Raw genomic sequence first — 134,374 nt, forward strand, 5'->3', positions numbered from 1 at the left:
TGGGATACAGCAATGAAATCACATATTTACAACCCCTCGAGTCCTGAAAAGTGCTTATGATACTGAGCTAAAGTTCAGGCAAAAATCATGTTCAGGGTTAAGGAAATAATGGGCCTTGGAAAAAAATTACTAATCTCAGGTTGCAGGTGGGATGCAGACAATTGTTGTTATGCCTCTGCCTACAGACAAGAGATTTCTACAGCTGTTTATTAGGATGGTCCATTACAGTGAGAAAATTGTTCCTGCTTTGCTGCTAATACTGCTACTTTCAGAGTGTGGCTGCTGAAAAGATACAGCAGACAGACAATAGCCGTCACAACAGTAAGTTTGAAAAATCTTAGAAATGGTACAAAGTCACTCATCCTTTGCTCCCGTGACAGTAAACACCCAACAAAGCCGTTAGTGGCTGCCTCTAGGCAACATCTCAGAGTAAGGGTGGCAATAATTACCTAGATGTGCTGTGCAACTGTCAGCAGCAGTTTCAGTTTTCAAGCATGCTAGCTTCATACCTATACTGTGAAGCTAATTTTACGTTATAGCATCTGGTTTTATTCATTTTTCTAGTGTTAAAATAATTTTTGTTCAACAGACGTGCTCAGTGCTATCATAACCTGAGCCAACTACTCTCTGCAATAAGAAAAGTCTCCCAGCTGTCATGCCCTGCTGTTTCTAATCACTTCAAGCCATGAGTTCTGGGGCCTTTTTGAATAAAGCTGTATGAAATGCATTCTTACCTCCTACTGTCTGGTATGTGCACTAGACTATTGTTTTAAGCTGCATTCTTGGAGATATTGGCAAGCGCGCTGTGCCTCTAACAGGCACTCACAAAATGCAAGCATAACAAGCTTCCAAATTTCACACTTAGCCTCAGCAGATTTACACATGAGCGCGATGAGAGGGAGCACAGAGCTCCAGGTCAGCATTAGGTTTCCAATGGACCTGTCTGTGGGGAGATCTTCAAAACAAGTTCTCTTGGTGCTTTTAGGTTCCATTTTCTCTAGGTAGGTGGGAAGATGTTATTTGTCTGCAGTTAGAGATTTCCAGAGGTGCATTGCTTCTTTTCACTTGGGCTAACTTCTGAAAATAGGGTTTAGGGTCATTTGTACGGTTGGGTAACACTTTGTATAGTTCTGGCACCTGGGGCCACCTTTCATGTGAAACCAAAGCGGTTAGAAGATGACCCTGTTCAGAACTTGAACGCTTTTCATATTTGCATGCATGACATGGGGTGCCAGGATGGATTTGGAGCATTGACCCAGTATCACCTGAGGGCTGGAGAATGACCTCTGGAATTCCAGTTCCAGCATGCAGATGCAGAGCAGGTTCAGTCACCTCACCTTCTTGGAGCATGAAGATAGTTGATTTTGTTGCCTGTGCAGAGGTATTGTCATCCTGGATGACCTGACCCATAACGTACTTCTAAACATCTCCTAGAGTATTTGTGTATAAGGAGAAGAGAAATTAGTGCCCGTGAGAGCAGTCAGACGATCAGTGCTTTTAAGTATGCAGAATCAGTGTGAGTAGAAATGGATTTCATGTTGTCGTGGGAGCAGGTATGTCCCCTAGAGTTCCGAAGCTATTTGTTAGTTGTAGGTGTTGAATTTACAGCTAGATTATAAATCTGGAAAATAATTCTGCTGATACCATTTCTAGAGCTTTGTGTTGTAAGATGATATTTTATTAAACAATACCAAAACTGACTGAACCTAAGTTGTGAAGTGAGATTTCCACTATGGGATATATGAAGAAGAATCCAAAGCAGGAAAATATAAAAGACATCATCATTCCAGCCACTAACAAATGCAGGCATATGTATATTGGTTCTGAAAGCTCAAATGCCATATTGGTTGTGAATTATTTCCATCAGCCATAAGTGGCTTTTTTTACAGAATTCTACTGCTAACCATGTGTTTTAAGCCACAAAAATCTTCATTTGTTAGATAGGTCATACCAAATACATCAGTAACAGTTAAGGAATAAGACTGGTACAAGTTTTGCAAAGTGTGTGATTTTTTTAACCATATGCCAATTCTGCAAACACAGGCTATTCATAATGTATTGGTCTTGTGAGAAGTGGCATCAAAAATCTCCACAGGTTTCTTAAATACCCTGTGGAGTGCAGATCATATTTTCTATATAGCATTGCCAAGGTGCAGGACAGCATTGCTTGAACTGACTGCCACATACTGAAATGTTAGCATTAGTCTTCCTAAATGCATTATGAGTGATGAGGATGTTGTAAGTTGTTAAAAACATTGCAAAAAACCTGAAGCACCAAGTATACTAGGACAAAATGTCACAGGGGTTAAAGCTTTGGGTTCCACAAAGTTACGCTGTTTATATATTAGCAGTCTGTTCTCTCAGCTTCTCAGGGATTATTAAGCCAAATGCAGAGCTATAGAATTTGGTGTTTGCCCCATACAGATGCTTTTGCTATACAGTTGCTCAGTCACCTGCAGGTATGTCAAGGACAGGCTAACCGTAAGCTGCATCTTGATGTCCTCCTTCATCACCACCTGGCACAGGGCAGCCCATGGAGATGTGGCACGGCCCATGAGAGCAGATGTGCAGGACACCAGGGCTGAGCTCTGCCTCTAAGAAATCCCGCACAAGGACACGGAGCAGGAGATGGCAGCAGAGATGGGCAAAGGCAGATGCTTCATAGTGGAAAGGGACTACAGGAATGCTCCTTAAGACCTTTTGGATGTGAGGTAAGATGGGCTACTGGGATACTAACATCCTTTTTATGCTCTAGTCACAGGTAGCAAACCAAAGATGTCCTGGACAAGAAAGATTTTACTCATCCTGGGATTCCTCTCTACTTTGGCTGTAATTGCTTTAATTACTGTAGCAGTGACCCAAAACAAGCCACTTCCGAAGAATATTAAGGTATTATGAGCTGGGACTCTTACAGGAAAACAAGTCAAGCTGGGGGGTTAGGTGTGCATAGTGCCCCAGGACACATTGCTGCCCTTGCTGGGTCTGGCTAAACCTCTCTTTCTGGATCTATGCCCCTCGTGTTTTACATCTTCATGGTGAAAACAGATAGGGCTTCACAGGGGATCATCTCCTAAGTAAGCAGTCCCAGTTTTGCTGCTTCTCTGCTCTTGTATCCTTTGATGGAAACTTTGCACCGAAGCACTACTGAGAGGAGTAATGACACAGCATGTTCCCACAGCTGCCAGATAGGCTGTTCATTTCTGGTCCCTCTGTGTGTGGAGACCAGCGCATGCTGTGTCTGGTTCAGTGCCTCAGGTGCAATGATGGCTCTGTTTTGCCCACAGTATGGGATTGTGCTGGATGCGGGGTCGTCCCACACTAACCTGTATGTGTACGAGTGGCCAGCAGAGAAGGAGAACGACACTGGGGTGGTGCAGCAGGTGGAGGTGTGTAAAGTCGAAGGTAAGAGGAGAAAAGGAAGCTGTAGAAGGGGCACGGGATGAAGAAGAGATACTGCAGCCAAAGGGTGGGGGAGGAGAAACCTGGAGGAAGAAGCCAATAGTGAAAACAGTGTTACATCTGTGAGCTATTGTATATCCCACCACTTCCCCCAGGGAGCTGTATGTGCCTGACCTTCCTGGGAGGAAAGCTGGATCCACTTTTTCCTTTGTTTTTAGGATGCTTGGAAGTCAGTGCTTTTTGGAAAGAACTACACCAAAGAATGTACTTAATAAATAAAACGTTTGCTTGCACCCTTGCTGAAGTGCCGATGAATGTCAGGCCACGAGAGCGGAGGGCATGGTTTGCTCTTTTTTAAGGCTTCCGTGCAAGCTAGGCACTGGGCTGGCAGGCCAAGGCTGCTGAACTTATGCATGTCACAGTTTATTTTTTATTCTATTTAATTGCTCTGTAGATATTGTATGGTATAGGAAGGCATTAATGAAGCCAAAGGATGCACATGATAAGGAACACAGTAGACTATCATGGATCACTGCGCTCTGGGAGGAGGAGAGGTGGTGTCAGAGTCTGCCTGGGGTCTTTTCAGGTCTGTCTGCAGCACAGGGGAGAGCCACGCTGTTATTGAGCTGCTGAGATAGCCGCTTGGTGCTGCAGCATGCCACACCACGAGCAGCACGCTGAGCATATGGCAACCTGGAGCAAATGCAGAGCGAGCTTCGCTGCTGCCCATGCAGGCACTGGTCCTGGGGCAGTCCATTCACCAGGGGACACATGGCAGGGAGGGACAATGAGTTTCTCTTTGCGTTAGCATGAAAAGGCATAGCTGCAAAACACTCAGTGCTGTAGTGTGAGCATACAATACACAAACCAACGACTGCATATTCCCCCAGAGGGCCCAACATAGTGAAAGGTCAGGGATTTTCAGGTGCAAACCCAGGGTACACCCAGGCAGAAGCAGAGATGAGTCTGCATATGTCTAGGACATACTAAGCAAATGATCTGTCTCACTACAACCCTCATCACTAGTTCATAGCCCGCTTCACAGAGAGCGGGTGGCAGATGCTGGGCGCTGTGGCCATCCCCAGGTGCATCAGGCTTAGCTGGTGCTGTAGGATTTCTAGAACTCCTTAGAAATGGGGTGGTTGAGTCAGATGTCGCTGCCTGTGATAGTGATATGGTTTAACACGATTGCTCATAACAGCACTCTGGGGTTGTGCTTGGAGTTTGAGTAATGAAGTGTCCTTATTTCTTGGCAGGTCCTGGGATCTCAGGTTACTCCCATGCCACGGAGAAGGCAGGTCCCTCTCTGGCACAGTGCCTACGACAAGCAGAAGAGGTGATTCCCTTAAAGCAGCACCAAGAGACACCCGTCTACCTCGGAGCAACTGCCGGCATGCGGCTTCTCAGGTACTGCAGGTCTTGTCCCCTTCTTCTGTAGCACTGTACCTGGGACCACCATGGATGTTCAGTGGGGGCCTCTTGGGCAAAGGCCTTGGAAATGCTGGCAGCTCATACTTTGCCCACATGCCCTCTTCTGCCGCTGGCCTCTCTGAGCCCTGAGTCTCTCTGGGCTCTTCCCTTGCTTGTCCAGCAGGTCCATTTCTACTCACTCCAACCTTCCACCATCTCCAGCACCCACATGCAGCACAGAGACACCAGGAGGGTAGCAGTGCCCAAGCTGATGATCAGGGGATGCTCAGACATCCCCCACATCAAGGGGATGCTCAGACATCCCCCACAGTCTGGTATTAGGACTGACCCAGGATTTTTGAGCCCAACCATGTTGTAACTCCCCACATACCTTGACTCAGCCTGAGACCATCAGAGCTAAGGTAACTTTATAATCATATTCTCCTTTAATTCCAGTTTGTGATTTTCATGGGGGTGCCCCAGACCTCTTGCCGGGCTGGGACAGGGAGTTGATCTTATGTATGTATTGCCTGGGAAATCTCCTTTGGGATGCCAAAGGGCATGGATTTCTTCTGTAATGGTGATGGCAAAGAGTGAAAGAAATCTCCACAGTGCAATCCCTACCAGGGCACATGCTCCAGGTGAACAAGAGAGCTCTGGTCTCCACCTCAGGTACTACTCTCAGCTGCGGGGTGTCTAAGAGTCAGAGATGGCGGCAGCTGTGCTGTCAAGCTGTGACAGAGAGGGACATGGCCAGTTAGAGCTGGATGTACCCATACGAATGACTGTTCTGTTATAATTAACGCTTGGTGGGGAGTTGCAGCCTGCCTACTCAGAATAAAGCCCATAGGCTGCAGAGAGCTGTCAGCCAGAGTCACTCCATCCTTTCTTCCATTCATCCAGCTTGGAGAATAAAAGTGCAGCTGACAAAGTCTTGTCCTCAGTAGAGAAGACGCTACGCTCAGCTCCCTTCAACTTCCAGGGTGCCAGAATCATCAGTGGTCAGGAAGAAGGAGCATATGGATGGATCACCATTAACTACCTGCTAGGCAATTTCAAGCAGGTACTGTATCAACAGCAAGTCTGTATTTGAATCATCGGCTTGCAGCACTCTGTAAATCATGCCTTGCAGGAGGGTGTTGCAGGGACTATCTTCCCTTGTAAGCCATTTACCAGAGATCAGGAAGCTGCACATCTTGCCTCAGCAATTACTGTGAGTACTTCCTGATACCCACAAGTATCAGGATGTACCACTGAAGTCAGGCTTAAAGCACTGAAATAAAACACCAGCATCTTCAATGACTTTGCATACAGCATCCTCCTTGCTTCCTGATCTAAAATATTTCTGTGCCTGCAAAGTTTGACAATGATTCTTTACTATTGAGCTTATAAATCATCTGGGAGCTGAAACAGTAAGTTGACTGTTTTTTCTCGTAATAATTGTATTAGATTTCATACTCTTAGTCCTCCTGCAAACACTCAGACATGATCCATCTTCTGCTTTTCTGAGCCTGCATTTTTCTTGTGTCTTGTTCCAGCTCTCGTCTCGTGCCCCTCTCCAGGTCTTCCTGCCTTTCCTGTGTTCTCTGCTTCTGCTTCTCTCCTCACAGGTCTTTCTCTTTTTTTTTTTTTCCCCCTCACAAATAAATCTTCTCTATGCCTGATGTATCTCTTTTACTTTGAATTTTTTTTTTAAAGTCTGGGTGGACAAAATTTCTACTTTCCCTGAAATCCATAAGTGAGACATCAGGAGCACTAGACCTCGGAGGAGCCTCAACACAGATTACCTTTGTACCAAATGAACTCTCTTCTGAGTCCCCAGAGAACCTGCTCTACTTCCGTCTCTATGGCAAGGATTACCGAGTGTACACGCACAGCTTTCTCTGCTATGGGAAGGACCAGGCTCTGCAACAGAAACTGGCCAGGGACCTACAGGCAAGTACATCTGTAATTGCAGGTGGAGATCCTGGACCCTCCAAGCTTTGACATACTGACGCTGTAAAAGTTGCTGTGTCCCAGCTAAATGTCTCATCCCTTAGTCTGGGTTTGGGAAATATCGTTATCCTCCATAAAGACTGGGCAGATACCCGAAGAGATGACAGTCAACATTTTCAAACGTACTACCAGTCTGAAGTGCCTTGATTCTTGGGCATGGGATAGCAGGAGTACTGTGCTTAACTGAAGTACTCGGGGGAGGTGATGTTTCACCATCTCTGAGAATCCCAAATCAACAGCAGCTTCACAAAATGTGGCTGAAAGTAATGTGCCCAGGGTCCTACAGGGAGGCTGTGGCAGTACACACATCACCCAAATCACAGCCAATGCCTTAAACCATCCTCATCACTTTGACCCGATGTGTGTATCTTAGTGTGATGTACTGTGACAAGTGCCTTGTGGCCACGCTTCCTTGTGGCTCTTTCCCAGAGCGTTACTCTAGAGTGAAGTGTAACAGCTTGGGTTGATTTTACTTTCAGACCATGGAGAACAGCAGCCTCCTTGATCCATGCTTTCACCAGGGGTATCAGAGGACTATAAATATAAGTGACCTCTTCAAAAACCCTTGTACGTCAGCCGAGAAAAAGCAATTCCCTTTCAGCCAGCTGTACATACAGGGAGAGGGGGATTATCAAAAGTGCCGAAGAAACATCCAGAAACTCTTTAACAAAACCAATTGTCCTTACTCCAGTTGCTCCTTCAATGGGATATACCTGCCTCCATTACAAGGGGATTTTGGGGTAAGTCTTCACATTCTTCAACTCTCTATAGCCCAGAATATCAGAAAAGCAGAAACTCAGAGTAATGCTAGAGCGCATTCTCCATGGCTGGGGCAGGAAATAATTTACAAGATGGCTTTTTGGACACGTAACTACAAAAGTAGCTGTGAGGACAGCACGTGTTAGAGCTATCCCAGTAAATGTTGGCTTAACAGTACTGCACTCTTCCCATTCTAACCCATCTCCTGTAGGCATCTCCTTGGGGGTGCTCCATTTACTGATTCATTTTTCAAGCAGTCCCTCCTGATGGCCAGCACCAGAGGCAGGAGAGCCTGCTGCAGGCCGTGCATGATACACTGCTCCTGCAAACCTCGTCTCCTGAGGTCAATGGTGGTACCAGATCTGCAATTCATCCAGAATGTGTGAGCGCTACTGAAACCAATCAGTCACTCACCTGTCTGCTTCCCAGACGTGATGAGGAGACAGTGCCTGCTCTTAGCACACGTCATGTGTGACACCACACTGAACACCAGTCCTAGAAATGCAAGACTTCAGTGGCTGTGAGGCTTTCTGGGGGAACTGTTAATACTCCCTTGCCCTGGTCATAAACTCCTCCCTACCTATCAGATATTGGTTATGGTCAGAGATGGGTTTTCTGGACTTTGGATTATAGGTTGGGGCTGTGGACGGTCCTTTCAGACCATCACCTCTGCTGTTTGTGGCGATATTGGCTGCATACTCATCTCATTCAGTTGCCAAAATGGGATCACCGTTGTGATGGCAAGCAGCGTTCACTGTGTGCCACTGGCACCAGTGCACAGAGCAGAGGGATCTACTGAAGTTCTTCAGGTTACTGTGGTCAGTGAAGTTCCTACCTCCACCTTCCTGTGGAGTTTTTAGCTCTCATCTGCTCTGAGGGGTGTGTCTCAAAGTGACATCACTCTTGAAAATATACGTACTTGTGTGTGTGTGTGATGTTGCTTCTTATATTTCTCTATCTGTAAATAAAAACATTTTCTTTTGTGGGATTTCTGCTAATCCTGCTCATGCTGAGGCCCAGTCAGGTTAAAATATTCTTTCTCCTTCAGGCTTTTTCTGCTTTCTACTTTGTGATGAACTTTTTGAACCTGACCAGTGAACAAAGCCCCACTGCCCTGGACAAAGTGGCCAGCACCATTGAGAGCTTCTGTGCCCGGCCTTGGCATGAGGTGAGCAGTGCTTGTGGCAGTCAGCTGGGGCTGCTGGGTGGCAAGAGCTGCTGATAATTTTCTGTAGGATAAATGGTTGGGGGTAACTTCCAAGGCAAGAGGGGGAAGATTCCCCCCAGCACCTGCAGTGGATGCTCAGGCTCAAGCTGGAGCAGCTGGAAGCTGTGTTTAACAGCGTGGTGACTTCTTCCTTCCCTAGGTGAAGACAGCGTATCACGAAATAAAAGAAAAGTACCTGAGTGAATATTGCTTCTCTGGGGCCTACATCCTCTCTCTCCTGGAAAATGGCTACGAATTCACTGAAAAGAACTGGCAAAGGATCCACTTCCTTGGAAAGGTGTGTTTTTTGTGGCAGGGAGGGCTCCACCCCAGCAGCTAACTGCAACCTCTGCCGCACAGCCCGGCCCTTTTTCCCCAGGGGTGCCACTGCCCCACCAATGCTGCAAGCAGCCCCTGCACCTCCTGGCACTGATTCTGCTCCTCTCCCGTTTCAGATCGGCAGCAGTGATGCAGGCTGGACCCTGGGATACATGCTGAACCTGACCAACATGATCCCCGCAGAGGAGCCTGCTGTGCCCCCTCTTTCCCATGGCAGCTATGTGGGGCTGATGGTGCTGTGTTCCCTCGTGCTGGTGTCTGTGCTCCTGTTTGCCTGGCTTCTCTTCCACAAGCCCAAGTGCCTGCAGAAGGGGATTGTTTAGAAAAAGCCCTGGGGGGAGAGGGGCCATGTCACCATGGCTGTTCAGGGCTAGGAGACCCCGGCAGAGCAGGCTGTACTGCAGAGCCCTTCTCGCCTCTCACTGAAGCTACTGACTGTGTACAACAAGGGCATTTATTTCTTCTGACTCACACTTGCACTGACAGACGTTGGGACATCAGGCTCGCCACCTCTCTCTGCCAAGGACAGACAAGCAGGTGTTCCCTCCTTGAATGGGTCGTACTCTCATTCAATGAAACTTTGCTGCTTGTTGGTTTTTGCCTTGTGCACAGCATTACAAAGAGAAAAGCAGCAGCAATCTTTGGGAGCCAGTGCTCCTGCAAGGGTAATCTCAGGGTCACGCATCCCACTGAGCTCTTGGGAGCGATCACACCCAGGGTGATCCTGCTCTTCCTCCACTGAGGCTGTTCCCGACAGCCCTTCCTGCACCAGCACACCTCCGTTTGCCTCCCCACCCCCTGAGCCCTCGCAGCCCTACAGCCGGGTATGGCCACCTGCACCCGGCTGGCCCCCGAAGGCTGGCCAGGCTCCCAAATGCCACTCTGGGAAAAGAAGGGATGAGGATGAAGAAACTGAGTGTGCTGGTGGTCATCAGCCTTTAGCTGGGCTCTGGTGGCTGTCTGCTCCTTTCGCAGGTGGCAAGAAGCCTCTTTCCCACGTCTTCCTGATGTTGTTGCTGGACCAAAGCTGGCTCGCTGTTACGCTGAGCCATTCCCATGTCCCTAGGGTGCATCAAGACACGAGTTCCCAGCCAGGCGTTCCTGAGTTTTGTAGGAACAGCTCATACTGGTCAAAGATCCTTGACCAGTAGCGAGTGCTTATGCCTACAGGGACTCTGGTGTGATCAGCATGCCTAGAGGTATACAACCACTAAAGCAATCCAGTGTCACTGTGCTGATCATACAGCAGCCTCCAATCTAGGGAAAATGTTTATTAGGTCATGTTTCTTTATAAATACACAGCTGGCAGCAGTTAATCAGCACGAGCGTGCACAGATTGAACCACTCTTTCCACCAGCAAAATCAGTGAAAATTTGCCTTTCCTTCCCTCATGGCTTAGGCTTATCCCATGACCATAAGACCCAGGGCTTGTGAGTGCAGCCCATCTTCTAGCACACAACTAGGGCAATGCCACTGATCAGGTCTATGAATCACTTTCTTCCATTTCCCGTTCCTTGGTCCAAAAAAAAAAAAAGAGGTAAGTCAGAAATCCATTTTTATAAAAATACTTGGAAACCACTGGTGCCTGTCTACCTCTCACGAAATCTCAGAAATCTCTATTCCTAATGGCCTGTAAGTGCTGGAGGCCAAAAGAAAGCAGATATTGTGGAGAGAAAGGCATGGCAAACACACACCTTCACCTGCTTCCCAGAGCAAAGCTGCAGAAGGCGTGGAGGGGATCAGGATGTACAACCCTAATAAAGCCTTCTCCTTTAGACAAGCACAGACACAGAGCTCGGGGTTTTCATGCTCTCCCAGCCTGTCCCTCTGCACAGTGCAGGCTGGAAAACGTCCTGCAGTTATTTCTACTTCATGCCTGGAAGTAGGAGCTGTAACATATTGAAGAACCTAAAGGTAAGGGAAAAATCTACCCTGGCTTGTGGTAAGATCTTTGGGCAGTTCATGATCTTCCAAAATCTTATTTTTGCTCTGAATTAGCTGGCTTCAGCTTCTGTTGGACCTTGTTCTGCCCATTTCAGAAAGACTGAGCAACTCTCTACTATCAAAATCCCTTTTTCCTTCTTGGTGCTTGCAAGTTGTCATATTATCATATTAAATAGACTGATCTTCAATCTGTAAAGTGTTCTGTGCTGACCTCACTTGTAGCTCTTGACTCCACTTCTTTGACAATTTTTACATCTTTCTGAAATTTAGACACCAAAGTTTTCAGCAGTGAGTGGTAGTAGAGTCGCTAATAGTTTATATAAAAGTAATACCCTCTGGTTTTAATCTGTACTTTGTTCCCTATTTATATAACTCAGGGCCAGGTCTGCTCACTTAAGACAAAATTTTGGGGCTGTTTTGTCCAGTTGGTCTATTGCAACTTGGCCTTTTTTTCCAGTCATTGCATTCCAGAACAGCTACTGTCCCACACCGTACATCACTCTTTTAACATGAGCCGCTTTGCCTTCCGCATGGTTCCGCTGAAACACGTACTATTCAAAGAATATTCCCCCAAGCAAGTGATTCAGATCAACCCACAAATGACACTTCCCCACACTGTTTGTCCATTGACCAGTTTTTGTTTTATCTGCAAATACACTGAGGTGTTGGAATTCATCTAGAGATGGAGTCTTCCTTCTGTTGTCTTCAGCAAAGACAGGTAGATGAGAGATTAATGGTAGTTTTTGGTCATGCTGGAAGGCATGCAGGGAGAGCATGTGATCAGAGCTGCTTCAGCTCCCCAGTCAGCCCCCCTTGGAACACACCCCATCCTGTGCCACCTTCCTTGCATATGGAATCTTTGTAGCAGAGCAGGTGCTGTGGAGAAGCTCCCTGCATGAGCTGGTGCATCCTTCCTCCCTGTGAACAGTGTGGAAGCCTGCAGAATGGTAATTCCTCTCCTGAGACCTCCTCAGGGATCTGGCAGCTGCTTAGTTGTGTTCGTAATGCTGGAACTGGCAGAGCCATTGGGACATTTCAGAAATTGATGCAGAAATTCCATGTAGAAGCTGGTGTGGAAAGAAAACCTGTGCCAGTCTGCTCTTCTGGTCCCTGCTAAGGGTTTATGCCAAAGGAAAAGGTCAAATACAGAACCTGGGAGAAGAGCTTTAGCAATGTTTTGTGTCTTTATTGCAAGTACCATAGCATTTGATTCTGGAGTCAGGTAATCAGCTGGTATCTTCCCTTACTCCCTCCCGCCTTCCTTCTCTTGTTTTTTGGTTTGGATTTTGTCTTTGGGTTTTTTTAAAGCTGTAAATGTGACTCGAGTGCAACCTAAAGGCCCCAAACAAAGATAAATACAAAATATGTTACATTACTTTTAAACCTTAGGACTTTTAGACCACATTTATGAGTCAATCTCTCCAGAACTAGAATTTCTAAGGTGAGACCAGACGTGCCATTTAAAAATCACTTGAGCAGGCTGAGGCTGCAAGAACTGGTTGACTGAAGGCATCCTATCAGGGTGAGACCCTTGCATATCACTGGCTGTACTTGAACTTTCCCAGAAAAGCATATGATTTTTTTTCCTCCCCATTTCTCCAGCTATTGCAGGACTTTACCCAAGGAGGCTACTCAAAATCCTTGCTCAAAGAGTTCAAGTTTAATGAACATTCATTTCTTTGCTTCTGTGCTGCATCTGACCCAGCTGTATTCAGCTCAAATGTGTGTTCCAAAGCCATGCAATGCGTACATGAAGACCATTAACAATAGTGGGGGGAATTTCCAAATATGCCAGTAATAATATAGTATCACTTGTTAATGCAGTTGATCTGCCTCACTGATAATTATCTGTGCCTTATTTCTAATTTGATAGCTTTTGGCTTTAATTTCCAGCCACTGGCTGCTGTACAGTTTTGCTCTTCTGGGTTAAAGCATCTTTTAACACCACATGTTCTTGTCTTGCAAATATTTATTCACTCATCAGCCCTGCTGGGCTGCTGAGACTCCAGACCTTGGTCCCTCCCATTTTGCAACAGGAAGCCCTGAGATGTGCTGCAGCAAGGTGGGATGAGTGCGTCTGGTTTGAGTTCAAACCATGGTCCATTTTTGGCAAGGTTCCTTGCAGGGGGATTTGATAGCTTTGCAGGGTGCGGGAGCAGTCTCATCTCTCTGGTACTTGATGACTTCCATGAGCTCTCTTGTGTTCACCCAAGCGTCAGGTCTGAGGCAAAACTATCTGTGATGCTGAGATTTTCGGGGGTCAGAAGAGAAAGCCTGGGTGCCTGCAGCACGCTCACCTCTCGCAGAAAACCAGTCCCCACCACAGGCTCTAAATACCCTTAGCCCTCCTCCCCGACACAGCCTGCTCTCCTCTGTGCATGAGCTACAGCTGATTTCTCTGGCCCTGCAGCAAAGCAGAGTGGAGCCTCCACTTGGAAGAAAGCTCTCGGAAGTGGGGCCATCACCTCTGTGGTGAGTGGCTGATTTGCAATGTTGGTGCTGGCCGGGGCTCCCTAGCTTCTCCAAGAACAGCTCTCAGCTGGACACGTGCCCCCTCCTCCTCTGTCCCAATTCTTCCCATGCTCTGTGCCAAGGGGGACGTCCAGGCTCTGCCGGGCTGCCGGCTGCATCATGGGGCTCAACAGCCTGTTCAGGAGGGGCTGGGGGACACACACCAAGGACAACAGTCCCTGCTGCTCCGGCCATGCACTTTCTTTTTTGAGGCTCAGCCCTGATGAAATGGATCTTTGTTTGATGCACGCACAAGTCTCTGTATCCTTATCATAATAAAGACTTCTGAACTGATCCAGAAAAGTTTCCGTGCTGTTTTCCAGAAGATGGGAACTCGCCAATAGTGAAATAGAGCTTTTGGCACTAAACACGGAAAAGTCCCGAGATGGGATTTCCTCTCTTGCCAGTTCCCTGCTGTTCTCCTGGGTCGGATCTGAAGTTCCCAGTGGATGGGCAGCATCCCCTCCTGGCAAGGAAAGGCACTGGTGATGCTTCCCAGGCTCTGGGCATCTCAGACCAGTGGCCTCACTCCCAGGAAGGCTGCTAGTGCCCAAACCCCATCTTTCCTTGCTTTAGCTTCACCCTGACCTCCCCAAAGCAGCTTGTTCTCCCCTGCTATGCACTGGACGGCTGCAGTCCTCTGTCCTCGTTTTTCCCTCTCCCTCCCCCAGGCAGCACCACTGGCATCATGCTGGCACTGCAGCCCCTCCAAAACAGGTGAAGGATGGGGGGCCTGTGTCCCTCATTTGCAGGGCTGCATGGCTGCATGCCTCTGCGTGCAGCCACAGCTGTAGCTCTGCCAAGGCAAACATACTTGTCACGACTCATCATTTTTCTTTCAGCGCACGCTCTCCCTAGTTTGCTCATTCTTATGGCTCTTAGCTTGAACTTCCCTCAAATTTTCCAATCTTCCTCTGGCAACAACATGGCCAAAATTAAAACAAATGCACCAGGTGGAGTCTTTCCACAATCGGCTCTGGAGGGATGGGCTCCTTGCTCTCTGCGACCCTCAGCCACGGAGCGATGTGGTGGGGATGGGGCTCGCATTCGCATTCCTCTCATTCTCGCCACTGTGGCACAGCCCATTCCTGCTTGCCCCCTTTCTCCCACTGACTCAAGGTCTCTCCATCTTTGAACATCTGGGGAGGGGGCGTGGATGATCCATCCCAGATGTATTAGCCACATTTTCCAAACTAAGTCTTTGTTTACTTCCTGCACTGTTTCTAAGAGCTAATGTCCTATATGGGTTGTTTCTGCTTTCATCACTGTTTTTTAACATGTTTGAATTTATTATTGTCTTAAAGCTTCATTAGCGTGTTGTTTTCCTAGGATCTAGTAAGAGCCACACTAGGTCAGATCAGACAGGCAGTGCATTGGCGCTCATCTCCAGCTGCACGGTGGACGAGGATTTAGATGGACAGTTAGGCAAAGGGCATGATCCTTCTCTTCTCGCCATCGGGGCATAGAAAATTTGTGATCAAGCAATTGCTTCTGGATCTGCATAATTAATAGCTGTGGATGCCCCAGTTCTCTATGAATTCATCCTATCTTCTTTTGCATTCATCTAACTTTCAGCTTTGACGAGGTAATTTCATTGTGCCTTGTGTGCAAAACTATTCCCTTTTGTTTGATTTAAACCTGTTGCCTGATAACAGGCTGCCTCCATCCCTATGCTACATATAACGCTGACTAATTCTCTCGACCTAGTAATGTGTGAGATGCATTCTCCACCCACCCCAGATTTTGCTCATGGCTCCTTTTTAGGATCTAACAGTCTGGCATTTCTTTTTTTTTCCTGTTGTTTCTCACATCAGTGTTGCTTGTCTCCATAGGAAAGGGAGCGCTTTTCTCATGCGTCCCTTGGCAGCACTGCAGCTCCAACTCTCCCACTGCTGTTGCAGGCCACTGGAAACAGCCTGGGAAGGAAAAGGGGAGGAGGGGGGAGACAGACCAAACATGGGGTTTGTGCTATTTTACTATAGCCCTGCCTAGTGCTCTCTGGCTGCCAAGTAACACCGGCTAGCACTGGAAACCTGCCCACCTCCTTCACATCGCCCTCGTTGCTGAAAGCTGGGGAGAGAGCAGCTCCACAGGAACCCAGCAGCCCTGGGAGTGGCGATGTGAAGGAGGCGAGGGCATTTTCCACCACTGCGTGAGCTGCCAGCTCTGCAAAATGCCACCAGACGTGGCTTGCTGTAGGGATACAAGCTGCCCTGCCATACCCATGCTCGCCATACCCACACTCACCATGCCCTGCTACCAGCTCAGCTACTTTTCCTTGGTTTCCTACAAGTGCTGGGAGAAGCTGGTACCTCCAGCACCATTTCTCGTTACCTGATTAAAGATGGGTGCAATGCCATTCCCGCTCCTGAACGTGTGTTGCTCTGAGACTGACTGACAAGGGGGGATGTGGTGGGATGGAGCTTAACTGGGAGAAGGTATTAATGTGGTTACTGCTATCTTTATGCATGTGTAATAGTCATCTTTTTTCTGGTCATGTCTTCAAAAGATATTTGTTCAAAACCAGGACTTTTACAACCCTTTTTTTTTTTAAAGGGGCCATAATTGAGAGGAGGACACTGTGCAGATGAGGCAGGAGACCAAGAAGGCACAGGAACAAGGAGAAAAAGGACCGGTATGGTGGGGCTGGGGCAGAAGAAATTTGGAAGTGGGAAAGTCTGAGCAAGCCAAGCCAGGCGCAGACAGGCTGTGTGCTTTGCCCACCAGCCTGCACTGTTTGCATTAGAGGCTATAAACAGGGGCTCCTTGCTTTTACCATTGCTCTTCCTGGAAAACCGAGGCAGAAAGGCGGTCGGTGACCCAAGTGGATGTGGAGGACAGGTAGGAAAGCAGTGGTGCTGAGCAGCACTGGTAGAGGATGCTTTGCTGGGGGAGGAGGCAGCTAGAACAACCCTTGTGACAGGGGTTAGAGCAGTGCAGTGTGGATCCACCTCAAGGCTGAAGGGAAGGCAGATGTTTAGCTGGGCTCTGAGTAGCCTGAGAAGCCCACTGCTGATGGCAGGAGAAGCTCCTTTCCAGGGTGGCCTGAACAGAGCAGTATGGCACACTCATGTTAGCAAAGGGAGCCTTTCTCCTGACATGTCCAGGCATGATGGTAAATCTTTCGGCTGTTTACTCGCGTTTGGGCTCTGTGTCAGGGATGTCCTAATAAAGATCTCTGTCAGAGCCGCTAAGCTGCTGAAGTTTTAGCCCCACAGGGTAAGGCTGCAAAGCAAGGCTGCCTCCCGCAGCTGTGCCCCTCCATGGGCAGAGCACAAGGACCCTGAGGTGACTGCTGCCCACTGGGGCATGGGTGTGTGTGGCAGAGGGGTGGAGAGGAACCAGCTTCCCCCAAATCCAGAAGCGGTCTGCAACTCTGTTTATTGAGAGACAGCAGGGCATTTTCATCTGCCTTTAGGCTGTTGAGGTCTCTTCTGCTGCCAGTTGCCCGGTGCCTGTCGGAGATCATTATCATGCCCACTGCCAGCGCACAGCAGGGCCATACCAGACCTCTGAGCAGAGCTCTCCTTGCTGGTACCTGCTCAGCAGACAACTCCTACATCAGACACCACGTCGCCCTGTCCTCCCCCTCCGACTTCCTAGCTGGGCCGCCTGGGGAGGCAGCTGTGGGGAGGGCGATGCGGTCCCTGTCTGCTTATCCCGGGACCAGCAGGACTGCCGGGTGAGCAGGGGCCGGGGCAGAGGGGCCGGCGGACCCGCAGAGCCTGCGGCGACGTCTCCCTCTGCTTCCCCAGGAGATGGGGCAGGAGAGCAGGCGCGGCTCCGAGCTGGCGGCCGGGCCCCGGGGGGAGCGACGGGAGCTGCCCCCGCCGGGCAGGCAGGAGCCGGGCAGGGCTGCGGCAGCCGTGCGGGCGCCGGGGCCGCCCCGGCGCCATCCCCACCCCGCTCGGCTCTTGCCCCACGCAAGGGCTCGGCCACGGGCATGCCCCCCGCCCGCCGCCGCCCCCCTCCCCTCTCCCCCGCCCCGCCGCTGCCGTGCGCTTGGCAGCCCCGACGCCCTCCGCAGCCAGTTTTCCAGCCCTGCGCTTCTTCTGCAGTGACAGCCGGTGGCTGCGGGGGCCTGTTTACTGTCCGGTTAATCAGTGAGCTGGAGCGGGGGGAGACTTCGACGGCGGAGAGCGGGCTCGCCGGCGGCCGCGGCGGGCGGGCGGGGGGAGCATTCCTGCGCCGCGGGGCCCCGGCGCGCCCCGCTCCCGCCGCCCCCCGCCGCCCCCCGCCCGCAGGTGCAAGGGGCTGGCACTCGGAAACTGGAAAGAGCTGGTTGGAGTTTGCACTTTAAGCTCTCGGCAGGGAGGGAGCCGGGGACTCGGAGCTGGTCTGGGCGCCCAGCGCCGCGGGAGGATGGCTCGGTGGCTGCGGCCCCTCGTGGGAGCCCTGCTCCTGCTCGAGGTGGCGGCCGCCCTCAGCTTTCTCCACCATCGCTACGAGGAGATGGTGCAGGCCCTGTTCCGCGTGCAGAGCCAGTGCCCCTACGTCACCCGCATCTACAGCATCGGCCGCAGCGTCGAGGGCCGACACCTCTACGTGCTGGAGTTCAGCGACTACCCGGGCATCCACGAGCCCCGTAAGTACAGGGGGACCGGGACGGCCGTTCGGAGGGGACGGGCTTCGTCGCCGCGCTCCCTGCCACGCGGCACCGTCAGGGCACGGGGTGGGGGGTATCTCCCTTTCCAGGCAGGACTCCCAGAGGTGCCTGGGTCTCAGGCGGTGCCGGCTCCGCAGGGACTCCGCAGCCACCCCGGGGACGCACACGCAAAACGCGCGCACACATGCCGTGTGCGTGCGTGAGCTGCAGCATGGCCCAGGTGCGTACTTTGGACGGAGCACTGATTTTTCAGTGCAGCCTAACACAAGAACTCGGGGGAGTCCATCCCAGCACCCCACCTGGCCTGCCACCCTCTCCCTCCCAAAGCAGTGTTGGGCAGGCAGGGAAGGGGAGCACCCACCCTCCTCCCTTTGCTGCTGGATCATGGCAGGAGGGAAGAGTTCAGCCCTTCCTCCTCCCGACCCCAAAGCAAGGGGGGCAGCGAGCGAGGGACCCCAGCAGAGTGGGCGCTGGGCACCCACAGCCCTGCTGGCCCCATGGGCTGTGCAGCCCCCCGAAACAGGCAGGTCTCTGGGATCTCCACCTGCTGCCACGTGGCCTGCAGAGCCTTGGCAGCAACGGCCCCTTGAGCTGCTGCCTGTGCGGCATGGAGGTGTTGCTGAGCCAGACCTTGCCGGCAGCCAGGTATCCCTGGGGGGCTGAGGGGACCACGCGGATCGTGGGGCTGGGGGCACGCACACAGGGCTCCCTCGCTTCCCCGCCTTGTGCCCCTGGGCCACAGATGCAGGCAGGGCTCTGCCTGCTTTTTGCAGGATCTTTTGCCTTTTCAAATCTCGGCTGGTGTGGTTAAACACAGGGGCTGGCAAGTCCAGGCAGCCTAGTCATGGGGAAAACTGCTGGGAGCACTGCAGAGGTGAGAAGGACCCATACCAGCACGCCCCCAACGGAGCAGCCCCCCCATATCCCATGGCCCCCTACGCCTGGTGGTGGCTCGCCCGAGGACACACTGCATCAGGGGTAGAGCCACCGTGGGGCATGCTGCTCCCCTCCTGCAGCCCAGAGCATCACATTCAGGGGTGTCGGGAAGTGGGATGGGAGGCTTCCCACCCTGACTGCCTGCATGCCAGCCCCGTTCGGTACAGGGAAACCTGCACAGCGCTGAGGACACCTGGGGCACCTCCACACCTCCTCCGGGGCTGATTCAAAGCAAGGAGCAAGCAAAGGGCACTGGCAATATGCCACTGGATTTTAGACTTGCAGAACCACCAGAGAGCAACTGGGAGGGCTGTCGGAGGTGACTAAGATCCCCCCTGCCCCAGGCGGGCAACATGGACCTGTGGCCCTGCGTGTAGCATGGGCCACCCTCAGGCTGGCACTTTCAGCTTGTAGCATGAGGACTTTGGGAATCTGTGGACTCCCCTGAAGGCCACAGAAAGTAAGTCTGAAAAGCAAGCCTAGAGTTAGTGGGTTTACGTGCAGTAATTAGGGCTTTTGTGTCCACATGGATAATGTTTAGGGGTCTGCATAGTGAAAAAGGCTGACAAGTCCTGCTGCAGACTTGAACAAAGCAGAGGAGGAGAATCCCTGCTGAGACCTTATTTTTTTAAATAAAGGCTGCACGTATCTCCAGGACATTTTTATAGTTTTCATAACTGGATTACCTAATTAAATGAGTTCTCGTGTCTCCTAATATCTAACCAGGTCAAAACATGTTGCCCACCCATAGTGTCCTGCGCTAAGGCACAGCGATCAAAAGATACGGAAAGGCAAAATCTTTTGCCAAAATTAGAATTTTTATTAGAACCTGTCTTCAGCATGTCCAGATGCGGTGTCTCCTCCCCGCACAGCAAAGGCATGGGGGATTTTGGAAGCAGCAGATGTCTGATGCGTGGAGCTGCGGTGCCTTTTGCCCTGGGGATCCTCATGACACCGTGTGTGGCAGCAGGGCTGCGTCCTGCCACTGCGAGTCTGATTGCTGCTGGTGGCTGGAAAACTCATGCTGCAATGGGAGCTCTGGCAACCTGACATTTGTAATGACACCCTGTTTTGTTCTGACCCTTTCATGTGAAATCGGGCTCCCCTTTTAACTGGATTCCCCTGCTGTCTGTCATCCTACCAGTGCTGACTCCAGCCTGCAATGAGACATTTATTCTTTCACAAGTAACTGCTTTAAAATCCACTCTGGGACAGCATAACCTGTCCCCCACGTGTGCTGCCTCTCTTTCAGCAAAGCAGCAAATCCTGCTCTGGGCACTGTCTGCCTGCAGTCACTAAATCGGTATTTTGAGACCTCAATTTAGAAAAGTCAGTGACAAGAGACCTTTTTGCTTATACTGGAGCTGCCCAAGGGACAGTTTGATCCGTATTCAACGCAGCCACTGAGAGTTTCTCCAGGCTGACAAGGAGCAGCCAGAGGCAACCGTGCCCCTCCAGTGAAAGAGCATGGCTCACCCAAAGCCAGGGAGTGATTTTGTCCTGCAGAGTAATGAAAAGCTCCTTAAAGCATGCAGAGCCAGGAATGTGCCATGCTGGTGAGAGGCACTGAGAGCAAACCGTGAAGGGCAGAGGTGGAAGAAACGGCCTGTCCCCTCCACTGCCACCCACCACAGAGCTGGGAGGCCCTGGCACCCTGGGACTTGGGGCGGTAGCAATCCTGCCGGGGCTCCCCGGTCCCTCTGTGCTGCCTCTCCCCAGCTCAAGACTAAACCGCCTGCAAATGCATCCTGTTGTGTGCTCCGAAGGCAAGCAGCAACCTGGTGGAGAGCCTGGGCTGCTCCCAGGGACGCTGTGGCAAAACGGAGGGGAGCCCATATGAGAATCATGCCACTCTCCCTCACTGAGGTTTGCATTTTCCAAGGGAAAGGGCCATTTCACACCATTTATTGGGGGTCCCCTGGGCTTGCTCAGACTCCCTGCAGTAGGAATTGGCTCTTCCCACCCCTGTCCCAGCCCCAGCTGATGGTGTCACTCTCTTGCTCTCTCCAGTGGAGCCGGAGTTCAAGTATGTGGGGAACATGCATGGGAACGAGGTGCTGGGCCGTGAGCTGCTGCTGCAGCTCTCTGAGTTCCTGTGTGAGGAGTACCGCCGGGGCAACGAGCGGATCACCCGCCTCATCCACGACACGCGCATCCACATCATGCCTTCCATGAACCCCGACGGGTACGAAGTGGCTGCCAAGCAGGTACCAGGCAGCGATCGCCTCCTCCAGCCGGGTAGGGGCAGAAAGCCCTTCAAATCATTGCAAGATCCCTTTCACCGTGCCTATGGGGAGGAGGCATCTTTCCTCTCCATGCCCTGCCAAATTTCTCCTCCTCAACCAGTGTTGCTGCTCCTCACCTCCCGTACCCAGGGCTCACACTGTGTATCCTGCCCCAGGTGGCCCTGGCAGGGGATGGAGGAGGCTTCCTACACCTGCCTTACCCTCCCCAGAAGTTACTTATCACAGGAGTGTCACTGCAAATCCCCTGCCCCAGGCTGAGGAAGTGGTAGCTGAATGCCACTGTCATGAGCAGACAGGAACATGAGGGATGGGGCAGGGGGGAAGCCCTGTAGTCCCCTCCAAAGCCTCACCCATTCCGATGTATGGCTAGACCTTGGGGAGCTATTTTACTCATGGCTCTTTCAGTTGAGACAAATTCTTTATTTGGCTTGTGCCTTTCTCTGTGACCCTGGAAAATGAAGATATTGTTATTGACTTTCCCTGTCAGTACCAATACTCTTTATTCTCCTGCCAGCAATAACACACGTGTTGCGACTCAAAGGCACCGAAGCACCGTTAGGACGGCCAGTCCCTGCCGCTCTGACACCCAGCCTGCCTGCACCCACCCTGTACTCACCCCCGTGATGCACCTTTGCCCCGCAGGGCCCGGACAGCAATGGGTACTTGACAGGGAGGAATAACGCCAATGGAGTGGACTTAAACCGCAACTTCCCTGACCTCAACACATTCATGTACTACAGCGGGGAAATCAGCGGGCCAAATCACCACATCCCACTGCCCGACAACTGGAAAAGCCAGGTACCGGTCTGGGATGCTGCGAGGGCTGCAGCATCATCTTAGAGTAGCTCAGCACCCAAGCAAAGATACAGTGCTTCTCTCCTGCCCCATGCCTCCTGCATGCAGAGAAACAACGTAATCCTGCCCCGTGTCACAGCTTGCACCTCTGCCAGGAGAGGCTGGTATCATGGCCAGCTTGGGGAGGAGGTTGCCATGCACAGCGCAAAGGAGGTGGCACAGGCTGGCTAATGCCTGTGCCTCGGGTTTTGGGGCTCTGCTGGGAGAGTTGTAGCAGGGTATGCACCGGCGGAGCCAGCTTTGCGCACCAGGACGGGTGGTGGAGAATGGAGGAAGCTGCAAGGGCTGAAGTAGGCAAATTGCAGGGCAGGGTCTGACGTGACTGATCATGCCGCAGCCTGGCATGGAGCAGCAACTGGCCCAGAGGTGGCTGAGCTCTTCTCCCTGTCCCTGTCCCTCTTCTCACAGGTGGAGCCAGAGACGTTGGCTGTGATTCAGTGGATCAGCAGCTACAACTTCGTGCTCTCAGCCAATCTGCACGGTGGAGCGGTGGTGGCAAATTACCCCTATGACAAGTCTCAGGACCAGCGGTTCAGGAGCCACCGGCGCACAGTCAACACGCCTACCCCTGACGACAAGTTGTTTCAGAAGGTGAGCACGGCCCAGGCGGGTGAGGGCATCCCCGCAGCCCTGGCAGGGTGCAGCGTGCGAGAGCTGGCTGGGAGTCTCTGGGTCGCTGCCTCGTGGAGGAGCTGAGCCAAGAAACGTGTTGGAAATAACGATTAGCAGATTACGGCATTTCTGCCAGCCACCGGCTTGTGAGCCATGTCAGGGCAGTCCTACCATGAGCTAGTCCCACCACAAGGACAGGCCAGTCTTAAACCTCAGGACCCCCTTCCTTGTCTGTGCTGTGCTTGGGTTCCCCATAACCCCAATATCACCAGTGTCTTCAGTTCCCTCCTGCTCTTCCAGAGCTGGAGCCTGCCCCCAGCTTTGCTTCACCATCATAGCATGTCTATGGGTTTTTTCCTAGAGACGTGGCAGGGGCTGGCTGGAGGTCTGCTGAGAGCAGGATAAGGGAGGCAGGTGCCCAGCAGGGGCTTGCGGATGGCAAAGAATAAGGAATACAATGAAAAGAGCACCAGGAGCTTAGGCAGACATCAGGGAGTGTATCAGTATGTGCTGCTGATCCTCCTAGCACTAGCTGAAGCCTGTGGTTTTTCTCCATTGTTAGAATGTCCCAGAAAACAGTGCCTTCAGTCACAGCTTCCATTAAGAAATACCCAGCACAAGAAAAAGCAAGTCTGCATTGGAACAGTTAATGAGAAAAATAAGTCTGAGCCGGAGTTCAGCCTTCTCTGGAAGCAGAGGCTGTGCAGGGGCTTGCCAGGACCTGCTGGGATCAGGGCTGTGCTCGGACCCAGATGTAGAGAGGCTGCAGTCTGGGGCGTAGGCTAATGATAACCTCATAGCCTCAGAAGTCAGAAATGTAGTGAAGTAACTGTTTTCGTGCTGACAGAATGAGATTACACTAGCATGTGAACCATAATACAAGGGTATAGAGTTTGCATTAGAAAATACAAACAATGGTCTCTCTTAAACCGCGTACATACACAAAGGACAGGGTTTGGGTGCAGTGTCCCAACTTCAGCCCTGCCTTCTAAAAATAAGCAGTGATCTTAATAAGGGCAATAAATAAGCAGTTCCCAGAAGCAGAAGTTGCCCAAACTCTTTCCTAATATAAATTCCCCTGATATATATGGTATTTGCATCAGGACTGATACTGGTTAGTTTTCCTTGCATATCTGCTCCCCCTGTTAGTGCCATTTGCTGTGTGGGGACCAGCACCGATGGAGCTGGGTGCCCTTGCATAGGCCCACTGCCCTCCGCTCCCCCTGCTCTCAGCGGGAGCAGGGCAGGAGCCACCTGTGCCATCAGGAAGCCTCCAGCTTGCCAGATTTCTGCTCTACCTCCTCCACCTTCATCTGCCTACATTTCGTAGAGGTCCTGGCCACCTCGTGTTGTATTTACAGCAGTAAAATGCAGGAGCTGTCTCCTGTCTGAGTTCCCTCCCACGCTGCCCAGTGAAGCCTGTGCAGGAAGGGGGATGTTTCATCCAGAGCCACCCACTGCTGGAGCGGTGACCGATGGCTGCTCTCTCTCCAGCTGGCCAAGACCTACTCGTATGCCCACGGATGGATGCACCGTGGCTGGAACTGCGGGGACTACTTTGCCGATGGCATCACGAATGGGGCATCCTGGTACTCACTTAGCAAAGGTAAGGGCTGGACGGGTGAGCGCCACCCGCAGCAAGGGTTGAGCTGAAAAGAGGTAAAGGGATAGACGAGAAACCTCAGGCAGGACAGGGTGGGTTGGGGAAGGGAGTGGCAATAGCACTGTGCGTGTTACTAGACAACCATTCTGGTGTCTGCATCTCAGACCAGAAAGTGGCTTGGTAAGACTGGAAGTGGCTTGGGAAAGAGCCACAGAAGTAGCTGAGGTCTGCAGAGACCTGCTGTGTGGTGCTGGACAAAGGAAGCATTAATCTGTTAGTGTATTTGAAAACACTACAGCATAATTCCATCAAGACCCAAAACTGTGACCACAAGGAAGACATTTCTCATAGCTGCTGGCTCCTCAAAAATCTGATTAAAAAAGGCATAATGAAGAAATTGAAAATCAGCAGATTAGGCCAGAAGAAAGATTGGAGAGCAACTGGAAAGGGACATACAGCCCCTGCAGTACCAAACTTTCCTGAGCTACTGCAAGCAGAGTGGTGAACGATCCAGCTGAAGGAGGGAGTTGGGCAGCGACAAGGGGAGGGGGCAGCACGGAGGGGGAAGGCCCTAGTCACACTGTCATGGAGGGAGGAGGCTGCACCTGCAGAGCAAAGAGGGAGAGCAGAACAGCTCTGGTAGAAGACAGACATGGGCCAGGATGCCTGAGACACGGGATTGGGGAGGGAAGGGGGCCTTGTATTCCCCTAGCTATGGGCTCTTCTTCTCTTCCAGGCATGCAGGACTTCAATTACCTCCACACCAACTGCTTTGAAATCACCCTGGAGCTGAGCTGCAATAAGTTCCCCCCCGAGGAGGATCTGGAACGGCAGTGGATGGCCAACCGGGAGGCCCTTGTTGCTTTCATTGAAGAGGTAAGGGGGCAGTCCTGGGACCTACACCCTTCTCCCACAGGCCCCCATGGGCCCCAGCCCTCCTGGTAGGGGATCAATAGAACCTGGGAGCACAGGGGTGGAAAGGAGGTGGTCATGAAGCTTGTTGGGTGCTCTAGTTGGTAGGCTTTGGGAAGGCTGTTGTGCCCTAGACTGGCTTTGCTGGGGAGAACCAGGAGATCCAAGGGTATGGGGAAAGGTGGGGTTGTCCCCAGAGCTCCACCCTCCTCCAGTGCTCAGCAATACCCTCTTGAGCAAAGGAGGGTCCTTGGGCCAGCAGTCTGTCTCCCTCCCTGCAGGTTCACCAGGGCATCAAAGGGATGGTGTCAGATGAGAACAACAATGGCATTTCAGGAGCAGTGATTTCTGTCCAGGGAATCAGCCATGACATCACCTCTGGTGGGTTGTTGGTCCCCTTGCATGCTGTCCCTTTTGGATACAGCCTCTCGGAGGCTATCTGGGTATGTGGGAGGGGGTTAGCTGTAATGTATGTGGCCAGCATGGTTTGCTTCCGAAAAACACTAGCTGTGAGGATTGAGTGGTGCACAGTGCCTGTGCGTGCTGGACCAAGGAGGGCTTAAGAAAGCTTAGGAAAGAAAGAGGTGAGAACTGGAATGCAAACCTTATTGTGAAGGACTTCAGAAAGTCAGCTCTGATTTTAACTGAGAGAAAGGAGAAAATGCATTTGTATATAACAAAAGAGAAGACTTAGGGAATAATCTACTCAAGTATCTTAAGTATCTACACAGAGCTGAAAAAGTTGATAGCAAAGAACACAATGGCAGAACAAGATGAAAGACTGAAAGTTCAAGCCAGGCTAATTTAGACTGAGAATGAAGTGCCACTTTAGTTTATCCAAGTTCTGGTTGTTTCTCCTTTGCTGGCCAATTTTAACCTCCTTTTCATAAGCACCCTTCTCCAGCTGGACCAGATATTACAGGCTGGCTGCAGAAAATAGCCAACATTCCAGCTCTCCGAAGGCTGGACTATAAAATCATCAAAATTCCTTCTGGCTGTAGGTCTGTGACTCAGTGACACTCTAATATTTGGCACTTACTATGCCAACCTGCATAGGAAAGGGGAGTGTGTGAGAGATTGGAGTGTTGGAGCTGCTCGCTGCAAGAGCCCTCTGGGGTCTCCTGTCCAACCTCCTGCTTGGAGCAGGATTGTCCCTGACATTGGCTCTGATTGGCCACCACTCCCTCCAGCCGATTCTCACTGACCCCCAAGGATGGAGATTTCACAGCCTCTCTGCTGACCTGTGCCAGGGATGCACAACCTTCACAGTGAAGCTGTGCTCCCTGATCCACCCTGAAGCTCCCAAGCTGCCATCTCAAGTGGCCACTGCCCCTCGTCGTACCGCCTGGCACGCGGAGCGTGGCCCCATCACCTTTGTAGCTGCCCTTCAAGTAGCTGCCGGCTGTGAGCAGATCCCCCTCCACCTCCTCCCAGCCAGGCCGAGCCCATCCTGATGATTCCCTTTGACCCGCTGGCTACCCGCCCTGTATTCCCTTGGAAGCCCCTGACCCATGCGTGTCTCACTCATACCAATTAGCCCCACTTAAGCCAAAGTGACACAGGCTGTAATGATTTCTCAAATTTGCAATACCCATCCAGTTCTATAGATGGGAATATATTCAAATTGTCTTAAGTAATCCGTAATGTGCTGCTGCCTCATTGTTGGCCATCCCCTGTCCCTAACCACACCAGTACACAGTCCATCAAAGTGCTGCTGGGGCTTCCTTACACAGGGAGGATCAGGCAGGGGAGCCGCGGAGCTGATGAGCAATTAAAACCCACTGATAACCCAAACATGACAAAATTGTATGTGACAGGAATTAGAGATTGCGTTATGCGTAAGGAGTTAGACTGGAGCTGTGATTGCCCTTAGGTCTGCTATCATCTGACTGGAGAGCACTCAGATTTGCAGCCTCCCCACACAGGCACAGCCAATGCTGCTGTACCATCCCCTTTCATTCGGTGTTTGCTTGCAGACTGACCTCTACTCCATGGCAGTAATAAGACATCCCATGAAGTCTACCAGTGTGAATCCAGCCTCACAGTAGCCAACAGGTCTGGAGGGAAGGCCAAAAAGTGCCTGGAATTTGAAGGCTACACATCTTCGAGGAAGTACACTCAGCAAGAGCTACTGGAATAGCTTTTGCTCTGCTCCCTGTGCATCCTGAGTGCTTTCTCTTCCCATCCTGTGTTCCAGGTGATATGGGGGATTATTTCCGGCTGCTGCTGCCTGGCACTTACACTGTCACAGCCTCTGCAGAGGGGTACCAGCCCCAGACGGTGACAACAACAGTGGGCCCAGCTGCACCTTCATTGGTGAGTCAGGCTGCATAGTCACCAGGATGTCTCCAAATGTCTTCCCTCCAGGGAGAAAGAATGCAGCGTGGGATGTCTAGTGAGCAGCAGAGAAAGGAGATGGGACATAGAGCATTGCCAGTGGCTACAGGCTCTCTGCTTTGGAAGACACAGGGCTCCCTGCAGCTCACAGAGAGGGACAGGGTGAAGGCAATGCCATGTGCCTCTTGGTTCCTTACTGAGGGCTTGCAGCTGCACTGGGCTGCCGTGCCAGCTCCTGCTTTCCTCTGCCTCTTGGCTGTGGGGAGAGCCCCTGGCTGGCTGGGGCTGCTGCTCTGTAGCTCTCCCCCCATCCTCCCCACTCTCCAGAATGAGATAATGTGGAGGCAGCATTTGTTTCCTGAGGCTCTGTTATACCCCCAGCTCTGTGGGTTTCAGTGCTTTGCCATCATCTCCATCCTGCCTGGAACCAGACACATTATCAAACTCAGCAAGAGACTGAGGTCTGCCCTTCTTTCTGCCAAGAGCACCCAAGACAGGTGGGGACTGGGTACTAACAAAGAACAGCCAAGCACCTTTGGGCGATGAAGTGAAACCAGGTGCTCTTGACAACAGTGTGGCCCCTACAGCGCCCTTCCAAGGGCAGGCTGGACAACTAGGAATTGGTTATAAAAACAGTGGTTGGTGATCCCTGTCCTTGCTGTTGCCTTGTGAACATACCGGGACTGCATATGCAGCCTCCTCTGAGGACTGGCAAGAACCCCCCAGCTGCAGCATCCTGGCACATCATTTGTTTCACTGCATGTACACTGGTCAGGCTCTGCCGTAAATACACTGTGGTGGTTCTCCCACCCTCCGTCTCTTCATCCCACCCTACCCAGCCTCTGAAGTTCTTCCAGAGCCGCCCTTTTCTCAGGATTAGAAACCTTCTAATTTTCATCCTAAATTTATTTATGGTCAGTTTATCCCTATTTGTTCTTATGCCAACGTTGTGCTTTAAATAGCCCCTTTTCTTCCCTGGTATTTATTCCCTGATGTATTTATAGAGAGCTGTCAAGCCCAGTCCTAGCCTTGTTTTGCTAGGTTAAGCACCCAGCTCTTTGGCTTTCTTTTTCAAAATAGATTTTCCTTTTACCATGTTACTGTAGAAGACTGATTTGTTCCCTGATGGTCTGTTTTTTGTAGATCTCCTCTCACAGCAGCCCTCCTGTCCCCATTTCCTTCCACCCCTGCAGCATGTCCCCTACCCACTGTTCACCTCATTCCCCCCCCAGGAAGCCCACACAGCCCTATTTCAGTTTCACATTTCTGTATGGCCTCCCCACTCCCCATTCATCTGTTGCTGTGTCCTGCATGTTCCTTGTCCCTTTCTCTCTCTTGTACCTGCTTGCATGGCTGTAGTGGATGGAGGTTTCTTTTCTGGAATTTTTTTTTGCCTGAATCTACTGGAAGCACTGGTTGCTGAAAGACTGATCAGCAGGATTCAGCTAATGACATGCAACTGAAAAAGGACTGTCTGTCCTAAAGTATTCTGTGTATTACATATTCACAGAGACGCAAAGCAATGTTATTTCTCTACTCTCCGGTGAGAAAAGGTGAAGAAGGAGCATAGCCCAGTCCCTTGCCTTTCACAGCTCATCTTCCAAACCGTCCTAGGACATCACATTGCCACAAGAGCAACTCTTTGCATAATAAATATAGCTGATTGTTGGTACAACATTTTCCACAGAAAAAAAAATGTTTCCAGCTGATTTAAGCACTGAGTTCCCATTGTATCGTAACACTGGCTGAGGCCCCTTACTGCTTGTCTTGGCCCAAGAGTCAGCTTTGAAGGCTAGCGGCAGAGGCAGGTCCTGCAGACCCCTGAGCCGGCAGAGCACACACATGGTGTTACATGGTTATTTTTTTTCTTTCTCCAGGTGAATTTCCAGCTCAGAGAAGATGTGGTGAGAAAGCCCCCAGAGCGTAAAACCTCAGGCACACGCATGAACAACAAAGCTCTTCAGAAGAAGGTAGTGCCAAGAGCCACCCGCCGGGGGACCCAAAGATGAGGACAGCTCACTTGGCTGAGAGCTGGGGGAAGCCGTTTATACGAGGTCTGGCTGATGACTCCAGCCAGTGAACTTTCCAACAGTCCAGCATGAAACTAGCCCAAATTATTAGGTTATTAAAGGAGAAAGTATTTAATCCCTGAACAAATTGTGAAGTCATTCATAACAAAATGTGTCTGGGCTGTGGTTCCCTGGGCACCGTGTCCATAGCTGCTGAGCTGTTCTCCTGCACTTACTCCATCTAGGAGAGCTCTGCTCCCTTTACTCCTGAACTCAGTTGCTACAGCTCACATGAGATGCCTGGACGCTGGTGCATAGCAGGGAGAATGAATCCAGGCCCTGGTCTTTGCTGCACTTACAAGCGGGGCACGTGAATCCTGGCACTAGTTTTCTGGGTGTGAGTGCCATGCTTCTCCCTCAGGTAAGGGCGGTTACTGCCTGTAGACCCTGAAGTTAGGGGGAGGTCAGTTTTAAAGTAGTCAGTGATGTGACCAGCTCTGAACACAGTTTGTCCCACATGTAGCACAGCTATTGTTGGTTGGCAACATGACACGTAGGAATGCAGTACTAGGAGGTGGTGGTCCCAGGTCATCTCCTGGCTGATGTCACCATTTATCTTGATGTGCAGGTGGGACTTTCTGGTAGCTGGTTTGGATTATTTGTAGTCAGACAGGCTGAAATGATGCACGCTGGCAAAAGCCAAGGATTATCCCGTCTCCTTATGTCTTCAGACCCAAACCAGATGGCTTGCTGAAGGGTTTGCTGTAGCCAACACAAACTATTAGTTTGAGCCCAGGAGCAACTAGGTGAGGTCTGTCAACCAGTGATGAGTAGAAGCGCAAGAATTGATACTCCTTTGAGACAAATTCCCTGAACCTTGGTCCTGTCAATGTGCAACAGGGAAGTGTGGACGCTTGATGCCAGCAGTGTGCTGTGCAGGTACAGCACAAGCCATGTGAGTTGTGATTGGGTTAGGGAAGACATGATCCATAATTGAGTAAGGTGGGGTACTACAGGCTGGGCCTTAAAATGCTGCTCAGGCTGTCTGGGCAAGAGCAGAAACAAAGCTGGTTATTTCCATGGTTAAAATATTGTAAGCAAGCAAAATCTTTCTAGCATTCTTCATAGAAAATAAATAACTCCAGAGGGATAAACAGTCCCACCCATGTACCCACCCCAGCGCATGGTGGGGCTAGTTATCCCAATCTCCCCCGCAAGAGCCCTCCTTTGCACTGGCTCTTTCCATGTCTCAAGCCTGTCCAAAAAGTGTCCCCCAGACATCCGCTTGCTCCTCCTCTTTTGCAAACATCTCTTCATCTCTTACGAGCAACCTCTACCACCCTACTGCATAGGCAGTATTCTGCACTTCATCCCTCAACATCACCTCCTCCTCTGTCTCCGCTACAAGATGCTAGTGGCGTTTTCAGTCCTAGCAGCACACACACACTCTTGTAGCTCTGCCTTCTAACAGAAGGTGTTTCTCTGTCATGCCTGTTCTTGGAAAAGCAGAGCAAACTGTCCCTCAGAGGGTATCTATTCAGCCTATTACAAAAATGTGCAGAAATGGTAGTGCACTTTAACCATGGCTGTGAGTGATTTCGGTCTGCAGAGGCCTGTGTGGGCTGCAGACACTGGCCAGTTCCACATTCACAAACAAAGCTGAATTCAGATTCTCTAATTTCTTATCTTTTGGTGGTGGAAGGAAGTGAAAAAGGACGGTGAGGCTGAGTTGTTCAAACTCCTGTGTGATTTAACGCCTCTTCCCCTGGCCAAGGCCAGCAGCATCACTGCAGAGGCTGGACCCTCCTGTTTGAAGCCACGTGTCAGTGCACATTCACCCAAAAGATTTCCTGGCGGGCGTGCAGGCAGAATGAGGGAGGCCACCCTGCGTCCCACAGCCTGGCCCCATGCAGCATGCAGAAAGGTCTGCTGTCACCACTTGTCCAACCCATGTGTGGGAAATTATTGCTGCCGCCAACCACAGCACTAGCTCAGCTGGCTGAGCTAACCACTCACCTCTGAGGATGTGTATGAAGCTGAGAGCAAGGGAAGGGCTCCCAGGGAGCAGCCTTCAGTTGGCTAATTCAGCTGGGAGGTCCCTGGACAGGGTGATGCTCAGCCTGCACAGAGCTGCCCATGCCACCCACATCCCAGCAGTGTCACAGGTCGCCTTGCTGAGCCTGCTGGCTGCAGGGTGCTCTCATGTTGCCCTCTTGTGGTCCTAGAAAATGTACGACCATCTCAATTCCCCTTACTTTCCAGGGCAGAATCAGAGGAGGGGGATTTCTTTTCTGGAATAGGACAGCCAGCCCAGGAGGCCACGTCACTCAGCCTCGCAGGCTGCTGTGGGGTTGGCAGTGAAGCAGCATAATTAGACAGTCTCCCACAAGTTTTTTCCCCTACAAGAGGGTTCCTACAAGATACAACCTTCTGGAGGACTCTCTTTCTCTGGGCTGGGATTTGTCCAGCTCATTCTCCTCCCAGCTCTGAATACTTTTGTGTTGAACAGTTTGGTAAAGCTCCACTTGGCCATGGCCAAACTCTCCACGTGAAAACATGGTTACAAAATGTTTCCAAGGCAGAACTCTCTTAAGCACGCCTCTCAAAGGCTTGCCATGAACTTAGTCCCCAGTGTTGCAAGAAGCGTGGGCTAAAAACGGCGCTAAACCTTTGGACATAACAGCTGCAGGGCAGTGGTTTCACATCCTTTTGAGGCTCCACTCAAGGCAAAAGCATCTGACGGGTTTGTGACAGAAGACACAGCGAGCAGTCGATCCTCCCCATCCTCTCTGGGCCCCTCATGATTTTGTAGACCTCTTTCTCCACGCTATGTCCTTCTTCCAAGCTGAAGAGTCCCAGCCTACACAGTTGTTCACTGTACAGTCTGTTTCCATACCTCTGAGCATCCTTACTGCCTGCCTCCAAACCTTCTTCCATTCTCATTTGCCCTTTCTGAGATGAACGGACCATAACTATATGCAGACACCGGAGAAACATGTAAACAAAGTGAAGCCAGGCCCAGAAGAATGAGCAAGACTGCGAGGATATTGGGATGAGCAGGAACCCCAGTGGGGAGGGCAGATGGGACTCTGTGCATTCGATGCATGCTGGCTTCTGTGGCTGACGTAAAGGAGGCAGCAGAAAAAGGAAAAATACAAACAGCTGAACTTAAAAAAGAGTGAGGCAGCTTTGCTGGGGATGTCAGCAGAGGTGGGTTGGTCGTGGCGGTGACCTGAAAGGTTGCAGGAGGGATCAGAATGACAAAAAAAGCTCAAAACCTGTCTCGGCAGGCAAGAACAGCAGAACTTTTGGGCTCAGAAGACATCTAAAACCCTGTGGCAGGGGCTGGCATCCATTCTTCAGCTCCAACAAACTGTGTACAGATAACCATACCTGTGGGGAAGAGAGCACCAAGCTCCCTGTGCAGCTTTGGGCCCTCTGCCAACGGCATCGCACCATGCCAGCAGTGTGGGTCCCCACCTCAGGAGAGCAGATGGGGAGTCAGCGCCCAGCCTGCGCACGTACTAACACAATTCTGACAGTGGTGCGAGCGATGCGCTCTGCACACCCCGCTCCTGGCTGGTGGCAAGCTAAGCTGGGATCTGAGTGGTTGCTATGGAGAAATGTAGCTAAATGCACAAACAAGCACCAAACGGCGATAACTGCTCTGGTGGCTGAGAGACTCGGGGCTTTACAGCATGTTGCTGAGGGATGGTATCCCTTGGGGCATAGAGGCTTTTTTTGGCCTGCCAGGAAAACCAGTGCGGGACCTACTATACTTGGTGTGCGTGACCCCTGCACGATGCACAAACTGGCACTCCCTGTCACGTGGGGTTTTTTTAAATTTGTTTTTCTCCAGCTTGGTGCTCTGGCATGATCTTACAGTGTATCTAAGCCGCCAAAGCCAGCTCCTAGCAGCAAAACTGAGACTGCAGCAGATGGACAGCGTAGATCCACTTGTCAGCTGCTGCCAAAGCTGAAGCCCACGAGGCAGTGGGAGACTCCCAGGAGAAGGCAACAGCGGGGAAGGGGTGCCCCAGTGTTGCTCATGTCTATGAGGCAGCAGCGTTTTGCAGGGAAGAAGTCAAAGAGGGTTTGCACAGGGAGCTGCCAGTCTTGCTCTGCACTGGGCTGCTGGGTGCTCTGTCAGCACCCTAGCACGGGTGCATGGCACGCGGGTGCTGTGCCCCAGCCTGGCGGCTACGGGGGTGGCTGCATCCCACCTCCCCACGCCTGTCACCCAACGCTGGGCAGCGTGTCCCACGTCGGGGTGTCCCCGTGTGCCGCCGCGGGGCTTGTCTCGAAGGCTGGGGCCGAGCGGTGCTGCAAGGGGGGATGTCCCCCTGTCACCCGGTGGTCCCGAGGTTCCCAGGCTGCGGGCCAGGCCCCGCGGAGCAGCTCCGGCCGTCCCGCCGGCCCTGGCCGCGGCCTCCCAGCGGCACCACACCGGGCCCGTCAGGCCGGGCCGTGCGGAGGCAGCCGGGCGCTGGGGCGGGCCGCGGGGCCGGGCGGGGCCCTGCGAGGCCGGGCGGGCGCTGGGGGCCGGGCCGACCGGGGCCCGGGCGGGGCTGGGCGGCCCCGGGGGGCGGAGGCGGGAGCGGGAAGCGCAGGGCCGGAGCGGCCGCGGCGCCCGGAGCGGGCCGGGAGAAGGTAGGGACTCGCCGGAGTGGCCGGGGGGAGCCGGGCGCTCCCTGCCCGCCGCCGCCTGGCTTAGCGGCTGCCTCGCCGGCCGCCCGTCTGCCTCCCCCTGCCATGCGCGCCCCCGCGGCCGCCCGGCCTGCGCCTCCGCCAGGCCCCCGGCGCGGCCCGGTTCCCCGCCTCTGCCGCAGCCCCCGCCTCTGCCGCGGCCCCCGCCTCAGCCCGCCGCCTCCCGCCCGGCCCGGCGCCTCCTGCCTTCGCACCCCGTACCGGCACCCTCTCCCCCGCCCCGCCGAGGCCGAGGCCGAGGCCCTGCCTGTCTCGGGGGCTGCCCTGGGCCAGGGGGCTGTCCCTGGGCCGCGCTCGCCGGCGCAGGGGTGGCGGGTGCCCCTGGCTGGGGCGCTGCTAGCTCGGGTGGGTGCTCTCCCCTCGTGCCAACGGCCGGGCTGTGGCAGCGTGTGACCCACCAGCCCTGCGCGCCCGGCTGGGTGCTCGCTGTGCCCTACTGACTCCGTCTCACGGTGCCCACGCTGCCCTGGCAGCACTTCGGGCACCTGGGCAGTGTGGGGCGGCTGTGGGGTACAGCAGGAGCCGCCCGTCTAGTCCCCACGTTGCATCCGTTGAGATTTTGGTCTCTTAAGCTGTGTCTGTGCAGCCAGTGGTAACTCGGGGGGGTCACCCGCCAGGCGGGCACGCAGCTGGCGGTAGCTGGCATTGCCTGGACAGCTTGTTGCAGGGGAGCACCTACCCCTGTAGAAACTGTGTGGGCATCCGGGGTCTGGGGTGGTCTGGCACCGAGAAGCTGGAGCGGCGGCATTGGTGAAGGGTGGCACAGGTGGTTGCACGCAGAGAGCAGAAGCTGCAGGCTGCAGCACTGTGCCTTCCCACGGTGCTCCTCTGAGAGCATCTACTCTGCTTGTGCCAGCCTGGGAAGAGAAACTCCCCAGAGTTCCCTCCCATTCTCACTCCAGCAAACGCAAATCCCTTTGCATTGCTGCCAGCCTGACCCTGTCACCTTGCACGTTAACAGAGATGAACTGGAGGTGCCTCCTCCAGTGGCCTCGTCGGGATGGAGGCTTGGCTCAACCTTAACACCTCCTGAGAGACTGCTGCGACTCCTGTGCTGACCCTTTTGCTGACCCTGAGCGGTGCCTCAGCTGATCCCATCCTTGACACAATTTGGCCTCTAAGTTCAAACATGCTGCTGTTCCTGGCATTTGAAGTACTCCCACCACCTCTGTCCTTTCACGTCGCGTTCTCCTTGCCGTAGTACCTAGGAAGCCTCTGATTGTGTGTCATAAGCATTAACATTTGGTTGGAGGTTTTTCATGTTTCCATGACTTTCAGTTTCTTCTGAAAAGGTTCTTTCTCCCCTTGCTTCTGCCATTCTCTCCTTTGCTTCCACTGCAATTCTGTCTTTTCCTCTGCAACAGGCCTGAAAGAGTTTGTAGATACAGAGTTTGCAGATGCTTTGCCAAATACAGCCTCTGTACCATGGTACAAGACGTCATCATCATCCCCCTCATCTTGACTCACTCCTCTGGCTGCGAGTCGTGCTGGGCATTGTGTTTGAATGCGTCCCGCTTGTTGAGGCCCTCCATAGTGCCGATAATGCCCACATCTGAGCTGCTTCATCTGCTGTTCTGTTCTTGAAATCCTCTGCTCTGCCAAAGCCAGAGGTTTCAGTTGTCTCTGCAGCTGCTCTGCTTAGGATTCGCAGTGACGTTAAAAACCAGTACGAACATGTAACAATTTTAGAGAAATGTTAACTTAGCAATGGGACGGGAGGAACTGAGCAGTAGGGGAGAGGAAAGGGGTGACACTCAGAGCCTTGCAGAGCACCGGCTCTGCTGGCCATCGTGGGAAGCGTGGCTGTGTGATGTCTCAGGGTTTGGCATGCAGTTGAGGTGTCTCTGCAGTGGGTGACTGTTCAGATGGACTTTGTGACAGTGGTGATGTAAGTTTGGGTGGGACAGCCTGAGTTGTGCTTATTTTAGCACTTCACTACCATAACTGATAATTTCCCCTCGACCCCTAGCAAAAGTATTTTTCTAATCACATTCTAAGGATTGCTCAACCCCACTTCTGTGCGACACAGCTTTTACTTTGCCTTATTTTTAGAACCTTTCTGTTAGGAAATAAAATCTATTGCTTCCGTCTCAGGAGCACCTAGGGGCTCTGAAAGGAAGAGGTCCACGTGATGCCAGGTATCAGCAGAGTCCCTGCCAGGGATTTAGGTTCTTTGGAGATAACAAGCAGCGCAGAACAGGAGCGAAGGCGGGCAAAGAGCAGAGGTTCCAAGTCAAACTCGAGTAATTTCCAGATTTCTGGACTTCCTGCCCAGCAACCAAAGCATCATCATGGGCTTCTGTCCAAAAGCTATCTTGAAAAATATTGTTCAGGGTGCAAAGTCAAGTGCTCAGGTGTTGAGGAATGTCCGTGTAGCCCCAGTTCGACCTGTTTCGGATACGTACTCAAGGTGTAATGACTAATTTTGTGATTGTATGCTACTTACCTCTGGGAGCCCAGCCACAGGTACTGCACAGCGGAAGTGGTGCTGCTCTTGGGATTTTGTCTGTTCATTATTCTAAGTTGTACCATTTTAGCCTGTCTGCAAAAATGGCGAGAGAGACAACCACGTACCTCGGGGTGGGAGAAGGCAGGACTCAGTAACGGGGTCTGTAAGGCGCATGCAGCCACTCCATGGAGAATTTGGGACACTCTTGTCTCCTCAGCTGGTGTTCTGGCCTTTGCATGCTTGGGTCCCCAGTGACAGAGATTAAATATCCATCACAATCTCCTTGCTCACATGTTGGTGGCAAGGTGTTCTGCTTTGCATTAAAAATTGATGCTGTGCTCTAGTTTCCAGATGACTTTCCTTTGCTCACCATCTGGCCCATCTGGCCCTCTTCCTTCCTTGCTCACCTTCCTTCCTTGCTCACCATCTGGCCCTCTTCCTTCCTCCCCAGGCTACGCTTACCCCACGCAAATGCCACCAGCCTTTCCTCAGCCATGTCCTGCAACGGAGCAGGTGAGAATGCTGTGACAGCCAGGGCCCAGCTAGAGGGAAGAAGAAGTGGTTTGAATGACTTGTGTGGTACGTGGCAGAGCTCCTGGAGCAAATATGCAAACTGTTGCACGTGTGTGGGGGGAGGCCAGAGGTTGCTCAAGCAGCCCTTGTCCTTGACCGTCCTCGTTCTGGAGGGCTTGGCGGTCCGACCTAAATGTACTCATTTTAATGATTTTTTTATATGTCAGGTCACAGATGAAGGAAAAGAAGCTATTTCTTTTAAAGTGAGGAGATTCGTCTTCCGCCTGGGAGCCACATGGGGTTAGGAGATGGAGTGCGTAAGAGGAGATCTCGTGTTTCCCACTGTGTGAAGCTCAGTGGGGGGGCTCTTTGGGATCTGCTGAGACAAGCAGCATGTCCTAACAAGAGGCTGCAGCGGTCAGCATTTCCCTGGTGGGAGAAGGCTCCTCTCCTCCACACCATTTGGTAGGTTGTTGTCTGTTCTCTGGGATTTGTAGGGTCAGCTCTGCAGTTTGCCGGAGCCGCAGTCCCTCCATTGGCACTATCTCCAGCCGGGGCCCAGGCGGCCTGGCTCAACGGGGTATTGTTTATCCCGCACAGGAATGTGCAGGCGAGCAAGGACCTCCCGGAGCTTACAGAGCAACATGTTCTGCTCCGAGCAGGGGGAGTGACTGCGGGTGGCGGCACGGCCCTGAAGGATGGCGTGAGCGGTCAGAGCATGCTGGTGTGCAGGCAATGTCCTACCCTTGAAGAGTGGATGATGACTGTGCAGGCTGTGCAGATGCAATGGGGTAATGAGGAGGGAAGGAGGGCTGTCCAGATTTGGAGACCGTGGGAAGGAACACAGGAAAAGGGTAGGAATGCCTCGGCGTGTAGTTAGTAAGCTTCTGTTCTTGACACAATGGCGTGAGAAGCTAAGCGTCACTCCTGGTATCCTCCCACTGCATGTTAGGTACCGATCCTGCAGCCTAGAGCGCAGCAAGAGCTGCAGCAGGTCTCTTGTTGAAGCCAGACCCAGCAGCTGGAGGGTGCGCTGAACGCCAAGGGGGCCTGAGGGCATCTCCATCTCTGGGGGTGGATTGTGTTTTCAGTGAAAAGGCATTGAGCTATAATGAGTGGAAGGAGGCATGAAAAGACCTAGGTGAAATGCATGGCATTTTTCAATTTTAAAAAAAGGTCACTGGCAGTGTTTGTTTAATTATGTAATTTATTTAATTAATTTATTAATTGATTAATTTATTTACTCATTCTGCGGCAAACTTAGCTTTTGTACATTTGTGGGACTCTGACTCCTTCCTGGTCTACTGCTCAGGCAGGCTCTGAGGTTTTTATAGAGATTGAGACACCTGCTGCACAAGAATCCATTTGTCCCTTTTGTGCAAACCAAGTGTGCCTGTGGAAGCCCACACTGCCATGTTTTGGTCTGTTTGGTGAAATGTCGGTTTTTCAGTTACAGTGCTCTCATGTTGACCATAGTCAGTTCTAACAGCACTGCTTCTTGAGTGAGAAGTTGAAAAGCATTATTTAGAGGGAAACAAGTGGTGATAGCGCCTGTGAAGTTTGGTTTTCTTGCTGCCGAATTTGTGGCATCCATCCATTACTGCTTTTTATCTCATGATCTGATCAGCACTTTGGGTATACCACTGGATTAGCTGTCTACAGACCCTTTGGGTCTCTCCTTTTACTGGGGCTGTTAATACCTTTTGTAATCAGCCTAAAATGGTCTCTTCATGTTGCTGTCTTATCTCTTAAGTGCTTGAAATCCTTGCTTCAGCATCTTTCAGCAAAAACAGGGAAGACAGAACTCTCATTTCTAAGGTACAGAAACTCATCAGAGACTCGTTTACTCACCCTTACCGTCAAAAAGATGCAAAAAGGGCATCTATATCACCATGTTCAGTAGGTCTGCTTCTATCTAAGTGATGGCACTCTGAGCAAGTGCCTGACAATTACTTTGTGGTGCTGGTGAGTCCATTATTTGAGACTTCTTACCCTGCCCAATTTCAGCTGCAAAAAGAGAGGAGGGATACAAGAAGTTGTCAGAGTCAGTGTGCAAATGCCTCCTCTTGGCTGCTGTGTCTTGATCCAGTCTGTGCTGAAGGTCTCAAAACAGTATTGTAACAGAGTTAATAGCCGTCATTTCATTCTGGTCCCTCCTTTCATCAGCCCACGCTGGACCAGACATGCTCCAGAGCAAAATGGGATAGGCAGTCTTCCGTGGAGGTAATGTGTGCTGAACGTGCATGCAGGCAGGCTCGGGGGGAGTGATTAATGCCCTGGGAATCCACTCTCTGCCTTGCTGCACAGTGCTGTGTGTCAGGCCTGAAGCTTGGCACCGGGCAGGCTGCAGTCGGGCGCCAGGAATGCGTTACCTAGTTTGTGCAGGATCAGGCAGCGAGACAGAGACAGCGTGTTCTCAGCGGGGCGAGTTTGCTGCTGCGCTACAGCTTCATACTTGCACAGTGAGGCTGTCTTTGGATGTGGGTCTGCTGCTAGGCGGGGGCAGGAGTCCTGCAATTCGCAGTCCTGACCTCCACCAGCATGAAGTCCCGGTGTTTGCTCAGTTGTGGAGGAACCCTCACTCCCTCCTTCCCCCTGGCAGGCAGGGATCACCCATCCTTGAGGTGAGATGGGATGGTGCTTGGCCAGCTGTCAGGAGCCGTGACTCACTGGAGATCGCAGGCGGAGCCCGGCTCTGCCTGCAATCTGCTCTTTCTGCTGGAGCCTCTGCACGAGCTGTTGCTGAATATTTGTTTTCACCAGATCTAGGGTGGATCTGGGAGAAGCTCGGGTCCACCATTAAGCCAGAAGAGTTGGACTCAGTAAATTTCCGGTCTGGAAGATGCTGGGAGGCTTCCTTCTCTAGGTGGGGCTTTGGAGAAAACGTTGGCAGGCAGCACTCCAGGGAGTAAGACAAGGCCAAGGCCCTGGAAAACTGAGTATTTTGTGTTCAATTCATGTTATGGAGCAAGCAAACCCCACAAGACTGATTCACTGCTTTTGAATGCAGGGGCATACTGCCTAGCCTCAGATGGAGTCAGGGAGTGATCCTGCTCTTCTCACTACTGCTGAGGGAACAGGAGCTTGTTGGGATTCTTTTTTTTGGCAGTTTCAGAAGTTACTTCATGCTTTTTTACCTCATGGGCTGGCTCTTAGGGAATGCTTTTCACATGAATATGTTAGTGCCCGTGTTTTATTATAACTGCAATTAATATATACATGGTGGAACAACTGCAATCCTGCCTGCCCCTCTTGATCTTCTGTCTCATTGGAACACCTGGTACATTTTAATGAATGCGTCCCCAGAGCTGCAGGTGAGTTAAGGAAGTGACACTGCTGTTTTCAGGGGCAGGGTCTGAGCCCAGGGCAGCAGGAGGGCTGTATCCTCAGCCCCAGTGACTGCAGCAAAGCCAGGGTTTGGGTCTGCAGTACACATGCTGTAATCCTTGCACTCCTCAGCCCACTCTTACATTACACCTTTGACAGAAGAAATGCAGGAAATCTCACTGTGCCGTCATGTACTCCTGGAGAAAATACCCCAAGGCAGCAATTACGCCTGCAATATTTTTTTCCCCCCTTTGTCCAATGAGGCTGTGAAAGTTGCATATTCAGAGTATGGCAAGGATTCCTAGGACCCTGAGCTCAGTCAGCAGCCTGTCTGCAGAGTGGAGGGCAGCCCCAGGTGCCTGCAAGGGGTTGCTACTGCTGCGCTTGTCGCTGCTGCTCTCCTGTTCCCATCAGAGCATGCAGCTGCATGTCCCAGCCACCCCACCTCAAACAGCACAGGGCTGCTTCCTTGTGTTTAGTATTTCCAAGCTAATTGATGGCTCTTCCATCTTTTTCCCTGCTCCACATGGTCATGTTTTTAATACTGTTACTCCTTCTGCCTCAGTAGGTTCCTGCTACACTGCACTGCAGCTCTTTGTGCTCCTGATTCACTCCACTCCATTCATCTCTTTTTGGTGGCAAGTGCTGTCGGCTGCTGGATATTGGGCTCTTTGTTTGTACAGCCAGCACAACGCTGGTGACAAAGGGACAGCCTGTGCCCCAAGGAGCCCACATGCTACGGGGAAGGCAGTCGAGAGCAATAGGAGTGATGAACGGAATGGCAGAGGTGAGGGTGGCCAGGGGCCGGGGCGCAGCGTGCTGGCTGCAGCAGGGGCATGGCTGGGGGTGGGGAGGGACGTGCTGAGGAAGCTGTTCCTGCCGAGTACAAACCCGCTTTGTTCCCGGGAGGTGAGTTGGACTGGATAAACAGAGCGGTCCCGTCAGCAGAAAGCCTTTCCCTGGCTGGATTCCCTGCTGGCACTCTCGCTGGAAGTTGGCTGCACCTCGTCAGCGGGGATGTTTTTCTCCTCTCTGTGTTAGCGTCCCCTCTTCCTGGCTTTCCGGGGCTCAGGTGGGCTGTGCGCGGCTCTGTGGAGAAATGGGGGCCCTGGGAGCCCTGTGTGATCGCTGTGGATGGTGGTGTGTGTTGTCACTGTGCTCTTTCTGCTGTTAGCTAAGTGGGATGGTTTGACAAGCCATGCTGAGTCTGGGATGGGTATTGCCGGCTGGGCGGTGCTTGGAGGGTGACTGTTCACCGTGCACGTAGAGGCGCTTTGGGAGGGGAGAGGGTTGGGTCCCATTGCAGGAAAGTTGTGTCCAGCCGGATGGAGCAGGGACTCTGCTTGTGATGTGGGAGGAAAGCAGCCTTGTGTGAGGGGGGCTGGTGGGGAGGATGCTGACGTCCCAGCATCGCAGAGGGCAGGGCTCTGAAAGCACCTCAGAGAGGTGTTGGTGGTGCCATGCTCTGCCTGTAATTGCAGCAGGACAGGAAGATGAAGGGAAGCATTCACCGGTCTGAACTGCAGATGTTGAGGAATAATCTCAGGGTTCCTAGTTGCCTTGGACGGATGCACCTTTCAGCTCCCCTTCCGAGGGATCTGGGAAGAGAGGAATGAGCAGCTGAAGCTGCAGGACTGCTGCTGCATTGGTGCAGTGTATTGCCTTGATGGTGAGGCTGCTTGGTACAAAGCAAAGATGATACAGAGAAGTGTCCTGGCTCAACAGCCACTTCCAGAGGAAGGGGGAATCCAGGACATAGCCCTTCATGAGGACGTCTTTGCCTGCGTTCAGGTCCCGCTTCTGCCAAGAGCCATGCTGAGGCCTCCCACGGGATGGCTGAGCCTGGTGCTTAGAAGACAGAGGGGACATTTTCAGCCAGGTCTGAGGATGCCCAGGCTGGGTCAGCCCAGGCAGGGGCAGGAACAGTTTGCCGGTAGGGAAGCGGTTGGTGGCGTGAGCTTGCCTGAATGGACTTTGTGCCTCTTCTCTTGCTGGGCAGAAGTGTGACGCTGTTCCAGCATGCGGTTCCTGTGGCCCTGAGTGGTGGTGTGGGGAGGGGGATGCCTGTGCTCATCCCGCCAGAGCGTGCATGGTGGGGCCGTGCAAGTGAGTAGTGCTATCAGCCCACCCAGCCCTGGCAGGCTGAGGGCCCTGCCCTGCATGTCAGGGAAGCGCTGAGCTTCCTCCCCTCCTCTTGCTTCCTTCCTGATGGGAATTCACTTCCAGTTTTCTTGCTGCTTCTACCCCTGTTGCAGCACAAACACATATCCCCACGGAGATAGCCAGAGGGGCTGGACAAGGCAGGTTAGACCACGGGGGCTGTATTGCTGGAGACCTTTGGCTCCTGCGGCATGCTTCATGTGGTGAGGGGTTTCGGGGAGCTCAGGACAGGACCCCCTCGCACTGTTCCTGTCTCTTGTGCTCAGGAAGGGTTTTACTTTCTGAGCATATATGTGATAATTTCAGGTGTTTCTGGCTGCTAACAAACTTCCCGCTGTGTCTCAGCCTTAGGTACTGATCTACCTTTGGACCCTGCACAATGGAGGCTGGCTCCGTGGTACGAGCAGTCTTTGATTTCTGTCCCAGCGTCTCTGAAGAACTCCCCCTCTTCGTGGGAGATGTCATCGAGGTGCTGGCCGTGGTGGATGAGTTCTGGCTCCTTGGCAAGAAGGAAGGTGTCACAGGTAAGAGCTGGAAATGCCTGCACCTGGATCCATAGATGTGCCAGCTAAACATCCACTCCGTGAGCACACCTTCCCTTGGCCAGTGCTGTGCAAGGCCACATTTGATTTACTAAATTTTTCATGGGACTTTGCATGGGATTGAGTGTGCGGGTTGGCCGCCACTGGTTGCCTGTCAGCTTTGCATCAACTATTCAGACAGCTTGTTTGTTGTTTTTTGAGAGACATTAGTGGAGGGTCAGTTCCTGAGGAGATGAGAGCTTCACAGTACTAGTTGCTCCATCCTCTGTGGTGAGACAGCCCATTTCCCAGCTAGTTTATGCACTGACCTGCTGTGGCAGTGGAAGGGGAGAGAGGAAACACATGCACTGAGAGTGGAAATGCATCCACATCCAAGTGACCTTGTCAGGTCAAGTCAGTGGGAGACATAGTGACAGAGTCCGTGTGTCTCCCGGAGCCCTCTGACTCAGCCCCACTTCCTCCTTTCCACTTTAAAGCATTTTCCCGTACAAGCTGCCATCAATATCTGGGTGGCTGAAGCAGTGTGCAGGTCTGTTACACTTTTGGAGGGGTGTGAAAAACTTCTGAAGCAGCAAAATGCTCTTAGTGAAGTCCCTTTTTAAGTAGCTCTTTCTCATCTTAATACTGATGTCGAGAGGATGCATGAGCTCTCAGGGAGATGAAAACCAGGCCACTTCAAAGCATAAGCCTGACTGTCCTCAGCATGAGAGTGGGACTGGAGTTTCATCCCTGGCCATGGAGATGGGGCTGCTATTGCAGCAGCAGTCTGGGCTCTGCTAACAGCCATGGGCTGTCTCCTGGCTAAAACAAAGATGGACAGGAGCAAAGGTGGAGAGGAGGACTTCTCTCCTGTGTTCCACATAGCTGATAACTGGCATTGAATGAGCACATGCCTGATCCTGTGGCTGCTGAAGTCACTGGGCACAAATTACTTCTGCAGAAATCACCAGTAGCTACTTCAGCACAGTTCTGTCTCCCAGCATAACTGATGCGCTTGTTCTCAAGCAAATGAAGCTATTAAGGAATAATAAACAGATGTGTGTCAGAGCTCAAAGATAAAGAAACACACTGAAGTCAAACGGAATTGTTTTTAATGACCTTTAACTCAAAACCCACTTGCATTCCTGCTTTCCCTTGGAACAGCTGTTGTAGTTTTCTGCCCAGTTTTCTAAGCTAAAGTTGTAGGGGATTGAAAAAGCACTTTTGAATAGAAGCTGTGGAGGTGCTGCAGCCTACCAATAATAATGCGTAATACTCTATGGGGAATAATTAATGTAGCTCTATGACTTTCTTTCTAACAGCATTAGGTTGTTTCCACGTACAGAGCCGGAAACTAAGACATGGAAAAAGAGGTAGAGTTGGCTAAAACTGTGAAGGAAGCCACCAAGGCTGGCAGCCTGTGGGCTGCTGGTTGCACCTCAGGATAATGACAACAGATGCCAACCTGTCTAAACCCAGTGCAAAGTTCCGAGTGTCTAGGTTATGGTGTCTCCAGGTTTTATTGGAGAACGTAGATGCTGTATTGGGTCATCAAGAGTCAATGCTGGAAGGGCTACTAGCCCATACTCCATCATATCTCCTTGCCACAAATTATAAAAGATAGGAATGACATTTTTAGTGGCCTTTGCAGTGGGCTCTACCACATCCTGTGCTCCCAGGACTGAAATTAGCAGCTGAGTGGTATCTCATGGTGGCCAACAAGTGTGTGCTGCCCCATCTAGCTGTGGCCTGTTCAGAATAGCTGGGTATCCAGGAATGGGTGCCATGGTGAAATCAGTGCACAGGGGTGGTAAAGTGGGGAAGATCCCTGGAGCCTCAGCAGCTCTGAAGCTGTGACAGAGCCTGTGACTCACAAACGTGGCCATGCCGAGTGTGGTGGCCTGACTCCTGCACTGAGGCCATGCGGGGGCCAAGCCTTACAGAGTGAGGAGCACCAGGTGGATGTGCTCAGTCACAAGACACTGGTCTCGTGGTCCAGCTCTACTGGATCTCTCAGTCCTCATCATGGCTCTGAGTTGGGAAGCAAGCAATGAAAGCAGAGAAAACCTAGTATGTCTATTCCCAGAAACTCCATGCTGATGGCACAGTCCCAGTAAGGAACACGGCCTGTTGGTTGCCTGGAGTGAGCCGAGGGCACAGAGCTTTTTGTTCTGTTGTGTCTTAAGCATTTAAAACCTCAGGAATTCCTGACTCCCAAACTCGTTGCTCTTCCACCATGCTGTTGAAGCACCCTGGTTAGCTGGTTATTTTCCTTTAGCAAGAGATTAATAGATCCCAAAATCTGGAAGGGGGGTGGAGGGAGTGGTGGTGGGCTACAGGAAAACTCATTGCTGACAACTTCTTCTCATTTTAGGGCAGTTTCCTAGCAGCTTTGTGGAACCTGTGGATATTCCCCCTTTGAAGCAAGGAGAAAAACTGTTTGTTTGTATCAGTGACTTCACATCTCAAGAGCCAGGGAGCTTGCCATTGCAGAGAGGTAATCTCCATTCCCTTCCTTTGCTTTGCATCTCATAGCCCTCACCTGTCCTTCCAGAAGCATGAACCTAGTCACAGCATCCTGCTTAGAGTGGCAGGAGAGGCAGGAAATTTCCTAATACCTCATAACATGGGTCATGTCAAATCCACCATGGACCTTTGGGCTTCTGCCACTCTGATACCGGTTTCTCATGATCTATCATTACTCTTGAAACTCCAAATATTGGAGTCGTCTGATCGTAGTAAACTTACAGCTGTCTTAACTGTCCTCCAGCCCCAAATCTTAGACTTGCTTTTGGGGGAGAAATCAAAGCTTTGGTGCACCTTCATGGCTTGGCAGCCAAAACTGTGTATCTTAGATATGCGTGTGCAAGAGGCTGCCGATGCTTCATGGCTTACCTCCATTCTGTGCTCTTGTGCATCCCCAACACACACTGCACTCTATGCAGAGTGCCAGACCTTACCCACAGCCAGGAAGGACACGGGGATGCAGGAATAAGAGGTGGGAAGCAATCATGAGGACAGTTTTGAACTGTTGTGTCTCATTCCCTGCAGGAGACCTGGTGATCCTGGGGGGGTCCCTGGCCTCCAGCTGGCTCCAGGGCCGAAGCAGCTGGGGTTCCAAGGGCTTTTTCCCCTCATCATGTGTGCGGGAGCTGTGCCTTTCAGTTCGGAGCCATCAGCTGTCCCAGAGTGCTCTCCTGGAGGTGCCTGCCTACTCACTGGGCCAAGCCCGGGCACTGATGGACCTGTCTGCTCAGCTGGAGGAGGAACTGGACTTCAGAGAAGGGGATGTGATCAACATTGTTGGTGTCCCAGAGCCTGGCTGGTTCGAAGGCGAGCTCAGAGGCCGCAGGGGCATCTTCCCAGAGGGTTTTGTGGAACTGCTTACTCCTCTGCGAGCAGCAGGAACCTCAGCGGATCCAGAACCCACAGAGACTTGTGACACCAATGGGACAGTGGTGATGCCCTCCAAGGAGGAAGAGGAGCCAGGGAGCACCTATGGTGTTGCCCTCTATCAGTTCCAAGCCCTGGAGTCCAAGGAATTGGATTTTGATGTGGGTGACAGGATTCGGATCATAGGCATTCTGGAAGATGGCTGGCTGGAGGGGGAGCTGAGAGGGAAACATGGCATCTTTCCACACAGATTTGTGAGGCTGGAAGCCTCTGAGCCTTGCAGGGAAAAGGGGGGTGCTGGGGATCCCCAAGGTGGAGGCAGCTTTGGAGTCACCATCCATCAAGACCCGGAAAGCACCTGCTCCAAAGCTCTTCCTTTGCCAGGGAATGATGGCAGGGAAAAGGAGGATGGCTCAGCTGCACACCCTGAGCCTGACACCATTTTGTCTCACACAGTGGGGAGAACAGAGGGTCATCTTGGCACAGATTTGAAACAGCATCAGGCCTTTCCTGGCACTGGACACCAAGGGCCATGTCCCAAAGGCACAGCGGACTCACTCCCCTTTGACCGCGCAAAGACAGTCAACGGCCTTCTCCCTGCTGCTCAGCTGCCTCCCCAACAGGGCAACAGGCCTGGCCAAGCAGGTGAGTTGGAGCCTGGGGGGACCATTTCAGCCTCCCCAGGAAACTCAGAAACTCACACCCTGCCTGAACATGATGGAGACAGTCCCACTGTGCCCCTGCAGGCTCCCTGCTCCCCACCAGATTCTTGCAGGAGCCAGGCAATTTCTTCTCCTAACAGCTGGGCAGCATCTGAACCCCAGGAGAGCCGGAGCAGCACCCAGGACCTGGACGACTGGGTGGATGGTCAACAGGAGAAGTCCAAACCTTGTTCCTCCAGCTTGGGGGGTGCCCAGGTAGGCCTGGACACATGGGCTGGGAGCTGGGGGGAATGCTGCTCACTCACAGCACAGGGAGACGGCTGCACGGACCTCGACTCCAAACTGACAGAGCAACTGGTGCAGTTTGAGAAGAGTCTGACAGCTACTGGCACTGAGCAGGACAAGGTTTCCCGACACTTCTCTATCTTGGACTACAGCTCTGAGAAGGACATTGTCCGTGGGTCTCCTGAGTGTGCCCCCCAAGCCAGGCAGCCAGAGAGGAGGAAGGCCCTAAGGCCACCTCCTCCTCGGCCCAGCAGCCTTGCAACAACCCCTGTGCACACAGTGGGTGGCCAGGTGCCCAAAGGCAGGTCTCTGTCCTTCTCGGTCAAGCCCTCTCGGCCTGCACCCCGGCCTCCATCAAGCAACCAGCGGAAAAACATCGCCCCTGCACAGCTTCAGTCCAGCGCCCAGGAGCAGCGGGTGGAGGAGGGACGTGAGGATTTGACACGGGCAGGATCAGCTTCCCCCCGCTCCATTCTGCTGACTAGGATTGGAGAGGTGGAGCGAGATCTGGAGGCTTATGGCAAGACTCGTGCTGAGCTAAGCCTGATGCTGGAGGAGCAGCAGGATGAGCTGGTGAGAGCGGAGACCCTGGAAAACCTTGATTTCTGTGACTCCAACATTGAGAGCCTCAGCGTGGAGCTGCAGGAGCTGACAGGTGAGTCTGCAGCAGCGTGGGATGGGGGTGCTTCAGGGGGACAGCTGGCCCCTGCTGCGTATAGGCACTGTTGGAGCCAGTCTCTTATTTCCTTCTTTAATTCCTGATTTTGGTCATTTTGTAAGCATCATTGCAGTACAGATCATCATGATTTTGTCTCGGAGAGCCACAGTGTCATTCTCTGGACATCCCTCAGCCCTGGCCTTCCCCACCCCCTTTTCCTTCCAACTCTCTCATCTCCTCTTCCAGCCCCACCATACATCCAGAGCCCCCATCTGATCCATTCCCAGTGTGTCCTTGCTCTCAAGCAAAACCACAGCTGCTGCAGGTTCAACCTCCCTGCCTCATCCCCTCTCAGCTGTAGGAGTGAGCAGCAGCTTCAGAGTGTCTTTGCTGGTGGTCCTGCAGTTGAGATTTGAGTTGATGTCTGTGGTGTGACTGCCCTCAGCCTGTCATGTGCTGGGTTTCCTGCCGTTTCTGCTCTGGTGGTGATACAGACCTCTGGGGACTTGTCACTCAAATCAGAGGGGATGCACAGAAGGGCACTGAACCTGGCCTGCAAGTGCAATGGGTTAGTGGGCAAAAAGTAAAGCCTGCCCCTGTGCTCCTGCCGTCTGTGGAGTCCAGGACAGGAAAATGACGCTGCACTGTCGGCAACAGCCAGAAAGACCTTTAAATTGTGGCATGTCTGTAGCTGAAAAGGTGACTTTTGTCCATGTAGCCCAGAAAAATTACGCAGGGAGGAGAAATTTGCCGTGATTATATCGGCACATTTGGGCTCTGAAACCCAAAGATGCCATATAAAGATCAGTGCTGTTAATTACGTTATACTTGATATTACAGTAGACAAAGTGGAAAGGCGGGACCACGTACATCTCCCACAGTCCCTTCCCTAGCTTCTCCCAGGAGCTCTGACACTGCAGTTCTGTTACCAAAACCCACGATGTCCAGGAAACGTGGGCACTGCATGCAGGAGGTGGAGTGAAATGCCAACTCCTGCCTGGGGATTACTCACTCTGACTTCATTGCCTCCATCCTCCCACTGCTTAATCAGCGCTGGGGAGCCCAGGCGCTTTGCTGCAGGATCGTGTCTGATGCAGAGCACATGGGAATGAAGGCTGATATGGGTGCACCAGGGAAACAGGGTGACAAACAGCCTCCATGTCAGTGGCGTGCGAGAGGGATGCTTGGAAGGAGGCTTAGAGGATTTGAGTCTAGATGAAATAACTTGAAGGCAGGAAGAGGAAAATCTAGGCTGGATCAAGGAAAATTTTCTTATGGGACATATAGTGCTGGAAAATGTGTCCTACTGTCCTGGTGCTTTCTGACAGAGGATGGGTCCTGCGGAACCTGTGCCGTGTTGGTTACTGGAACTGGAAGTTTTAGACAGGAACTAACACACTATTCTGAGACATACTACCTGTCAAGTTACCGCCTTAGTAGTCTTAGGGGTTTTTTTACCACTTCAAGAAACCTGAGATTTTATAAGTAGCTTCCCTGGTCCTATGATAAAGATGTGCCCTACCCAAGCTCTGTCACATCTCTCTTGCCACATCTGAGTGTGGCCAAAGAGCATGTCTCAGGCTTGGTAGCCCAACGTCAGTGCAGCAGGCCAGATCAGTAATGCGGTGTTGCATCGGCTCAGCAAAACGTGTTTGCACCATGCCTCAGGAGTGGCCTCTGCCTTGCCGCCGTTAGAGGAACATGGAGGCACACAGGAGGGAGAAAAGCTTTCCCTAAGTATTGACCAGCAACCAAAGTAGGGCTGGCATAGTCTTGGGGGAGCCCAGCCCCTTGCTGTGTCCTTTGGGGAGCCAAAGGAAGAGCAGAAAGTATGTGGTTTTCTAAAATACATGTTTAAAATCTGCAGGTTGCTTCTTTGGTGTGTCTTGTGTGCACACTGGGGGTTTCACTGATTACCAGGCTTGGGCAGGGTTAGCGCTTGCCCTCCTGCAGTTGGAGTAGGAGGGGCCATTGGTTTTAATTTTGTCTTCTACCAGCTGGGAGCATTGGCTGTGCATACCTAACAGGTGTTGCAAGAACCTGAGACACGGATGACATCCATGGACTTTCTGTCTAGGGCGTGTTATGGTCGTCTCGTGGTTTCTTATAGGAGCTCCTGTGTTTGGCATGGAAGACTGGGAACATGTGGGCCCTGCAGTGAGAGGCACTACTGGAGTGCGTGTTTCTATAGCCTCCTGGAAACTTATATTGTGTGTTGGCACTGGACTCCACAACCCAGATAGTCCCTTCAAGCCTGTTCCTATCAGCAGGTGGACCAGCCGTTTGCTGTGGAGCAGGGAACCAGGCAGCTATGGCTGCATGGCACTGTGTAGGCACTGCTCGGGGATGCTCTGTCATGCAGGGAGCTGCTCCTCTCCTGCTCTTCGCAGGACCTGTGGGTGAGGGCTGGGAAAAGGATGGGCTCAGCATCAGGTTTGAGCCAGGGGCAGCCTGAAGGTCTCAGTTTCCCCCGGTGAGGTGTGGAGCAGAGCCCAGTCTCTGCCTAGACTGCATTGTTTAGCCTCCATGCCAGCAGGACCCTGAAAGCAGGGGAAGGAGATCAGGTATCCCACCTCTGGTCTGTGGCTTCCCGTGATCTCACACACAATTTCCCTTCCCTGAGGACGCTGGTCTTGGGGCAGGGCCTCTGCATGCTCCAGAGCCCTCCTTTTCTCTGCCTCTGAGAGGCTTGCGCCTGCGGAGAGGCTTTGGCAAAGCTGCGGAGCCGGTTTGGGCGGTGAGAGTCTGCCCAGTCTCGGCCTGCGTCCTCGGGGCTGGTTACTGATTACTTTGGGCCGCAGGTGGAGGAGGCCGGGGCTGGCAGCGATTGGGCCCACACCTCCTCGTACCCTTGCTGGCTGGTTTCAGGAAGTGGCACCTGCGTTTCAGTTGGGACGGGAGCGCTGGAGCAGAGCAGAGAAGCGGCGTCAACCCAGGCTTGGGCTTGGGGAACAGGTAGCAAAGGGAGTCAGCACCTGCACCGCACCCCAGCAGGACTATGTGCACTTATCCCGGGACGAAACATGGCGTGGAGGATCCGAGGCAGGAGCTGCGGCTTCCAGGCTGGGAATATGAGGACTGCTGTGCCATGTGGAGAGAGGACGTGGCTGGGGTAGCCGCGCTGCGCGGTGAGGCTCGCTACAATGACAGACCCAGGGCAAGGAGACAGTACCCAGGCTGCCGGGGAGCAGACAGCGGCTGGGATGGTTACAGGAGAGGGGAGGGCATGTCTGTGGACCGACGGAGCATGAATGGAGACTGTGGAGGTTTTTGGAAGGGAGATATCCACTATGCGGACTGCAGAAGAGCAGACGGTGCTTGGGAAGGCAAAAGCCAGCATACAGAGGGTAGAAACTATACAGTGTGTGAGAAGGAGGGCGTTGAATACAGAGACTGTAGTTCTGAGATAAGAGAAGGGCGGTACAGAGAGGACAGAGTACCTGGGCAGCATAGGGAGGGGGGAAAGCAGTATGGAGAGGACAGAGGCCCTGGAGAGTATAGGGAGGGGGGAGGGTGGTATCAGGAGGACAGAGCTCCTAGGCACTACAGAGAGGATGAAAGACATTACAGGGAAAAGGAAAGGTGGTATAGGCAGCAGAGGGACTCTGGGGAGCATAGGGAGAGGAGAAGGCAGTATAGAGAGGATGGAGGCAATCAAGTATATAGGGAAGGGGGAAAGTGGTATAGAGAGGATGGAGGCTCTGGGGCATATAGAGAGCAGGAAAGGCAGTATATAGGTGTCAGGGACCAAGTAGACCAAGAAGACATTGAGCGGCACAGGCAGCCCAAAGGCCATGCCATGGACCACAGCAGTCTGGACAGAGGTTGTGAAGCTCCGGCATTTGCAGTCTGGTCCTCAGGTGATGGTAGTGTAAGCCTGGGGTCAGGCACCTGCTACACACAGTCCAAGATGCAGGACGTGGACTACAATGGCCATGGGGAGCTGGAAGGAGCAGCCCCAGGGCCCAGGATGCCAGCCAGAATCAGCAACAGAGCAGAGCACTCGAGGGTACGCACGGGCCGGCCAGACTGGAGCCAGGTCTGGGAGCAGGAGGCCGAGGAAGCAAACAGGGTGGGCTCTGTGCTGCAGCGAAACAGCTTCTACAGACGGACGGCTCCCAGCACCCTGCGGCACTCGGAGTTTGTGCAGACCAGGAAGGAGAAGCGAGGTACGCGGGGAAATGCTGGGCAGTTGCCTTGGGTGTGCGTTTGCCCTGCCCTGGCACTGGGGTAGCACCAGGACTCTGGCACAGGCAGGTGGCTGGCACAGCCAGGCTCTCATGGGAAACCCTGGAGCTTCCTGAAATGGACATCATCATCGTTATGCCTCTGTACAGTCATCTACATGTCCTGCAAGGGCTCTTGCCCCCATTTCGCAGAGGCGCAGGTGGGAGGGAAGCCCAGGTGGCACAGACTCGCAGCTCACTGCAGTCCTTTTGGTCACTCCTCCATCTGTGCCCCAAGTATTTTGGGTACACCCTAAAACCTGTCGCCCTGATTTGTCTGCTTTCTCAGGGCCCTGAGGAGGTGCCTCATGGGGGAAAGGGTGAGGTGCTGGGGTTATTCCCGCTGCCTGTTTTACTTTTATAACCCATTGTGAACGGATTCTGTGTGTAGGAACCAAATCCTGACCCTACAGAGGGTGATTATGACAGCTGTCCGCAGGCAGCACAAAGCAGGAAATAGGGGAAGTTGTTGTTGTAGCACTCGGACGGACACGGAGGGCAAGTACTTGTAGTTGCGTGATTACACGTGGGCAGGACACCAGGGCACCTGCATGTTGGGGGCTGTCGCAGATGGGAATGGTACCTTCTGCATCGCCAGCCACTCAGTACCGCAGTGGTCCCTTGCCCATGCTACAGCAGTTGTGTGCCATGTGTCCTGGGTCCCCGAGCCATCCCTGGGTCTCCAGTCCCATCAATCAGCACCCTGGAGCTGGAGAGATAGCAAAGCTGGAGGGCTCAGGCTGTCTTGGCATGAGCAGAATCATCCCGTTGACACCGTGGCTGGGACAGAGTCAGCTGCAGACAGCTTTGTGGGGCTTGGCTCATTGTTGCAGGGATATTAGTGTGTGTTGGGGAAGGGGCAGCAAGGTGGTAGGGTCTGGGCAGACAGTGAAAGAGCACTTCTTGGTGTACTGGCCTGCCCGTTGGGCAGCCTTGTGCCTGAAAACCTGTTTGCTTCTGTGGTCTTCCTGCCAGTGTCTGTCTTGGGCACTCTCCATGAAGGGGGGGTTGAAACGCAGAGGAAAACAGCACCGCAGTGCAGTGGCCAAAGAGGTGGCAAAGCAGGAGGCTGTGGCTGCCTGTTGGCTTAAACAGCATGAAATCTGTCCTCTGGAGATATTTGATTAAGCAGGCTCCCCCAGCTGGATTTCTGCGCTCTCGGCTGCCCTGGTAGGGTGGGACTTCGCTCGGCTGTGTCCCCAGGGCAAGGGAAGGGAGAGGCTTTGCAGTGCCAAGATGTCCAAAGGGCAGGGGGGAAACTAGGAGGAGCCAGGAGCAAAGCGGGGAGGGAAATGGCCCACAAAGCCTTAGGAGGCTGGCGCAGTGCTGGCCTGGCCAGCTTTTGGAAGAGGAGGGGGGACAGACTGCAATGCCTGGCGAGAGCCTTCGCTCCTCTGATGTTAAATGAGACACTGCGAGCACCCGCTCTTGCACTGGGAGGGAGTGTTGGATTTTATCCCCACTGTGGCAAGCTCAGGGGCACGGGAGTGGCTGTGGGAGGTGCAGGGCAGGATGCCCTCGCCATCAGGGCTAGTGTCCCACAGCAGGAAAGGAGAGAGGAAGGCTCCAGGTGTTTTGAAACACTGTCTGTCCGTCCTGTGGCCTGTTTCTGGCTGCAATTCCCTGTTACGTTCCTCCTCCTGACCTGCTGGGGCACAGTGCTGCACCAGCAACAGCCTTCCTTGGCCTGTATGTTTTACTGCTGTAGCTGCCTCAATGTAAGACCTTGCCAGCGCCTGGGAGCCTCCCCGCAAGCCCTCCCATTGCGCTTGGCAGCAGACACCCTCCTGCTGAGCTGGTGGGAAAAAGTCGGCTCTGGTTTTCCCTCTGTGTGTGCTCCAGGCGCCTTTTCTAATGCTGTCTACTTCTCTCCCAGGTTCCTCCTCCTGTCCACAAAGTAACAGAATTTAGGACTTGAAAGCCCTGGTAGAGATGACATGGCCTGATCTTTTCCATAAGCGGGGTTATTACACTTCTTACAGATTGCTTTGCGGTGCAGCCTGGTGACAGCTGCTTGGTTAGAGCATCTCTTCTGGGATGAGACTCAGATGTGTCTGCCTACCACATCAACAGGAGGAGAACCCGCCTGTCATAGCTTTGCTGCTTAGTCACTATCACTCTTAAAGGTTTTGCATGCTAATGTGTTGCTTTTCAGCTCTGAACCCCAACCTTTTTCTGCTGAATTAGAGCATTTTAGTTGATGGATTTTCTTCTCAGGCAGGTACTGTAATTAAGTAATCTTTCAGTCTTCAGTTCTTTGTAGTGAATAGTCTTAAAATACTCATGCCAAAGACTCAGAGGAAGACCTTTCAGTGTTTATTCTTCCTGATGATCGTTCATTTTTTAGTTCAGACTCTTTTAAAACAGTGGACTTCAGAGCTGCATGAGGCACGCTGGGTGGGTGTCAGCACTTGCTTGCACAGAGGCTTACCTTGCTGCACTCCTCTGCCCTTGTCCGGGGGCCCGGTCTGCCTCTGCAGCACTCAGGGAACTCCTGCTGAGTTTCGGCTGACCAAGCAGAAGCATTACTCCCCAGAATACAGTCCTGCGTGTGGCTGCATTTCTTGTCCCCATTAATACATTAATGCATTCGTCTGCATTAAGCCTGCTTGGTTTGAATAATTCCATCTTATTTAGGATACCTTGGGTCACTCAGTGACTCATATGCCTCATCTTACTTGCAATCCTGTTGAACTGATGTTCAGTTCGCTACATGATGGCAGTGATTTTCCATTTACTTTAAAAATATTATGAACCTGATTAGGAATGCTCTCTTTTCTGGATATTCTCCATTGGCAATGGGTTTTTGAGGTTCCAGTTAGCAAGGTCTTATTTCTGCTTTTTAGATGGAAAGAAACAGAATATTTATTGTATAATTCTGCCTTTTTGCCAAACTTACCAAATATTTTACTATCTCTGCTTATTTGTGGGATTGTGTTATTGAAAGGCTTTCTTTTGTCCTGGATGGAAAAAAAAGTCTATTATAAAGTAGCATTTTATTTCCTTATTTAAAAAATGAAAACTGAATTCTGAGTTCTGCCATCCGTGGATTTTTCTTGATATCTTTATTTTCTCATTTTTCTGTACTTCAGAGTTCCTGGTGTGTCTATTGTCTATTATCTGATTTTCTGTATTCATTCATTTATTTATATTTGCTGCCTTTATTGAAGCACAGACCCGGGACAGATTTTTCGTCAATATTGTTCTCTTGAACTCATAACCACGTTTTTTGGATTATCTATTTAAAACACCCTTTTAAAGAACTTCAAGCTTTCATTCTTTTTTCCATCAGTGTTTTTGCTCACACTTTTGTTGATGCTCTGCTTCAGCTTTAGAAGGTTAGCTCTTTGTACACCATCATATTACTTCACTTTTTTTCCTGCGTCATGGGTTGGGACCATCCTCTGTTCACACTGAATGCAGTGGGGCTGTGTTCATGTCTGGACAGCCACAGGCTGTTTGGGGCAATGGTTGTAATCTTACCTGGCGTAGAGACGTCCCCACTAAGCAGGTTCAGCGTCAGGCATCCTTGAGACATCAAGCTGTTCCAGTGGCCCTGGAGAGGTGTCCTCAATCTGTTCCTGTTCGGCTCATTTTTATGGTTTGTCTGGATTTATCTCCTGCTGCATGGCCTCAGGACTCTGCTGAGGCTGAATTCCCTTCTGTGGGCTGCTATGCCCACAGATGCCATGGCATCTCTCTGCTGCACCCCCTGCTTCCTCCTAAGGAGCAATGAGGCACTGAATATATCCAGTCTGTTGCTTTTGGAGCAGTGAATATATTCTGTTAACAGGCTTATTACCAATGTCCAGAGTGAGAGTTTTCACCCTGGCCAGATCCTGCTCCTGGCAGCGAGTTTAGCCTTTTGCTCAGATTAATTATTCCCTGCCCTAGTTTCATCCCCTCTCTTCTCATGGTAGGCAGTGGCTCCTCCCCTCCTGGTGTCCACATACTTCAAATATTTGCAGCTGGTTTGTTTTGTCCTGAGTCACTGCTTGACTCTGCTGAGCTGTGAGCCTGGGGCCGGGCTCGCCTCGCACAGCTGGGTGCAGCTCCAGTCAGAGATTCGTGCTTACCTACCCGGTGCGAGGGGTTGTCCTCAGCACTGATGGGCAGCATGTCCGTCTTCAGATTGCCTTAGCAGCCTGGGTGCACTGCGAGGCTGTGCCGTGCCGCGGAGGATGCTGGCAGGTGAGGAGGAGTTGGGGGGTGATGCAGCCCTTTGGGTGAGCCCCCCAGCCTGTGCATGACAGGCACACATCCCATTGGATCTGGTCTTCATGGGTCAACTCCGCTTCCAGAGTGGGGCAGGGAGAAAACCTCTAATTGCGTGTGTACTCCCGCTAGGAGGTTGGGTAATAAGAATTAGAAGTTTTCGTTAATTGGAAGAAAGTCAGTGAAAGTGCTATTCTGAGACGAGCAGGATGAGCTGTGCGATTGCAATATTAAATCATGGCCTCCACAGGAAGGGTAGAGGTGGGAGTGTGCTCCATCTTGACACTTTGCTGCCAGGGGCAGGGTTACGAGTCGGTGTTGAATCTCCCATGCGTCAGCAGGCAAGCTAGCAGAGCTCAAAAGCAGGCGCTCATAGGAGGCTGTCACAGACCATCAAGCCAATCCAGAGAGCCAGGGACTTGTCGCAAATTCACCAAAGGGGATACAGAAAATTATGTTGTTAGAGGCTTTAATTTAGAGAGGCAGATTGCAGAGCTCATGCAACCTACAAGAAAATAAAATCTGAGTCTCTGAAAATTGTGATTGAGAACATTGTTTTTGGAAATGTATTTCTGAATGCCCATTTGGCATCCGTGTCATAGGTAAACATGAATTTGTCACTGGATTGGAATTTGGTGGCTTCATTAGAAATACCAGTTGCATTCCTGCAGGCTAACGGAGCCTGTTCCAGCTGTGGTGTACATCTTAGATGGGCATGATGACTCAGATTGAAAGGTAACATTTAAATAGAAAATCTGTGAAGTAAAATGGAGATCTGTTTAGAAAGCATTTACTAGATGACCAAAACCCACTGCTGTGAAATGGGTGGGTTTAGTTAAATGCTTAATAAGCCTCATTTAAGGGAAGCTGCTGTTAGACATACAAGAATGTGTGACGAACAGGAAAAAAGAAATTGATGGCAATCAACAAGAGATGGTGTGAAATACAAAAAGTTAGAGTTTTTAAATGCATCAGAAACAAACCCTAAGTATTAGACATATTCGTCAGATGGAAGAGCCAAATATTAAATTCTATATTTGAATTTTTTGAACTGCAAGTGTTTGGAAAGAGGCAGGACAACTTTTGAGTTCATTGCTGAAGGAGGATGCCGGACTAGTGATAAACAGCAAGAGTCCCAAGAGGCTTGGCTGCAGCACAGCCTTGTTTTTAAACAAAACTTTAAATGCTCAGAAAGAGCAAGAAGGCCAGAGGAGAATTAATCTGTATAAGTTTTCAAAATAATGCAAACACTGATACAGTGTAAGTGGGTAGAACCGTCGGCCAGCATTGTGCCAGGTCAGGCAAGCTGAGCTGGTGACTACTGTGGGCTTAAAACCTGTGCAGGGAAGGTTTTAATTTCCCTTCCACAGGTGGGGATTTGAGACTTGCAGGGGAAGGGTGCCGTGGAGCTGGCAGTCTCACGAGTGTCAGTCAAAGCCTCGCCGCAGGGCACTCTCTGAAAGGGCCTGACCTAGATTTACTAGCCTGGGGTTTGCTCAGTGGAGCATGGGGAGTTGCTGTGTTCACCAGCGGCACCGGGCATCCCCGGCTCCATTTCAGTGAGCTGTAGCCAGGCACATTGTGTGGCTGTAATTTAGCTATGGCTAAAGCTGGGAGCACAGCAGGGTTGTTTGGTGGTACAGTAAACTCCCGAGATGTCCTGTACAAAGCTTCATCAGGTGGCATTTTGCCTGGGGATAAATGCAAAATCCTATTCTTTGACCAAGGCAAATGTAATCTTTTCCATTTGTCTTCCCAAATGCTGCTGCATGGTTCATTTCTGGCTGTTGTTCTGGCTGGTCTTCATTTTCAAGATTCTTCCCAGGCCACCCCATGCTGTGGTATCAGCTCACCCTCCCACCTCCTCTGGGTTTCACACACCTGTTTGCATTGCAAATTAACACCTTCCTGCCTCTTCCATGTTGCCCTCCCACTTGAGCTTGCTCCCCTGCAGAACAAGTGCCATTCCTTAAGAAAAAAAATCCATCTTTAAAATAACTCATTTCTTGTTACTTTCTAAAGTCTTTGAGCTAAAGAGACCTGCTGACTGTATTATCTTGGTGTTCCTTTGTCCCTCCTGTACATTTTTCTGCCTTGTGTCCTGTTCAGGCTCCAAGTGCTGTGTCTCCGGCAGTGTATCCCTGTTGGGTGTTTGTAGAGGACCTTGCATGGCAGGGCCTGGTGCTACTGAGGTTTTGCAGATGCTGTGGAAATGCAAACAGCAAATGTTAAACCCAGCGGCTGTTCCTAGGCCCTCTTCGCGGACTCCTGCTGCATTTGAGTTGATAAAGTTCGTATTGGGGACTTACCTGCTGGAGAGCCAAGAGAGCCATTGGCTTAGCCAAAACCAGCCTTTTCCCTTATGCAGGGTGGCACTGGTGGGAGTATTTTTAAGGATGCTTGCCAGGAGGAGTTGGTGAATCTGCTCTTCCCAATATGTCGTAACTGCTCACTAAATATAGTGTTGGTTGTGCTGCTAAATCCTCCTCTGTGGAGCTGGCCTTTTTGGCTCTCCCCAGGCTCGATTTCAAGGCAGTGCAACAGAGATGCCTGCTCAGACAGTTGGGTATCTTCCCTCCCACGTCGAGGGCATCTTCTGAGCAGTGTTTCAGCCAGGTTTCCCATTTGCTGCAGTTGAGGGAGTGTCTGGAACTGATTTGGAAGTGTGTGCAAGAGGCACGCCAGTTCTTCCTAGCCCAGGTAGCTGCAGGAAGTTGCTGTTCGATGCCGATGCTGCTGGTTTCTGTTTGTCATTGCTGCTCTGCAACGGGAAGGGCTGGAGAGTGGCACAGTTTCGGCTAATTATGGGCCAAGTCGGTGTTTCTTCCCTTTCCTGGGCTGTTTCAGCGCAAATAGTCAAGCCTGGCAGAGCAGCAGGCAGGATGCTTAGGCTGAGGCAGCAATTTCCCATCCCACGTTTCACACTGCTCCTGGTTACTGCCATCACCTTGGCAGGGCAAGGCTGGGGGCTGCGGGCAGGCGGGCAGGGACATGCTCAGCACCTGGGCAGAAGCAGCTGGGAGCATGGGGGTCTCTTGGGGCTGTGCATGGTGGGTGCCAGGGTAAGTCCCAAGCCCTGCTGGGTGTCCTGGGGAGTCCAGCTGAGCCTGCTTTTAGAGCTAAAGCCGGCGGCAGGATTTTCTCCCGCAGGCTCAGCCGCTGTTGCCTACGGCTGTAACTGGAGAGGTCAGAGAGGTGGGAGTGCCTGTCCTGCAAAAATATTTTTACAAATGTCCGAGTTGGGGCATGTCCACAACTAATAAAATCCCATTGAGAGAGAGCAGCTGGGGATCTGTGGGAGATGGCTGGGGTGGACGGGCATTTGTCAGATCAGCAATTGGCCTTAAATCAGGTACCTGAGGCAGGCTGGGGTGCTGCAAGGGGCTCGGGGGTCCCGTGGGCCTCAGCTCTGCAAAGCAGCCATAAAATGTGGGAGAGCTGAGTGTTTCTGGGCCAGACCCTGCCTCAGAGGGGAGTCCCGGGGAGGTGCTGGAGAGGGGCTGTCCTGAATTTTTTGGGGGGGGGGCGGCAAGCAGTACTGTTGCTGTGTTTTTGGCCAGAGGGCACATACTTTTAAAAGCAGGCAGGTGGGGTAGAGAAATGGCTAAGGCCCAGGAATCTGCTGGGGATAAAATGTCTCAATGAAAACTGGAGGGGGCTGGGCTGGCCTGGGAGCTGCAGGTGGGACAGAAAACCAGGAGGAAAACCGGCTGCCGGGGGCCTGGGACAGGGAAGAGGAGGGCGGCCAGCCGCCTGCATGCCCCCGGGCCCGGCAGGCAGGGCAGCCACGCTGCCGTGCCGAGCACCCCGGCACCCTGCCAGGGTAGGGCCAGGGAGCTGCTGCGGGGGGGACGACAGTAGCCTGGCGCAAAGCAGGTCCCTGGGCTGTGCTGGGGGCCTGGGGGCCTCTGCGCCCCGGGAGCGCCCGCCTCGGCAGCGTGGCCGCCCATGGGGGTGCATCCAGCCGCCCCGGGCCTCCGCCTTGCCGGGCCTCTGGGTGCCCAGCCCGGCCTGCTGGTGAAGGCCGCGGCCACCCTGGCCTTCCCGGCGCTGCGCGGCGTGGTCCAGCTCCGGGCTTTGCCGCTGGCAGCCCCATTGTGGGTGCCCGAGGCCTTTTCGGCCATTCAGATGGAAATGCCCCGGGGCTGGAGAATGGAGACCCAGTTCCCAGCCTGAGGGGAGGGGGCAGCCGCCATTGCCCGGCTCGGAAGAGGGTGAGGAGGTGAGCAGGGCTCCGCTCCCCATCTGCTCAGCCCCACGGAGTTTCCTGGAGCGGTGGAGTTGGAGAGCGGGGGTAGGAGTGGGGTCTGGACCTGGCTGGCGCTGGGGCATGAGTCTGGAGCAGGTTTGTGTTACTTGGTGCCTGCTGCCCCAGTGCCAGGGCATTGAGGCGTTACTGGTGCTGCGAGGGTGAGCTGTGGGAGCAGACCGGGGCTCCCAGCTGCCCTGGGGCTGGGAGCGCAGGGGATAGCCTCTCCAGAAATGTCCTTGCGTGGGCAGTCCTGCTCTCTAACAAACAGTCATGTTTGGCAGTCTTACAGGTTGCATGTGGCACAGTTCAGGTGCTACTTGTCTCCTGTCCTTGCATCCTCACTGGAGGATGCTGATCTTGCTTGTCTGTCTTGCAGAGATGACGCTCCTGTCCTCCCAGACACCATCCCTGGAGACATCTTCTGCTGCAACTGAGAGCCCAGAGCAAAGGATGCTGGAGAAAAGGTCCAAGGTTATTGAGGAACTGCTCCAGACAGAGCGGGACTATATCCGAGACCTGGAGATGTGCGTGGAGAGGATCATGGTGCCCCTGCAGCAGGCACAGGTAGGAGTGTGGGGGCAGCTACGATATGGCACTGGTGAGATGGGGTGAGGATACTGAGTCCACTTTTTTCTTGGAAGCAGCCAAGCAGCAGCACAGGAAACCACAGAAGTAATTTAGCTATGCTGAGGGGAGCAGGGTGGTTCTTGCTGCTCCCTACACTCATAGAAATAGCCCGTCTGTTTTGGGATCCTGCTGAGCTCTTACCATTGCTGAGAGCAGGAGACCTGGCAGCAAGTATCACAGATTAGTTTCCTGGGGCAGGAAATGTTCATCTTCATTTGGTTTGTAGGTTAAATTCATTGTCAGGAGAAAGAAAATATGGGGTCTTGGCATGGGGACAGAGTCGGTGGGAGGAGGGGGAAAATAACAGGTGCACAGAGGCAGGGATGAAATTTCTGGGAAAGAGGAGGACACTGGGGTAAGACACATAAGGAGTGAGAGTTTCAGTGCATTGGGGGATGAGGGACTGAGTACAGAAGTCACTGTGATGGGAGGAGGTCATACCAGCTGGCTTCTGTGAAGCTGAGGACTGATGGGTTGCAGGAGGGCAGGGTGGGCTGTTGGGTCTGACTGGGACATGTTCCCCCATCCAGGACATCTCTTTTCCCATTCCCCAGATGCAGAACATAGACTTTGAGGGTCTTTTTGGAAACATCCATGTGGTAATTAGCTTCTCCAAGCAGCTGCTGTCTACCTTGGAGGCTTCGGATGCCATCGGTATGAATTCTGCTGTTACCTTTTCTCAGCAGGCTGGGATGGGCTTTGCTAGTGGTGGGGCAGAACAGTTTAAATGGTGGCAGAGGATCACTGGGGCTGGGCTTCCTCCCTGCTGGTCCCTGTCACTGCTCATCAGTCCAGCAGCAAAGCCAAGGAGATCTGTGTTGCCCCATGGGTTGCTATGCTGAAAAACATGGTGCCTGTGGCCCTGTGTGGCCCCTTGCCTTGAAGGGAGCCCCACTCCTCACTCCTGCACTGCCAGCTTTTGCCGCTCAGGCCCTGGGCAGCCTGTGCCTTTGCTCTCCGTGTGGCTCCAGTGACCAGTGTCCCCACTCCTCATCCTTGGGAGAGCTGGATTGACTGATCTCTCTGTACTAGTGGGTGATGAGGGGACGTCCTGGTTGTTCTAGTAATGCTGTCTTCTTGAGCTGTGTGCGTGGAAGGGCGTCACTGGGCGTGTCACCACGAGACACACCAGTGTTGTTGGAGCCAGTTGGCAACCGGGAGACACTGAAGCCCTGCTTTGCTGCTGTGTGCAGGGCCAGTGTTCCTGGCACAGCGTGCAGAGCTGGAGAGCATCTACAGGGTGTATTGCCAGAACCATGACGAGGCCATCGCACTGCTGGAAACCTATGAGAAAGATGAGAAGATGCAGAAACTACTCCTGGACCTGCTGGATAGCCTCAGGTTGGAGCCTCTGGTTTTGGCGGCCAACAGGCTGGGGCAGGGGGGTCAGTCTCCAACATCCCTGCCCCTCTGCCAGCAGTGCTTGGACAGTTCAGGTGGTAACTGGAGAGGGGCTGGCTATGTCAGTGCGTAGTTGACCAGGCTCTGGGTTCAAATGGCCCCCTGCCCCAATGCATAGGTGCTGGGACACCTGTAGGCCCCCTTAAACTGAGCAGAAGCCACCAAGGTACAGAGAAGGTGGCATGTCCTGGATTCAGGGCTCCTATTCCTGAAGCTCTGCCCTACCATGGCCAGTGAGGAAAGGAAAGGAGCCACTTTGCCTGGCTCAGTGGCTGCCAGGCTCCAGCCTGTGGAGGTTAATGCCCTGGGAGCCGGCAGCACTGGCTGCTGCTCTGGGGGGTCAGGGCTGCCCACTGCCTTGGCAACATCACTGGGGGATGGGGCGAGGGCACTGGCTGAGGGATTGCACACCTGCCGCCCCATTAACCCATTGCTTTTCTTTGCTTTTCGTCACTCTGTGGGCCGGCAGGAGCCTGTACAGTGAGTGGTAAGTGCATCCTTCCTGTTAGTACCCGCTTGTCTGTTTGTCCTGGCCTGGCTGCTCACTTGTAACTAACCTCCAGGCACTGGCTGGGTGCATGTCGGGGGGCCCTAATGGTGCCTCATGGAAGCACGTCTGGGAGGCACAGGGTGTCTGTGGCATGATCGCAGCAGAGGCAATGGGTGGGCTACACAGTCAGGCAGCCCAGGCAGGTGATGAGGTGAGGGGAGGTCTTGGGCAGGAAACAGGTTTTGGAGCCATCAGCCCCAAGGAGCCAGAAGAGCCCTGCGCTGGCTACGGTCCTGAGCACAGTCACTCTGTCCTGCAGTGGGGCTCAGATCTGGGCAGTTGGGTAGTGGGACAGAGTCTGAGGCAAGTGGCACTCTGGGAAGTTTGAGGCTGGGCCTGTGTGGGATTTTGCGGTGGGTCTGATGATGGAGAGGATCCTGGCTGGGAAGGGTCACCTGGTGTGAGTGAGGTCTGGAAATCTGGGGTTGATCTGAGATCTCTGGGAGTTCAGGAGTGCAGTGAGTTTGGAGATGAGAGTGGCGTGACTTAGGGAGTACAGTGGATTTAGAGGCGTTGGTATTCTGGGTCTGGTTGGGGTTGGTTTGAGGGGGCAGAATTTGTGTGGCAGAGCTGGACTGAAACCTGGTACATCTCCTTTGTCCCAACTTCCCAGGGGCTGCACAAACTACATTAACCTGGGCTCCTTCCTCATCAAGCCAGTGCAAAGGGTGATGCGGTACCCACTGCTGCTGATGGAACTGCTGAGCACCACACCCGAGGCTCACCCTGACAAGGCACCACTCACAGCTGCTGTCCTCGCAGTCAAAGAAATCAACGTCAACATCAACGAATACAAGCGCCGGAAGGACCTGGGTGAGTAGCTAGGTAAAGCTGGGGAGCTGAGGGATAGGAGTGGGTGTGTTGAGGTTGGCATGTGTTGACTTCTGAGCCTTAGCTGGCAACCACAGTTGTAGAGGGAACCTGCTCCCAATAGACTGTGCCCTCACAGCAGGGCAGTAGAAGAGCTGCATTTAAAAATCTGAGCATGAGATATGTACAGTAATGCAGTATACATCTGACTTTAGCTGTTTCTTGTGATACAGAGATATGAAATGTATGTAGTTGATGACCACATGGCTATTAAATGAAAATAAAAATAATTATAAGACAAAAGAATATGTATTTAAAGTTAAAAAATGCAATTTTAAATAACACAAGTAGGGAATTAATCTGTTAGAACAGTCTCTGTCTTACTGAGATTTGGAGATTAAGTTTGAAGTTGTATCTGTAGACAGGACAGAATCGCAGAGGCACTGACTGCAAGGGCCCTCTGGGATCTCCTGTCCAGCCTCCTGCTTAGAGGAGGATTGTCTGTGACATTGGCTCTGATTGGCCACCACTCCCTCCAGCCGATTGTCACTGACCACCAAGGATGGAGATTTCACAGCCTCTCTGCTGACCTGTGCCAGGGATGCACAACCTTCACAGTGAAGCTGTGCTCCCTGATCCACCCTGAAGCTCCCAAGCTGCCATCTTGAGTGGCCACTGCCCCTCATTGTATCGCCTGGCACTGCTGAGAGGAGTGTGGCCCCATCACCTCTGTAGCTGCCCTTCAAGTAGCTGCCGGCTGTGAGCAGATCCCCCTCCACCTCCTCCCAGCCAGGCCGAGCCCATCCTGATGATTCCCTTTGACCTGCTGGCTACCCGCCCTGTATTTGCTTAGAAGCCCCTGACTCGTGCAAGTCTTACACTTTACTCTTTCCACATAGCTCCACTGAAGCTGAGATGGCAATAGGCTGCCTGCTCATATTTGCTAAAGAAGCAACATAAATGCCTTCTGTATGTCCAGTGTTGTACGCCATCTCCTATGTCATCTTATGCTAATGCTATTCATAATCCTATGGAAGAGTTTGAATGGTGGGTCTACAAACCATAGGGCATACTGAGAGCCAAACGGGGGATTACAGGTGGCACAGTGCTGGATATCAAGATGGTGTATGGTATGATATGTGGGGCACTCGGGACTGCAGAGGCTTAGGGAAGGGGAGAACCAGCAAGGCAGTTGTTGATGAGGCACTGTAAGACATGGGCATTGTGTTGATAAGGGTTCTGACTTCTATATCAATCTCTTTAGTGCTGAAGTACCGGAAAGGGGATGAGGATAGCCTTATGGAGAAGATCTCCAAGCTCAACTTCCACTCCATTATCAAGAAATCTAACCGTGTGAGCAGCCACCTCAAGCATCTCACAGGCTTTGCGCCCCAGGTAACACACATCAGCTGCCAGGTGCACTTAGACCGCGTGGTGCTTGAGGAGGTTGGTGGTACCTGCTGGCCCCCCACACCCCTTCCCCGATGAGTGGCTCTGATCAAGGCAGAGTGAGCTTAGGGGCTGAACCACCCATCTCTGCTCTCCAGCTTGTGGGCAGGAGGCCCCACATCTCATGCTCTGGGAGGTGCTGGAGTCCTGCATTGCCTCCCTTGAGCCATTTTCTCTCACAGCTGAAGGATGAAGCCTTTGAGGAGACAGAGAAAAATTTCCGAATGCAGGAGCGGCTGATCAAGTCCTTCATCCGGGACCTCTCCCTCTACCTGCAGCATGTCCGGGTGAGTCAGTTTGGGTGTGATGCTAACCCCTGGGGCTCGCTGTGCACTGCCCCTCCTGCCTGCATGATGTATACCTGCAGTGCCTCTGGCCAGTGCTCTGGACCTCAGCCCTGCTTGGGGGAGGCCTCTCGGAGTCTGGGCTGCCTTGGGAGGCCTCTTCTCCTGGGCAGCAAGTTGTGCTGACTGGGTGTCGCTGGTGCAGGAATCAGCCTGCATGAAGGCGCTGGCAGCAGTGAGCATGTGGGACCTGTGCACGGAGAAGGGCAGTGGGGACTTAGACCAGTTCCAGAAAGTGAATCGGCTCATCAGTGACCAGCTCTTCTCCAACTTCGTGAGTGAGGCTGTGCTCTCGCATGCTTGGAGGTACCCTTTCCCTGCAGGCCTGCTGCAGACGGGCAGCCCCTGGGAGGCTGCAGGGAGGGTAACGCAGCCTGGGAGAGGTGTGAGCACCCCATGTAGCTCTTCCCTCCTGAGAGCTTTGATGCCTGTGGGTTTATGGTGTGTACTGAGTATAGGTACACATTTTTTCAGCCCTACCTGAAGTGTTACAGCTCTCTATGCAAGTGGTTCGGGTACTTCCCATAGCATTGCCCATGCTGGCACATTTACTTAGATTATAGAGTAGTATCTGTTGGAAGAGATCTCTGGAGCTCTGGTGGGTACTGTTGGGAAGATGGACCCTATGCTGTCCTGGGGAAGTTGTGCACTGGAGGGTGAGCTGCTGGTGTTCACGGCACCTCATCTCACGTGCTCCTTTCATCTCTGCCCCCCAGAAAGAGCGGACGGAGCGGCTGGTGAGCTCGCCCCTGAACCAGCTGCTGAGCATGTTTGCAGGGCCCCACAAGCTGGTGCAGAAACGCTTCGACAAGCTCCTTGACTTTCACAACTGCACAGAGCGAGCGGAGAAGCTGAAGGACAAGCGAACACTGGAGGAGCTGCAGTCAGCCCGCAACAACTATGAGGCCCTCAATGCTCAGCTGCTAGACGAGCTGCCCAAGTTCCTGCGCTTCGCCAAGGATCTGTTTGCCAGCTGTGTGCGGGGCTATGCTGAGGCATACTGTGACTTCGTGCGCCTGGCCCTGGAGGAGCTGAGACCCTTGTTGTCGGTGGGTTCCCAGAGCACAGCCAGTGCTCTGGACTCAGTGGAGTGCTAATCTCTGCACAGGGCTTGTCCCCGAGCCTCTGTGGGATGCATCCTGTTGCGGGGGAAGCAGCTGCTGCTGCAGTTTCAGGCCCCGAGTGCCTTGGGGAGGGCTCCTGTGGGATGCTGTCAGGGCAGGCATTGCAGGGACACAATGCAATTGTGTGTAGAGATGGTGGAGGCTCTGACTGCTCCTGGAGAAGCGGCAGGAGAGCATTTGCCTGGGAGAATCTCAGGTCATGCGTTTGGGGACCACTCAGAGCTGGGTCCAGACAGGGCTGCAAATCTGGGCCTGATGCAGGACTCACCTGAGAGATGAGAACCCAATAGCTGCTGCTAGCAGCAGGGTTTGGAGGCAGGACTCGGTTCACAGGCAGGACTCAGAGCACCGCTTGGCCCGGGAGCTGGTGTGGTCTCTGCCGTAGCTCTTGGCCACTTTTCCCAGCAGCTGTCACCTAACCATGACCCCCAACCCTGCTCTGGTTCCAGTTGCTGAAGGTGTCGGGCAGGGAGGGGAACCTCATTGCCATCTTCCAGGATGAGCACAGTCGTGTCCTCCAGCAGCTCCAGGCCTTCACCTTCTTCCCAGAGTCCCAGGCAGCTCCCAAGAAGCCTTTTGAAAGGAAGAGTGTGGAACGGCAGTCTGCCCGGCGGCAGCCTCTTGTCGGCTTGGTGAGTTCCCTCTGCCCCATGTCAGGGCTTGTAGAGCCTGGGAAAACTACTCATGCCTGTCTTGCTCCTCTGCAGCCTAGCTACCTCCTGCAGTCAGATGACATCCGAGCTGCCCTCCTGGCCCGCTATCCGCCAGACAGTCTCTTCCAGGCAGACCGCAATTTCAATGCTGCCCAAGACCTGGATGTCTCGCTGCTGGAAGGAGACATTGTGGGTGTCATCAAGAAGAAGGACCCCATGGGCAGCCAGAATCGCTGGCTCATAGACAACGGGGGTAGGTGGCTGCTCCCTGCCCTTGGCGCCTACTGTGACACCCCTCCTCTGGTCCCCGATCTGAGCTCCCTTCCTCTTCCTCTCCGCAGTGACCAAGGGCTTTGTGTACAGCTCCTTTCTGAAGCCCTACAACCCGCGCCGCAGCCAGTCGGACGTCTCTGTGGCCAGCCATTCTTCCAATGAGTCAGAGCACAGCAGCTCCTCTCCCCACAGCAACACCACGCTGACCTTCAGCCCCAGTGGGGCAGCCGTCACCTTCAGTCAGAAACCCCTGCAGGACTCTGCCTCCCTGGCAGACCCATCCCAGTCCCCACAGCCCACCTCGGAGACGGACTCCCCCTCTCTGCCCCAGCTTGGCTCTGGTGACAGGACAGCCCCACTGGAGGCTGGTACAGTGACATCTCAGCGCCGCTACAGCCGCCCCGAGCTGGGCTGCAGCCCCAGCTCTCGCAACGGGCACCCCACCAAAGTGCATCTCAGGCCCGTGCCCTCGGTGGAGGACAGAGACTCTGGGCTGGAGAGCAGTGAGTCAGAGGGCAATCAGGTGAGCCCTCAGCCACCCTGGGGGGCTGGGGATGCTGAGGGCTGTCACCCTCGCTTGAGTGGGGCCTGAATCATCCTCCTCCCTGGCAGCAACCAGGGAGAGGTGGGAGGTGAAGGCTGCTCTGTCCCAAAGGGCTGAGGTGGAGGATGAGACCTTTTTTCCCAGTGGCAGAGGTGCAGAGGCAGAGAACTAGGTTGCAAATGGGGGTGGGTGGTGGGGGCAGCTCTGTCAGAGGCCAGGATGCGGCTGGGGCTGTCGCTGTCTGGGGAGAGGAACAAAAGCCCGCACGTCCTGTGCAATATGACAGCAAAGCTGTATGGCATGACCATCCAACTGACACTCTCCCTCTGTCCCTCTGTCTGGCAGGTCTATTATGCTCTCTACACCTTCAAAGGCCGAAACAGCAACGAGCTGAGCGTGTCAGCTAACCAGAGACTCAGGATCCTGCAGTTTGAGGACATCACGGGCAATAGGGAGTGGTGGCTGGCCGAGGCGCATGGGAAGCAGGGCTACGTGCCCTCCAGTTACATCCGGAAGACAGAGTACACGTGAGGTGGCAGGCAGGAGCCTGCACCCTGTGCCTTGTTCCTGCCAGGGGCCTCGGGGAGGCTGGACAGTCCTGCAGCCCCTGCTGCTCGCCCTAAGGCTGTGTCCATCACAGCTGTGCAGTGCTCCTGGGCCCCACCACGCTGGCTGCCACCTCCCCTTCTGGGGAGGAGGAAGGGTGGGCTGGCAGGGCAGGCAGGAGCAGGCAGCTTGTGTGAAGGCAGGGGTGGGTTGTCTTCACCCTGTGCTGTTTGATCCTCCTGTGTCCAGCCAGGAGCAGAGGAGCAAAGTGTGGGGCTGTGGCCCGGGAGGAAACAGCTGAGGAGCTGCCGTGGGTTTAAATTGTGGAAGGCTAATGCTGAGTTTCCAGAGTCCATCTTTAGCCAAATAGTGTTAAAAGCAACCTGGGCCCTGTGAACATGCTCACTCTGCCTTCTCAGCAGTAGCAGCAGGAGCCTAGTCTCACCTGTCTGTGCAGGACCTCAGGGTGGAACAGCTATATGCTGCCTGGGGAAGCGGCTCTGAGGTTCGCTGGGAGTAGCTGAGTTCCGGGGCTGCGATGGGCCTGGCCTCGAAAAGCCCCCACAGCAGAGCCCCCAGCGGGGGGACAAGCCTTGCCTCTCCAGGCTCTGCTGCTAGCCGCAGCTATTGGGTTCTCATCTCCCAGGTGAGCCAGAGATCCAGAATGCCATCCTCCCTTGTCAGTGCAGCGTCTCCAGCGCCCAAGATCCCACCCTTGTGCTGACATGCCCACGTGGCTGCTCTGTGCTGGGGCAGGGCAGAAGACAAAAGCCTATGCTGTCCTCCAGCCTGACTTTTTGGGGGGGCTCTGACGAGGACTGCCTCACCTGCGCTTTTCTGCAGGGCACTGGAGACTGTGCTGAAGTTCTGGGAGGGCAAGGGCTTCCCTGGGAGGGATATGGTGCCCTTTGCCGGGGTGGTGTGTCTTACCCACTGCTGCCATGCCTTGAAGGAGGGAAGCTCCCTTCTCTTTGGGGCAATGTTTGTGTCCCCTGTACTGCTGCTCTGTAAATAAAGATTTGCCCTTGTGTATAGGAGGTGCCTGTGCAAGTTTGGGAGAGCTGGGAGGAGTGCCTGGCCAGTGCTGAGCTGGGGGGCAAAGCCCACAGGCTTCATGCCAGGAAGAACATTTACCTTTCGGTGGGGTCCAGCATGCCTCTGCCTTGGCGTTTGTGCCAGCTGCAGCTCAAGCACTAGGAAACCCTCACAGGAAAGTTCTTCATTAGGATGAAGTGATTGTACTGCTCTCTCCCCCCACTGTGTGTTACATGACTCACCTGGGTCTGCGGGTGGCTTGTGTCCCTCCTGCCACCAGCCGGGGTGAAGGAGTTTGCCCTCCTGTAAGTGGGTAGGCAGCCTGCCATGGGCACAGGCTCCCTGCGTGGCAGCAGCCGATGTCAGTGCTGCAGCTCCTGGCTTTCATGCTCAAAACCAAAGAAGGGTCACGAGTTTGTCAACAGTAACCACCATATTTTGCGTGTGTGCATGTCAGTGTAGCATGCTCCAGCTTGTCTCCACCACAGTCAGGTTTGTAGTTGAGCCACAGCCCAAAATCTGCCCCACTAGTGGTTACGATAGCCCCAGCGACTGTCTCATTTATTTGAGCTACAATCAAAGGGAGCTCTAGCTATAGGGAAGGCAGGCAGGCCCTGGCTTTTCCACCTCCACTGCCAGAGAGTACTGTTCATCCCTGGATACAGCTGTGCCACTCTATTTGGACTCCCCACCCACGTGTGACTGCATAACCTGTGTTTTGAGCTTCCCCCAAACACTGGCCAAGTTCAAAGGTAAACAGAGGCTTATTTAGCATGTCAAACTTTTAGTTGGAAGACCAGAAACTGTTACAAAAGTAAATAAATTATAACATTCAGTTGTAGGTTAAACTGTAAATTTCATTCCATAGTGCTAAAGCATCTCTCAGCTAAGTTCCCTGGCATGGTGAAGTATAAAAACTAAGACCCCAAAGGGGGCCATGGTCTCCCTGCCTTGTGGGTAATTTTTCCCCTCTATACTGGAATAAATTATGCAGCTCCAGACCCTTGTGTGCACAGCAGGCAGGGTGTGGTCACAAGGTTAACAGCTCACTCAAGTCTGGATCCTCTGTCCCTGCCAGCCAGAGAAGCCACTGTCTCCTATTTGTTTCCCAGCTGCAGAGACAAATTCCCGGGCAGCCTGGCTGCAGGGAGACACTGGTTCCTGCTTCGTGAGTGCCAGGGGGAGGGAGCTGCCCATGCACACACCCGCACACTGCTCCGCCCCACCTACAGCATGGTGGTTTCTATATTTGTGATGCCGGCATCCTTTGCCATGGCGGAGAAGATGCTCTGCTTCTTGAGCAGCTCCTCGGGGCTGTCGTATTCCACAATCCTCCCGGCCTGCAGCACCATCACCCTGGCAGCAGGGAACGAGAAGGCCTGAGCTCCAAGGATCTGAGCCAAAAACACTGCTGGTGCCAGCATGACAGCCCCACCGACCCCCACTCCTCCTACAGCCATGTTATGTGGTTCACCTCTCAGCACAGAGGTGAGGGCACAGCTCTCCTCCCTGTGCTGGTGGGTGACACACATGAGGCGTCAACAACTCCTCTATGGCCTGTTGCTGTAAAGAGGGATCCCCAAAAATGTTTCTCCCCACAAAGGCATAACTACTACATGGCCATCCTTCCCATCCCTCTATTCTACTCTCCTAGAACCTCTGTAGATTGCTGTCCCAAGCCAGTGCCTGCATCCACCCCTGCCCCTCTGGCTGCATCCTTGCTTCTGCTGCTGGCCACCTCTCACAGCACCCTAGGAGTCCAGATCCCCATTCCCCTTGCCCCACAGTACCTGTTGCTGTCCATGATGGTGTGGAGGCGGTGAGCGATGGTAAGGACAGTGCAGTCAGCAAACTCGCTCCGGATCGTTGTCTGGATTAAATGATCAGTTTCCAGATCTACAGCTGCTGTTGCTTCATCCAGGATGAGGATCTTGGCTTTGCGGAGAAGGGCCCGGGCCAGGCACACCAGCTGCCTCTGCCCAACACTGGGATGAGGTGGGGAACATGAGTTACTAGGCAGACACTGTCAGGGGTTCAGCAAGCCCACTGCCACACAGTGCCCTGACCCCAGCACCGTGCCTGCCCAGCCCTCCCCGGCCTTGCCCCAGCTGATCACCACCTGCCCTGAGCACCACGTCCCTCAGCATCTTGCTCTCTGGGCCACCTTGGAAGGGTTGGCTCATGCTGTCTCCCTGACAGTCCTGATTCCTGAACTGTCTTCTCCCACCTTCACTCCCAGAAGCTTATGTGCCCTTCTCCCTGGACAGCCGCTCTGCTGGAGGCTGCTGTTCCCGGCTGTTCCCTGGGACCAGGGGAAGGGAGGGGAGCTGGGCGTGCCTCCACTCCTCCGCTCACCTCAGGTTCTCCCCTCCCTCGCTCACAAGATGCAGCAGACCCTCGGGAAGGTCTTGCACATATGTCTTCAGGTGGGCCAGCTCAAGGGCCTTCCAGACCTCCTCGTCTGTGTACTGGTCAAAGGGGTCCAGGTTCATCCGCAGGGTGCCAGTAAAGAGCACGGGGTCCTGCCAGGGACAGCACCATGTTCAGCCACGCCACAGCCATTCAGCAGGGGTGATGGCTCCAGGCCCCTGAGTTTGGCCACATCCTGCCCACCCTGCTGCCTGTGGCTGGGCAGGGGAAGTGGCAACGGCATGCTCACAGGCCCTTGGACTCTCCACAGCACCCAGGGATGCGCTAAGGGTACTTCACCCAGGGAACAGAGCCTGGGGAGGCCAAGCACCAGTGGGACGCAGGAAGGTGGGGTCAGCTCACCTGGGGGATGATAGTGAGGTTCTGGCGCAGGTCATGGAGGCCGATCGTTGCTATATCCACCTCATCGATGATGATCGTCCCTCCAGCGGCCTCCAGCACCCGGAAGAGGCAGTTGGTGAGGGAGGATTTTCCAGCCCCGGTCCGGCCCACAACCCCAACCTGTGGAAGGAGCTATTCAGACCAGCTAACAGGGTTGAAGAAACAGGGCAAATGCTCTCCGCTTGGTCTGGTGAGCCTTCCTGCCCTGCATCTGCAATCACCATCTCCCAGACTGTCTCCTTTGGTCCCTGACCCACAGCTCGAGTCCCCAGGAGCCACGTCCCATCACCATCCCTCCCCAGCCCACAGACCGAAACTAAGAGGACAGAAACAACTTTAACACTGTGTCACTATGGAAAGGGTGTAGCGAGGGCAGACACAGAGATCCACACCTTCTCAGTGCTCCCAATATTGCAGGTGATCCCCTGAAGAACCAGCTCCAGTTCAGGTCGGTAACGAACTTTGTAGTCAACAAACTGGATCTCGCCTTTGCTGGGCCAGCCACGGGGTGGACGCTTTTCTGTCACCCACGGAGCCTGGGAACACAGGAGCATTAGGGGGTTGCACCCTACGATGCTGGCTAGCACCAAGCTGTGCAGCAGGTGTTTCATGGACCCTGGTCTCCTCACCTCGTTCTTCACCTTCGTGTACTCGTGTACCCGCTCCACAGCCACAATGTTTGTCTCCAGCTCCGAAGATGTCCGCACCAGCCAGTTCAGTGTCTGGGTCACCTGCGTGACAGAGCCAGAGGATGCAGAGCTCACTGGGACCCAGGAACAACTACCTCCCACCTCAGCTCAGGGACTCAGCCTAGGCATGAGCATCCTTGGCCTGGCCCCTAACTCTCCGCTCCCCAGCCACAGCCCCCTCTCCCACAGAATCACAGAATCACTAAGGTTGGAAAAGACCTGTAAGATCATAAAGTCCAACCATTAGAAAAAAAAAAACCAAAAAAAACCCAACCACCACACCCACACCACACAGCACCATGCCCATCAAGCCATGTCCCACAAAGCCACATCCACACGCTCCTTGAATACCTCCAGGGAGGGTGACTCCACTACCTCCCTGGGCAGTCTATTCCACTGTGTTACCACTCTCCCAGTAAAGAACTTTTTCCTAATATCCAGTCTGAATCTCCCCTGGCGCAACTTCAGGCCATTTCCTCTAGTCCTGTCACTAGTCACTTGGGAGAAGAGACCAGCACCCACCTCTCTGCAGCCTCCCCAGCCCTTCAAAAGCTTTGCTGCAGCATCTCAGATCCACAGTGGGACCATGCTCCTCCCCACAGCAGCAAACATCCCCCTTATTCTGGCATGTGTGCTCCCCTGGCTCCATACCAGCCCCCCAGGTGATGGGACACCTCAGCTAATCCCCTCTCCATGTACCGGAGCTGGAGGCAGGGCAGCATCCTGCAGCCAGCCCAGAGCTCCCAGAAACAGCTCTGCCCTGGAATGAGAAAAAGCTTTTATTGACTCACATTGAGGGCAGAGGAGACAGAAAGACCCACGATGCCGCCCTCCAAAGTGCCCTTTGATATCACAGCTAGAAGCGCAGAGAAGAAGACCACCAGGCTCCCAACAAACTCCAGACGGATGGCCAGCCACCTGCATCGGGAGAAGATGGCTGAGGGATGGTGGGAGAGGTGTCTGCCTGTGCCCGACACAGGGCCCACCAGTGAGACCAGCACCTCACCAGCATCCCTGCGCACCCAGCCCTGAGCCCAGCACCGCACATATGGTACCTGCACCTACATAGCATGTGATTTGTAGCCAGTTCTGCAAGCAGGTTCATTTTATCTGTCAGTCCCTGAGTCTGACATGTAACCTCCTGTGCTGGTAATGCCACATATCAGAGGAGCCCCAACTGTACAACTCTCGCACACCCAAAGCATCTACCAGTAACACATCGACACCAGGCAGTGCCCCCATCGCACTCCCATCTGGCCTGGAGCATCAGCCTCTTCCCAGAACCCACCAAGAGCATCTCAGCCCTTGACAGCGCAGCTCACCCTGCCCAGGCTCTGGACACTTCGTAAGGAGGCCACACTCCGGCTTTCAAAATCACCCTACAATGTCTCCTTCCCACAGGTGGTGTCCCTATCCCAAGATCCCCCAATTCCTACACAGACCCTCAGTCCTGAGATCAAGAGGGAGGATTGCAGTTCCTCAGGGACCTCCCTCAGGACCCAGAAGACCCTGGGCAGAGGTGCTGCAGGCTGTGCTGTGGCATAAGGAGTAAAACTCACCTATTTGAGACTATCCAGGAGTAAACACTTTTCTGATTGATGTCCATGGTGCTCTCATTTTGCTGCAGGAACCGTCCTTGGTGTCCGTAGGCCCGGATCACGGAAAGGCCTGACACTGTCTCTCCAAAGTGGGAATAGATGGGAGACCTAGTTACAGAGTCCAGACGCCGTAGCTGGCGTGATGTGGAGACATAGAAGCGCTAAAATGAGGGACACAGCTTGGTTACCAACACAAAGCCCAACAGCAACAAAGATATTGCTCTAAGCAGGGCAGAAGCTTCTCTCAAGCCCTGGTTACTCACCAGCACAAAATAGTAGAAGATGCTCAAGGGAATGATAACGAGAGTGAAGAATGGAGTGGCCAGGGAGATCATGAGCAATGTGCTAATGATGGCCATGAAACAGGAAAGCCAGCTACGGAAGGACATGGGAATGGTCTCATCTATCGTGAAGATGTCCTGGAGCATACGAAGAAGTGGGGAGAAGCAGTCAGTGACCGCAGAGGGAGGGAGAAGCCCAAAGGCTACACACATACAGGGTTCCTACACACTCATGTGGTGACACAGTGCCAGACACTTGCAAAAATATTGGATGACACTGAATTGGTGTTAGGGCCATAGCTCTTAGCTTGGAAACAGCTGATTTAACAGAGAAGCTTTCTATAAAATTCCCCTGCTGCACAGACCAGCTTTGGGAACTGCATCTTTCTTCTGGACCCAGGATGCAGGAGCAGGAGTTGAGGCAGAAAGAGGGACAGGGCTGACCCCAGGTCCATGCAGATGCACCCAGGCCTCCAGCTGGTCATCATCCCTCTCCTAGCTGGGCACCACATACTCCCTCATCTCAGAGTAAACTCCCTCATCTCAGAGTAAACCCAGCAGGCCCATAGGCTTGATCTCAAAAGAGATTTTTATTCCCCAAAATCAAGAGATGTCACCAAAGGAAAAAGTGGAGTTGCTGCACACTTGGAACTACCTATCTGTATTCTCCCTTCTTTCTCATTTTCTCTTTGTTTTATGAGTCTCATTTACAAAGCAAAGTGTGTATTTTGCTGAAAGTCCATAAGCAGAAGGGCAACTCATTACGGGACATAAGCTCTAGGCTACTGCCTCTCTTGGTAATCTGCTCTGGACCCCCTTTAATTTCTACATATCCCTCTTTACCAGGTGGTCCCAAAACAGGACACAGTACCCAGCTGTGGCCTCGCTAGCACTGAGCAGAGGAGATAACAACTTTCTGCGATCTGCTGGCCACTCTCCTCCTAGTATAGCCCAGGGTGTGGTTTGCCTCACAGTCAGCCTCGCATCTACCATGCCCTTCTGGTCCCTTCCAGGCCCTGATCAGGGCTCATCTGTGCAGCGCTGAACAGCAACAGGGTTATGCTACCACCCAACACTCTCCAGACCTGCTGGAACAAACACCTTCTCCATTTTGGTGCTGTTCTCTTACCTTGGCAAACCTATTCACAATGCGTCCAGTTGGGGTCGTGTCAAAAAAGCTCATGGGCACACGCAGGATGTTGCTGAGCAGTTGCTGATGCATAATCCGGGAGGCTCGCATGGCACCATGAGCAGACAGGATAGTTGCAAAGAGCAGGAAAAGAGCTGCAAAGAGAGCACAGGGTGGTCATCACCAGCTCATGTGGGACACTGGCCCCAGGCACTCTTTGGCTCAAGGGACACATCAAGCAGCTCCAAGCCAGCAGCTCTGCAGTGAGCCACTGTGATAGTCCTGCATGCCACCTTCTTGGGAGGCCCCAGTAACGGCATCCTACCACAGGGGAAGAACGCTAACCCTTTTGGAAAGTCTTAGGCCCTAGCACTATCTCCAAACTGATTAATGACAGTGATCTTCAACCTAAGGGGGCAACACATACTTCTTGGGGTAATTTATGCTGTCTTCAGACTGATATCTGGCCCCTGTTCAGCCAGGAGCAGGAGGGAAGGCAGCAGCAGGCAGATGGACACAGTGCTGCTCCTTGCTGCACTGCTGGCTGCAAGCCTTGCAAGCCATATCCCTGCCGGACCACACAGCTGAGGCAAGCGGGATCCCCTGTGCACCCACACTCACCTTGTGACACCCCCAGCGCCCCAAAGACACCAATCCGCAGGTCTCGCTGCTCCACGGGATAGGTCTGGTTGAGGTAGCGCTGCGCATCGCCAGTCCAGACGCTGAGCCACAGGTTGGTCCCCACGAAGGCGATGTACTGTCCAACGTAGCCCATGGCAATCCAGAAAGAATACCACAAGCCAACAGCACGCAAGTACCGCAGGTACATGGAGAACTTCACCTGTGGACCAATTTAGCCCATCACTGCTGCCCAGCAAACCATGGCCAATGACACCCAGCACAGCCTTGGGACTCGCCTCCACCCACCTTGCTGCCCACAGTGCTCCCTTCCACCACCTTGCCCACCAGTCCCAGGCAGCTCTGTCTCCTTCAGTGTCTCTTGGCTGCAATGGGGCCACAGAGAGCCAGCACCGGCTTCTCTGAGCCACAGTCAGGGTCTTACAGCACTGAGCCAGGGCAGCACAGTGCTTCCTCCATCCATCCTCCTCACCTTGCCGGTTTCCACAGCTTCTTTCTCAATCAGTTGCTGGCCCTTCAGCTTCTTGGGGGGCTCCTCCTGGGCCTTCTTCCAGGACTTCGTGCTGCTTTTACTAAGGCTGCAGGGAGGTGATGGGCACCATTAGTCACAGGGTCCTGGATGGGTCCTACTCTCCTGGGGGTCCATCCCCATGCTGCACTGGGATGCCAGTGCTGGAGCTCTCTGGGGCAGCTTTGAATGAGCCATGTGGAAGCCCTAGGCATTTGCAGCCATGAAATCATAGGCCTCATCCCCAAAAGCAGAACCAGCCAGCAATAGGAATTTCAGGGAAGACCACAGAATAAGGCTGTGACACACTAATGTGAGTAAAGGTAAGATCAGATGCTCCTGACCCAGCCCAGCTGGTGGCAGGAGCAGGTAGGGAGGCTCCCAGCAGGAAACCCCCTGGGAAGCCCTGAGACCCCTGTCTTGGAGGGAGCGGGGCAGGAGAGAGCGCTGAGAGCTCAGGTTGATTTCCCACCTGCGGCTGAACTCTCTCTGATGGATGCTGGCCTCTCGCTTCAGGCTCGAGGTCACCACATCATCAGGGCCCTCCTCCACACAAGGCTCAACATCTTCATCACCCTGCTCTTCATCCCCAGCTAAAGCAACAGCTACAAGCAGAGGAATGAGGGAAGATAGGGTCAGGCACTGAGAATAGAGCAGATCCCATACATCACACCTCTGCTGCACTCAGCTCCACCCCACACCCCAGGCCCAGGCTGTGTCCTACTACAGCACATCAAAGTCTTTTCCAACCCTGCTGCGAGCCCAGTACAGCAGGAGGAGGAAGAAATCCATTGTACTGGAGAGCGAACTGATAGGGGATGCAGGGCTAAAGGCCTGCATGGAGGCAGTCCCTGCTGCTGACTTAGAATCATAGAATCATTTAGGTTGGAAAAGGCCTTTAAGATCATCAAGTCCAACCATTAACCTAGCACTGCTAAGTCCACCACTAAACCATGTCTCTAAGCACCACATCCACACGTCTTTTAAACACCTCCAGGGATGGTGACTCCACCACCTCCCTGGGCAGCCTGTTCCAGTGCTTGACAACCCTTTCGGTGACGAAATTTTTCCTAATATCCAATCTAAGCCTCCCCTGGCACAACTTGAGGCCATTTCCTTTCGTCCTATCGCTTGCTACTTGGGAGAAGAGACCAACACCCACCTCGCTACAACCTCCTTTCAGGTAGTTGTAGAGAGCGATAAGGTCTCCCCTCAGCCTCCTCTTCTCTAAACTAAACAGCCCCAGTTCCCTCAGCTGCTCCTCATAAGACTTGTACTCTAAACCCTTCATCAGTTTTGTTGCCCTTCTTTGGACACACTTAAGCACCTCAGTGTCCTTCTTGTAGTGAGGGGCCCAAAACTGAACACAGTATTCAAGGTGTGGCCTCACCAGTGAGTACAGGGGGATGATCACTTCCCTGGTCCTAACAGAAATAGTGCGGTCAGCAGAAGTCAGGATGCTGTTGGCCTTCTTGGCCACCTGGGCACTGTGTCGGCTCATATTCAGCCATCTGTCTACCAATACCCCCAGGTCCTTTTCCACCAGGCAGCTTTCCAGCCACTCTTCCCCAAGCCTGTAGTGTTGCATGGGGTTGTGACCCAAGTGCAGCACCCAGCACTTGGCTTTGTTGAACCTCATACAATTGGCCTCGGCCCATCGATCCAGCCTGTCCAGATCCCTCTGTAGAGCATTTCTACCCACAACCAGATCAACACTCCCACCCAACTTGGTGTCATCTGCAAACTTACTGAGAGTGCACTCCATCCCCTTGTCCAGATCATTGATAAAGATACTGAACAGAACTGGCCCCAATACTGAGCCCTGGGGAACGCCACTTGTGACAGGAACTTATCCCAGCACCACTGGTGGGTCCACATGCACAGATTTGCCCTAGTTTAAGAGGTCCAAGATCTGGTAGACCATGTCACTCCAGTTTGGGAGCACCCCTCTGAGCAGGTGGAGATGGGTCCTGTGGGGATGGACTGGGAATAGCCAGGCTCCAGCTGGACAACTGGGCTGAGCCCAGGCAGGGTGAGCATCCACCTCACCTGACACCACTCCTCCCCATAGCACTGGTGGACATGATAAAGATTAAGTGTTATCCACTAGCATGTTTAGAATAAACCAAGGATCTTTCTCACCCCAGCATCACTAAGGTATGGAGCTTGTTGCCACATAACATTATGGGGCCCATAAACATAAATAAACTAAAAAGGGAGTAAAAAAAATTAGACAGGTCCTTTGCTGGCTGTTCAACACAATGCCTGCATGCAAATCTTAGGCAGAAAGTCCTTGTGCTGCTGATTGCCAGAAGCTGGGAAGGATTCACAGCAGCCACCACTGGGGCCTGGGATGGATAGAGGCAGGTCAGACTGACCAGGTCTTGGGGTTCTCATAACCCCAAAACACATGCACAGCCCCTCTAACTGCCGCAGCCCCATTGTGTTCTCAGTACCTGTAGGATTTTTCTCTGAAGCATCCTCCTCCTGGCTGCTGTACAAGTTCAGGAACTGGGCAAAGGCCCCCCTGTTTGCAAGCAGGGTGCTGTAGGAGCCATGCTCAGACACTGCTCCTGCCACCAGCACCACGATGTTATCGACCTGGGGCAGGAAACTGATACTGTGCGTCACCAAGATCCGTGTCTGCAACAAAGTGGTTGCAGGGTAGTGAACATCAGAGCACCCCTCACCCCCAGCCATGGGCCTGCAGGCTCTCCATCCCCTGCTTGGGGACCTCTTTGCTTATCACTGCCTCTCTATGGGGACCCGGAGCACCCCTCTGGGGACCCATGAAGACTCTCCTGCCCGCTGCAGCCCCACGTAAAAGCCACAGTACCCCTCTCTGTCCCAAGCAAGCAACTTCAGCCTTTCCTCAACGGTCAACACTGTGCCAGTGTCACTCCTGCCTGGCCGGGTGGTGGGGAGGAGGGCACAGGTGCTCACCTTCTTTTGCAGCAGCCCTTTTGGCCCCAGCACATGCTCGAAGAGGTACTTGCCAACGTGAGCATCCACGGCAGAGAGGGGGTCGTCCAGGATGTAGATGTCTGCGTTGCTGTACACTGCCCGGGCCAAGCTGACCCGCTGCTTCTGGCCCCCACTGAGGTTAATGCCCTGGAAGGGAAGGGACCTCTGTGAGCCCTGGGCTGGCACAGGGCAACGGCTCTGTCCTCTGGTGCAGGTGCAGAATGGTTGTGCTATGGGAAACCCATAGTGCCCAGCCCTGATACCTTCTCTCCGATCTCTGTCTGGTCACCCGCAGGCAGCAGTTCCAGGTCTGGAAGGAGGGCGCAGGCCTTGATGACCTGCTGATACCTGGCTTCATTCAATTCTGACCCAAAAAGGATGTTGTCTTTCAGTGTGGCATTCTGAATCCAGGCCTGCTGGGGCACATAGGCCAGCGAGCCCTGGAAAGAGAGACACAAGAACAACTACTTCATCAGAGCATCCACCTGAGCACTGCCACCTCCTACAGCTCGTCCTTGCCCTGATCCACTACTCTGGGACCAGTTCTGCCCTGCTGCCTCCCTGCTGAGCTCACACCCCACAGCCCCCTGCGCCAGCCAGCTCCTCTCACCTGGATGTTGATGTGTCCCTTGATATTCTCCATCTCCCCAAGCATGGCTGACACCAGTGAAGATTTGCCTGAGCCCACAGCCCCCACCACGGCCACCAGGCTCCCAGGCGCTATGTCCAGCGTGACACTGCAAAGACATGAGGGCTGAGGAAGCAGCACTGACAGGTCACCCGCTGGCTCCTGCATGGGACCAGCACGGAGCAGTGTCTCTGGGGCACTCACATCTAGCAGCACTGTGAGAGGCAACTGCCATCCCCAACTACCAACATAGAAAGACTCCCTCTCCCCACCCATCTGCCCCAAACATGGTGCAGAGCACTCACTCTCTTATCACAGCGTTGCCGTCCTGCTCCCAGGCAAAGGTGGCCTCCGAGAAACGCACAGCGCTGCCTGTCAGCAGAGAGCCGTCCCTCAGGGCTGGGAAAGCCCACGGTTGGGCCAGCCTGTGACCCACAGGCTCTGACCTGGAGGTTCACCTACCTGCAATGGGGTTGTGGTGGATAGCTGAGGTGTCCAGATCTTCCCCGCCCAGGTAGCGCTCCAGCCTCGCAGTCGATACATTGGTCTGCCATGGCATGTGGGCATGGGGCACAGCTGGGTGGGCTGGCAGGAGCCCCGTAAGCAGAGCACCCCATACACACAGCCCCCACCCAAACACCAGCCCCAATCTCTGAGCCCCAAGCCTGTGTCACGTATGTGAGTCCTGTTCAACCCCACTGCCAGCGAGGTCCTGTGCACTGACCCCTGCGTGTCCAAGACCCAGGTCCATCACACACCTGAGCCCCATGTGCTGGTTTGGGTGGAGGTATCATGAGATCCTCCTGCACCCCCTGCCCCACATGAGCGCTGACCTGCACCAGGGAAGAGAGGACCAAGGGCAGCATGGCCATGGGGAAGCGCAGCACATTGAAAAGGGAGATGGCAGTAAAGGCCTTCTGTGCATCCAGGATGTTGTTCTCATCCACCAGCACGTAGACGGCAAAGCTGGCCAAGGAGACCTAGGACAGATACCAGGGGAAGCCACCATCAGTGTGGTTCTGTGCAGCCCAGCCCCTCGTGCTCCCCTAAGGCCTCAGCAGTGCCTTCCTGCTGGGGACCTGTTCCCCGCCTGCTTCCCTTCTCCTCTGGGTCCCATCTCACCACTCTGATGGGACCCCTTTCCAACCACGGCTCTCCTGCCAGCACCCAGGACTATACTCCTCCCGTCCCCTTGGACACAGCCCAACCCCAGCTCTGAGGAAGCTGCAGCCCTCCCCAGACCCACTGGCACTCACCAGGAAGGGGGCACACGTGAACACAAAGATAGAGATTGACTGCAGGTAACCGAAGTTCACCAAGTCCTTGAGCTCACGTGCCCGGATCTCATTGACTCGCTTCTCAAATGAAGGCTCCCAGGCAAAAAGCTTCAGGATCTGTGGGATGACGAGGGTGAGTGGGTGCTGGCCTCACAGGAATGCCCACCTCCACATTCAGCTCACTGGTAGCCAGCATCTCCATCACCAGCTCCTGACTTGCTCAGAAACCTGCTTGTCCACCAGATCTCCCCTCTCCTGTCCTGCCCCATGGCTCACAGCACTTCCCCACAGCATTCCCACTCCCTCATCCTTGTCTTACAGGTCACTGCCAGACCCTCTACAACCATGGCAGCCTGCTCACCACCATGGCCACCCAGAAAGCCCCCAGAAAAACCTCTCTTGGCTCCCAAGTCTTGCTCCAGGTACCCAGAGCTCCTCCCCAGCCAACCTTTCAAAAGGTGAGGAAGCCAAGGGAATTGCAGAGACTGAGGCTTGTCTACCCCAGACACAAGGGGCCCCAAGCTAGACTATAACACTGGTGCTGTAGCGTTATACAGGTGTGCTGCTTCCAGGTACAGTGCACCAAGAAAAGGGGTGCAGCAGCTGCCCAGGGGTTCTCCACTCCACTGCTCACCTTAATTCCATTGAGGATTTCACTCATTATTTTCATGCGTTCATCCTTGTTCTTCATGTTCCTCACCTACAAACAGAAGAGCCAAAGGTCACCTAAACCATACAGCAGCTCACCCTTGGAAATACATCTGGGCTGCCACAGGGAAGGGAAGGGTGGGCTTCAGAGCCCAGAGAAGCCATCCCACAAAGCTGGACCTTGGCTCCCTGGGGCTCTGGACAACCTGGGGAAAAACAGCACCCTGTTGTCAGGTAGAAGCTAGAGCTTTATTTTATGGTTGGTAATATCTCGCTTTTAGGCCTCAAGGCTCCACCCAGCCCTGTTCAAGTTCAGCTGTGATGGTAGAACAGGTCTCACCTGCCTCCTGCTCATCTGAGCTGATCACCCCCAGCTCAAGTCAGATGAACTTCCTAGGCTGGGAAAGATCTGTGGCATAACAGGGAAGGGCAGGGGAGTGTGGAAAACGAGTGAGAGGAGCAACAGTGGGCCTCAGGAGTGGGAGGCCAGGGAGTACCTTACACCCACCACTGACCTGGATGGTTTTGGCCTTGGTGACCAGGAACCCATTTATGGGGATGAGCAGCACCATGACTGCAATGCCAGCCAAGACAGAGGGTCCCAGTTCTCCCCAGAGGAAGACGATGGACAGGATAATTTGCAGGGGGGATGACCACAACTGGTGAACAAAGTTGGCCATGTCCATGAACCTCTGGGCATCAGCCGACATTAGATTCACAGTCTCTCCCACCGTGGACTCCTTGCGGGTGGCACTGGACATGGTGAGTGCCTGGAGAGAGAAAGCATAGTCACCGCAAGCCAGTCTGGGAGCAGCCTGGCTGCCAGCAGCATGGAACAGAGCAGGGAATTAGCAAGCCAGGCTGAAACTGCTCCTGGTGCCTCTTGGCTGGCCACGGGTGCTGTCGTCACTGCCTGCACACCAGGAGCCACTGGATGCTGGGAGTAAAGAAACATCCCTGTGCAGGAATCCCAGTGGCAGCCGCCCTAGGTGTTGCACCGCTCTGAAGAGAAACCTCCCTCGGCCCCTGCTAGCTGTCAAACACCAGCTGCAGCACCCAGGTCCCAGGCAGAACTAGCACCCACAGTGTCCCCAGCACCAGGTGGGTGTTCCGAAAGCCAAGCTCTCCCTGTGTCTTCCTGGGAAGCAAATGGCATACACCCCAGTTGCCCCAGGTTGATGGGGCAGGCAATGGATGCTGGTATCCCCAGCCCAGCTTGGAGGAAGCCAACGGGGGTGATGACAGGGCTATACCAACCTTCTTGTAGATGGCAGCGATGAGACTGGCACGCACGTTTATGCCAAGCTGGAAGCACAAGCTGAAGTACTGCTGCAGGCAGAGGGACTGGATCAGCGCCGTTAGGAAGAGCAGGACGGCGTACAGATAGCCTTGCCAGGCAAAGGACTCCTCATCCGACACAAAGGTGATCAGCAGCCTGAAGGGTAAAGAAGCACCATGAGACCCCCACCCTACTGAGACAGACCCGAGCAGAATGCTCCAAACCAAAGCAGAGAGAACATCGTCATGAGAGCAGTGACAGAAACCCTGCCCCAGACAGCTCTCTCTATGCTCAGCAAGCTGGGGACCGATGTTCTGTTGGGTGTCCCTCTTCTGCCGGGGACACTGCATTTCACATACAGCAGTGGATCACTAATGTCAGATCATCCACAGAGATTGTGCGGCTCTGCAAAACAAACTGGGCAGGTCCTGTTGGGCTGAGCTGGACTGACTCATGAAGGGCCCCAAAGAAGAGCCAGGACTGTCTCCAGGGAGGGAGCAGGACTGCGTAACAAAAGATGTAGGGAGCAGGGAGCAAGATACCACCTGTAAGAGCTGGCAGCCAGCTCAGATCAGTTCTTTATTAAACTGTAACCCAACACATTCTCACAACTTTGGTGAGGGCACAGAAAGTCCCCAGGGCGTGGGGCTGGGAGAGGTACACTTATGGAGATGGTGGGGTTGGATGCAGTGCACATGGGCAGGTGGTGGGGTTGGGTGCAAAGCCAGGACAGGGCACGGACAGGGACAGAGAGAAAGGACTCACTTCAGCAGCTGGGGGCTGACAAACACAAGTCCATCGTGCACCAGCTTGAAAGCCACCGATAACAGGAGGTTCTGCCAGAAGGTCTTGCACAGGGTTTTCACCAACCAACCCCTGGGGAAATCCTTGTGAGGGCTGGAGTCCCCTTTGTCTCCCTTCTTCTTCCTCTTCGGCTGCTTCTCCTCCTAGAGGGAAGCCCCCACAGAAGTAAAGGAGCTGGTTGTGCAGGCATCCTGCACCTGGAAGGATTCCAGGGCAGTGCCACAGACCCCAGATCAGGTATCCTGAATGAAGCCTTAGCTTTACCTTCTGTCGTGTTCCCTCTTGCTGATCTCTGCTCATGTCATCCACCCCCAGTACTAACACCTCTCTTGCATGCCAAAGACAATTGTTGCAAACCCCAGACCAGCCTGAACCTCTCAGGCCAAAAATCAGGCACCCCAGGAAGAATCTGAGGCCAGGGGTGATCATAGCATGATGTTCACTCTGACCTCGTTGCTGGGAGGTATCTGAGGTAGGGAAAGACGGATATAAGGGAGCTGCTTGTACTGCAGACTTGAGGGTGGTTCCTGTCCTTCTGTAGGGCAGAAGGATGGAGATTTTCTTCATCTCTCAAAATATGGGGATCTGCTGAGGACAGGGAAGACCCTGTCATGGGTTCCCCTGGCCTTGCCCACGGCCCTGCAGAACCAAAGAGAGGAAAACCCAGCAAAGGGGGCTGCAGGGAGGTGAGGTGACCCTACTCCCCGAGGCTGGACCTGGGTCTCTCAGTCCCATGCAAGGACAAGAGTAGGAAGGGATTTACCAGCACCAGGATGTCTTGGCTCTGGGCCTTGCTCATGTCGTTCCCATGGTCTGGGTCACCTTCCCAGCGTCTTTTCTTGCGTTTCCGTTTCTCCAGTTCTGCTTGGGCCTTCCTCACCGCAGTCTTCATGTTCTTCTCCAAAACAGTGTAAATAGCCTGCGTCTTGTCTTTACTTTTCAATTCCCAGATATCCTCTACCTCCAAGGGCTTGCGATAGCCCTTGAAAACCATGCTGTAGGGCAGAGAAATCTCCCCTCAGCAAGTTTTCCACATTACACCCAAGGGAGAGTCCTGGCTGTAAATGCAGAGCCTTCACACCCAGCCCGGCCCTGAGCTCAGGCTGCACAGACTGCACCGAATGTGGTGCCTCTGACAACTAACTCCAAGCAGCCTGTGCTGCAGGCTCCCCGAAACAGCACTGGCCCAGCCCTAAACCACCCCCACATTTCACCAGCCCAACCTCTCGTGGACCCCTGCTCACCTGGTGTACCATTCAAAGGTGATGGAGCTCAGAAAGGAGGCTGTCACCTCTGGGTTCTAGGGTACAAAGCAAAGTGGGTACCAAGAGATCGTTGATGCTGAGGGGTGGTGTTGACAAGAGTTGACTCAGTACCCCCAGCCATTAAGGAACCCCAGAGGTTTTAAACTGTGCCAGCTCCAGCCCCAGGAACCCCATCTTGCAGCCAGGAGCAGCCCCCCTTGGACACATATGCAGATGCCCCAGGCTGCAGGCTCCAGCTCTTGCTCTGCTCCTTGCTGAAGCCCTCAGGTCTTCCATCCCACAGGGGCCAGGAGGAGACTCTGCATGGAGCCCACCCTGCCACACGCAATGCCAGCCAGAAAGTGGTACCCCAAGCCCTGAGCCCACTCCTGCATGGACCTCACACCTTCTTCCTGATTTCCTTTGTTTCTGGGGCAACGTCCGAGAAGCCTGAGACAAGGAAGAGCAGCAGCTGGAGCCCATAGGAGACGAAGAAAAGGACAAACCGTGGCACATCGGAGATTGGTGCCTGCAGGAATGGAGAGCCCAGGGTGACTGTTGGGGCTTGTCTCAAGGCCATCTGGCACTCAGAGACAAGATCCATCCCCAGGACAGTGAACATGGCTGAGCCCAACAGGGCAGTGCAAAACTTGCTGTGAATCCTGGCTCAGCTTCCCTTTGCCACCCCTCCTGGCTCCTCCCTGACCTCCTCCCATAAGTCCATAAGAGGAAAAACTGGTACTGGAGAGCTTATGCCTCCCCAAAGAGACAGGATGAATTCAAAGAAACATTCCTTCTCAGGTCTCTTCTGGTTCTCCAAGGTCCCTAGGACAGTTGGGACCTCTGTGATACCACTGAGAGCTTGTCAAGAGATGAAGTCTGAAGGGACCTTCTTTGGGGACAGAACAAGACCATGGGGAAGCGCAGAGCTTCCTGCCAAACCCAACCTGCAGGGCTCTCCGGAGGAGCGACTGGAATGGCAATATCCCACAGAGCAGGGACAGTGTCCAGAAGCAGAAAAGTATCCCCGAGTCTCTGCACAAGCAGGAGCGTCGTGCATCATGGATCAGCAGGACCAGGAGCTGGGGGAAGCAAAAATCAGTCAGAGGTTCAGCTAGGGCTGCAGGACTAGGTCTGGGCTCTAAACGTGCCTTTGGAGCATGTGTCCCGGGATGCCAGCACACGTGATCTGCTGGGGTTGTCTGCCTTGAAGACACTGAGCTCCCAGTGCCTGAGGTCATTGCCAACCCTACAGAAGCTTCGGAGTTAATTGCACAGGGCAAAGGTTTATTTCAGGAAGACATAAGATCAGGCTCCTCATAGGAAAAGCAAGGTCTGAAGACACCCTGAGATTACAGCAGGGCACTATTTCTCTTTTTAGCTGTTCTCACCCCAGATTCTCAGACACACCCATCTGTGAGGAGTCACACCCTGTCTCCTGCATATTCCTGCCAGACCTGGAATTAAAGCCAGATCAGAGACCCAGCAGCGCAGCCTCTCTGGGCAGTCCCCTCGGCTTATAATCTCACCACATGAACTCTGCACACGAAACTAAATGACATGACAAAATACGAAGGATAGCAAATTGGGGTGTTACTTTTGCTTTTGAGTGTAACTCCTGAGTGTTATGGCTTTGTTAAGACTGTAGAATATCTCATGTCTCATACAAGATATCTGCAACTTCCATGCACATATTCCATCAAGCTAATAGCCCCTGTGTCCTCAGCTTTCTCCTCTGCCTGGGTATCCTGCAGCACTTCTTGACTCTCCGCACAAAACTGAGCCACAACCCCAGGGAAGCTGAGAGACATCAGAGCAGCAAGCCATTGTCTGATGTTCACGCTGTGCAATCAGTCCTGTGAAACCCATACTGCTGCTACTAAGGCTTCTGCCAGAAAACTCAGCTATACTCACAGGCTTATATATCCCAGTTTTAAGGATAAAAGAAGGGAGCACAGTACAACCAGACACCTGCCCTCAATCTATCACCCTGTGCACCACCCACACATGTTCAGGGCTAGTCCCTACCCATCCTCCAGGCTATGCTTCTTCCCTCATGGACATGGCTTCCAGCTGATCTCTATGCTATGGGAAGTTTTCTGCTGCTTGGCCCCATGGTCTCACACCCTGTCTCTTTGGTGACATACAGCACATTTACCAGCTGATCCCTTACCCAGGTGGCAATGTACAAGCTGGGGTTTGTGTACTGGACAGCTGGCAGGGGGTCCTGCTCTGTGTCCTCTACAAATGCCATGGCCAACTCTGCCACTGCCGTCAGCATCAACAAGGTAGCCAGCACCTGTGGGGAAAGGGGAGAAGCCGTGAGGGGAGACCCAGCCCATCGTGGGCACTGGGAACCACTGGGAGACAACACAGTTGGGCATAAAAGCACTGTGTCCCATACACCATTACACCCTTTCCAACCCAAACCTGGCCTGGGAGAGCTTTCTAGGGCTCTGGGAAGCTGCAGCACTTCCACAGGAGCACTGCCATAATTTTAAGCTTGGAGGATAACAGCCCGCAAGATGAGAGACCCCAGTACACACCTCTGCCCTCCCTCCCAGTGCATCCCAGCCCTTTTATCCCCTCTGTCTCAGATGGTGCCCTAGCCCACCGCTCCTTCTCTCCTGCACTTCTCATCTCTCCATCCCACACCTGACATCAGCCCAGAGGCTTTCCACTCACCACCCCTCCATCCCAGGCTGCTCCAGCCTGCCCTCTGTGCCCCCTCAGCCCCACTCTACCTGTTTGATGATGTAGAGTTTGGTCACAGATGATTTCTTGGCTCTGGATTTGCACATGGGCAGGAGCTGCCATGGAGCCAAAATCCAGAAGAAGCCAAGGGGGACCCAGACCAGCACAGTCTGCTGGAAGCACACGGGCAGGTCGGCATCTGGACGAGCGAGGTAGGAGGCATTCTGGGGGCAGCAAGGACAGACAGCCAAGTCACTTGCCATGGCTTGACCCTCACCTGGCTCACAGCACGAGAGTCAGCACTCCTATAGCTCCTGCCCACCCTGCTCCACCCCATCGCACCCCCCTCCTCAACACCCACCTTCCTGGCTGAGCATTTCAGCACTCAGCCAAAGTCCCAGGTGATGTCCCCCTACCCATCTATCTGCGTGAACTTGGGAGGACCTCTCCTGCAACCACCCCTTGCTGGACCCAAATCATTCCCTGAGAGGTTTGTGCAGGGTGTCCTGTGTTCCCAGCTGGGCTGCGGGACTGAAACAGGACAGGGCTCACTCAGGGAACTGTCATTTGCATTGTTGTCTTGTGGATATCACGCAGGCAGTGCACAGCGCTCAGTGCCATGGCAGCCCTGGATAAACACCAGAACCTCTGCCGACCGCGGGCAGTTGGGTCCCACTGGCTGAACAAGCTGTGAGCTTTGGGATTTACTGCTCTCCCCTTCCACTGAGCGTCCTACCCCAAGAACGGGCGATGGGGGTGATGCAGCCACTCACCCAAAAGACGGAGCCACAGAACTCCTCCAGGGCTGCCAACATGGCTCAGGGGAGAAGAAACAGCAGCTCCTTCCCCTCACTCTGCCTGGCTGTGAGTCCTGTCTGGATGCTTGGGACAAAAGTCCCCACGCACCCTCAAGTGGTGCTGGGATAAAATCCCTGATGACATGCAGTTAATTGTTAACTTGGTGCTATTGCACCACAGACCAAAGCAGTGACCAAAAGGGCTTTGGAAACTGCAAGGGCTCTGGGGAAGGGAGGAGAGGAAGACTCAAGAAAGAGATCAAAGGGGAGATGCAGAAAAGCCACTGTCACAGAGTCACTGCAGGACACCACAGCCATTGCTCAGAAACCACAGCCTTCATCAGCGCACACCAACAGAGGCAAGCTCGTATGGACCTGTTAAAGACACTACTTTGGTGCAACAGACCTTTCCTGACAGAACAAGCTTGCTGAATGCTGCCATAAAGTCCAGCAAAGTCTGGTCCCTTAGGAGCCAAAGAAGGCAGTACCTTTTTTCTCATGTGCCACCCAGCAAGGAGGCCCAGGACACCAGCAGTGCTCCAGGCCTGGAAACTTGCAGCATCTGGCAGCTGAGCTGACCACATGCTCCAGTGGTCTTTCCGAGTCCCTGGGATCTGGGTTCCTTTTACTAACTTCTTCTGGCCTGCAGAGCCTGGAGACTTTCCCAGCTCTTCCTTTTGCTTGTCCCTTTCCCATGTGTCTGTGTTGTCTGCATGTTACAGCAGCTGGCTGACCACAAAACCCATAAGAGACTTTGATTCTTCATTCTAAGGCAACTCAGAATCACAGAATCACTAAGGTTGGAAAAGACCTGTAAGATCATCAAGTCCAACCATCAGCTAACACCACCATGCCCACTAAACCATGTCCCACAATGCCACGTCCACACGTTCCTTGAACACCTCCAGGGATGGTGACTCCACCACTTCTCTGGGCAGCTTATTCCAGTGTCTCACCACTCTCTCAGTAAAGAAATTTTACCTAATATCCAGCCTGAACCTCCCCTACCACAAATTGAGGCTGTTTTCTCTTGTCCTGTCACTAGTCACTTGGGAGAAGAGACCAACTCCCAACATCTGAGACAGCCAGAGGACCATTCCTGAGGAGGGTGACTGCCACTAAATCATCACCCCCCTGCTTACAAAGGCGGAGGTGTGGGGGCAGGTGAGGATGGTGCTATTCTAAGGCTGGAACTGAATTTGCTGTATCATGCCTGCTTTTAGGGAGCAGCAGGTAAAAGGGGACAGTAGGGTGACTGCAAGCATTCTGCTGTCTCATTGTTCATGGAGTTAGTAGATAGCTCAGAAGTCAAGGGTGATACAATGAGTAATTGCTCAGGAACAACCCCCTTACCATCAATACCAGAAAAAGGTTCAATGTCCAACTCATTGGTTAATTATTATTGGCTTGTCTGATTAAATCCACTTGTTTTTGTAAATAAAGCTACCCCTAGAGCTAGGTCCTCCAGGCCAGAACCAATACACTGCTGATGAGAGCAGCAATCTGATGCAATGTATAAGAAGTAAGTGAATGGAGCAGTCATTCCCTCAGCCCTTCTCCATGCAGAGTGCTGACGTGAGTCTTCTTTCTGCTCGCTGGCACAGGTGTCCTCTGGCCTTGCTCATACCCACCTGGAGCGCTGCTGGCAAGGGGACCACTTGCTTGTGACACCTTCCTATTTAATACTCTGTCCTGGTTTTCAGTACATGTCACAGCCCATCCTCACCCTGTCTCTGGGCTCTCATTTGGAGTTTAAGTGCTTTGCTCAGCACAGGATGCCAGCTATCTTTCATGTTCAAAGCAGGCACAGCCCCACTTTCTCTACCCTCATACCTGGCACGTGCTCCTCCCAAAAACACACAAAGCCACCTCACTGTCCTTCAGCTCCTTCCATACATCTTCCTTCACTACAACACCCAGAAAATGTTCACTGGGACCAAGCTAATCAAGGCGGTAAGACCTCTTTGGCCAACAATACCACACCATTTTCCTGTGCTCCCCTGCCTTTACCCATCTGTTGTCCACCATCCTATAACTTAAGTTTTCAAAAGTAGGCATTGCTTCGTGCCTATCTCACACAGGGTCTGGTCCAGAATAGAGGCTTCGGCAAGGCAATCTACAAATTAGTCCAGCCCTCACTCACCTCTGCTTTGGAAGGGTTTGTTTCTCTGCTTTGTTACTCTGTAACCCCATGTGAGTTCAAAAGCCTTTTTTTTTTCTTTCCTTTTTTTTTAAACTTTACACAAAAGGAAAGAACCAACTCTGTGTTTATGATGCTGTGTCAGCAAAATATTCATGTTAATTGAACTACCGGTATCTTAATCATACCATGACTCATGAAATCTCACAACATAAGCATAAACTCTTACATCAGGTGTTCTGAACCATATTGACTATAACCACAAAGTTAATCATTTCTTCTTTTGAGTTTAGATCCTTCCTACTGCCTGAACACCCACCAGTGCTGAAGCAGGTTCTGACACCACCACTAAGCAGCCATTCCCTTCCCAGCTCCTATATTGAGAATTACCACGTACATTCCCAAGGTGTATTTTTGGAGACACCGATACCTGTGATGGATCTGTGTGAAAAGGTGGATGTACCCTTCAAGCTGAAAATAACGTAGTCTTGGTTATACGTTTTCAATTACCTGATTCTGTTTAAGGTGACAAAAGGTGCTGCCACCTTGTCAAATATTGTATTTTCCTGTACATCCTTACAGGCTGTAAGCTATTGCCAAGATGGGTAGACAAATCTGAACCCTGTTTTTTGCTTCCTAACAAGGTCTGCTATCTCTGCTTTCAGGGGAATTCTCTTCAGCTTTGTGGATCTTTTAGAGAAGAGCAGTCAGCAAGAATAAAGGTGCTTTATCTCTGGGTCTCTGCTCTTTTAATGGACCACTCCTGACACTGTTCCCATCTTTCATAGGGTATTTTGCAGGGTAACTGAAATAAGTCTAAGGCTTCAATTCTGACTAGGCAGCAATAACCCAACAGGCACATTCCCCTGAGCACTGTCTGCAGAACAAGCAGTTTGTGCTTTATCTTGGGAAAAGGACCTGGAAACTCCCTGAGAAAAAGCACCCTGTCCTCCCAAGGAATCTCATCACCATATGCCCACCCCACCCCAAGCACTTGCGGCCCACAGCCCAAGATGCCTCACCTAATCAGTGCTTCTCTCTACCTAGCATCCTACTGGCTGACCACAGCAGGCCTTGTTTTCCAGCTGTGGCTATGGTGTTTCCCTCCCTGGCATTCTGGATGTGATTGTATTCTCCTCTGGTGCAGTAGGGGCCTGAATAATTCAGGCTATGCAACACAAATCACAGTCTTACCTGTAAAATATAAATAAATTTTTAAAAAGCACAGCAAGAGGGGGGCAGCTGCAGTGTTTATTTGACAATCACATGCAGTGCTACACAATTCAGTCCCCCTACTTGCTCGGCTCCTTTCCTCCCAAATACTGCCGAACAGCTGGTTGCCGCAACATCTGGGAATGAGTCCTTTTATTTAAAATGGCCACCATAAGTTTCCAGGCCAGGGACTGGTCATTCAGGGGAAACCAAGGGAAGAGACGTCAGCCTTCGTCACCTAATTCACATCCTCTGCAGCCTGAGGATGGAAGCGGTACCCATCTGTCCATGTGGCAGGGAAGACCCTGGAGTCTCAGCGCTCTTGTCCCAGCACGTTGTCTTCCACTACAGAATGTTCTTTGCAATCGCATTCAGGGTCCTCACTTTGGCCACATCTGCCACCTTTATGGAGTATTCAGGGGTAGAGAAGGACGCTCCCATGGCAACATTCGGATTTCTGTCAGAAAAACCACTGGTTACTATCTGCAGGTGATACAGATGAGTAAGACACACTAAGAAAAACCCACTATCTCCCTTAGTCTCAGCAGTGGCCAGAGAATCTGCTGGTGCCACCCAAACCAAAGATGAGACAGTAATAGAAAGAATAATCCAAAGGCAAGAAACAATAGCATCAACAGAAACCCAGTGCAGATCTGTAGACAAATGTAAGCGATTGCTCACTCATTCCTCAGAGGCACATCCCACTGGCCTCCCAAATCGTTCATGCTTGTGTTAAAGGTCTAAGGCAACTACACCAGAACCTGCCGTCCCGAGTGCCACACAAGTGCACTCACAAGCCCTAGGGCAGCAGTAGCAGAAGAAATGCCCCAAGGATCCAGTTCTGCATGGAGCTTGTGTCCAGATGATGAGCAGCGCCGGCTTCATACACTGCAGAATACAGAGCCAGGCATCATGATCCCAACCACAAGACTGCAATTAGCACCCAGGAAGCTGTTTGAAATTTATGCTTGTTCTACAAACTCATGTTCACATTAATCCAGCTTTTCCCTTGTACAGCTTTGCTAAAAAATAAAAATAAATATTCAGTTACCTGAACTTCATCCCCGAGTCCCGTGCTGAGCGAGCAGAGCAGTGAAACTCAGAAGCTGTGGAGCCTTCCAGAATCCTCTGCAGGTTGCGCTCTGTGATGCCACCCCCTGGTGGGAAGAATCCCGATGTCACACACAGCGGAGATAGCACTGTCTGACACTGACATCACCCCGGGGACCTTACCCCCTAAGGGATAAGCACCATCTACACTGAAGGGAAAAGACAGCCCTTGGGACAAGGAAGCACTGGGCACATGAAAAGAGACAGTTCTGAGAAGTCTTGGCTCATGTTCTTATACAGATTTAGAGATGTCCCCAAATCCTCCAGTGAGCAGCAGCTGCAGGGCTCTGCCATCCTCAGCTGGCTGCATGGCCTTTACTTGTACCAGGTCAGGAGCTCCTCCTCCTGAGGACCTGGCTCAGAAAGCCAGATCAGACAGTGCATCCCAGGGCAAGAGGCGAGGAAGCAGGGGCTAGGGACTATGGGACCTATTACATATGACAAAAAAACCATTACCTGGCACGACCACAATTCTGCCCTTCGCCTGAAAGAAGAATAACATGTTAGTGATATTGCTCAGCACTACATCCACACGTGCATTTGTGGGACAGCAAAGAAACCTTACAGGCAACGCCTTCCATAAGCTCATGGATGTCACCATGGCTTGTAATTTGTACACTCTCATCCATCTTTTTTGTACTATTCATGTTTTACAAGGAAAAGTGGAAAAGAATTTGCAGTTACAGCTAAGACAACTTGCCACCATTTCCTTCTACCTCTCTATCCCACTTGGCTACCTCTCGGGTACATCTGTTGTATTTTCCTAACAGCCACTGTGAGACCCCAGCAGGGACATCACTTTGCTGTTTACATGGGTTAATCACATCAGCTGCTGAAACCAACTCTTACTTCCCTCCTTCCAGTCTGCAAGCAAAAACAACCCAACAAGTCTTTGCTGTGGGAGACTTCAGGGTCCAGCCCACATGGACTTGGGAAAACAGCTTAAGGCCAAGCCACACAAGAAGGGCAAGTGCTCCTTGACAGAAGTTCCCTTTCAGAAATGAGGGCTGCCATAAAGGAGCTGCCTCCAGGCAATGCCCAGGAAGCAGCCATGGTAACCCAGGGAAGCACAGGGAACACCTACCTGTTCTGCAAGTCTCTTAATTAAGGACAATCCTTCCAGCGCTGAGCTGTCACAGCCACTCGTCAACACCCGCTCAAACCCCAGAGAAATCAAGGTCTCCAATGCCACCAGAGGGTCATGCACCATGTCGAAGGCTGAGAGACCAACACAACAGCTGAGAAATCACTTAGCTCATCACGCTCAAGCCCTGTCCCCCAGCCAGGTCAGGAGCCCAGGAGATGACAATAGGAAGGGTCCTTCTCACAGCTGGCCACCCCCATGGGTAGCCACAGGTCCTGACTATAATGTCACCCTCACAGCAGTGGCAGGGCCACCATGCTCAGCTCCTCAGGCACCTCCTCTCCACACAGGGCAGTGACACATCCCCCAAGTCTGAATCCCCTGGACCTTTCCCCTCCTGGGGGAACAGCCCAGCCACAGCCTGCTCTTGCACAGCATACAGAGCCTTCCCCCCTCTGTACCAGAGTACATTAAGCTCAGTTCCCCCCCAGCCCCACCTTCCCCTGGCAGCGGGGTCCCTGCCAGGGCCACTGTCCCAGGCCACTCACCTCGGTGAAATGTGACTGGCAGGGGACGGCACACTGCTGCAATAAGAAGACATACGGTCAGTCAGGGCCGGAACAGAGAGTGCCTTGTGCTAGAACCAGAAAAGCACGAGATGGGCCATTCCTGGGGAGCTCAGAAGAGTCCCAGTACTTGCTGGTAACAACACAGCTGCTCCTCTTTGGCCAGGCTCTTTGATAGGGAAGAGTTCTTCTGCCCTTTGAGGAAGGAACCAACCTTTGTTTTTATGAGTAATACCAAAATTCCCCATCTCATCTGGATCATGCAGAAGCCTCATTCCCACCAGAGATGTCTTTCTCTGCAGGAAGGAAGCAGAGAAGTTGTATCATCTACCTGGGGAAGGGACGGGACCGTGCTGTTTGAAAGCAGGAGACTTGATTTTTGCGATTTCTTTCACTACCTATAACTTCTGCTCTCTCTCAGACCACATCAAACTTCACCAGTGGTGCTCTGTTTACTGGGCAAGGCTTACTTATTTCTATGAAAAGAAATCCAACTGCCTCCTGCCCTGGAAACACCTGGTTCCAGCAGAGCACCTCATTGCTCTAGTGGAGGGAAATCCTGGCAAGACCCCTCTCTTTTGCTGCACTCCCTACAGCACATTCACGTTCATACAAGAACCTCAGCACCACATCACCAGGGAAAGGCTCAGCCCTCTTTAGCTTTGGCCGTAGCTCACAGAAAAGATGTGGAAGCAAATTCTCTTTCTCTCTACGTATTAGGAGTCTGGACTAACAATTTCCCACTGCAGCTTCAGTAGCCTTATATATGTTTCCACCTCTCTCTCATTATCTTTTCTCACTGGGTGCGTTAGAGAAAAAAAAATGAAGATGAGTTGCCAGGTACCCACCACAAGGCCAAAGTCCAGGAGAGACATATCCTAGACACCTCTAGCAGGGACGGAGAGAACCCAACAGTTTAATATTCTGATGCCCCCAAAGCAGCTCACCTAAGCCTCTCTCCTTCTTAGACCTTGCTATTATGTTCCAGGTGGCCTCAAACTCTGTGTGAGCTGCTTGGGGCAGTAGTCATGGCCTGCAAAGCTTCTCACCTATTTAATGTTTCACAGGTATGACAATACATGAAACTGGAGAAGGTGGAGAGGGCAAGGCCACAGACAAGATGTGCAGACCAAAGCACCCTGCGCAGTTCTTTCCATAGCATCGGACAGAGCAGCACTGAACTCCCGACTCCAGTCACAGCACAGATATTGCACAGAACCCAGCACAGCGCTTCTGACTGGAGACGCTCTTACCGAGCAACGCTGTGCAGAGCTCTGTATCAATGCGCCCATCCTCAGTGAGGGCCCCGAACACCAGCCCGTCGGCCCCATGCAGCTTGGCAAGGCGGATATCGGCTTTCATCACTTCCACCTCCCGGTCCGAGTAGAGGAAATCTCCACCGCGAGGTCGGATCATCACGAACACGGGGACTCTCACGCACTGCTTCACCACCTGCAGCAGTCCTGAGTGGGAAGGGAGAGGGGCAGCTCAGCACCCAGCTACAGCAGCTCTCGCCACCGGGGGAAGCAAAGCGAGACAGTGGGGAGGGGTACACAGGGCGGGGAGGGGTACACAGGGCGGGGAGGGGGGGAAGCCACGCAGGCGGGAGGGGGACGCAGAAAGAGGCGAAAGGGAGAGAAGGCGCCCAGGAGGGTGCGCTGGGCCCGCTGACGCCGCCCAGGGCGGGGGAACCGGCTCAGGGGGAGGGGGAGGACCCGGGCCGCCGCGGGGCAGGGGCGGGCGAGGCTCACCCATGCTCGGGGTGGTCCCTCCTTCCACGAGGCCCGCACACAGCTCGATCCGGCCGGCACCTAGGGAGAGGCATGTCAGAACCGGCCCCGCCGGTGCCCGCCGCGTTGCCGCCCCCTCCCCGAGGTCCCCGGGCCTTACCTCCGCGCTCCGCGTTGACGGCGGACTCCACCGAGTCCACGCACACCTCCATGAGGAAGCCATCGTCCATACCTGGGTGAGAGCGGCGCCGTCAGCCCGGCCCGCCCCATGGCGGCCGCCCGGCTCTGCACCGCCGCCGGCTGCGGCCCCGCCCCCGCGCCACTTCCGCCGCAGGCCCCGCCCCCTCGCTCCCACTTCCGGCCTCGCCCCCTCGCAGCCCGGGCCCGCGCCGCCCGCGGGCGCGAGGGCGGGCGCGGGAGGGTGGAGGGCGGGGGGGGAAGCCGGCGCGCCTCGCTCGCGCGCTGCGGCGGAAGCCCCGCCCCCGGCGTCTCGGCCCCGCCCTCGCCACCGCCCGGGCCCCGCCCCCGCCTCGCACGCGCCCTCACCTGCGCTGGCGGCGCGCGGGGGTTGCTGCTGGCTCTCGGTCACGTGCCGGGGATTGTCATGGTGACGCCCAGGTGTGTCCGGAAGTGCTCGCCCTGCTTCCGGCAGCGCGCGCCACTTCCGGGGTCACTCGGGATGCTACGTGCGGTGCGTGGCGGCGTCCGGCTCCTGCTGCCCGCGCGGGGCGGTGGCGCTGTTGAGGGATGGGGGGGGCCGGCACCGAGCCCGGCCCCCGCCCCGCTGACCCCATTCTGCCTCCCGCCGCAGCGGTGCCTTCAGCGGCGGCTCCTGCAACAGGTGCCCCCGCCCGCCACCCCGCCCGCCGTGGGGCGATGGCTCCTGGCCTGCAGCGGCGCCGTGGCCGGTGCCGTGGTGCTGGGCGGTGTCACCAGGTGAGCGCGGCAGCCCCCCCGCCCCGCTGGCGCTGGTTCGCGGCCGTGTCCGCTCTGGGGCCGCTGGAGGGGTTCAGAGTTGAGGCCGTGTGGAGGGAGCGGTCCCCGCCGCCCTCCAGTCCCCGCCGCCGGTGACCCGCTTAGGCTGTCCCTGCGGCGCGCAGCTGGCTCCCGCGCCTGGGACCTCCCCGGGGTGCGCCTGTGAGAGCCCCTCTAGTGTCTTCCCTTCCCGGTTGCAAGAGGACATCGTGGGGTAGGGCTGGGAGTACCAGAGAGACGTTGTCTGCAGTGTGTTGATGCCGACTGGAAATAATTTTCTCTCACGCGTTTCTGGTAATTTTAGGTCTGTTGATCGCTCACAGACTCCCTGATCTCCGTCTTATTTCTAACTGTGAGTTTAAGGGTTGTCTAGTGCAGCCAAGAGCTCTTGTTCTGGCTTAGGAGAGCCGCATACTGTCAGGGAGTGAATTGTGCCTGCTGTCTCTGCTCCCAGGCTGACAGAATCAGGCCTTTCTATGGTTGACTGGCATCTGGTGAAAGAGATGAAACCCCCAAGAACGCAGCAGGAGTGGGAAGCCGAGTTCCAGAAGTACCAGCAGTTCCCAGAGTTTAAAATGTGAGTGTGCAAAAGTGGAAGGAGGGTGGGTTGGGAGCATCCCTTCTGCAACTGAGCAATACAAGGAATTCCTGCAAGAAGGGAAATGTTTTCTAACATCACTGGGAAGGCACATGAAGCATGTCTGATGGTGGCTCCTTCACTGTCGCTTCCCTTCTCTGAGGAAGGTGATCCCTTGTCACGGGAACTAGGGCTGCCACATCACATTGAGCGGTTCTTTGTTTTACTGTCTCTAACAGCCTGAATCATGATATGACGCTGACAGAGTTCAAGTTCATTTGGTACATGGAGTATTCGCACCGTATGTGGGGCCGCGTTGTGGGTTTGGCCTACATTCTGCCTGCCACCTACTTCTGGCGAAAGGGCTGGCTGAGCCGCCCCATGAAGGGCTGTGTTCTTGCACTCTGTGGACTGGTCTGCTTCCAGGTGAGCAAGCTCTGTAGCCCCAGGGTTTAGCAGCAGCATCTCCTGTGAATATCTTCTGATCAAGTGTAGTTGAGACAGTGGGATTTGGGGGGGGTGTCAGTGCTGCTAGCTGGTTGAAGATGGAGGAAGCAAGTTGCTTTGCCCCTAATGTTTATCTGGTCTTAGTGGTTGCTGCTGCCCTCTCTGGCTTTAATCCCTCTCCTGTTTCATCAGGGGCTGCTGGGATGGTACATGGTGAAGAGCGGACTGGAAGAGAAGCCAGACTCTTATGACATTCCTCGGGTCAGTCAGTACCGTCTCGCAGCACATCTCGGCTCCGCGCTAGTTCTGTACTCTGCTAGCCTGTGGACAGGGCTGTCTTTGCTGCTTCCGCAACACAAGGTATGGAGTGGCATGTTAGGAGTCAAAAGCGCAGGGTCGTGTCAATTCAGAGGGTTGGGGGTGTGATGTGAAGGGTGTGGAAAGGGTGTGAAGGGTGATGGTGCTTCCGTTTTAGTCTCTCTTCTGCGCTACAAAATACCCTTTCTGTAAACTTCTCAATTACAGGATGCTTCCTTTGGCTCATGCTGTTCCACTCAAAAGTGATAAGTCTCAGGGTTCATGCAAGCTCAGGCAGGGGTGTGCCTGGCCAGGCTAAATGGTTTGTGCCAATAACTGGCCAGTGGCCACTTCAGTTTCTGCACAGGGTTGGACTCGATTAGTTGTGGTTTTGAGGAACCACTGAAGCGTGACTGTGCTCCATGGTGGTCGCTAGATTCCTCCTGTAAAATACAGGCCAACCCCTTGGCCAGTATATGCAGTGAAGGCTTTTCTTACCTGCTGCAAACAGCACTGGAAATACTTTGCCTTGGTTATTTTAATTTTTTTATTATTTTACAGTTGCCTGAGACCCAACAGCTCCTTCGCCTGAGACAATTTGCTCACGGCACTACAGCTCTCATTTTTCTTACTGCTCTTTCAGGTAAGAGTGTTTCTTAACTGCTGTCGCATCTGCAGCTCATTCCTCTCTGCCTTGTTTTTCTTCTGGTCTGCTGGGGACTGTGGGCAATCCCATCATGTTTTCTGGGAAAACTTTATTGCTGTCAGGGAGCTGACAGTTGACAACCTTCCTTACTGGCCTTTCCTGAGCAGGTGGAGATGTGCCTTCCAGCCTGCCTGTTGCTGTTTGATCTCTGTATATGTTTCTGAAAGAAATTCAGGATCAAGCTGAGCTCTTGAGTCAGACCTGTGCAATGTGGAGTGCCACCTGTGCCTACTCTGATAGTCTCATTTTCTGCTCTGGAATTACAGGTGCCTTTGTGGCAGGGCTGGATGCTGGCCTTGTGTACAATTCCTTCCCCAAAATGGGGGAGCGCTGGATCCCAGATGATCTCCTTGCTTTCTCCCCCATGCTGAGAAATATGTTTGAGAATCCTACAACTGTACAGTTTGACCACAGGGTCTTGGTAAGTGTTGTCTTCCTGCTATGTCTGTGCTGCTTCTCGCTTGCTTCCTGCAGCCAAGCTGTCCTCTTTGGGCTGTGGTTCTGTCAGCTTGAGTGATATCCAGGGTGTCCGAAGGTCCTGGGAGCGTCTTACTAATTTGCTTCTGCAGAAAGAGGAAGTTTAGCACTCTTACTTATTTTTAATGTGGTCTCCTTCCTTAAGGACATCTTCCTCCTGCGTAAGTTACAGACTTTTTGTGTCTCCTTTTCCATAACATGAGCTACAGACCAGAGTAGCCCTCGCTACTGAAAGGTCTGGGAAAGTTGTGTGAAATAGAACTTGGAAATCCCAAAATTGAATGCTCCCTTCAGCATTTCTGAACTTGCTTTACACCAGTAGCACCCTGTGAAAATAGCTAGTTAGAGCAATCCAGGTATTAAATACCACTGCTGGCACTGCTGAGGACTAAGCCATTGCTAAGACTGAAAAGAAGTATGAAGTGACTTAGAAGAGGAATCACCTGGGGTGACCTGCACAGCAAGGTTTTGCTGGTGAACTACAGCTGAGTGGTGAAAATGAGACCAATTTTCCAGGTGACAGCTTCCACCTTTAGTTGTCAAGGTGACAGATGGGGAAATGGCAAAAATAATCCCTAATGGCTTGAAGAAATAAGGAAAAGCTATTGGAAAGTAAAGCACTAATTTGGAGAAAAATGGAACTCTCCATAACTTTAGTTAAATTTCAGGGTTGTTAACCTGGTGGGCGTGGGACCTCTGGGATTTGGTCACGGCCATTAACATGTTTCTACAGTTAAATATTGCTCACAGAATTTCCTTTACTGCAGGGAAAGCACAGCCAAAGGCCACTGCACCCACTTCCTTTGAACTTTCCTTGAAGGGTGGTTGTTTCCCTTCCTTTCTGTAGGGAATCGCCTCAGTCACAGCTGTCACAGCACTGTACCTCTTTTCCCGGAAGATCCCACTCCCTCACAGGACCAGGATGGCAGTGACTTCCTTATTGGCTGTGGCTTGTATGCAGGTACTGTCTTTTTTTTTTTTTTCCACCTTCTGTGGTTTTTTTTCTCCCTCTAGTCCCCTGTAGCACATTCACAAGACAGAGCTGTCCCCAGCTTGGATCTGTGCTGGCCCCAAGAGTCTGGAGCTGAGAGGTGGAGCTGCCGAGGCCCAGGGCCTCACCATACTGCACGCACAGTCTGAATTTGAGGGTGGGAAGTTTGGCTGTGGCCGTGGGCCTTTCACACCATACTCTGTGCTGGGGCTGTGTATCAACGCTGCATCCACTGCTGCTCTTACCCCTTCTCCCTTCTTGGCAGGTGGGCCTGGGCATCAGCACCCTGCTCCTGTACGTCCCCACGCCTCTGGCCGCCACGCACCAGTCGGGCTCCCTGGCACTGCTCAGCATGGCGCTCTGGCTCATGAGCGAGCTCCGGCGGGTCCCCAAGTAACCCACCGGAGGGAGAGCCCTCCCGGGGCAGCTGTCTGGCTGGGCCTGGAGGCGGCAGAGACCCCCACCCCGGGTGCACGGGGGGGACATGCGCCCAGCCGGCTGTGCGCAGGGAGGAGGCGGCGGGTGCGAGTGCGAACTTTGTAACATAAAGGAGTTTTTACGGAGCGGCTGTGTCTGTGTGGGTGCCTCCTTTCCGGAGCGAGGTGAGGAGGAATGCGGGGAGCCCCGGCGGCAGCGGGCGCGGGGAGGCCGAGCCGCAGCGGGGCAGGGCAGCGCAGGGTGGGCGGGCGGCCGGGTTCTCTCCTTTTGGCGCCCCCTGGCGTCAGTCCGCCGTACGCCTGACCTCGCGTCTCCTCCAATGGGAGGCGGTGGTGGCGCCAGCTGTCCGCGGTCCGCCCGCGGATTGGCCGCTGCGAGCGGCAGTGGGCGGAGTGGCATCCGGTGTGGCGGCGATCCGTCTGTCGGTGCGGAGCGGCCATGACGGCGCACAGCTTCGCGCTGCCGCTCGTCCTCTTCTCCGCTTTCTGGGGCCTCGTGGGCATCGCCGCCCCCTGGTTCGTGCCCAAAGGACCGAACCGCGGGTGAGTGAGGGCCGTGGAGGGATACCGGGGGCGGGTGGGTCCGGGACCGGGCCTCCCCGTCCTAACGCCGATGTCTCCGCAGGGTGATCATCACGATGTTGGTCACCACCGCCGTGTGCTGCTACCTCTTGTGAGTACTGCGGACCGGGCCGCGATACCCGCCCCCCACCTCCCCCATCCTCCTTGTGGCTTCACCGGGCCCGGTGGCTGCTGGCCAGCCTCCTGCCCGTGGATGAACGGGGCAGCCCCCGGGCTGCGGCCTGCCTCTCTCCCGGCACTTCACCCCCTGGGGCAGTAGTCCTTCTGCCAGCCCCTCGAGGCAGCAGCGTCCCGGGATCGTGGTCCCTGCCCCTGTGCTATTTGGGCTGACCGCAGTTTGGGTGCCTTTGCAGCTGGCTCATCGCCATCTTGGCCCAGGCCAACCCCCTGTTTGGGCCGCAGCTGAAGAACGAGACCATCTGGTATGTGCGCTTCCTCTGGGAGTGAGCAGTCCCCCAGGAGCCAGCACCTGAGAAGAGACCCCCACCAAAATCATCACTGTGAGTGTGCAGAGGGCTAGGGTGGCAGAGATGTCTCTACTTGCCTGCCTGTGTCTGGCTGAGGAGGGAGCTGCAGCCTGGTCCTTGCTGGGTGGGAGATGCTTTGTTTATTGTGCATTGTGGCTGTACTGAGCTGGTCTCAGTGTGGGGCTGCTGGCTTTGCACTGGGCCTGAGCAAACCAAGTGCTTCCCCCTGAGCCTGTGGTTCCCTAGATTTGTGGGGGTTCCCTTGTGGGTGCAGTTTAGTGCTAACTTCTCCTACTTTCTCCTTCTCCCAGGTCTTGCTGCTGTTCCAGCCTCTACCCTCCTGTACCAGGCAGCCCCCAGAGGTGCTAGGACAGAGGCTGGACCCGCTGTCCCAGCACACCCTGAGCACTGCAACCTGGACCAATGATGGCTGGGCCCCTGAGCATGGCAGGCAGCACCTCTGCCTGGGATGAGGGCCTGGTATGCCTGGCCCTGGGAGCAGCCACACTACGAGGGAGAGATCCCCTCAGCTGGCTGAAGGCTGCAGTCAGTGACAACGAGCACCGTCCTGAGAGAGATCTGTGTGTAGTGCCAGCAGATCCTGTCCCTGCGGTGCTCGCCCTGCTCCCTCCAGTGCACTCAGCCCTAGCCCCCCCCAGTTGAAACCCCTGCTTGTAGCCCAAGCTGCCCAACTAGTTACCATATCCCTGGTCATTTCGGGCACTGGCTGCCCCTCTGCATGAGAAGGCAGGAGCCCATAGCATGCTCTATTGTATGGTCAGTCCCCTGCAGTGAGGGTGGTCCTTGCTTAGACGGATTCTGGCTGTGGATGTGAGAAAGGAGGGCTGACCCTGGAGGAGCATGCGGACCTCCTTGGGTATGATAAGGAAGGTGCTGGGGTGCAGGGCAGGGGGTTCTGCTGCTTGGCAGCCTGCTGGAGGGGATTAAAGGGGTTCTGTGCCTCCTCAGCAGTGAGGGTGCTGCAGTAGTGTCTAGGTACCACCACCCCCGCAACCTCTGTCCAGGTTCTGAGAACAACTGAGTGGGGCATTGTGTTTTAGGTTTCCCCTATTTATCAGATCATTTATGTGTATTTATTTATCTGTGATTGTTAAATTTGTGTTGTGGAAATAAATCCTTTTTCTAGTAAGTGATGCTGGAGGCAGAGTCACTTGCTGCTTTGAGGCTGAGGAACAGGCTTTATTCAGACTTCTTCCCTTCCCCCCCAAGCCTGCTTTTGCACCATGAGAACAAGGCTGATATCCTCAGCTGTTGAGCAAGAGGTGGGCAGCACACTCATGCATGGAAAGTTTTATCCTTGATGCCACCTGTGCCCTTGTCCTGTGGGACCAGGGTCACAGGTGGGCAACGGCATGTGCTAGAGGGAGAATTGGGTACCTGCCCAGCCTTTCTTGTGGTAGGCCATCCCAATGGTTGTGCAGCAGCTGGAGAAGCTTAGTGGCCTCTTTCCCAGCCAGCTCCGTAAGACTGGGGTGGGGAATAAGGTAAAAAGCCGTAAGCAGCATCTTCCAGGGGCTCTGAGTGGGCAGGCTTTTCCTCTTAAAAGGAGGGCAGCAAAGGACGCTGTCTTCAAGGATTGCAACAGTTAAGTTTGGATCAGAGCTTCCCTTGCTGCTACAAGCTCAGAAGTTGAGCTCAGCTGTCCTGCTGGAATCACAGAGAACATCTGGCAAGAAAGCAGCTCCATCATCCCACCATGCTGACATGAAACAATGCTGTGCAGATGGGCGCTGGCCCCCAGTCATGCCACCAGCTGTTGCTGCTGGGGAGGTGCTTGCTAGAAAACAAGACCAGTGCTGGATGGCTCAAGGGGTTTGTTTATTGCTACAGGAATGGGAACAGCAGATTCAAGTAAAAAGTGATGAACTTCACTGGGGGGGCTCCAGCCCCAGGGGAGGAAGGCTTGTGCCTGTGTGCACAGCTGCAGCCCAGACCTGCCCTGGGGCAGTGAGCTGGAGTGAGGTGGTTTCCCCATAGGCAGGCCCAGCCTGCACTCACAGGGGAGAGAACCACAGGTCCTGGTGCTATTGCCTGATTAATGTGTGGGACGTCATGGGGCAGATGTGCCCAGGAGGGAATGTATGAAATGAAATGCAGCCCACTTTGGTGGTACCTTAGGAACCAATCCCTGAGCCCTCAGTGCTGAGCCTGGGATGGTGGCTAGGACTGTGGGAGGATTGTCCTAGGAGGGGAAGACGTGGCAAAGAGCAGGACACCTCTTCAGGAATGCTCCGAGAGGGGCCGGCCTGGGCAGAGCAGCTTGGTGGAACTCGTGGCTCACCTGGTTCCTGCAGTAACTTCACTGGCAACTGCTGTTCTGCAGCCCATGGGCTTGTAAGGGACAGCAGAAAGGGCACCCCAGGTGATGAGCTACAGCACCTCACCAGCCTGCTCTGCAAACCGGTGGCTGAGTCATGAGGTGGCCCAGTGCTTCAGGCCACAGCCCTGGATTGGCCACCTTGATGATAGTGTCCTGCTTATCTGAGGGACCTGCCAGGGCTGCAGCCTTGAGCCCGCTGGCAGCAGAGGACTTTGCTCTACGCTGCATAGCAAGGCAAAGGCTGGAGGCCAAGGAATCCAACGATTAAGACTGGGGTGAGGCAGAGATGGAGATAAAAGCTCCAGTGTCCGTAACTGCCTCAGCCCACAGGCTCTAGTTCTGATGTGGAGATGACGGAGTGCAGAGTTGAGATGGTCTTTACAAAGGAGTCCAAGCCCTCGGAGCTCAGGCTGTCAGCCAGTCCTGGTTCTACTGGTGCAGCTGGACAGTGGGTACCACCACTGTCATGGCCCGTTTCCCTGGCCCGGCGGCACTACCACCTTGTCCAGCCAGAGCAGGGTGAGCTGGGCCGAGCGTAGCTGTCGGCGGTGGATGCGGCGCAGCCGCAGGAGGTAGAGGACTATGGCCAGCACTACGACCAGGATGCAGGCAAAGAAGAGATAGTGGTTGTAGACAAAAGAGAGACGCAGCCAGGAGGTGTGTGCTTGCCGGATGCTCTCCTGCCGGAGATCCCTGCAGAGAGGAAAGTCGGGAGTGGCAGTGAGGTGCTGTGGGGTACTACCAGGGTCCGTGCTGCTGCTCCCCTTGCCGGGGGCAGCAGAGCCCTCACCCAGTGTGGTAACTCCTGCTTCTTTCCAACTACCCTTCCCCGAGTGATGCCATCAGCAAGCCATTAGTACCTGAGTGGCAGAAACCGTGTCTTGTAGAGGATGGCTCCCAGCGTCCACTGCACCTCCCGGTCGTACACCAGCTGGGCTGTGCGCAGGCTGGGGTAGTCCAGGGGGAAGTGGAAGCCCTGGTGAAGGACTTGATACATCCAGGCTGATTTGAAGCACTGATACCTGTAGGCATGGCATGTGGGAGCATCAGCCAGATGCTGCCACCTGCACCACAGTTCCTTACCCCAGCAAAAGTCCCCCCAGGAGGTCCAGCCATGGCACACCCCCAGCAAAGCTACTTACTTCAGCCGGTGCTGGTCGGCGTGCGCAGAGTAGAGGCCGCCACGGAAGCGCTGGGTCAGCACCTCCCATCGCTGGCTGCAGTATTCCTGGAGAATGGAGAAGTCGGGGCTCAGAGCAGAGAAGTGGCCCCCGCTCCCTCCCAGCCCCAGGAACAGCAGGTTCCTGGCCCCCAAGCTGGGGCAGCACCCACCTGGGCAGCAGAGGTGAAGGTGGGGGCACTGTAGCGGCCCCCGAGGCGCAGCACATCCTCCGTGCAGTAGAAAAACTCAGAGAAGCCATAAAACTCGCTGTTGCTGAAGTCAATGGGTGCTTTGTAGGCTCCCACCAGGGAGGCCTGGCTGCTGTTGGGCCCAGCCAGGAGGGGCTGCAGCAGCTTCACACAGGCCGGCCAGTCTCCTCGCCCCCGCACATACAGGGTTTGGCCGCCCCTGGCCACTGTGTCCTCCAGCCCCAGGGGCAAGCAAGGGTCCAGGAAGGGTGTCTCGGGGCTCAGCCCTGTCTGCTGGCTGTGCAGGCTGGAAAACAGGCCAGGAAAGAAAGGCAATTGCACGGGGGGTCTTGTACCATCCCCAAAAGCCTAGTCTAGTGCTGCCCTGCATCCAGATACCCCCTTCACTAGACCAGGCCATGTCCCTTGTACCCTGAGGTGCTGGTGCCCGCCCTGCCACCTCCTGCCAAAGCTGAACTCGCCAGATCTCTCACGCTGACCTGCAGCCACACGCACTGAGCACCTGCAGGGTGCAACAAGGCATAGCTCACTCCACCCAGCTCGCGGGAGTCTGGACCCCTGCACAGCCCCCAGGGATCTGGAGGCAGGGTTTGCTCCTGGCACAGGAGTACCTGGGCACCAAGCCTCTCCGCCTCTGGCAACAGCTTCACGTAGCGCTCTGGGAAGGGGAGACAGGAGACAGAGAGCTTGAGGTGGGGATGCGATGGAAAGATGCGCTGAGTGAATCCGTGCTGGAGAAGGAGGGAAAGTCAGAGCAGGAAAAGCCAAAAGCCACCAGAGGGACCTCCCCACAGCCTACCGCAAGGGGAGGAGGAGGAGGAAGGCAGGGAGCTGCGGCACTGATAATGCCTGCTGGGCTTGGAGAAGGGCTGCGCCCATGCACCCTGTGCCAGCCTGGGCGTCTGCTGCTGCCACACAGCTGCTGCCAGCGTGGCTGTGGGAATTGTTATCGCCACAGGTGGCTCTTGGGGCAAATCCAATGGGGAGAAGGCAGCGTGAAGGAACCAGCACCCTATTTCGCAATGCCCCAGCAGCAGCTCTGCCAGGCAAGGCAGCAATACCGGTTGTGCACAGAGGTCTGGTTCAGCACAAGCTCCTCATAGCGCTGCCGGGCAAAATTGCCCCCAAAGCCCAGGAAGGTGTTGACATAGACGCGGTACACGTGGCCAGTGTGCTGCACATCGCAGCCCAGGTTGAACTCTGCCAGCAGGCTCTTGGCAACCTCCTCCTGGGGACGCAGAGAGGTCCGTGATCAGCAGCGACCCAGGAAAGGCAGGTGCTGCCCTCAGTGCCAGCCAGCCAGCCAGATACGCACCTGCTGAGGGGAGGAGAAGGCTCCGGAGTCAGGCACTTCGTAGGCGATCTGCAGGGAGGCGCCCCCCATGTCTAGGATCCCAACTGTTCGCTTCCGAACCAGGGACTCTCCCTGGTCCCCCAGCGCTACGGTGACCACTGCATCCTCCTCTGCAACCCACAGCAGTGTGTCAGCGAGGAGCACGGCCTGGGGCAGCATCTCCTCCCTTCCACCGTTACCCCCCCGGAGCAACCTCATGGGGCTTCTCCACCCCCGCAAGCAGCCCCCGGGGATCATCTGTGGGGCAGCAGGTCCTGGCACTTGGGGCTGGCCACCCCCCAGCTTTGTAGGTTCCCCCAAAGCATCCATTGCTGGAAGCCTCTAAAGGAACACTACTACAAACCCTCTCTCCCTGGCTCTTCTTCCAAAATGATGCAGGTGTCCCTCTCCCGCATGCAGGGACTCATTCCTGCAACTGAGGCAGGTGCCCCCTCTGGGCCCCAGGTCCAGGAGGGCTTTGCATGCATCGCTGGGGTCAGGCATTGCCTGGCCAGAGGGGCAGACGCTTCCCGCTCCAGAGCTTGCTCTTGGCTCCAGTGCCAGGGTGAGCTCCAGCAGAGCTCTGCTCAGACCCTCCCAGCTGCTCTACAAGGAGCCAGACTCACCATCCTCATGATCAAACCGGCCCAGGACAAAGTTGATGCCAATCCAAGCGTAGACACCTGCATGAGATAGAAAGGGTCATTACTGCAATATACTAAAAGGAACCAAGCAGTGCTTTGCGGCAGCTCCTACCTTCCTGTTTGCCTGAGATCACTTCTGCATGTGATTTGGAGAAGAGGAAATCAAACTCCAGGGGCACGTTTCTCACCAATTCCTCCAGGATTGCAGCTTGCTGCCTGCAAGGGCGCAGGAGGATAGATGCTAAGGGACCTTCACCAGCGATGTTTCTTTGCAAAAGCGCAAGAGACAGCGGGAATCCTGCTGCAATACACCACGCGTCCAGCCCCATGAGCCCTGCTGCTGCATCCAACGCACTTTGGAGTTGAGAAACTAGATCTATTCGTTTGAGACTTCAGGTCCAAGTGTCTCCTCTCACCTCCCCCCCAGCACGCTCCTTCTGCAGCCCTCGCTGGTTGCTCCTTTCTCAAATCCCCCCCCAGGATTCCTAATTCTCCCACACGGCTCAAGATGAGGTAGTTCTCTTCCCCCTTTCTCGTAGCTGAGGGATCCTAGCGGGTCCCTAGCTCCCCCGGACAAGGGCCAACGAGCTCACCTCTCGGGCAGCAGCCGCATGCCTGCCGTGCACAGGATGTAAAGCGGAGTTTCCTTGTGCTTCTGGGCTGGGACGTGGGCTGCCGCGAACTGAAGCAGAGGGCGCAGGTAGGGCGTAGCTTGCTCCGGGGCTGCCGCCGCTGCCACCGAGATGCCTGCCCAGGGGAAGGAGGCTGTGAACCAGCCAGCCCCGCTGCAGGCAGCAGCCGTACCTGTCCCGTACGCAGGGGCCTTGGGGCCGGGAGCGGAGAGGTGTGGCACTGACCTGGTTTAATTTTTTTGACGACCGGGCGGCTGCTCCGGTCCCTCATCTGCTTGATGTCCAGCAGGTCGTGGGGGTTTCCGTTGTGCGGGGGCCAGAAGTAGACAAAGACCCGGGACCCGCTGCTCCCACAGTCGACGACCACCCCGTAATTGAGGGCCGAGTCCTCGGTATCGGTGGCCGTCAGGTCCTCCACCCGTGCCAGGTACCTGGGGCCCGGGGAGGGGGCAGGATAGGGCGCCTCAGCACCGGTGGGCAACACAGAGTCCCGGGCCCCCGGCAGCCCCCGTCCCCGCTCACCTCTCGTCGCGCCGGGCGGCGCGGGGCGGCGCAGCCCAGCGGCGGGGGGCGGCGGCCGCCAGCAGCAGTAGCAGCCCCACGGCGAGGGCCAGCCCCAGCGCCGCCGGGCGCTGCCGCGGCCCCGGGCACGGGCAGGGTCCCGCCGAGCGCCACGACGGGCAGGAAACGCCGATCCTGCGGGCAGAGGCCACAGCTCAGCACCGGGCCCGACCCGGCCCGGGCCCTACCCCCCGCCCCGGCCCGCTCACCTGGCCATGTGCGCCCGCCGCCGCTCGCCCGCGCATCGCCCCGCTGCCGGCACCCGCCGCCGGCACCGGCGGCCACGTCACCAGGTGCCCCCGGCGCGGCCAATAGGGGCCCCCGCAGCCGAGCCCCGCCGGGCGGCGCTCCGCCCCCCGCGGCCTCGGAGCCCAATCGGCCTCACCGCCCCCCGGCGGAGCCTCGCCCCCGCGGCCCGGTGACCAATCAGACCGCGGCGGGGCGGTGCCCCCAGGCGGCCGAGGGCCGCGCCTGGCTTCGCCCTTGTTCCTGCGTCCGACCTTCGCCGAGCGACGTCACCCGGTGACTTCCTCCCGCCCGCCCTATCGCGACCTTCCTACCGCCAGCGCCCAGCCAATCCGAGGCGCCCAAATAAACAACACGCGCCGAGAGCCGGGAGTGGCGGGCGAGGCGACCAATGGCGTCTCTCTGGCCCCGCGGAGAGGAACCGCGGGCGGGCCAAAGGTCGCGGACTCACCGCCCAATGAGCTGCGCGGCGGAGCGCGAAGTTGAGGCACCCAATGGGCTGCGCGGAGCGGCGGGGCGGGGAGTCCCGGCGGCCAACGGGCAGCGCGCCCGAGCGCGCCGGAGGCAGCGGCTGGCCAGTGGCGGCGCCCGGGACGCGGCAGCGGCGGCCAATGAGCGCGGAGCGCGGGGGCGGTGGGCGGCGGGCCGAGCCAGTGGGCGCGCGGCGGGGGCGGGCGACGGGCGGCGGTGGCCAATGGGCGCGGTGGGGCGGGGCGGAGCGGGAGACGGGGGGCGGGGTGGCGCGGCGCGGGGCCGGGGCGGCGGCGGTGGCGGCGGCGCCATGGAGCTGGGGGCGGGCGCGGGGGCGGGCGCGGGCCCCGGCGCGCGGGGCGGCGCGGAGTCGGGCCGCGTTCTGCTGCTGCTGATGGGCGGCGGCGGCGGCGCGGGCAGGGCGCGGCGGGGCGGCGCGGAGGCGGAGGCGGGGCCGGGTCCCGGTGCCGGCCCGGGGGGGGCCGAGGCGACGCGGGGCCCCGAGCCGCGCTCCCCGCCCGCCCCCGACTACGAGGCGCTGCCGCAGGGCGCCGCCGTCTCCACGCACATGCTGGCGGGCGCCGTGGCGGGCGTCATGGAGCACTGCGTGATGTACCCCGTCGACTGCGTCAAGGTGCCGGCACCGGGGGCGCGGCGGGGAAGGGGCGGGGGGCAAACCGGGGCCTACCGGGGAGGGAGGTGGTTTGTGTCCCGCCGGCGGCGGGAGCTGCCCCGGCCAGGCCCCGCCGGGCCCGCGGGAGTGACGAGCCGCCCGCCCGGGCCTTGTGTTCCAGACGCGGATGCAGAGCCTGCGGCCGGAGCCCGCCGCCCGCTACCGGAACGTGCTGGAGGCCCTGTGGCGCATCGCCCGCACCGAGGGCGTCTGGCGGCCCATGCGGGGCATGAACATCACCGCCACGGGCGCCGGCCCGGCCCACGCCCTCTACTTCGCCTGCTACGAAAAGTTAAAAAAGACACTGAGCGACGTCATCCACGCGGGGGGCAATAGCCATGTGGCCAACGGTACTGCTCCCGACCCCCCGCGGGGGGCCACGGGGGCCGGGGGCTACTGGGGCTGCCCCCGCCGCACCAGGGTGGGGAGCGGGGTGGGGAGAGGCCGAGCATGGCCGTCGGGAGGTCTGGTTCCCTCCCGCTCAGCCGCAGGGCGTTAGCCGCTGCGGGGTCGGGGTGCCACGGATGTCCTAAAGCCCTCTGCTCTCTCCAGCCGCGAGCCAGCTGCACGGCGTGGTGCCGGGCAGGGGGAAGTGCCGGTCCCGTGCCTGCCGGAGCCGCTCCCAGGTATCTGGCTTGAAGCAGGTTAGTGGCCAGCGCTGGCCTTGGCTCAGGAGTATGCCGGTGGACGGGTGCTGCCCGCAGACGAGCCGGGTCTGGCTGCAGCCCCGTGGGCCGGTGCTGGAGCTCGCTCCGGGAGCGCCACGTGGTTTCGGAGCCCATCTTGCCATGGTGCCTGTTACCCATCTCGACGAGCCACCGCGGTGGGGAAAGCGTGGGGCCGAGGGGAGAGCAGGGCACATCCCGTCCTCGGCAGGTGCAGCAGAGTGCCGTTGGGTTTCTCCTTCTCTGTGGGGCGCAGGGATGCTCGCCGTCCCCTGGGCCCCCCTGTCACCTGGTGGCATTCGCCTGTGCCTGAGTGAGTCCCGGTCGGCCCGTGGGACTTGACAACCTGTCGCAATCCTCTCTCTCTTTCTTGAGCTCTGTCCGGGTGGGAACCGCTGAGGACCAGCCCATCTCTTGGAGGGGAGATGGAGGCCGCCTTCGGATCTCGCCTTCTTCCAGGGGCCTCCTCCTGTGCCTTGGCGGGGGACTCGGGGCTGTGGTGGAGCCCCGGTGTCCCTCGCCTCCCTCCCCTCACATGTGGCAGTTCTTGTTTTGCAGGTGCAGCCGGGTGTGTAGCAACGTTGCTCCACGATGCAGCCATGAACCCTGCCGAAGGTAACGATGGTCCTGGCCTGCTGGGGAGGGGAGGATCAGGGGCTGCCCAGGCCGCTCGGGTCCCCTCTGCGGCATGGAGGGTGCTGTCCTCGTTGCTCACCCAACCACAAGGATCCTTGGGGGGCCAGTGGCTGCAGCTCCGGTTAGGGAGCCTGGTGGCTGCCCATTACGGAGCGGGTAGGTAGAAGAGATTGATTCTGGGGAGCACAGCAAACCCCAACTTGGGAGGAGCTGGGAGGGCACCAGCTTTTTGGCCAGGGGTTTGGCTGGGGACAGTTACCTGGAGCAGGAGAGAAGGCAAGCGAGATGCAATCCGTACTGTTGAAGTCATTCCAAGTGTGTGGAAATTGGGCATTGCTGTGGTGAGATCTCGGGAAGATGCGGTACAGTTCTGGGCCTGTGTTCAGGAAGAAAATTAAAAGAAAGGGGTACAAAAGGCATGCTGGAGAAGTCAGGAGAAGGGAGATCTTGTGTTGTGAAATGTCTGGAAGATAATGATTTTGCGGAGCCTGGTACATATGAAAAAGGCAGAGGGAGTTTGTAATTAAAGTCTGTGAATATGGTGGCAGAAGGAGGAATAACAAGGAAAGGCCAGTCATGAACGTACTTTTTCCTCTTGGAACTGGAGGGCTCGTGATGGTGCAGGCTCCAGCTGATCTGGGCCCAGCAGCGCTCCTGCCTGCCCACTGCCTGGCTGGGACCCTGAGGAGCAGGCAGCTGTGTGGCCACACTGTTGTCATTCCTTCCCTGGAGCTTGTCTTGTCACAACTGTAGTAGTTTGTAGTTGGATCGTTTTTGGCTTCTTGTGGTCATGTTGAGACAGGGGGAGGCAGAGCAGCGACAGGCTGTGTTCTGGGCTCCCCTGCTCTGCGCTTGGATGTGTTGGCAGGGGTTTGGTGTTTGGTTCTTGCCCCGGAGTGGCTGCGTTTTGGCAGCAGCCACTAATAATTCCTGGCTGGTGGGCTCTGTGATGTGCTGTGGTTATTCTGGGCTGCAGCGGGGGCAGCTGGGGAGGGACAGGCTCGTCCAGATTGAGAGCTGTCTGGAAACAAAGAGAATAGATGCAGAGGGGGTTCTCCTGACTGCACCGTAGCTCTGCGGTGGGGGATGGGGTGGGGAGACATCAGTCGCTTGGGAGTGAGGGTGGATCTGGAGTATAAGCGCCTGGGTATTGGGATGTTCCCTGGGGCTGCGGGAGCTGCAGGGTTTGCAGGCGGTGATGTCTGTACGACAGTGATGCCTCGACAGATCTAAATGGCTGCAGTCCTGCCTGGGGACACGCAGGGCACTGCTGGTTCCAGTTGTCCATCACTAGCTCTTAAGCCAGCGTGACCTAACTTTGGGCACCTGGAGGACGCCTGGCTTCACACTTACCCTTCCTCTCTCTCCTCTTCCCCTCCGTGCCTGGGTCCTGGCTGCTGCTGGTGGCTGCCGCCGTCTGTCCCAAGTGGTCAAACAGAGGATGCAGATGTACAACTCGCCTTACCAGCGTGTGACGGACTGTGTGCGGGCTGTGTGGCGCAACGAAGGGGCCGGAGCTTTCTACCGCAGCTACACCACCCAGCTCACCATGAACATCCCCTTCCAAGCCATTCACTTCATGACCTACGAGTTCTTGCAAGAGCAGCTCAACCCCCACAGACAGTACAACCCAGGCTCCCACGTGGTCTCCGGAGCCTGCGCGGGGGCTGTCGCTGCCGCTGCCACTACGCCTTTGGACGTTTGCAAAACACTGCTCAACACCCAGGAGTCCCTGGCCTTGAGCTCCAACATCAGCGGACACATCACAGGCATGGCCAATGCCTTCAGGACGGTGTACCAAGTGGGCGGCGTGACCGCCTACTTCAGAGGGGTCCAGGCAAGAGTCATTTATCAGATGCCCTCAACAGCGATTGCCTGGTCTGTGTACGAGTTCTTCAAATACATCCTCACCAAGCGCCAGGAGAAGCGGCGGGCTGGGAAGTGAGCCAGAGCCGAACGCCATTCCAGACCTGCTTCACCTCCCCTCCTGGTTTGTCTTCTGACCCCTCTCCCTTTCGGTTTGGTTTATGTTGAAGAGAGGGGGCAGCGAAGCCCTTTGGGGTTTAGCGATGCCATTTCTTGCCTGTGGCGGCTGCGGCTCTGCTCAGGCTGCACGGCTTGTTCTCTCCCAGGGTCCCCCGAGATGTCCTGCTGGGAGCTGCAGCCCAGGTCATGTCTCCTGGCACTTCAGTGGAGCTGTGCTCCTGTCCTTCCTGTAACCAAAATCTCCTCTCACATAAAGCTCGCTCCTCTGGGAGGGGAAGGTGAATGTCCTGCCCTGCCTCTGGCAGGGCCAAGCTGAGCTTGCAGTTGCCAAGGAGGGGACAGCGGCACTGCCGAGGATGCTTGTCTGGCTTTAGGCTGAAGCGAAGTGTAAGCCTTGCCGTTGTCTTGTAGCACGCACACGTGATACTGACTGCCCCGATGGTGGTGGGGAGGGGAGGATGGCACTTGAGGAGGGGAGCCTGTAGGTTTGTTATTGTTCCTGCTCTTGACACCTCCAATAAAAACAGTTCTGCTCTATCCTCCTGTCCCCTCCTTACTCCCGCATGGCCCAGCTCCCCGCACAGCACCTTGCTGGCTGTGCCCGGTGCTGAGCTCTTTTGCTGGGTGCCAGAGAGGAAGGGAAATAGGGTCTGGGGGTGGTGGTGGGAGGAGGGGACCTGCCTGGCCCCGCCACCCTGGCAGTGTGCAGGGAGGAGGGTGGTCCCCATCCCCTTTGGCTCGTGGCCCAGCCCATCGCCTGCTGCTGGCATGGGCTGTGACCCGGATGGTGAAGCTGAGGTTTATGCTCCTCGGTTAGGCAGTCCCACACCCCCAGTCTGACCAGGGGTCCTGAGGACGCCTCTAGACCACTCCAAATGGAGGCTATGGCAGGAGGGCCCTGGGTTGTGTGTGTTGGGGACAGCACAGGAATTCCGCCACTGGGTGAGGCTGGAGGGCTTTGTAAACCTCACACAGGAGATGTGGGGCTCAGCAGGGCTTTTGCCTCCTCATTTTGAGTAATTAAACTAGTTTGTGCCTTGTTGGGCATCTTAAAACTTTATCGACACACTTGCTCAAAATGCTAATTTTTTGTCTAATCTAATGATAATTAATAGAATAGCTTATTTTTGTACCATTTTGTTAGCTGTCTTGATACTGACTTCCTTTAGGGTCCCACCCAGCTCTGGACCTGCCAGCCAGCCCGCAGGGTTGCGTGCTGAGCACCGAAGTACCACCTAGTTGCGCTGGCCTTCCCAGAGCAGAGTGCCAGATTCCTCGAGCTGGGTGCCTGTGGGTGATGCTTAGCTCTTGCAGAATGCTCCCATAGTGCCGGCAGGAGCAGCATCCGTCCCACGGTGCCATGCCCAAAATAACTCCCTGGAGGAAATGTGTTCACAGCCATGGTATGTGCCGCCGATGAGCATCTGGGTTGGCTCAGGGCTGCTTCAGAGGATCCGCCAGCCTGGCCTGGCCTGCACAAAGGGCTACTAGGGTGGGCTGTGGTGAGGGGAAAGAGGGGTTTTCCTGCAGCTGGAAAGGCTGCTGGGTGAGCAAGGGGAACGCACAGTCCTCGGGGGCATCAGGCCCCAGCATTGCTGAGGGGCTGAAGGGGAGGGACCCCCACACTGCAGGGCTGGGTGCTCGACACCCTGCCCAAGCCCCGTGCCAGCCCCAGCTCCACCTTTCCCTTAAGCATCTCTCTTGACCCTGGTTCCTCAGGGTGGGTGATGGATGCCGAGTGACTCCCAGTGGGATTTTCAACGGCTGCCAGGCAGGTCTGGGTGTCCCTGGGCACAGAGCGGCCACAGCTGCTGCTCCACAGCCCGGGTTCACCTGGGTTGTGTGCCCATCCTCTGCTTCCTGGCATGGGCTGCAGGCTCCTGGTCACTGCTCTTTCTGCACAAGCAGGAGGACAAGAAACTCCTTAGAGAAACAAAAGCTACCGGAAGGGAGGAGCCTCCACTTTTCCCACCATTTCAGGAGCTGGGGCTTTAAGAAATAGCCTGAGTATTGCAAGATTTGGCAGCCCTGTGTCTCCTGCACCGAAGAGGGAGAAATCGGAGAAGCAGAAATGGCTGGGAGAGACCAAGGGAGGATTAGCTTGGTGGGCAGGGCATTAGATGGAAGACGGGTACAACTGGGCTCTGCCAGGATGGGTGTCCCTGCCCAGAAGCTGAAAGCTGTTGGCAGCGGAGCTGCAGCTTCGCCTTTAGCCCTCACCGTGCAGCAGGACAATAAGAGACCCCGCCGAGGGAAAGGCATAAACATGGGCTGGGGGTGGGGAAAGATTCACGCTATTAAATCCATCAGCCGCTGGAAGAAGCTCTATAAATGTCAGCGGGTGAAGGCATGATTGAAGGTGACTCTGGGATGTTTCCAGGAATAACTGCCCACAGAAGTGCTGGGGGAGGGAGCGAGACCCCTGGGAATGGGGAGATAGTAAGTCAGCACCGCACAGAGATGCTGCCTTGTGAGCAATTGGCCTGAGTGCCCCCCGGCAGGGGTATGGCCTTTCTGGTCTCCTGGTGCTCTGCCAGCTTGCCCAGCAGCAGCTGGGTGTTGCCCTGTGCAGGCAGCAGCGGCCCAGCAAAGGATGGCATTGCCTGTGAGGGGTCTGATGCCGCAGAGACGGCAGAGCTGCCCAGGGGCTTTCCGGATATCCGTTGGGCCAGGCCACGAAAGACTGGAAAAGTCCTCTGTCCTGCTGCCGTCTCCATCCCCTGAGCTGAACCTCTGCCGCAGACCAAGGGTCGCCATGGGGGCATGTGGCTGCTCCCCAGCTCTGCTGGGGTGGGGTGTCCCCCTGCCAGCCGGCCCTGGTCATCTGGCGCCTTTGGCATGATGAAACGCCCAAAGGCAACAGGGTTATTGGCTGTTTCAGCTACAGCCGCTGCCTTTCCAAGTTCTGATAATGCCTTGGCAGAGCCACATTGCTCTGGTTCTGTCCTATGACCTCCTAGGTATTTGGCTGTGCTTCGGGCGAGATCCCTCCTACAGCCTCTTCTGAGTAAAGAGACTATTTTTGGCTTTCCAGTAAGGAAGCCACACTCAGCCCGGCAGAGTTTGGAGACAACCTCTTTTCCTTTTGCCTCCCTGCAGGATACCCAGCCACATCCAGTGCGGACAGGGATTTGCTGCCTTGCCTTCCCATGCCCAGCTGCCCCTCGAGCCCTGTCCTGCTGCTGGTGCCCAGTGCGGGGGGTCTCAGGTAGGGGTGAGCCCTGCAGCCCCCTAAGCAGGCAGAGCCAGGCAGCGCTGCTGGCCTTGCCCCGCTCCGGGTGATAGATCCGGGGCTGCCGCAGCTCTGCTGTGGCATGAGCCCAAGCTATTTCAGGCAGCCCACGTTTGCCATGCCAGGAGCAGCTCAGGAGCCTCCATCCACCTTCGTGGTGTAACCGGAGATGCCCGCGCTCCAGGGAGTTAAGGGCAGGGCTGGGGACTGAGTTGCTTATTCCTGCTGGAGGGGAGCTGGGGGGGTCATCTCCCCCAGAGCAAGAAAGGGAGACCCGTACCTCTGTCTGGGGGACAGTGGGCTCCCAAGCTGCTCCTGCCTCGGGGCCTCCACGCAGGGCACTGGGTCCCAGCCCACGGGGGCCTTTGCCAGCCCAGCTTGGGGGCAGGCAAGAGGGGCAAGGGCACCGCCCTGCCAAACCACATCCCTGCCCCTCCTCTGCCAGTGCCCTGGGCTACCCAGAGCTTTCCTGCGCCCTCAGCCCCTCTGCAGCGAGTGCCTGACAGCCCTGCTCAGTGCGAAGAAGTGGCCAGAGCCCATGGGGATCACAGTGGTCGGCTCCCAGCCTCCCTCCAGCCCCGACTCACCCCGGCTCTGGGATTCCTCAGGGCTCTGTCAGACCCCAATAAAGTCATACAAGTTCTCATGACCCCACGGCCTTACAGCGGTGGTAAATGTGGGTGCTGGGGCTGACTGGACACAGAACAGACATTGCCTCTGGTGGGCCCTGGGAAGCTCTCTTCTGACCCACGTTGCTGCCTGGGTTAAACTACTGAGAGACAACCCCTGGCTGGGCTGGTCCCAGCCTGCCTGGCTCCGGCCAAACATGGCAGCAGTGCAGGGAGGCAGAGAATATAGCCTGAAAGGTAAAGCTGAGGCTGAAAACCTGCTTTCTTGGCTGTAAAGAGCCATCACAGGAAGCAATCCCCAGGGCTGGGCTGGGACTGCTCTCAGCATGTCTGGTTTGATGGGGAGATTTTGGTAACACCCATACTTAGCGCGGGGTTATGCGTCGAAGTCCCCTGACAAAGGGCTGTGAAGTGGCCCTGGGAAGATGCTGTCTGGCTGGAGCTGGGGTGCGGGCAGCCGGCATGTTGCAGTGGGGAGGTGGCAGAGTTGGGAGAAGAGCCGCTCCTGGGCTGGATGGGGGTGGCACAGGGGTGGCAGCAGGCGTCGCTCTCCCACGGACACACGGGTCAGGACAGCGGGGACAGCTCAAGTGCACCGTGACACTAGAGCTTGCCCTGGGGTCAGTCTCAAAAACAGATGAAGCAAGGTCTGTTCCAGGAGATGGGGGCTCCAGCCCTAATCTCCCTGGCCCAGCATGCCTGCAGGTACGGCACTGCTGTTGGTGCTAGCCCCGGAGAAACCCTGCAGTCACCCCAGGGCACTTACGGCACAGGGGCTGACATAAGAGCCTCCTGGCAGGGCACAGAGTGTGTCTGGCACAGCTAGACGGGTGTCAGGAGAAATGCAAACCTAAGCAGCCATCTCCTCTGTCCCCAGCACCTTTGGGTGCCCATCAGATCTGGGCAGTGTGTCGCCCAGAGCGTTGCCAAGGGCGATACAAAGAGGATGGAGCAGGGAATTGGGCCAAAATTAGGCTGTGCCTGCAGCAGGGACACAGCTCCCTCTGGTGAAGATGCAGCTGTAATGGGCACCAGGCGTTGGACACTACAACCATCAAAAATGTCCATGGGTAAGGACTTTCGGGGGGTGAGTGCAGTAGCTGGAGGCTATGGGCAGTGTCGAGGCATTGGGAGCGTTGCAGGGCAGGGAGGGGGCATGCTCCTGCCATTGCGTGAATTGCACCGCTTTGGGATAGAGAAGCTAATCAGAGCTAAAAACCTGCTGGGTCTCTCACAAAGATGTGCTGAATGCTTGTGTTCAGTTAAAAAACCACAGAGAGCAAAACACTGCTCACTAGAAAGGAACCTGCACGGTGGCTAGCAGCTGGGAGAGGACACCGGCCCTGTCCCCAGCTCTCCCGCCGCAGCAGGGGCACATGTGGGTGCTTTCCTTTCACCATGTGTACAAGCTCCAGCGATGCTGCCCGCTTGCAGCAAAGCTCCTGCATGTGTCGGGAGACCCCCAGCTCCCACAGAGCTCAGCCATGGGGAGACACCAGCCTGCCCAGAGCCAGTGCAACCAGCCCGGCCTTCCCAATGCCCAGCGTGTCCCACTGCTGTCCTGAGCACCAGGGATGCGATGCCAGCGGGGGGAGGCAGCGCTGCCCGCCTGCTCTGCAGCCCCCCAAGCCTTGCAGGGGCACTCGGGCACCCCCAAACCAAGCCAACACTAGACGCAGAGTCCCTGCGGCATGGGGTGGCAGGGACAGAGAGGTACCTGTCGCTCCTGTCCCCGGGTGCTTGCCGATAGATGGCGGTGGCGTATCTCGCTTGGGGACAGGGCCCGGGAGCAGTGTCCCAGCTGGCAGCCCGGAGGACCTGGTGTTCTTAGGCAGCACCCCGCCGGCAGCTGGGGACCCCCCTGGCCCCGGCACCATGTGCCTGCAGCAGCCCCGGGAGCGGCGAAGGGTCATCCACGGGAAAGCGACTGTGGATTTTATTGCCCAGGCAGGGGAAGGCGGCAGGGCACAGGCGGGAAGGGCTTCAGCAGGGCCCGGGGGCAGCTCTGGCCTTCAGCAGCTCTCTGCGCCGGAGGCAACAAAGACGCTGTCCCCTACTCTCGAGGGGCGGGTGACCTGAATCCCTTGTAGCAGTGCTGAGCCCAGTCTCACCGGTGCAGGGAGGAGAGAAGGAACAGTGACAATATGTGAGTTCTGCCACCCTGCTTAGTCAGGTGTAGTCATCTTGTGATGGACAAGGAACTTCCAGCATGGAAGCCAGCTGCCCACCGAGCACTGACCAGCCTGCAGAGCAGCCTCGGCAGCTCCCAGCTCGTGGTGCGGGGCGGCTGCGGTGGGAAGCACTGCAGAGCAGGAGCTGCCACTCCAATCCGGCTCCAGCACAGAGGGGCAAGAGCCAGGCACCACTCCAGCATGCAGCTGGGTCCCCGGGGCTCTGGGCCCCGAGGCAGTGGGTGGTGGCTGTGCCCAGGGGGAAGTAGATGGGACCAGAACGCAGCGAGGTCTGCCCAGGTCCATGGGCAGCCTGGCCAGCCTTGCTGGGAGCAGGCATCTCGCTCCACACCCAGGCGAGCTCCTTGCTGATGGCAGCAAGTAGGTGATGAAGAGAAAAGGATGAAGCACAAGGGGGAGGGATGCCTGCAGTGGGGGGCGGGAGGGGGAGGAATGGAAAAAGATGTTGGTAAGGCGAGGAAGCCAGAGCACGTCTGCACTGCTGCAGAGGGAGCAGCGCTGATACTGCACAATCCTGGGCATGCTGGAGAGGCCACACAAAACCAGCTAGCACTGGGGTTTGGATAGAGCCTCCCTGGGAACCACTGGACAGATGCAAGTTCTGCCCACGGGCTCCTCCTTGGCCAGAAAACCTGAATGAAAAACAGAATTGGAGCTCACACACAGAGTGGGACAGAGACCCGCTAGTTAAAGCCTGTCCCCCCTGCCCAGTTCCTCCTTTGCTTTAAGTCAATGCGTGGTTTTACAGAATCTCATCCCTGTCCGAAATCAATCAGCGCCTTCCCTCCCTGGCTCCCAAACAGCAGTAAATCCCCGTTTGACCAGGAAGAAACAACATGCGCCCTCTGCCCCTTGACCATAGCCCTCCCCATCCCTCCCTCCCTGATGTCCCTCTGGCCGCGCCACCAGAGCAGTGGGACCATGCTGGAGGGATTTCCACCACCACCCTGCACCTCTCACCTCTCACCCTGCCGGCAGCACCCCGCTTCGCCCCAGAGCACAGGGGACGGGGTGCGTCATGGGCAGGCACTGCCTCCAGCGCGGCCACGCAGCAACTTCCCTCCATTGTGTCTCCCCTCCCTGGGCAGCCCGTCCAATCTGCGGTCTCCCACCATCTCCCTCCCACCGGCCTCCGCCGGCTGTTCCTCCTCTTTGGAGCACTTCACTTCCGCCACCCTGCTCTGGGCCCTCCGGCACCGCCGGCTCTTTGTGCTGCTCCGTCCTCCCCATCAGCTCGGGTGCTTTGGGCGAGAGTCTGCAGAGGGGTCCCTCCCACTAACCTCCTGCCCTCCCCCCAGTCTGAGCTGGTGGGACAGCTGGGATCTGTCCCAGGAATGGAGCTCACTGTAGTGGACATCTAGAAACTTCCACCGCCATGCCACATCGGCCTGCAGCCAGGCCTCTCAGCATCCCCCAGCTGGGCGCTGCTCCAGCTTTGCATGGGGAGAGCCAGGCCGGGGAGCACACACGGGCGTCAGCAGGCGTAAGTGAGGTGAGCGCAATACTGACCTCACACATACAGCAATGCTGGGTACTGTTGGTGCTTGATAATGCTGATACTGCCCGGCATCGCCTCTTGCGGCGTGGCCTTGCGGTCCCCATGTGCCCCTTCACTTTACTTCACTGTCCGTGCTCTAGAGACTCTGGCTACGGACATGGGCAGCGCGTCCCATGCCAGGGCTCTGGTCTCAGCTGGAGCCTCTGGGTGCTGCTGGGGATGCAGTGGATTTCTAACCAGCTGCGACGTACTTGGAGGGGATGTGCTAAGCTGGGAGCTCCCCTCGCACACCCTGATTTCGGAGGAGTTTGTATTATGGTTACGATTCCTCTGGCCTGCACACTGGGGCATGAACTCATACGGGTCTCCTATTTTTGCAGACAACAGTCTGGCAGAACATGGAGGAAAATGCAACTCTTTCCTATGGCAGAGACAAATCTCCCCAGCCTGACTGCTGCTGCGAAGAGAGAGCATTACCTATCTTTGTTCTTGGCTATCCTGTTTCTACCCACGAGACCACAGGGCCTTAACCACTCATCTCCGAAAGCCAAGAGCGGGGCCTGGGCTTCCTCTCCGGTGACACCTTGCTGCCATCCAGCAAACAATTGGCTGGGCGTGCCGCATCCTCTCCCAGCACCGGCCCCGCGAAGCCTGCCGGCCTCGGGGTGGCTCGCAGGACAGCGGGGTGCTGTGCCGAGCCAGGGCTGGGAGCCGGGGCCTGCTGGTTGCCCGCTCTGTCCCCGCGGTGCTGCAGTGGAAAGAATTTCTCCGGTTTCTTTCAAACAGCAAACCCCAGGGGTGCGTGTTCAGCTTGTGTGGTGGAAATGTGCGGCGTAAACTCGGGCTTAGCAGCGTGAATAGTCATTACCTGCTGCTTCTGCGACGGCAGGCTACGAAAGCTGGTCCTCTGCTCGTGCTGGAGGGACGGGCACACGACACGCATGGGGAGGGCAGGGGGAGGAGGCCGCGGGCATCTCCGGGTGAGCGGGGAGGCATACCAACCCCCTGGGCTGCGTCCGTCCCGGCGGCTCCGAAAAGGCTCCGCTGGAAACATCTTCGGAAGCTCCAGCGTCGCGGCTGGGGAGACGTGCGGGACGGTGCGGGAGAGCTCGCCGTGCCTCCGGTCTCCGCTGCCGCCCCGGGCGAGCCAGACGGGGCTCCGCGGGTGTCCGGCCCTCCCCGAGCGTGGCTCCGGCCCCGGCGGCGGCGCTCGGCGGGACCCGCACGGCAGAGGCACGGCGGCGGCGGCAGGGCCGGTACGGCCCCGAGAGCTCTGGCGGCGGCGGGGCGGGGCGGTCCGGGACGGGGCGGGCGGGCGGCGACCCCGCGGCCGGTCCCGCGGGGCTCGGGGGCCTCGGCCGCCCCCTCCCCCTGCAGCCGAGCGAAATGGCTGAACATGTAGCAATAATGCCCCGGCATTCAGGCTGCCCGGCCCGGCCGGCCCTAATCAGCGGCCCGCGGACCCCCCTCCTCTCCCCCTGCGCTCCCAGAAAGGGGAACAAAACCCAGCACGTTTCTGCAGCCCCCGCGCATAAAGCGCCGGGCCTGGGCCTCAGTGGGGGGCAAAGCGGCCCGTCAATCTCGGCGCCGGGGCCCCTTTGTCCCTCGCCTCCCTGCCACACCTTTTGTTCCCGAATCCAATAAGCGCCTATTCCCGCTACCTTCCTCGGCGGCTCCTTTCAGCGCCGGCCCGGCGGCCACAATGGGCCCGGCTCTGAGCTGCGCGGCCCCATTCAGCGCCCTTGGCACGCTCACAAGCCGGCCGGGCCGCCCTGCCCCGCGGGCACGCCGCTGCGACCGCCCCGCCGCCGGGCACCGGCCCCGGCCCCGCCGGGCACCGGCCGCTGGGCGAAGGAGGAGCGGGCGGCGGATATTGCACCTGGTTTATTGACTGACTCGGCGAGCTGGCGCTGGCAGTAACCGATACAGAGTAGATAGAGGGGCCGCGGCACTCCCGGGCCCCGCCGTCGGCTTTTTACAAGCAAAGCTGCTCCGCTGGCGCGGCGCGATCGGCTCCGGCCCGCCCGGCCGTCGCGGTGGCTCCGCGGGGCGGCGGCGCTTCGCTGCGAGCTCGGGCGGCCCCGTCCTGCCGCGCCGCTCCGCCCGCCGCCGGCCCCGCAGCGCGGCCCGCGGGAGCGCCGGCGTCCCGCCGCGCCGTCCCGCCGCCGCCGCCGCTCCTCCGGTCCAAGGCGCGCGTTGCGCGGCGCGCAGCCGGGCTGCGGTGCGGGTGATAACGGGGCCCCGGAGCCGCCGGGCCGTCCTGCCGGTCCGCTCCCGGCCCTCAGTGCGTGCGGGCTACCAGGCCCGGATGCCCTGCAGTGCGCCCTGGCTGCAGGAGGGCCCCGCCGCCGCCTGGTGCAGCGGCTGGCCGCCGCCGCCGAAACCCCCCAGGCCGCCCACGTTCACGAAGGGGCCGGCGGCCGCCGCCGGACTGCAGGCAGCTTGCATGGAGGCGCCGCCGGTGCCCGCCGGGTAGGTGCAGCCGTAGCCGGGGTTGTAGGAGGCGGCGTTGCCGTAGCCGTAGGCGGGGAAGCCGTTGTAGGAGTAGGGCCCGTTGTACGCCGAGCTGTAGCCCTGCGACCCGCCGAGGCACGGCTTGCCGTCACGGACCAGCACGGGCACGGCCACCCTGCGCGGCGGCGGCGGGGCCGCGGGGCCGCCCAGCTCCAGCGACTTGTCCTGCCGCTGCCGCTTGCACTTGTAGCGCCGGTTCTGGAACCAGATCTTCACCTGCGTGGAGGTGAGCTTGAGGCTGCTGGCCAGGTGCTCCCGCTCGGGCGCCGACAGGTAACGCTGCTGCTTGAACCGCCGCTCCAGCTCGAAGACCTGCGCCTGGGAGAAAAGGACGCGCGGCTTCCTCCGGCTCCGCTGCTTCGGCCTCTCCGCCTCCTCCGCCTTCTCCGCCGCATCCAGCGGCTTCTTCAGGACGCAGCTCTCTGCACGGGGGAGCACAGGTCACGGCTGCACCTCGCCGACGCCGGGCGCTCGCGGCTCCCGACGGGCCCCTCCGCCGGGCGAGAGCCCCGCGCCGCGCCCCGGCCGGCCCCGCGCCGCTACGCGCCCGTCGGGGAACCGCGGTGCGCGCGGGGAGGCAGCGCCGGGGCCGGCCGCCTCCGGCACCGCCTGTGTTTGCGAGGGGCCGGTTTGGGCGGCGGGGCCGGGCGCGTGCCCGAGTCTCCGGGCTGGCTGCGGCGTTTCTGCTGCGGCACCGCGGGGCCGAGCCCCGGGCCGCGCCGCGCACGGTGCCGGGCACCTGCTCCGCCGCCTCGCTCCTGGAGGGCCCCGCCACAGCGGACGCGGGTTGGGCCTAACCTGCCCCGTTCCTCCCTCTCCGCTACCGAAATTGCGCAGCGCGGGCCTGATCCGACAGCTCCGGATCGGGGTCCTGCGGAGGCGCTTCCCGCGGAGGCGCTTACCGGGGAGGCGGCGAGCGGGGCGCGGAGAAGGGCGGTGGCAGCCTCACGACGTGCCAGCCCCGGCTCGACATGCCCAGGGGACACGGCGGCGGGGACCGGGCTGCAACGCCGGGACCGGGGCTTCGCGGGGCGATGCCCAGCTGGGGATGCACCGCGGGGAGCGAGCACGGGCCCGTCCCGGCGGGGCGGGGCGGGGGAGCGCGGCGGGGCCGATACTCACTTGGGTCGCGGACCGCGGGGTCCAGCTCCTCTCCCGGGCCGGGGGCCTCGCAGGAGCCGCGCAGCACAGCGTGCACGTAGTTGTCGGCGGAGATCCGCGCGTCCGCCTGGCTGCCGGGCGCTGCCATGGGGCTCAGGTAGGACAGCTTCTCCTCCTCCTCTTCCTCCTCGCCGTCGGAGAAGCGGGCGCCGTCGGCGGCCGCCAGCAGGCAGGCGGCGGGGTGGAAGTGGTGCTCCAGGTGGTGCGGGAGCTGGGCCCCATAGTGCGGGTCCTGCTGCTCCAGGTTGAGGATGTCTTTGACAGAGAAGGGGGTGGAGGTGACGGGGCTCGGTAACATCATCGGGGCAGCGCAAGCGGCCAGGCAGTCCCGCGGGCCCGGCGGCGCTCGGGCGGCGGCTCGGCGGGGAGCGCCGCGCCCGGTGCGGGGGGAGCAGGCAGCGCCGAGAGACGAGGGGCCGCGCCTGCTCCTGTCTAAGTTGCCTCCATTAGCCCGGCGCTGGGGGTCTGCGTTTTGTTACAGCTTCTGCAGGAACAGCCAAGGGCTCGGGAGCCTCCTCTGCCCCGGGCCGGCACGTCACGGCGAGGAGGGGCCGGGGGCCGGGGGCGGCCTCGCCATTGGAGGGAGGGGGAGGCAGAGCCGGCCCCCTGCCCGGCTCCGGCCGCCCGGCCAGAAATAGCAATGTATTAAGGCTGCGCTCGGGGAGGCCGCTTCCCCGCAGAGCGCCCCGCCGGCCCGGCACCCGCCCGGCGGGCGCGGGGACGGTGCGCCGGGGTCGGGGTCCCCGCAGAGAGCCGCGGCCGCCGCCGCCGCGCCTCCCAGTGCTAAGCACGTGTAGGTAGGTAGGGACCCCCGCCCCGGCGCGCCCCGCTGGCCCCTGCCCGCACACGGCGCGGCCCGGCCCCGGGACGGGCGAACACGTGCGGCCCCGCCGTCCCGGCCTCCCCGCCCCGCCAGCACGGCCGCCCGCCGGTCGCCCGGCCCTGCAAGTGCCTCCCGCCGCCCAGGACGCGGCGCGGAGGGGAGGTTCGCCTCCGCCGCCCCACACTCCTCCCGGAGCCGAGGGCGGCCCCGCCGTCCCGTAGCCGTGCGACGTACACGTAGCCGACCCGCTCCGCAACCACTGGCACCCCCGGTCCCCCCGCGGATCCCCCCGCGACGGGCCAATCTACCGCCCGCCCCGGCTCGCCGCAGCCGGTGCGTAGCGCGCCCACCCGGCGGAAGGCGCGCTCCGCCGCCGCCGCTGCCGGATCGGGCCCCACAGCCCTGAGACCGCCAGGCCCAGCCGTTCCGTGCCGTGCCGGGTCGGGAGGGCAGACCGGGGCCGCGGCGGTGCGGGGCTGGGGTGGAGAGCGCTACCGCACGCCCTTCGGTGTATCCTTTCGTTTTCTTTCGTTCTCTTTCGTTTCGTTTCGTTTCTCCCGCCGTTAACGGGCGGCGAGCAGCTCCACGGAGCCGCCACGCCGCCGTGCCGGCGGGTAACGCACTGACCGAGCCTGCCGAGCCCCATCCGCAACGAGAGTCCCCCGGCCCCGGGGCTGAGCCGAGTACCAGCCGAGCACCCCGGTGCGGCGCGGCGGGGGGTGCCGCGGCCCCGCGGCGGCGCCCCGCGGCCCCCGGGCCCCTCCAAGGGCTCAGCGCCGCCGCGGCGCGGGGAGCGGGCGCACCGAAGGCGGGGCGGGGGGTCCCGGGCGAGAAATTTCGTTGTGATTAAAATCCTGCCGCCCCGCAGGGCTCGGATCGGCGCCGAGGCGAGGCCACGGGGACCCGGGCGCGCACGCCGGGCAGGTGAGTGTCCCGGGGCCGGGGCTTCGCGGGGCCTTCCCGGGCGCTTCTTTCGGGTCGTTACCGTCCGGCGCCTCCGCCGTTTACCGGCTCTGTCGGTGCCCTCCTTTCCCCGGCTCCCGCCGCTCCGCACGCCCCGGAGAAACCCATGTAGCGGCGGCGCAGCCGGGGACGGGAGCACGGGTCCCGCGCGCTTCGCCGCAGCTCGGGTGCTCCCGGCGGGGCCGGTTCCCGTTTCCCCGGCGCGCCGGATCGTTCCCACCGCGCCGCTTCAAACCCCTCGCCATAAATCGCGGCGGATCGGTCTCTTCTCGCCGCTCCCCGCCCGCTCCCGGTGCCGGCCGCCTTCCTCCCCTCCTGAGGCCGCCCGGTCCGGACGGCGGACGGGGAAGGGCGCTCGCCGTAACCAGGCCTGATCGGGGCTCGGCTCTGCCCCGTGCCGCCGGTGCGCGGAGAAGCCCGGCGCTTGCCTCGCTGCCGCGGCCCCGATAACAATTAGTAACAATTAGCGCCTTATCGGTGTTACACATCCACCGCCGGCGCGGCCCGGCCCGGCCCGCTCCCGCCCGCCGCAGGGCCCCGCTCCCGGGAGGTGCAGGCCCGGCGGCAGCGCGGCGGGCGGCCGGGGCTCTGCACGGCGCCGCGCTCCCCGGGAGCCGGTCGGTCTCCGTGGCGGGGAGAGCGGCGGCAGGGGCCGGTGCCCTCGGTAGCGGCGGCAATGAGGGATGCCGGGGCACAGCCCGGTGCCCGCCCGCCCGGCCGTCTGCGGGAGCAGCAGCCGCCGTGCCGAGGGCCCGGCCCCGGGCCCGGCGGAGTCTGGCTCGCCTGGCGCCATCGCTCTCCCGCCCGTAGCGGGATCCCGGACGGGACGAGGGCCAGGCGCTGCCTGCGGGCACGGGGAGCCCGGGCCGGATGGAACCGGCGCTTCGGGACGTCTCCCCGGCGGTGGGAGCGGTTCTCCCCGCCGGGACCCGCTCAGTCGTGCCGCTGCCCGCCACAGAGAGTGCTCGGGGAACCTACGCCCCGCGGAGGGAGCAAGACGCGGCCGGACCCCGACACGCGTGGGAGCACCCCTGCGTTATCCCGACCTTTCCTGCGGCCGCCTCGTCCCCCGCCGGTGCTCCCGGTACCGTAACCGAGGCCGCGCCTTCCCGCCCTGCCGGCATTCCCCCTCTGGCGGGGCCGGATCAGGCCCGCTTCGTCGGGACACGAGAGGCGATTTCCCAGCTGGGGAAGCCGAGGAAGCGGGGAGATGCTCGGGCCCGGTCGCCGATACGGGGCGGCGGGGGCCGAGGAGCACTACCGGGCCGGGGCGAGCGGCGCGGGGGTGCAGGAGCCAGGGGAGGGCGCAGCCCCGCTACCTGCCGGCGGGTGTCAGCCCCGGGATGCGGCTCCGGGGCTTTCCCAAGCCGGCTGGGCTGGGGTCACCGGGCTATTAATGGTTATTTTATTTATATCATTAGCGGCGTCCCCTGAGCTCTGTTTACAGCGGGGCCTTGTTGTCCCGGCCGCTCCTGCGCTCTGTTTAGACAGGGGATTATTGTAATGGATGGAGCTCGCCGTGCGGATGCTGCAGAGGAGCCAAGAGCCCCCCCCGGGCCCGGGGAGGGGGAGCAGCCCTGCAGCGGCCGCGCACACCGCGGCTGGCGGGCAGCCCCCTCCCTTCCCCGGGGCCCCGGGCGCAGGCAGCCCGGTAGCAGGCGGCCGCGGCCGGGGGCCTCGCTCGGGGCGATGCTATCAGCCCCAGGGCTGCTAATTGCTCCATTAGTCTCGCGGGTGCCGAGTGCTGGAGCCGGCCCCGCGCTAATGGCCGTAAACAAACAAACACGCTAATCCGGCCCTGTCTCCAGCCCCGGTGCTCGGGGGGCCAACGATGGACGGCGGCGCGGCTGCGGGAGGCCCTCGGCGGGCAGCACCCACCTGCCCGCCGCCCCGGGGAGCCCGGAGGCCCGCGGGCCGGGGCCGGTGCGGACCCGCGCCGCCGGGAGCTGCCCCCCGCGCCCGGCTCTATTTACACAGAGCCTGCCCTTGTGTAAACGCTGCGCGCCGTGGTTTATCTCAGGGCCCGTCTGTTTCTCGTTCTCTGTCAGCAGCGCCCGGTGAAGGATGGCCCTTTCCCAGGGGCTCGGCCCTGATTTATGTGAGAACCGCAGCGCGCCGGGGACGCCCCCGCACGGCGGGGCCGGCGACGCGCCGCGGAGGGGCGGCGGGGCCCGGGGGAGCGCGCCCCGCCAACGGGGCCGCCGATGGGGACGCGCCCGACCCGGCCCGTACCGGCCTCGCAGGCCGCGGACACCTGCCGGCAGCGGGCCCGCCCCGCGCCCCCCGCGGAGCCCCGGCCGGCACGGCACGGCACGGCGCTCCGCCCGCTCCCGGGCCGCGCTCTCTCCGCACCGAGCCTCGGCCGCCGCGCCGCCCCGCACGGTGCGCAGCGGGCGCGCCCGGGGAGCTCCGGGGGGAGCGGGCACGGAGCGGCCCCTCTGCAGCTCCCGGCCGGGGCGCGCTCCCCCGGTGTGCCCGCCTGGGCGCCGCGTCTCCCGGGGTAAAGGACGGCTTTTGTCCCAGCCCCGCCGGTTGCCCAGGAGTGACTCTCAAAACTTTTTGAAACGAAACGTTATCTTATTCCCCAGGAGAGCAGAGAGCTCCTGCAGGCGGGGGACCAGGTCCAGGTGAGGGATGCTGCACGCTTGCCCAGCAGCGTGCTGTCTTCATCTCCCACTGCCCTGTCCCAGCCCTGCCTGGGCAGTGCCAGCACCCTCCTGCCCACTCGGGTCTGCCAGTTGACACCCGCCTCCACCTTGCAGGGTCCTGGGAACCTCCTGGCTTGGCTTTGCCAAGAACCACCCACGTAATGCCCATTTTCTTGAGAAATACATCACTGCAAGTATTTGCTTTTCTTCAATATTTTCTTGCTCCACTGGCATTGGCTGATTTACTTTTGCTTCACAGTTCTTCTTCACAGCATGGGAATGTTACAGTCAGAAATATGCCCTAAAACAATGAGAAATGTGATTTCTGAGGGTCAGAACCAGGCTCTTTAGCATCCTGAGAAACACATACATTTCCAAGGTGGGAGCTTGATTTGGGGGATACTGGTAGCTGTGTGCAACATTCAGTGCTCAGCACTTTGGGGGATAGGAACAGTGCATGCAAGGGTGCTGGTCACTGCAGCAAGGGGAGCTTGGTAGGTTTGGGCTCCAAAGGGAAGGCTGCCCTTGAATTCAGTGCCCGATGGGCCTCTGAAACAGGCTGACACATTGAGCTCGGCAAGAGCCAAGTTGCAGGAGCAGGTAAAGGTCATTCGACATCTGAGGCAATGCAGTATAGGAAGTGTCAGTGCCAAGGACCCCCTCCCGCCTGCTTTTATTTGGTGTCTCTCATGCATAAAGGATATCCAGGCTTCACAAAGCCACCCTGCTGCACAACACAGCCCCGCAAGTGTGGACGTGCAGAGGGTAGCAAAACACCTCTTCCTCTGGAGGAGAAGCTGTCATAAATCACAGTTTACAGATTGTGTGATGAGAAGGTCTTGTGTCGAGGCTTCTGCTGAGGACACCGTGGACACACATACACCACCCCCTTGCTAGAGCAAAACCCACAGCCTTTCTGGGAGTGCCTTTGCTCTGTGCCTCGGAAGACGTTGCTGCATGTTTGCATCCATGAGGTTAAGAAGCAGGGATGAAATTCATCCTTCAGCAGAGGCCCAGCACGAGGCTCGCTCACCGCTCGCATCCGCAGGCCTGTGTACCACTTGCATCCCATAGGGCTTAAGTGGAGCCTAAGTGGACCCTGGGCCTTGCGCTGGCGGCCTGCCCAGCGCTGGATTTCAGCTCCGAGCCCAGGCCTGCAGATCTGATTCATGCATGTAATCCTGCTGAGGTCAGCAGGTTTCATCCTGCTCCCACCGCAGCCTGCGGGATGGTTCACACGAGAGTGGCAGGGTCAGGCTCTGCGTTTCCATGCGCCGTAGAAGATGGAACAATTAAGATTAAACCAATTAAATTTTAACAGGTCTGGAAAGCGTTTTATTACATAATAAACAGGAGGGATTAGCCGTGTCAGGCTTTGCTGTGTGTGTGCTGGTGGAGCGGTTCCTTGCTGTCCGCAGCACTTGGTGTTCCTCTGGGCTGGGGACCCCCCTGCGCTGCCGCTGGGGCCGGCCCACTGACTAACACACAGGGCTGGGAGCGCAGCTGCACGCTGGCTCCCGTTCCTGTCCAGCGCCTTCCCCAAAGCATTCTGGGTGCAACGCTTTTCTTAGTCCGAGCAAAGCCTTTTCTAGAAGAAATTTCTCAAGTTATTCGGTGGCTATTCCTACAGGCATCCTTCAGGGAGAGGGAAGCCCTCGTGCTTCTGTACAGGCGTGCTGGTGAGGAGCGAGTGGCCAGGCTGGATCTGTGCGAGGTGGTGACACATGTCTCGTCTTGGAAACAGAGCTGATAAGTTCCTCTTGTTTAGGGCATCTGCCTGGCAGCCAGTCCCCACTTCTCTCCCTGCTTAATCAAGATTCCTCCAGCTGCAAGCAGGGCTTGTTCCCATGCGGATGAGGCCATCCTGGGCATGGCTACCCCTGCAGCTTTGCAAATCTGCCCCAAAAGTGGCACACAGCTGTGGGGTAATTGGACTGAGAAGGGATGCAGAAACCAGCCTTTGGTAGAAACTATGCCGCAACCTTGGCTGAGCACACGCGCAGGGCTGTGCTCCGGCAGTTGTCTCACTGTGGTGGCACTCTCTCGGCTCTGCTGGCATTCATCTATGGGGGCTGCCAGGGGCTCTGAGGGGCACCGGCAGCCAGGGGCTGTTGCACGGCTTCATCTTCTCAGCCGTAACTTGCCGCCTGCCAGCTCAGCAAAGGTGTGCACAAATATCCCCCTGCCTTGCAGCAGCCTGCAGCTGGGGGTGAGGAAGGAAGACAGGGGCTGGGGAACCTCATCCTTTCTGTCTCCGCTGGGTAAATATGGCACAAGAGCCTGGCAGGCTCAGCCGAAAAGCATTTTGCACACTGCTTCCAGAGGCCACCACGGGCCAGCTTCGGACACCGTGGCGGGTTTTTCTCTGGAAGCAGAACGGTTGCTGCAGTTGGGACATGCACTGTTGCATGTTCAGGGACAGTGAAGACAAACAGCTCCCCGGCTGGCTACTGCGCCTGGAAAGGTTAATGGTGGAGCGTGCACTTGGTCCGCACACTTCTAATAAACACCCATTCTTTCGTTTTCCTTTAAAATACTTTTCATATTTTGCCATGGCCGCTCGTGTTGCTCCCCCCTGCGACAGCTCCTCACTGACGGCTGCTGGACAAATAGAGCAGCCCCTGGGTCCCGCATGCAGGCGGGCAGGTGGGAGATTTGAAAGCTTCTGTTAATAGTTTATCTCTGAGTCTGCCTAATGAATCCTACTCGTAATTACTGCACAGAAATTGTTAGTGTATCCTGATGATTCAGAACTTTCTAACAACAACTCTGGACCAAATTATAAACTGTTTTTCTATCTTGGAGTGGAGACTTGAGAGAGGATTCCTAATTGTTCTCATCCCCTCGGGGGCCAGAGCTGGATTATCCCACACAGGCTTCTCTGCAGACTTGTTTTTAGTCTATCGGTGGGCTCTCTGCCAGACTGAAGGGATGGGGAACTCAGTTTTCCAGATTTAAATCCC

At 55.8% G+C, this 134,374-nt stretch overlaps 10 protein-coding genes across 13 annotated transcripts; 6 read left to right on the plus strand and 4 right to left on the minus strand.

Moving 5' to 3' along the window:
• Window positions 1-2,775: 2,775 nt before the first annotated feature.
• On the plus strand, window positions 2,776-9,432 carry ENTPD1 (ectonucleoside triphosphate diphosphohydrolase 1). The gene is made up of 10 exons (XM_059821337.1): window positions 2,776-2,889; window positions 3,285-3,402; window positions 4,656-4,806; window positions 5,713-5,872; window positions 6,054-6,056; window positions 6,508-6,744; window positions 7,284-7,544; window positions 8,612-8,731; window positions 8,931-9,068; window positions 9,226-9,432. Exons 1-10 carry the CDS (start codon window positions 2,776-2,778, stop codon window positions 9,430-9,432), a joined length of 1,509 nt encoding a protein of 502 aa, XP_059677320.1.
• An 8,494-nt stretch (window positions 9,433-17,926) lies between these two features.
• Window positions 17,927-29,806, plus strand: CPN1 (carboxypeptidase N subunit 1). Its single transcript, XM_059821202.1, has 9 exons — window positions 17,927-18,149; window positions 21,117-21,313; window positions 21,995-22,150; window positions 22,616-22,798; window positions 24,314-24,425; window positions 25,159-25,298; window positions 25,616-25,715; window positions 27,532-27,650; window positions 29,549-29,806. Exons 1-9 carry the CDS (start codon window positions 17,927-17,929, stop codon window positions 29,678-29,680), a joined length of 1,362 nt encoding a protein of 453 aa, XP_059677185.1. The 3' UTR covers window positions 29,681-29,806.
• A 13,409-nt stretch (window positions 29,807-43,215) lies between these two features.
• DNMBP (dynamin binding protein) lies at window positions 43,216-69,968 on the plus strand. The gene is made up of 16 exons (XM_059821105.1): window positions 43,216-43,360; window positions 45,732-45,854; window positions 46,409-48,352; window positions 61,425-61,618; window positions 62,236-62,329; window positions 62,869-63,016; window positions 63,546-63,563; window positions 64,240-64,439; window positions 65,701-65,831; window positions 66,068-66,172; window positions 66,375-66,503; window positions 66,946-67,278; window positions 67,803-67,985; window positions 68,061-68,259; window positions 68,348-68,802; window positions 69,169-69,968. Exons 1-16 carry the CDS (start codon window positions 43,216-43,218, stop codon window positions 69,352-69,354), a joined length of 4,587 nt encoding a protein of 1,528 aa, XP_059677088.1. The 3' UTR covers window positions 69,355-69,968.
• A 1,662-nt stretch (window positions 69,969-71,630) lies between these two features.
• ABCC2 (ATP binding cassette subfamily C member 2) lies at window positions 71,631-90,412 on the minus strand. Of its 3 annotated transcripts, none has more exons than XM_009812133.2 (32): window positions 90,371-90,412; window positions 89,648-89,821; window positions 89,077-89,202; window positions 87,851-87,985; window positions 87,310-87,432; window positions 86,904-86,959; window positions 86,423-86,654; window positions 85,621-85,802; window positions 84,834-85,011; window positions 84,092-84,346; window positions 83,563-83,628; window positions 82,908-83,045; window positions 82,485-82,631; window positions 82,114-82,198; window positions 81,957-82,023; window positions 81,634-81,760; window positions 81,287-81,463; window positions 81,003-81,170; window positions 80,516-80,702; window positions 78,453-78,652; window positions 78,024-78,086; window positions 77,534-77,753; window positions 76,913-77,067; window positions 75,766-75,921; window positions 75,464-75,663; window positions 74,696-74,822; window positions 73,845-73,946; window positions 73,608-73,751; window positions 73,177-73,335; window positions 72,760-72,926; window positions 72,195-72,389; window positions 71,631-71,760 (listed from the first exon to the last, which is right to left on the minus strand). In XM_009812133.2, the coding sequence occupies exons 1-32, from the start codon at window positions 90,410-90,412 to the stop codon at window positions 71,631-71,633; spliced, it is 4,683 nt and encodes a 1,560-aa protein (XP_009810435.2). The 3 variants fall into 3 exon arrangements, with proteins under 3 accessions (XP_009810435.2, XP_059677387.1, XP_059677386.1); XM_059821404.1 differs by having other exon boundaries at window positions 78,024-78,129; window positions 78,532-78,664; XM_059821403.1 differs by having other exon boundaries at window positions 78,024-78,123; window positions 78,532-78,625; window positions 80,468-80,702.
• A 3,355-nt stretch (window positions 90,413-93,767) lies between these two features.
• Window positions 93,768-98,804, minus strand: CUTC (cutC copper transporter). The gene is made up of 9 exons (XM_059821262.1): window positions 98,783-98,804; window positions 98,397-98,468; window positions 98,258-98,317; window positions 97,760-97,969; window positions 96,489-96,524; window positions 95,941-96,074; window positions 95,313-95,340; window positions 94,798-94,903; window positions 93,768-94,203 (listed from the first exon to the last, which is right to left on the minus strand). The coding sequence occupies exons 2-9, from the start codon at window positions 98,464-98,466 to the stop codon at window positions 94,092-94,094; spliced, it is 756 nt and encodes a 251-aa protein (XP_059677245.1). The 5' UTR covers window positions 98,467-98,468; window positions 98,783-98,804; the 3' UTR covers window positions 93,768-94,091.
• On the plus strand, window positions 98,505-103,215 carry LOC104250567 (cytochrome c oxidase assembly protein COX15 homolog). The gene is made up of 8 exons (XM_059821338.1): window positions 98,505-99,172; window positions 99,666-99,788; window positions 100,028-100,214; window positions 100,428-100,595; window positions 101,094-101,175; window positions 101,505-101,659; window positions 102,563-102,676; window positions 102,972-103,215. The coding sequence occupies exons 1-8, from the start codon at window positions 98,505-98,507 to the stop codon at window positions 103,101-103,103; spliced, it is 1,629 nt and encodes a 542-aa protein (XP_059677321.1). The 3' UTR covers window positions 103,104-103,215.
• Window positions 103,216-103,558: 343 nt separating this feature from the next.
• On the plus strand, window positions 103,559-104,219 carry ATP6V0E2 (ATPase H+ transporting V0 subunit e2). Its single transcript, XM_059821437.1, has 3 exons — window positions 103,559-103,686; window positions 103,769-103,816; window positions 104,079-104,219. The coding sequence occupies exons 1-3, from the start codon at window positions 103,583-103,585 to the stop codon at window positions 104,170-104,172; spliced, it is 246 nt and encodes an 81-aa protein (XP_059677420.1). The 5' UTR covers window positions 103,559-103,582; the 3' UTR covers window positions 104,173-104,219.
• A 1,761-nt stretch (window positions 104,220-105,980) lies between these two features.
• On the minus strand, window positions 105,981-111,291 carry ENTPD7 (ectonucleoside triphosphate diphosphohydrolase 7). The gene is made up of 12 exons (XM_059821340.1): window positions 111,284-111,291; window positions 111,036-111,209; window positions 110,739-110,944; window positions 110,475-110,628; window positions 109,994-110,097; window positions 109,864-109,920; window positions 109,220-109,368; window positions 108,966-109,132; window positions 107,866-108,190; window positions 107,676-107,761; window positions 107,394-107,555; window positions 105,981-107,226 (listed from the first exon to the last, which is right to left on the minus strand). The coding sequence occupies exons 1-12, from the start codon at window positions 111,289-111,291 to the stop codon at window positions 106,998-107,000; spliced, it is 1,821 nt and encodes a 606-aa protein (XP_059677323.1). The 3' UTR covers window positions 105,981-106,997.
• A 795-nt stretch (window positions 111,292-112,086) lies between these two features.
• SLC25A28 (solute carrier family 25 member 28) lies at window positions 112,087-116,278 on the plus strand. The gene is made up of 4 exons (XM_059821124.1): window positions 112,087-112,425; window positions 112,586-112,814; window positions 113,688-113,744; window positions 115,193-116,278. The coding sequence occupies exons 1-4, from the start codon at window positions 112,102-112,104 to the stop codon at window positions 115,708-115,710; spliced, it is 1,128 nt and encodes a 375-aa protein (XP_059677107.1). The 5' UTR covers window positions 112,087-112,101; the 3' UTR covers window positions 115,711-116,278.
• Window positions 116,279-125,597: 9,319 nt separating this feature from the next.
• On the minus strand, window positions 125,598-127,278 carry NKX2-3 (NK2 homeobox 3). Of its 2 annotated transcripts, none has more exons than XM_059821369.1 (2): window positions 126,939-127,278; window positions 125,598-126,238 (listed from the first exon to the last, which is right to left on the minus strand). In XM_059821369.1, exons 1-2 carry the CDS (start codon window positions 127,276-127,278, stop codon window positions 125,598-125,600), a joined length of 981 nt encoding a protein of 326 aa, XP_059677352.1. The 2 variants fall into 2 exon arrangements, with proteins under 2 accessions (XP_059677352.1, XP_059677353.1); XM_059821370.1 differs by having other exon boundaries at window positions 125,598-126,234; window positions 126,929-127,278.
• Between the last annotated feature and the right edge of the window lie 7,096 nt (window positions 127,279-134,374).

The sequence above is a fragment of the Gavia stellata genome, chromosome 9, assembly GCF_030936135.1.
Source record: "Gavia stellata isolate bGavSte3 chromosome 9, bGavSte3.hap2, whole genome shotgun sequence".
Taxonomy (NCBI): Eukaryota; Metazoa; Chordata; class Aves; order Gaviiformes; family Gaviidae; genus Gavia; species Gavia stellata.

Excerpts from the sequence above, each read along its gene's own strand:
- ENTPD1 (XM_059821337.1), top strand. The coding sequence starts at position 2,776 with ATGTCCTGGACAAGAAAGATTTTACTCATCCTGGGATTCCTCTCTACT. Across the intron at positions 3,403-4,655 it reads GGAGGTGTGTAAAGTCGAAG|GTCCTGGGATCTCAGGTTAC; the intron begins GTAAGAGGAGAA and ends ATTTCTTGGCAG. Across the intron at positions 6,745-7,283 it reads AACTGGCCAGGGACCTACAG|ACCATGGAGAACAGCAGCCT; the intron begins GCAAGTACATCT and ends TTTTACTTTCAG.
- CPN1 (XM_059821202.1), top strand. The coding sequence starts at position 17,927 with ATGGCTCGGTGGCTGCGGCCCCTCGTGGGAGCCCTGCTCCTGCTCGAG. Across the intron at positions 24,426-25,158 it reads CTGGTACTCACTTAGCAAAG|GCATGCAGGACTTCAATTAC; the intron begins GTAAGGGCTGGA and ends CTTCTCTTCCAG. Across the intron at positions 25,716-27,531 it reads CAGCCATGACATCACCTCTG|GTGATATGGGGGATTATTTC; the intron begins GTGGGTTGTTGG and ends CCTGTGTTCCAG.
- DNMBP (XM_059821105.1), top strand. The coding sequence starts at position 43,216 with ATGGAGGCTGGCTCCGTGGTACGAGCAGTCTTTGATTTCTGTCCCAGC. Across the intron at positions 61,619-62,235 it reads TGCAGCAGGCACAGGTAGGA|AACATAGACTTTGAGGGTCT; the intron begins GTGTGGGGGCAG and ends CCCCAGATGCAG. Across the intron at positions 68,803-69,168 it reads GTGAGTCAGAGGGCAATCAG|GTCTATTATGCTCTCTACAC; the intron begins GTGAGCCCTCAG and ends TCTGTCTGGCAG.
- ABCC2 (XM_009812133.2), bottom strand. The coding sequence starts at position 90,412 with ATGTTGGCAGCCCTGGAGGAGTTCTGTGGCTCCGTCTTTTGG. Across the intron at positions 78,653-80,515 it reads TTCAGAGAAAAATCCTACAG|CTGGGGATGAAGAGCAGGGT; the intron begins GTACTGAGAACA and ends CTGTTGCTTTAG. Across the intron at positions 75,922-76,912 it reads TTGTGAATAGGTTTGCCAAG|GACATCTTCACGATAGATGA; the intron begins GTAAGAGAACAG and ends CGTATGCTCCAG.
- CUTC (XM_059821262.1), bottom strand. The coding sequence starts at position 98,466 with ATGGACGATGGCTTCCTCATGGAGGTGTGCGTGGACTCGGTGGAGTCC. Across the intron at positions 96,525-97,759 it reads GCTCTGCACAGCGTTGCTCG|CAGTGTGCCGTCCCCTGCCA; the intron begins GTAAGAGCGTCT and ends TTCTTATTGCAG. Across the intron at positions 96,075-96,488 it reads GCCAGTCACATTTCACCGAG|CCTTCGACATGGTGCATGAC; the intron begins GTGAGTGGCCTG and ends TTGGTCTCTCAG.
- LOC104250567 (XM_059821338.1), top strand. The coding sequence starts at position 98,505 with ATGGCGGCCGCCCGGCTCTGCACCGCCGCCGGCTGCGGCCCCGCCCCC. Across the intron at positions 100,215-100,427 it reads GTGGACTGGTCTGCTTCCAG|GGGCTGCTGGGATGGTACAT; the intron begins GTGAGCAAGCTC and ends CTGTTTCATCAG. Across the intron at positions 101,660-102,562 it reads AGTTTGACCACAGGGTCTTG|GGAATCGCCTCAGTCACAGC; the intron begins GTAAGTGTTGTC and ends TCCTTTCTGTAG.
- ATP6V0E2 (XM_059821437.1), top strand. The coding sequence starts at position 103,583 with ATGACGGCGCACAGCTTCGCGCTGCCGCTCGTCCTCTTCTCCGCTTTC. Across the intron at positions 103,687-103,768 it reads CCCAAAGGACCGAACCGCGG|GGTGATCATCACGATGTTGG; the intron begins GTGAGTGAGGGC and ends ATGTCTCCGCAG. Across the intron at positions 103,817-104,078 it reads GCCGTGTGCTGCTACCTCTT|CTGGCTCATCGCCATCTTGG; the intron begins GTGAGTACTGCG and ends GTGCCTTTGCAG.
- ENTPD7 (XM_059821340.1), bottom strand. Across the intron at positions 107,762-107,865 it reads CCTTCACCTCTGCTGCCCAG|GAATACTGCAGCCAGCGATG; the intron begins GTGGGTGCTGCC and ends TCCATTCTCCAG. Across the intron at positions 107,556-107,675 it reads GCCGACCAGCACCGGCTGAA|GTATCAGTGCTTCAAATCAG; the intron begins GTAAGTAGCTTT and ends CCATGCCTACAG.
- SLC25A28 (XM_059821124.1), top strand. The coding sequence starts at position 112,102 with ATGGAGCTGGGGGCGGGCGCGGGGGCGGGCGCGGGCCCCGGCGCGCGG. Across the intron at positions 112,426-112,585 it reads ACCCCGTCGACTGCGTCAAG|ACGCGGATGCAGAGCCTGCG; the intron begins GTGCCGGCACCG and ends CTTGTGTTCCAG. Across the intron at positions 112,815-113,687 it reads CAATAGCCATGTGGCCAACG|GTGCAGCCGGGTGTGTAGCA; the intron begins GTACTGCTCCCG and ends CTTGTTTTGCAG.
- NKX2-3 (XM_059821370.1), bottom strand. The coding sequence starts at position 127,278 with ATGATGTTACCGAGCCCCGTCACCTCCACCCCCTTCTCTGTCAAAGAC. Across the intron at positions 126,235-126,928 it reads CGCGACCCAAGTGAGTATCG|CTGCGTCCTGAAGAAGCCGC; the intron begins GCCCCGCCGCGC and ends CCGTGCAGAGAG.